At 42.9% G+C, this 144,179-nt stretch overlaps 1 long non-coding RNA gene across 1 annotated transcript; it reads right to left on the reverse strand.

The window, feature by feature from the left end:
• Positions 1-25,113: 25,113 nt before the first annotated feature.
• Positions 25,114-72,553, reverse strand: LOC140074583 (uncharacterized). Its single transcript, XR_011849212.1, has 3 exons — positions 72,474-72,553; positions 38,463-38,530; positions 25,114-25,533 (listed from the first exon to the last, which is right to left on the reverse strand). It is a non-coding gene; the product is annotated as an uncharacterized lncRNA (long non-coding RNA).
• Between the last annotated feature and the right edge of the window lie 71,626 nt (positions 72,554-144,179).

Below are 144,179 nucleotides of genomic sequence, written 5' to 3' on the forward strand. Positions count from 1 at the left end.
GCTTCCTCGGTCCCTTTGAAGTCATCAAGCACATTAACCCTGTGGCTTACAAACTCCGCCTCCCTCCATCAAGCGGATAATGAACTCCTTCCATGTCTACCTACTGAAGACTGTCGTTTTGAAACATTTCTCTTGGCAATCTCCTCCTTCTAAGGCTGACTCCCCAGATGTCTATGAGGTTAAGGGGTTGCTGGACATGAAGACCATGAGAGTTAAACATTTCTTCCTTGTAGACTGGAAGGGGTTCGGGTCCGAGGAGAGATTCTGGAAGCCAAAGGAGAATATTCTGGACCGTAACCTCCTCCAGAGGTTTCTTGGGACCAAGAAGAGGGGGAGGCCGAAGGGGGGTATTGTCACGGGTGCCCCCATGATCCATGTCACAAATCGCGGGCACACTCGTGCCCCTCTAAGTGGTGCTGTCCCGACCCCCACTCCAAACTCACCTCTCCTGCTCCCGTCCAGCCTGGCCCGCATTACCGCTCCCTAGGGCACTTGTAGATTTAAAGGGCCAGCGCACCACTGATTGACGCTGGCACTTCCGAGTGTTAGGATTGGTACACAAAAGACAGGGGATAGTGTGCCCTGAGCTTGCCCCAACCTCTGTCCCTTCCTATAGCCCCCCCACGCTAAACCGTGGGGCGACTACTTGAAGACTCGAAATATTCTGGGTAAGTGCGGGAAGGGGAACACAAACAGACTGACAAACATAAAACAAAAAAGAATCGTAAACAAGCCGGAGTCACAACTAGAGGGTACGTCAAAAGCAGAATCAGTAAGCAAGAGTCAAAGTCCAAAACTAGCCGAGTTAGCAACAATATAGATACAGATACAGAGCAATACAAACTAGCAGCAACCAGGTGGAGAAAGGGATTTTCAAACACTGGCACTGGTGACTAGTGAAGCTGCAATTTATGCAGCCAGAACTCCACCTCCAGAACCTGATAGGTGCTGGACAGCATCTGGGAATTAACCCCTCATGGTGCAGAAACAACCAAGCACCAAGCAGAGGTTCAAAGTCCCAGCCACTCCTAGACAGCGCGAGATCTTAGCAGCCGCTGCCCAGGACGAGAGGTGGAGTTTGCGCGGATACGCGCCGGGGTTCGGAGAACGCTGCTGGTACCACCAGAAGAACCAGAAGTCCCAGCAATCTCCCTAGCGAACCTGACAGTACCCCCCCCCTGACGGGGGGCCTTCGGACCCCTAGATCTTAAAGATGGCTTCTGAGGGTAGGTCTGATGAAATAACCTGAGTAACCGTGGAGCATGAACATCTCTAGCCGGAACCCAAGACCTATCCTCAGGACCAAAACCTTTCCAATGGACCAGGTACTGCAGGGAGTTACCTACCCATCTGGAATTCACCACCTTTTCCACCTCAAATTCCAGATTCCCCTCCACAATAGATGGAGAAGGAGGGTCAGAAAGAGGCAAAACAGGCTCAACATAGCGCTTCAGAAGACTCTTATGGAAGGTGTTATGGACCCGCCACCCTGCTGGAAGTGTAATCTTGAAGGAAACCGGGTTAACAATATGAGTAACAACAAACGGACCCACAAACCTGGGCGCAAACTTCAAAGAGGGGACCTTCAATTTAAGGTTTTTTGTTGATAACCACACTTTATCCCCCACCACAAACGTATCAGATTTAGTGCGCCTTCTTTCAGTTTGTTGGACCATAGAATTTTGTGCCCTCTGAATATTCTCCCGAACTTGTGACCAGAGCGAGCGCAACTTGGATGTAATGGCTTCCGCTCGAGGAATATTAGAGACAGGCACAGATGAAAAAGAGAAACGTGGATGAAAACCATAATTGCAGAAAAACGGAGATACCTGTGTGGACGAACTACAGTGGTTATTAATAGCAAATTCTGCCAACGGAAGGAATTTCACCCACTGGTCCTGACTGTCCGAGACAAAGAGTCGCAGATATTGAATCATCTCCTGATTCATTCTCTCGGACTGACCATTAGACTCAGGATGAAACGCTGAGGAGAACGACAGATTAACTTCCAGTCTAGAACAAAATGCTCGCCAAAATTTGGAAACAAATTGTACGCCCCTATCAGACACAATATCATCTGGTATACCATGGAGGCGTACAATGTTCTGTATAAACAAATCAGCCAATTCTTCAGCTGAAGGTAACTTTTTTAATGGAACAAAGTGTCCCATCTTGGAGAAACGGTCCACTACCACCCAAATCACTGTATAGCCTTGAGATGCTGGCAGATCAGTGACAAAATCCATTGACACTTTAGACCATGGCCTGGTGGGAACTGGAAGCGGAAGAAGAGGCCCCTCAGGACGTCTCCTGGGAGTCTTTCCTCGCGCACAGACCTGACAGGCTTGGACAAATGCGTGCACATCATTAGTCATGTGAGGCCACCAGTAACTTCTCTTTAAGAGATCCAAGGTACTCCGCATTCCCGGATGACCTGCCAATACTGAGCAATGCGTCTCCTCCAACACTCTCAAACGACAAGAAAGAGGAACAAATAATTTGCCTTCCGGAAGGTCTTTGGGTGCAGATTTTTGTCCTGCTAAAATTTGAGAGGAGAGGTGGGAGGAGACAGCTGCCAACACAACACCTGGAGACAAAATATTACTGTCCGTAGTCGCTGGAAGCTCAGGAGTCCCGAAGCTACGGGACAAGGCATCAGCCTTCACATTTTTTGACCCAGGTCGGTAGGTGACCACGAAATTAAAGCGAGAGAAAAACAAGGCCCACCTAGCCTGACGTGAGTTCAAACGCTTAGCAGTATCCAAATATACTAAGTTCTTATGATCTGTGAGCACAGTTATCGGATGAAGAGCTCCTTCCAAAAAGTGTCGCCAGACTTCAAATGCCCACTTAATGGCAAGGAGCTCTCGATTACCAATATCATAATTCCTCTCACAAGAGGAAAACTTTCTAGAGAAATATGCACAGGGCCTAAGTCTGGTGAGAGTGGAGGACCCCTGAGACAACACTGCACCTACTCCTACCTCGGAGGCATCAACCACCACAACAAACGGTAGAGAGAGGTCAGGTTGAACCAAAACTGGGGCTGACGAGAATGCCGCTTTTAAAGTTTCAAACGCTGAGCAAGCGGCAGGGGACCAGTTGTTTGGATCAGCACCCTTACGGGTTAGATCCGTGAGGGGTTTGGCGATCACAGAAAAGTTCTTTATAAAGTTCCGATAATAGTTAGCGAAACCTAAAAATCGTTGTAGGGCCTTAAGATTGGTAGGCCGAACCCAGTCCGTGAGCGCCTGAACCTTACTCGGATCCATCTGTACATCAGAGGGAGTCACAACATAACCTAAGAAGGAAACCTTCTGGACGCAAAAAACACACTTTTCCAGCTTAGCGAAGAGGTGGTTTTTGCGCAACCTGGTAAGTACTTGGCGGAGATGTTGCTGGTGAGAAACCATATCAGGAGAAAAAATCAAAATATCGTCTAGATACACCACCATAAACACACCGATGTAATCATGAAAAATGGAGTTCATAAAGCCTTGAAAAACCGCTGGGGCATTACTCAAACCAAAGGGCATAACCAGGTATTCAAAGTGCCCCAAAGGTGTATTAAATGCGGTTTTCCACTCATCCCCTTCTCGGACCCGAATCAGGTTATAAGCCCCTCTGAGATCTAATTTAGAGAAAACTTGGGCCCCAGAAACCTGATTTAAGAGATCCGGGATCAAGGGGAGGGGACCTGAGTTTTTTACCGTTATCTTATTTAATTCTCGATAGTCAATACACGGCCGTAAACCACCATCTTTTTTCTCAACAAAAAAGAACCCGGCCCCAGTGGGCGACTCAGAGGGACGAATATGTCCGATTGCCAAACTCTCATCAATATAACTCTTCAGTGCCTCCCGTTCTGGTACCGACAAGTTATATATACGACCCTTTGGCAATCTAGCATCAGGAAGAAGGTCAATTTTACAATCAAACTCCCTGTGAGGAGGAAGGACTTGGGACAAGGGTTTTGAAAACACATCTGAGTAGTCCGAGAGAAAACCTGGAAGACCCTGATCTTCCGTCACTACTGTACATAGTGAAACTCTGGTCAGGTGCTCCTTACAGAGAGGACCCCAATGAACCAGCTCCAGAGTTTCCCAATTAATTACCGGATTATGGATCCGGAGCCAGGGTAGACCAAGAATGACATTTTCAGACAGGTTTTCCATAACTAGAAAAGAACACCATTCTTCATGCATAGCTCCTACCATAAGCTTTATCTGCGGGGTTCGGAATTTGATCAACCCTGCCTGTAGAGGGGTCAAATCCGCACCCGACATCTGGATAGGAGTGGACAATGGAATCAATGACATGCAAAACTGAGAGACAAAATTATAATCGATTAAATTAGTCGCAGCACCTGAATCCAAAAAGGCGCGACCAGTGCAGGAAACAGACTGAAACTTAACCGTACAAGGTAAATACATTCTAGACACAATAGGGAGTACCTGAGCTCCTAAGCAGTCCCCCCGACTACTGCTTAGGAGCGGAAGTTTTCCTGCTGCTGCCTCTTGGAACAGGTGTTGATCTGATGATCAGGACTTCCACAGTAGAAACATAGATGGCGTCTTATTCGATGTTGCTTCCGCTGTGCAGGAGAGATGCTATCCAGCTCCATGGATTCCAATTCTGGACTACCTGGAGACGGACTGGCCGCTGGCTGACAGTCCGAGGACACCCGAGGTGATCGCCTGGATCTTAGGCGACGATCAACTCGGATGACCAGAGTCATAGCATCATCTAATGTCTGAGGCTCGGCATAAGCTAAGACTAAGTCCTGTACTCTGTCTGACAGTCCGGACATAAATTGGTCTTTTAGGGCGCAGTCATTCCATTGAGAGTCAGTCACATACTGTCTGAACTGGGCACAATAATCTTCTGCTGTCCGTTTTCCCTGACACAGAGATCTAAGGTGGGAAACTGCAAGTGCTCGCCGGTCAGGTTCGTCATAAATCTGGCCTAAAGCAGAAAAAAAAGCGTCAAGAGATGAACGGGATGGAGAGTCAGGTGGGAGAGAAAAAGCCCAATTTTGCGGATCCCCACGCAACAGGGAAATTACCACGCCCACCCTTTGAATCTCTGTGCCCGATGAACGAGGGCGTAAAGAAAAGTAAAGTTTACAGCCCTCCCGAAATGAAAAAAAATTTCTTACGGTCACCAAAAAACACGTCAGGGAGAGGAACCTTAGGTTCAGGCGTGGGTGGCAGTGGATCCTGCCGTGGAACCTGCATAGATTCCTGAATTTGGAGACGGGAAGCTAGATCCTGAACAAGCTGAGTTAGGGTCTGGACCTGAGCGACCACAGCTGACAAAGGCTCCATGGAAGGAGAGAATGTAGCAGGTCGGATACAGGATGCAGACCTATGTGTGGCCAGTGTTTCTGTTAGGATTGGTACACAAAAGACAGGGGATAGTGTGCCCTGAGCTTGCCCCAACCTCTGTCCCTTCCTATAGCCCCCCCACGCTAAACCGTGGGGCGACTACTTGAAGACTCGAAATATTCTGGGTAAGTGCGGGAAGGGGAACACAAACAGACTGACAAACATAAAACAAAAAAGAATCGTAAACAAGCCGGAGTCACAACTAGAGGGTACGTCAAAAGCAGAATCAGTAAGCAAGAGTCAAAGTCCAAAACTAGCCGAGTTAGCAACAATATAGATACAGATACAGAGCAATACAAACTAGCAGCAACCAGGTGGAGAAAGGGATTTTCAAACACTGGCACTGGTGACTAGTGAAGCTGCAATTTATGCAGCCAGAACTCCACCTCCAGAACCTGATAGGTGCTGGACAGCATCTGGGAATTAACCCCTCATGGTGCAGAAACAACCAAGCACCAAGCAGAGGTTCAAAGTCCCAGCCACTCCTAGACAGCGCGAGATCTTAGCAGCCGCTGCCCAGGACGAGAGGTGGAGTTTGCGCGGATACGCGCCGGGGTTCGGAGAACGCTGCTGGTACCACCAGAAGAACCAGAAGTCCCAGCAATCTCCCTAGCGAACCTGACACCGAGTTTCCTTAAAGGCCAGCTGTTCCCAGGATTCTCTGCCAGATCTATAAACTATGGTGAGAAGAGAAAGCTTCCTTTGCCCTGTGTTTGTTCCTATCCCATTTCTTGTTCCCGTTTCTTCTGATCTCCTGTTGCTGATCTCAGACGTTTACATTGCATCTCTACCGCCTGCCCTGACTACGTGCCTTATCCTACTATGAGATTGCCCGCTGTATCTGTACCTCGAAATTGACCGTGGACTAGCTGCACCTGTGGAATGACCTGGTGGCACACTGCTACAGAAAGTTCATCCCGCTTTGCGGCAGGCTCTGGTGCAGACCAGGTCCCACTTAGATTAGAGTCCCAGGTGTCGGCTAGTACCATCTCCCGCAGTGGTCCAGAGGGTCCACTGACCCTGAACCCTAACACTGCCTCAAAGGTTTAATACTGTGTACTGTATTTATCTTTGTAGCCCCAATGTTTGTTCAACTTGTGAGGCTTTTATAGTTTGAAATTGTCCCATTCTTGCACCTAATAAGTCCCAAAACAGAGCATGCTAGACCCAGACTTACTTTTGGGGGCTACTATTTGGGACTAAAAAGTCGCACATCACAAAAAGTTGCAAAAGTGAGACTAAACAGGCAGCTCATCACATGTATCACAAAGGAGAAAATCTTAAGATACTTTGCAATGATTAAGTATCATGGAAAATTATTTTTCTTTAACCCCTTAAGGCCTTTTTTCTTTGTGAGCTTCATGAGGGCTTCTTTTCTGTGTAACAGATTGTACTTCCTAGTAAGGAGATTTAATATTCCATGCCATGTATCTGGAAAGTTGGAAAATAATACCAGATGCAATTATATTGATAAAAAAAAACATATTTACTGTATTTTCTTATGGCCTCTGTTTTTATGACTTTCAATGTTCAATCCAAATGTCCCTTTGTTCTTTGGATCATTATGATCAAAGGGATTCCAAATTTATATAGGTTTTATTATGTTTTATGAAATGTTTAAAAACCAACTATTTGTACAAAAAAAGTCTCTGTTTCACCATATTTTCTGCTGCAGGGTTCACCGTCGATAGTAAGAGCCTATTATTTGCCGATGAGATGCATTTTTCAGATACATTTTGGGGCATCTGTAACTATTTGATGAGATTTTATTAACCCTTTTTTTTTGGAGTAAATGAAAATGATCAATCCCTGTTACCACTTACTTTTTGGCTGTTCTCCATATCATAAAAATAATATGTTATTTTTATTCTATGGGTCAGCAAAATTATGGCAATACCTACTTTATATTGCTCCCCCCCCCCAATTTCACTGAATAAAACTAGAAGATCTTGTTTATTTTATCATCAATATCTTTTCAGAGACATAAGTGTTTATTTTTCAGTTGACAAATCTGGTGAAGGGCTTATTTTCTGTGAGAGGAGTTGTTTATTTTAGCTGTTTCATTGTGGGGCACATAACATTTTTTGGTTACTTTTTAGAGCATTTTTTAAGGGTGTTGATAAAAAAAAAACATTTTCAGAGAGTTTTCAGAATACTGTGCGGGTCCAATAGTGATTTCCCCACAAATATGTGGGGGAAAGGTGGTTGTGTATTTGTGTTTTTTATACTTCACTGCTGGTTCAAACCCAAGAAGCTGCACTGCAATACTAATGCAGTGCAGACACATATGCATAAAGTTTACAGTGAAAGCAGGAGTGATCAAGCAGCCCCAAGACACTTGGCATATTTCGGCGCTTCCATGACGAGGATCGAATCAACCTGAGGGGAAGCACATTAGGTGCAGCGTAATGGTACGTCTGTTTGTGGAAAATATAGCTTAACTATACCCCAAAATGTTGTCATAAAACATTACTTCTAATTCTTCTGAAAAAAAAACCCATGTTATTATGTTTAGCAGTAAGGAAAAACACAAAATGTGTCTTCTCCTGGTCCTAATTAGCCTCATATTAGATTATCTTGTTTTTCAGGGATGTGGATCACTTTTAGCTTGTTACTGTGCATGGCTTATAAAATACAGTACATGAAGCTGCTAATATCTGCGCAACACAAGATGATCAAGATTTTTATTTTATCTTCTTTTTCCCACCTGTATTTGGACTTGATTAGCTTTAACTACCGTACAAAATATGTAATAGAAAAATACTGATTATATGTCAATGAAAATGAACTCATTAGCTCACATAGTGCCTAGTGCTATATAACAAAACAAGTATAGCACAATGACCTTTAACCATCAGGGGTTTTGGATTTATTTAGGACCTTCAGCCACAGAGAGATAAGCCAACGAATACTGCCAGCTGAAAAGAAAATCTAGAAATATTGTCCTTGAATCTTGTAAATCCTCAGCAAAATGTGATCTCCAGATTGCTGTTTGCTCTTCAGATTAACTGAAACCAGAATAATCTTATACTCAAGAAAAGGCTAAAAGTGCTTATCTAGCTGCCAAGTGTACAGCAAAGTCAACACTAGGCTTTGTCTTTAGAATTTAGAGGTAAAGCAGGTGAATGGACAGACATTCTGGTTAACAGCCCGAGACTTAACAACAGCATGTTTTGCCTTCTGAAGTCAACGTAAGCTTATGTCAACCACAGTTCAGCAGCTAATATGAAATAATGTGCACCAGCTTGAGTTTTAAATACTCTGCCCGATCGGTTTAGCCAACTAGGCATATTCCTGCAACATAAAATAGGTTGCAAAAAGAGTGAACTCTAATAGAGGGATACAGTATCTAGATAACCTGAACTTGTAAGAAATGAGGATTACCATACATACCTCAAGTATAAGCTGCTTTTTTTCAGCACATTTTTTGCGCTGAAAAATCCCTACTTGGCTTGTACTCAAGAGTCTATATAAAAAATAACTTAGTACTTACCTTCCGCCGCTCCCCACAGATCCTCTTTTGTTCGCACCTACCAGGTTCTTCTCCTGGCATCTTCTGAGCAGTGCGGGCGCAGGCATGTATATGCTATGTGCCCATATACTTACTATGACACTGAGGTGTCGCTGCTACGTGACATCATCGTCGCGCAGCAGTCACCCCGCAGCACCATAGTAAGTATGTGGGAATTGCGCATAGACGTGCCTGTGCCCGGGCTGCTTGGAAAGACAACAGAAGCCACGTACAGAAGAAGCCGGGCAGAGCAAGGAAAAGAGGACGCGTAGGGAGCGCCAGAGGGTAAGTACTAGATTTTTAAGGGGCTTGTTCTGGGCATAATTTTCCTGGGGCGAGGGCTGTGCTGGGTGCTATTTTATTTGGGGGACTATGTTGAGCATTATTTTCCTTGGAGAGCTGTGCTGGGCATTATTTTATTTGGGGGGGTTGTGTTTTTTACTATGCTGAACATATTATTGCTGAGGCGGGAAGTGCTTGACCACTTATTACTGATGGGGCTGTGCTGCTGGAAATCTTATTACTGAGGGGGTTGTGGTGGGCATTTTATTAAATTGTAGTGTCTGCGTTTTTAACCCTAGGCTTATACTCGAGTCAATAATTTTAACCAGTTTTTTTGTGAAGAAAGTTATGCTCGGGTCGGCTTATACTTGATAGGTTCACGGCTCAATCAATATTACTTTTAATGTTATGGCTTACTGGTAAATGGTAGTGCAGACTAGAGTATTTACCTGCATAACGAGGACCAGTTGACAACTTATCCATATGTTTAATTGTTGGAGCCTGTATGCTGCTCTTAGATTTGCAACAATCCACTACAGTCTATTCAGTATATTCTTTTTATAACAGCAGAAAGGTGAAGTAATTTTAAGTAGGTATAGTCTTCAGTTGTATGCAAGTTTAGCATTAGACCACTGGATAAAAGAACACTTGTGCACTTCTTCTTTCTTGATAAAATAAAAAGACTGAGTAAATGAGGAATAATATGCACATATAAAGCAAAGAAAATACAATTATAGCAAAAGGTATACTGAGAACAGGGGGTCAAGGCGATAACAAATTGGTCATTATATGCTAAGGGATGCAAAAGCAGGCCTAAAAGAAAAAGAAAATTGTGTGGAATTGAGGCAGTGTCTGTTAAGCTACAGTGTAGATGTAAGTATAAAATGCTCCACAAGTCTTGTAATTGAGAATATCCATCAAGAGTCTGACAGCTATTGTAGCATTTCCAGGAGCGATAAAACCTGAATTTATTTCACTTCGGCAAAAGGGACCGGTATCACCTTCTGGCTGCTTTAATGAAATGCCATAAAACTTCAGGGAGAGAAAATGTGCTGTAAAGTAATAAAAAGGTATTCCTAGGTAGATTGTTTGTGGAAACGTTATACTACAGAGATGCTCCGGTGGGGTAGAAACTTAGAAGCATGGCCTACTAAATGCTGAAATAAGGACATCAACAAGGAGAGGGAGGGTAGAAATACAGTGAAACAGGATTTTAATTAGCTTTATTATATCATATAATCACAACTCAGCACATATTTAAAGACTGGGGGTTGAGATCTTATGTACTGAGTGTTGAGTGTTGAGCTTATGCTGTAGGCTTCAAATGTGAATACAGGAGAATACACTTTGGTCACAATGGTATAAAGAAAGAAGAACAAAATAAAATAATTGAAAAATTATATTAGACACCAACAAAAAATGTTCCTGTTACAATGGGGGTAATTCATTAAAGGGTATTCCCAAGTAGACAAGTTTCTTATATGTACTCAGGATAGCAACATAACACATTCTCTAATTCACTGTTATTCACAAAAATACATAATTTCACAGATATAATTCCAACCTGTCTATATCAGTCCTGGCAAACACAATTTCATTTGCCCCTTGACACAACCCTGTAACTTCTGACTTGGGGTTGGTGGCCTCCATCTTGGATTCCTGTGTGACTAAGTGCCGCTGAGATTTCTGTCTCACTCTGCTCCGTACCTGTAACCCCGCCCCCTGCAGCCCAGGAAAGAGCTCACAGACACTCACTGATTTACTTCCTGCCAACACCACATTGTGAAGAAAGAGAAGCTCCAAACTACAAACTCCAGGCAAATAAGTAATACGGGGGAAGGGGGTGGCAGGCATATATCTGTGAGAACACAGTTGTAGCAGAGCTGACAGTGTAAAAATCTGTCAGCCTCTGTCTGTCATGCCTCAGTGTAATAGGCATCTCCAGCATCTCAGATCTGTCTCATCTCTCTTTCTATGTGTCATTGTGTCAGAAGTCAGATGAAAGTGTGTATACACCTGTACCCTGATAATGTAACAACATTGTCACCCCACAGAACTACATAGATCATTTGCCTGCTTAGAGAGTTGGACTTGCTGCAGTGGGGTACCACCTGGTTGTTCCACAGGCCCTGACTGTGGTGAACATGCAGGTATTGTCATGTTCATCCAGCCACCTATTCCCCCCCCCCCCCCAGCCTCAGCTTAATTGGCCTAATTTAACTAGATTGTTTGCAAACACAGCATGTGACTGTGCTTCAAAGACTTTTGCAGTCAGATCGACTCCATGCATCCCCCCCCTCAAGTTCACACACAAGTTCACCGGCCTATTCCTAGTGAAGGTAAGTGCAAGCTCCGCAACACATTTTTTTTTAAAAATGCGGCCGATGTGCCAAAATCCGATCCCGTGCGCCAAAATCCTGGGGAAATTCAGGGAAAATTGGCGCAAATCGGAAATATTCGGGTAACACGCCGGGAAAAAGCGAATCTGGCCCTTAGTAAATGACCCCCTATGTCTGTGTCTGAGCACGTCCTGGGGCGGTGCAGAGATAATGCAGTGTGAAACAGGAGCATCTATTCATGAGAAGATTCTGTCTTGACCAACCCTAAAGTCAAAAGATTAATGGTCGGATCCCAGGGCAACTGGAATTGTGTACACCAGGACTGATAGACACAGTTTGGAATTATTTCTGGGAAATGCTGTAGTTTTGTTAACAATAGTGAATTAGAGAATGTGTTATTTTGTAATCCTGAGTATATTTAACAATCTTATAACTAGAGATGAGCGAACACACTCGTCCGAGCTTGATGCTCATTCGAGCATTAGTGTACTCGAAACTGCTCGTTGCAAATATTTCGCAAGCTCGAGAAAATGGCATCTCCCGCCGTTTTCATTTTTGGCGGCCAGAAACAGAGCCAATCACAAGCCAGGAGACTCTGCACTCCATCCAGCATGACGTGGTACACTTACACGTCGATAGCAGTGTTTGGCTGGCCTGATCAGGTGACCCTGGAATAGACTAGCCCCTGCCTGCGCTGCTCGCATCATTCTCTGTCTGGATGCCGTTAGACAGAGAGCTGCTGCTGGTCAGTGTAAGCGTAAGGGTGTTATATTAGCTTGCTGTTAGGCAGGAGTGAGTCTTCAAGAACCCAACAGCCCTTGTTAGGGCTAGAATATATATTTTTTTCTTTGCTTGTGGCTGGGCTTGCTGGAACTAGTAGTGCAGCTAGTACCATATTGTGACGAATTTGCAGGGAGACTTGCGAACATTCTATTTAGCTGTTAGTGACACACATATCCATCTCAAACACCTAGGTGGGACAATTTAATAGGGGTTTGATTGAATTAGGCACAGTCTGCCTTTTTTTTTTTTTTTTTTTAAACTGAAAGTTATCACAGGCACAGCACAAAATCCTGTTGTGTGCTTTAAGTGTAGGTTAGAAACTAGCCATAGCAATCATCATCATCTTCTGTGGTTGCTGTGTGATTTCTTCTGATCGTTTTGTTAAAAAAAAAACACAAAAAAACAACCCCCCCCAAAAAAATTTACAGTTTACACTTTAATTTTGAAAATGTTGAACCCGAGGGCTAGAGGTAGGGGTAGAGGACGAGGGCGTGGGTGTCCAACTACTGCAGGGGTCAGAGGCATCGGATGACCAACTGTGGCCACACCAGGATCAGCAGGGGTTACCAGCTTAACCACCACCAGTATGCGCAGGCATATGAATGCTAAACACCCCACTCAATGGAACCAAGGCCATTCACCTCCGGCCGGGCACACCACTGTTCCCCTGTGTCATTTGCTGCCTCTGCAAGACAGCCCCCTGCCCAGGACCCTGGCCCAAACACCTCCCGTGCGAAAACCACACCTTCGCCTCCACGATCCTCCACAGCATCCACCAATGTCTCCATGCGCAGCGTTCAGCTGTCTATACCCCAGACACTGGAACGCAACAGGAAATACAGTGCAACCCACCCACACGCCCAAGCCCTCAACGTCCACATCTCCAAATTACTCAGCCTGGAGATGCTGCCCTATAGGCTGGTAGAGACCGAGGCCTTTGGCAACCTCATGGCGGCAGCCGCCCCTCGGTATTCGGTCCCCAGCCACCACTACTTTTGCCGTCCCAGCCCTGCACCAGCACGTGTCAGACAACACCATCTGTGCCCTGACCAATGCCGTTTCTGACAAGGTCCACCTGACCACAGACACGTGGACGAGTGCTGCCGGGCAGGGCCACTATATATCGCTGACGGCACATTGGGTTAACTTGGGGGAGGCTGGGACCGAGTCTTACCCTGGGGCTGGTCATATACTGCCGACGCCGAGGATTGCGGGGCCTACCTCGGTCCAGGTCTCTCAGGCCAACTATGCCTCCTCCTCCGAATTACCATCCGTGGGCAAGGCGCCATCAGTCAGTAGCTCTAGGCACAGCAGTGCCGTCGCTAAGCGTGAGCAGGCGGTGCTCAAACTGCTGAGCCTAGGCGATAAAAGGCACACCGCCCAAGAGCTATTACAGGGCATCATGGCGCAGACTGATCTGTGGCTGGCACCGCTGAACCTGAAGCCAGGCATGGTTGTGTGTGACAACGGCTGTAACCTGGTGGCGGCTCTGCAACTCGGCAGACTTACACATGTACCATGCCTGGCCCATGTGTTAAATCTCATAGTTCAGCGGTTCCTCAAGACATACCCCAATCTGTCTGATTTGCTCACGAAGGTGCGCCGCATCTGTGCGCATTTCAGGAAGTCCAGCACAGATGCTGCCACTCTCAGGGCAGCCCAGCACCGCCTCCAACTGCCCACTCACATACTGTTGTGCGACATGCCCACGAGGTGGAATTCAACATTAACCATGTTATCCAGAGTTTACCAGCAGCGCAGAGCGATTGTAGACTGCCAGATGTCAACTTCCACCAGAACTGGTAGTCAGGTCAGTCAGCTTCCTCAAGTCTACAATGAGGAGTGGAAGTTGATGTCTGATATCTGTCAAGTGCTGAGTAACTTTGAGGAGTCAACACAGATGGTCAGTGGCGATGTCGCCATCATCAGCCTCACCATCCCGCTGCTTGGCCTGTTGAAAAACTCTCTGGTCAGCATGAAGTCGGAATCTTTGCTCTCGTCACAAGAGACGGGGGAAGAAGATTCCCTTGTTGATAGCCAAAGCACCCTCAGGTCTGTTTCTCAGCGCATATCGGAGGAGGTGGAGGAGAATGGTGGCGAGACAGAAGAGGGGAGCATTGCTCAGTCCTTTACTGTTCAGCGTGTCTGGGCAGAAGAAGAGGAGTTGGAGGAGGAGTTGAGGGGCCAATGAGGGGAGTGAGTTGCGATTCCGGCGCATATGGCAGTTTTCATGCTAGGTTGCCCTCGCGTTCAAAGAATTTATTCCAGCACCGATTACTGGGTATTCACTCTCCTGGACCCACGGTACAAGCAAAATCTTTTCACTCTCATCCCTGGAGAGGAAAGGAGTGTGAGAATGCATGAATACCAGGCCCTGGTGCACAAGCTGAAACAGTATTTCCCTTCTGACAGAGCTAGCGGCAGAGGGCGTACTTCTGCGGGACAAGTAGCGAGGGAAAGTAGGCGAGCAGGCAGCTTGTCCAGCACTGGCAGGGGTACGCTTTACAAGGCCTTTGCCAGTTTTATGTCACCCCAGCAAGACACTGTCACCTGTCCCCAGTCTCAGCAGAGTAGGGCTGATCTTTACAGAAAGATGGTGAGGGAGTACGTAGCTGACCATACCATCGTCCTAAATGATCACACAGCTCCCTACAACTACTGGGTTTCAAAGCTGGACATGTGGCACGAACTGGCGCTGTACGCCTTTGAGGTTCTTGCCTGCCCTACCGCTAGTGTGTTGTCTGAGCGGGTTTTCAGTGCAGCTGGTGGCATCATCACCGATAAGCGTACACCCCTGTCGACTGACAGCGCTGACAGGCTGACGCTTAGCAAGATGAATAAAGCCTGGATTTCTCAGGATTTCCATTCTCCACCAGGTGAAAGAAGCTCAACCTGAATAACCGCCATAACCAAGCCAATTACTTATAAGAACAGTACTACACTTGATCTTATACAAAAGGCTCTTAGAAGTGCTGTTTGTAGCCCCCGCCTGCTTTGAAAATTATAATTTTTTCAAAGTAAACGCTTCTGGCCCCCAGGCCCATTTTGGGTGGGGAGGAGCCGAGAGACAGGGGCTTGGACAGGCGAAAGCTCGCCTGGCAGCAGACCGCCAGCTCCATCTTAAGATTAAGCAGCCTCAGATGTATCCATGCATACTGTCCCTGCTGTTTCCTGTCCATTTCGCCTCCATGATCCTCCACAGCGTCCACCAATGTCTCCATGTGCAACTTTCAACTGTCTATACCCCAGACGCTGGAGCCCGAGAGGAAATACAGCACATCATCCCCTTATCAAACAAGCTGTGTCAGGCAGAATTTTCAGGTGTTTCACTAGATACATAATGGAACTCGGCCCATCTGTCGCCGCCATGCTGGAGACCTGAAGTTTCAATCATAGCAGCGCAATATGGATGCCCCATACTGTCTCTCTTAATCATGGAAGTTGTCTCCATGGCTGCCTCCACATGTCGTCCCCTTATCAAACGAGCTGTGTCATGCTCATTTTTCGGGTGTTTCACCAGATACATTATGGAACTTGTTCACTATGTCGTCACCATGCTGTGTTATCGACTAAATATACCGTCCACCTTTTGTTCACATAGGAAATCATTTCAGCGCTTCTTGCTCACCTCCTTTGGTTCCTCCCTGCCACCTTAACCAGGCAAAATACTGATACATACAGTGCAACACGTTATCCTCGCCAAAAGGAATTTTTTTTAAATTGGTTTGAAGCCTGAGTCCATTTGAGGTATGTCGCCATGCCACTCTCTAGCCTGCCGCTGCTGCCGCTGCCTCTGCATGCTGTCTTCTATAGTGTCAGGGTCAATTATTGGATGTTTTAGATGCTATCTAGCCTCATTCGCTTACTCTGTGATCGCCATGCTGTTGTCTATAATGTTGGCATAATGGTGCGATTAAGCAGCCTCAGAGGCATCCATGCATGCTGCCCCTGCTGTTTCCTGTCCATTTCCGTGGTGTGTCCATCATTTTCTGAGGTTTCCAGGTGTTTTGCCAAGCTTCCCTGTGCAGACCCTTGGTCCCCTTGAAAAATGCTAGAGTCTCCCATTGACTTCAATGGGGTTCGTTATTCGAGACGAGCACTCGAGCATCTGGAATAGTTCGTCTCGAATAACGAGCACCCAAGCATTTTAGTGCTCACTCATCTCTACTTATAACCAAAAGATGAATTGCTAGGAAAACCACAACACAAATGGAGTCCCTACATATTTTCAAAAAGGTCTCCCTATATATTTATATTGCATTTTAATGAACTTTCCTTTCCCCATCAACTTTTTCATGATTTTATTGTGCATGAACTCAAAAAAAAATATGAATTGTTATTTATTAGTATGTTTGACATGTCGTAACAATCAAGGTTTTTCATTCAGAACTCCACTATTGAAAGCAACAGTGGCTAACTCCAAATTTCCCTGTTAAGTACCAGAAAATGGTCCAGGCAGAGTGTGTAACATACGTGGATAATGTAGATAAATTCTATCATTTTTCATATATAATTTTATTTATCCAAACTCAACATCCCTCTTAAAGGTTTTTTTATATAAAGTTATGAATATTTTATGATCAGTTCTGTACTTTGAAGTAACTGTTACATCCCATGCACTAATATACCGTATTTTTGGACTATAAGAAAAAATCTTGCTAAAAAGTGCCTGCGTCTTATAGACAGAAGGTCTGGACATGGTAAGAAGAGGGGAAGAGGGGAAGAGGGGAGGAGGGGAAGAGGGGAGGAGGGGAAGAGGGGAAGGGGGTAAGAGGGGAAGGCAGGAAGAGGGGAAGGCAGGAAGAGGGGAAAGCAGGAAGAGGGGAAGAGGGGGGTTCTGTGTGTACAGCTGAGCTGTGTGTGTAACTGTATGGATGAAGCAGGGCTGTGTGTGTAACTGTATGGATGAAGCGGAGCTGTGTGTAAGTGTATGGCTGAAGCAGAGCTGTGTGTAACTGTATGGATGATGCAGGGCTGTGTGTGTAACTGTTTGGATGATGCAGAGCTGTGTGTGTAACTGTATGGATGAAGCAGATCTATGTGTGCTGTGCTTTAGTGCAACCAACAGGGATATTTTAATTGTAATAAAATATATTTTTCCTTTTTTGGAAGCCTTAATTTGGGATGTGTCCAATAGTAAGAAGCGTCTTATAGTCTGAAAAATATGTTAATTATCTATTTATGGATCCTTTATGTATGGTTTGTGTTCCTTTTATACATTTCAGTGTTTATTCACTTATGTATACCTCTTTTATTTGAGATTAATTTTATTTCTGTTATGTAGATTATATTTATTACTCATTTCTTATTTTTCTCTGTTTCACTTTTTTATGAACAGTCATTTAAACATGACTGATAAAGTGGTATACTCTCCATCCTCTTTTTTTTCAGTACTTTGTAATTAAAGGGGTCGACCGACTGTTTTAGCAGCCGGGCTGTGAAGCGCCGGTACAGGAACAAGCGGGAGCTGAGCTTCCATACCCCTGTAAACAAACAGGGGCACGGCTCCGACAGACTGTGGCGCAGGACATTGGGAGCAGTGGAGGAGGTGAATACAGGTTTATTTTTTTAAGAAACCCTCCCCAGCCTGGTTGCTAATTTTTTAAGCTGATGAATAGCATGGTCCACCCTTCAAATGTTCAGTCCACAATAAAAATATTTTTAATACTATCTTGTGTATCTACTGCCTGATGCAGTAGTTTAAATTCTGCCCCAACACAGCTGTCGATCCTTGATCCCGTTATATTTAGCCAACTAAATTTACAGATCAAAAACATTCTTAAAAAAACACTTTTATTGTGAAGCGCCTCACTATAAGAAGGTAGGCCCACCGACACCCTGTGATTACCCATGTGGATGCTGTCTCACACACTAGTCAGAGAGACAGTCCCACCCATACCCTCTATCAAATTTTAAACCTCTTTGATATTATAATTAAAATGTGGTCCCACATACAGATTCCACACCAAGTTAAAGGGGTTGTCCGGGAATAAAAAAATGTTATGTATGTATTGCTGAGTGGGCTATATACTAATATATCTTTTACATTCAACTACTCCGGCACTCCCGTTCACCTGGGGCACTTCCTATCACTGCTGTATATAAAGCTCAGTGGTGACGTCACCATCACAGCAATGCACGCCTGCTAGCAGGCATCAGGTGACCCATTTTATTATACACAGCTGCCCTGATATGATTAAAAACCTGCATACATATACACATCCCCCCGGGTATTTTATATACATTTCTCCCATATACTCTCCCAACTACAGCCCATCTAGTTACTTTACATAATGAATGTGGCCAGTACTAAAACAAATCTAAACTAAAAATCATTCCATGCTGAAATACATATGGATATATGTAAAATGCAGCTGTATACCTGCATATGTCTGCCACTGCTGTTATCCAAAATAAAGTGTTCTTTTTTCTATGCAGTTATATATAAAAAAAGGAATATTGTCAATTGTGAAATATGTACTAAAAATATATATATATCTCAACAACAATTATGTATATATGTATATATATATATATATATATATATATATATATACACAGCATTTCAACCCAACAGCTTTACAATATAAGTTGCCTTACAATTGAGCTGCAATAACACGTTTTTGCTATAAACTTTTTACAGAGAATGAACATTTCATCAGATGGATAGTACTATATACTTTTATGTTATGTGGCATCTTTCATGCAGAGTATCAGAAAACACATTTTACTTGAAGTAAAGCACAAAGCCAAACAGAAATATTAGGGCACCTGACCATAAATATCTGGAGCATTCAAGCAGCTCTCTGCGAGGACTGAATATTCTTACCTGAGAAAGTTTTCTGCAATCGGCTTTGTTTGTGGACGCGGCTAGCTTTGTGAGGTTTTTGTCTCTTTTTTTACCCTGACTAGATTTAAGTGCATACGATACAGTTGGAAAATTCTCCATATGGATCTTAACCTGTTCACGACCCGTGGCGTAATAGCACGTCACGGGTCGGCCGCGGGTGCATGGAGAGGGCTCATGCGCTGAGCCCTCTCCGTAGCCGGTAAGTCTTTGCTGCATATTGCAGCAAAGGCTTACCGGTAACACCTGCGATCGGTGCCAGCACCGATCATGGGTGTTTTCCCGCTGATCGCTGCCGGCGGCTTCAAAAGGTTGGGCGCCGCCATCTTTTCGAGGATCGCCGCTCCCCGTGACGTTATCGGGGAGCGGCGATCCGTCGCGATGGTGGCCTCAGGTCTCACGAAGACCCGAGGCTACTTCGGGTTAACCCATGCATTACAATGTGCTATCAGCACATTGTAATGTATGAGTAGTAAAATACACATATACTGCCATACTGTAGTATGGCAGTTTATGATAGGATCGTACAGACAACCTAGGGTTAAAGTACCCTAGAGAGTTTGAAAAATAGTAAAAATAAAAATAAAAAAAAAGTTAAAAAAGAAAATTATAATAAAAAACCCTAAAAACTCAAATCACCCCCCTTTACCTAGAACTGATATAAATAAACAGTAAAAATCATAAGCACATTAGGTATCGCCGCGTCCGAAAATGCCCGATCTATCAAAATATGATAACGGTTTTTCACTGCGTTTAACCCCGTAACGGAAAATCGCGCCCAAAGTCGAAAATGGCACTTTTTTGTCATTTAAAAAAAAAAAATTCGATTAAAAGTGATTACAAGGTCGAACAGTCCTAAAATTGATAACATTGTAAACGTCATCAAAATCTGCAAAAAACGACACCACCCACAGCTCCATACACCAAAGAATAAAAAAGTTATTAGCGCCAGAAGATGGCAAAATCCCCCCCAAAATTTTTGTACAGGAGGATTTAATTTTTTAAAATGTATGAAAACATTATAAAACCTATGTAAATTTGGTATCCCCGTAATCGCACTGACCCAAAGAATAAAGTGGACATGTCATTTGGGGCGCACAGTGAAATCCATAAGATCCAAGCCCACAAGAAAACGGCACAAATGCGTTTTTTTACCAATTTCACAGCATTTGGAATTTTTTTCCCGCTTCCCAGTACACGGCATGGAATAATAAATGCCATCTCTATGAAGTGTAATGTGTTATGCATAAAACAAGTTGTCACACAGCTCTGTACATGGAAAAATAAAAAAGTTATGGATTTTTGATCAAGGGGAGTGAAAAAAAAAACTGTAAAAACCTAAAAAAGGGCAAGGTCCTGAAAGGTAAACTGCAAAATAAAGTGTTGATTTCTTTTTTTACTACAAATAGAGCCTCATGCTATCCCAATAAAAGGTAAATACCCGTGGGGTTATATCTTCTGGAGGAACAGGGTTTTTATTTAATTTTGACAATGTTCTTTAGGTGAAAGATTAGATTAGTGCAGATATCTGGTGCTTGAGTGACAGCTCCCTATTTCCCAGGTTAGGGTGTTTAACACCTAGCAAGGTCGACCAATGATCACTGACCATGCAGAGTCCTGTCTCATGGACAGACCACAGTGCCAGAGATGGGATTCCTTGTATCATATTGATATATGATGTAAGGGCTTCTTAGTTCCCTACTAAAGAGCAGCGCCAACAGTGTGATCATTAAAATATCAGACAGCAAGTGGGATTCCTAAACATTTCCAGCTGACCGGCTTCTTGAATCTGTTGCATTGAACCCATGAGCATCACCTCTAATTCACATTATATATAGTAAAGAGTGGACCTAGGCTGAAAAGTTTCCGTCTGTACCGTGCTGCTGTTCGAGATCCGAGTCTGTGTTGCTTGATTGGGTGCTGAAGTACTCAGAGCATGCCTGGCATAAATCATTCCTAGATTGTAAAACTGCTCTTGTCAGTGAATAGTATCCAGTAATACCTAGATTGTAAAGTTGCTCCTGTCAATGAATAGGGTCCAGTAATAGATGGCCCAGAAGCCCTGGAATAATGGCAAATGGCTGGTGATCCGCTGGCATTTTTGATTACTTTCCCCTTTATGTGTGAAGGGAAGTGAGGCTGGCAGCTTAGCGGGCTGGCAAGGGGCATTATTTCCCTGTGGGCTGCGCAGAAGGGCCTGTGACATTATCATACACCCGTGCATGAGCAATAACCCCTTAAGTCTTGGAACTGATATCAGACAAAGGCACTAGATTAATGTAGGGAATGGATGCATGTAAACTGCAAACAGTATTGGGGATGGAACTGACCCCTGTGCTAGCACATATTTTGCAGGAACTGGTGAGGAGAATAATGAGCCAATGACAGTTACATCCAAATATGCAAAAATATTAAAGCTAAAAATAAAATATTTAGTGTTATAATATGAACACATCTCCTGGATTGTTTTGATTGGCAATGCTATCAACAGTTTCCTTCAGATGCTATTACATGAAATCTTGCCTCATCCCATCTTACTTTCACAGCTGAGTTCTTTCACACCAGTGTCAAGGCGAGTCATTTTTCATACAGTAGATAACAGGCTCACACTTTGCATGCTATCCACTGCCAGGCATCATATCCTGAGAGGTGAACAGACCTAATGCAGAGTGACAGTTGTATAGATGAGAGCGTGTTCTTCATGATCAGTGGCGTGGAGTCTTAACATGTTGGCCTCGGGTTCTGCAACTGTGGCGAGTGTGCGGCACGGTACTCCACTAGGTTACTGCTTAACGGAGGGTTTATTGTGCATCACTTGAGATAAATAAGCTGCACTATCTTATGTGCTGAATCAGTATTCTGACCGAATAGTAAAATGCAGCCACAACTGTTCATTCCTAGTTATTCATTCATTAGCTTCCAGATCATTTGAAAGTTTTAGAAATATTATTGAAACTAGAAAACAAATGCAAATATAAAATGACCCTTGAAGTCTATTTCAGAGTAGCATGTGTAATTAATCTATATTACTATGAATTAAAGTAACTGGAATTATTGTTAATATGTGGCATTACTTATCAAGTACTGATCTCAAAGAGCTGTATTCAAAATGTTAGAGGCTGTCCTGTGACGATTTATGTCGATTTATCTATCACATAGCAACGGCATTGCAGAGTTTGATCAGAGATCCATCAGACTGACATTTTCCATCAGATTCCAATCATCATCCAATCAGTTTGCATTTAGAGCTTGTTCACTATTTTAGTTTTTCACACGTCTTTTTGATCAGCTTTTATGGGGTTTTTCACACGTGCGTAATGCCCAGGAAAAAAGACTGATGTCTATGTTTTCTATAGCAATGGATAAGTGGAAAGCCCATTGCACTTGCATATATCTCAGACTGCAATGCATTTGTGACCCCATAGATCTGTATTGGAAGTTTTTTTTACGCAAGTGACTTGCAAAAGTAGAGCAAGCTGTGAGTTTCACTCATGTAAATGTCTGACAAATCCCACAGAATACAATGGTTCAGTGTTCAATTAGAAACACGCATGCATGAAAAACAGTCATGTGAAAGGGGCTTTACTTATGCATTAAAGGAAATGTGATTTAACCCCTTAACTACTTGGCCCTTTTTTGTGTTTTTCTTTCCATTTGCCACTCCCCACTCAAAAATCCATAACCTTTTTATTTTCCCACGTGTAGAGCTGTGTATGGGCTTGTTTTCTGTGTAACAAATTGTACTTCACAGTGTGTAGTATTCCATACCATGTACTGGAAAGTGGAAAAAAAATCCAAATGTTGTGAAATTGGTGAAAAACGCATTCTCACCATTTTCTTGTGGGATTGGTTCTTACAACTTTCACTGAACACCCCAAATGGCATGTCTATTTTATTCTTTGGATTGATAGGATCATGGGTATACCATATTTATGTACATTTTATTGTGTTTTAAAACATTAAAAAAAATAATAATAAAAAAATTTAAAACATTTTTTTTACCATTTTTCAGATCCTGTAGGGTACTTTAACCCTAAGTTGTCTGATTGATCCTACAACATACTGCCAGAACACAGTATGGAAGTCATTCTGGATTATGCACATCATCTGTTACAATGTGCAGTACTGTGCAATGTGTAGTACTGATGTTGGGTGGTACCGGTGGGTATTTGCTAAGCCTGTGAGCCCTTTCCATACTCCAAACTCTGGTCCCAAGGTGGTGAGGGGTTAAACAAACCCCAGTCTGGTGGACCATGTGAAATACCAAAAGAAGAAGCAAAAGAGGAAAAGAAACACAAGGCTATAAAATGAGTAATGGAAAAGTGATAAACTTTATTACATATCAAAAGACATTAAAACTATATAAAAAATAAAATATAAATGCGTCACAGGACGAGATACATAATGCATGTACATAATAGGTCCTGATAAAGTAAAGTATCAAAAGAGTAGTACAGATAATAAGTAATATAAAGTCACAAAAGCACATATAATATAGCAAGAGGTATAGACACTAGTATATGTATACATGCTTACAAAAAGCAATAAGGTGAGGAGTGTACCATAGCTACCAACAGATGTACGTCCAACATGACAAGAGACATAACATGATCAGTGATAGATAAGTAAAAAAGTGGCCATGTGGATCAGTGACTGCTGTGAGGATTTCTTGAACAGGAAGTGATAAGTGATATGAAGACAAAGGGATACATTTACTAAGACCCTTGCATCAGATTTATGTTGGACTTTGCACATTCTTATAGGTGCAAACTGCTTGCACAGGTATTTAAGAAGTGTCTTAATTGCAACCCTTTTGTGGCGCAGCTGCACTAAGCATCATGCAACACAAATTATGGGCGTTTTGGTGTGGTCAGTCGGACAGTGTGTCAGACTTAATATGCAGAGTCCGACAGAAGTGAGTTGCAGTGCACTCTGTTGGAGCTGTACATGTGAATGTATTGTGAATGTGCCCCAACATTCTTGCATAAAGAGCAACAATTTTTTTTTTGTAAAATTATTAACTTAGCATCTTGGTTAGATACTGATTTTTGAACAAACTATTTAGATGCAGTTGAAGTTCAGACTTTCAGTTTTTATTTAGTGAGTTGAACTAAATTATTGTATAAAAATGTAAGGAGTTAAACCATTTTTAGAGACATTCTCTATTTCAGGGGCTCAAAAGTAACCAATTGGACAAATTAAACAATTGTAAATAAAATGTTTATTTCTAATACTTGGTTGAGAACCCTTTGTTGGAAATGACTGCCTGAATTCTAGAATGCTCTACCAGGCCTTTATTGCAGAAGTTTTCAGTCGCTGTTTGTGGCTTTTCCGTCTAAAGTTTTGTTTTTAACGCATTGGGGCACATTTACTAAGGGCTTTGCGCCTTTTTTCTATCAGACTTTGCATGTTCTTTCTAGTGGAAACTGCTTGCACATGTATTTAAGAAGTGTTTGCACCACAAATGTGTCACATGTTTTGTGGTGCAGCTGCACTAGCCACCATGCCACACAAATTAGGGGGCGTTCCGGTGCTCAGTTTAACATGCAAAGTCTGTCGCACTCCATATGTTAAAGGTGCACCACAAAAAGTTGGTGAACTCATGGTGCAGGGAAGCAACAGATTCATGATTTCTGGCGCTGAGTTGAGATCAAGGGAATGACTTGGCCTGTCAAAATCTTTACTTCAATAAACTCCAGGGTTGTTTGACTTTATGTTTTGGGTCATTGTCTATCTGTGTTATGAAATTCTGACTAATCAGTTTGGCTGCATTGGATTTCAGCACTCGAAGGCCAGATCTATCATTAATAATCTGGAGCACCCTCCACATGCTAAGCATGCTTAAACTGAATGAAAACAGAATTTTTTTTTTGCTGCACTCAGTTTAATGGGCCTACGCCACAATTATGCCCAAATTTATGAATTGGCACCAGAACGCTCCTTTAGGTGCAGACTTTTGTGTTGCAGCGGACACGGTTCAGCCACAACACAAAACTCGTGTAAACACTTCATAAATACATGTGCAAGCAGTTTGCACATGTATCTGTATGCAGACTGTGCCTGAAAAATGTCTTTACCAGTTTTATACATGTACCCCGGTATGTCGCTGAATACCTCAGAATTCATCCAGCTGCTTCTGTCCTGTGTCACATCAATACACTGTAGTGACCCAGCCACGCATGCCCAAGCCAGCCCAAGACATAACAAAGCTACATAAATGTAGTATCTCCTTTATTTGGATAGTGAAAACTGTAAAACGTCTATAAGAAAATGGTGCTATTGCATATTATTTGTCAAATTTCACAGCTTCCTAGTACATTACACGGATTATTAAATGCTGCCACTTTGTACTGCAGATAATCAGGCATCACATGGCTCTGTGAACTGAAAAGAACAGAAAAAAATGAAAATGGTAAGCACCATTTTATCTTCAATGTTTAGGGCACATTTATAGCTACATAACCCTTTCCCGCTCTACACTGTACATTTACGGCTCTGTCCCAATGCTGTACACGGGATGTCAGTGAGCTCTATACATGGGTATTAACCTGTTAAATGCTGCAGTCAGCATGACCACAGCATTTAAATTACCCAACGGGATTTTCCCATGATCGCCACCCCCTGCAGTGGTCTCAGGGGTTGATGATCATTGCTATGGCCACCCAAGTGGTGTCTGTTGAGGACCCCTGGGCTGTCCATAGTCACAGCCTGCAAGATCCTTTTATACTGACAGGATCTTACAGGCATTGTCAGCCTATTGTTTGGATCAACACTATGGACAAATGAAAAGCTGACGAAATAAAAGTCACAAAGATCACTTATGCTTCCTGGACCATCAATTTTATTACTCATTGTCAGCCTATGCATCTATATATGCTGACACTGTAAATACCCTGCAATATATCAGTATTGCAGGATATTATAATAAACAAGCAATTGCATGATGCTTGTTCATGTCAGTTGTAGGACTGGTTATAAAGGAAAAAAAGTAAATAAAAATGTTTTTTTTAAATAAAAAGCCAGCAAATTAATAAAAATGCCACAAAGTAACTTTTTTGCAAGTCACCACACAAGCCTCACATATTTGGCATTAATAGACTGTCTGTAACCCCCTGTACAATAAAACTAAATAATGAATAAACTTGCACAATGAACACTTTAGAACAAATTACAACTAATTATAACTTTCTTTTCTAGGTGATCCCAGCTTAGAGAACTACACCACTGGGATCAACGTCATCAGAAGCGTAAGTAAGTATTTGTAGTTTAATACAGCTAGTGGTAGATTTCCTTTAATGTTTATGCTATAATACATATTAATGCAGATGCTATTGCATAGAATGAATATTCTATTTTTGCTTGTGATAAATGCTTATTTAAATGTTTCGTTTGAAGTTCATGCAATATTAAAGTTCTTTTTACTAAAAGGAATAAATGCTAATGTTCTGTTAATGTGCAGTATGAATTTGGATAATATTGCTTAGTATCAATGCTTTTATTTTTGCAGTACTAATGCCCATTTAAATTTTTATTTTATTGTACACTCTGGCACTGTGCGTATTTCATAGTATATTTTTGAAAATGGACATTTTATTATGAAGTATTGTGCGATTTATCCTTATTTACCTGTCCCTATTATTATCTTGTTAAGCATACATTATATACACCGTTATATTTATTGTACTATATTAATTCCGTTTCTATTAGAGGTATTACCGTATTTTTCTGTAAGAAGAAATCTTGCTAAAAAGTAGCAGCGTCTTATAGTCCAGCACTGCCAGACCCTCCTGAATGCAGTCCTGGAGATTGGGTGAAGCGCCAGCAAAGCATTCCACCTGATCTTTAAGCGAGTAAAGCCTCTGCACTGCTCTCTCTGTCCGGATATGAGAAATACAACAAAACCTGGAGTGGTGTCAGAAGCATGTGACTAAACATATACTTCCTGCATCACTACAAGGTACAGAAACCCTTTCATGCTGTCAGCGATGGGGCCAGAGAAGAAGTTGCAGCTTGGACTGCGCATTAAGGATAGGTATGTGTGTGAGAGATTGAATGGATGTAGCAGGACTGAGTGTGTTCATGATAGTGAATAGATGTATCAGACCTGAATGACTGAAAGTAGCAGAGATGTTAGTGAGTGCATAGATGTAGCAGAGCCGTTTGTGCTATGCTTGTGAGTGATCAATAAGGAATTTTTTATCGGTGTAAAATATATTTTCCATTTTTTGGATTACTAAACCCGGGGTGTATTTATTAAGTGCATCTTATTCTGCTGTGTGAAATTCACACTCTTTTTGTTTTTAACGTGTGTGGAAATGTTTTATCAACATTTTATTAACATATGGGGGCAAATTTATCAAGCTGTCTGAAAGTCAGAATATTCATAGCTCAGCTTTCATTTTACCAGTGCTCATGAATATTTTAAAGGGGAGCTGTGATTGGTTGCCATGGACGATTAGGAATTTTCTGACTTTCAGACAGCTTGATAAATCTCCCCCATAAAGTTTTAATGTTTATACTAAATAGAGTATATGTAGCAATAGTGTTAATTACATTATTGTGAATTTACGTTATTGCTGTATAACAATGTAGTATAATATAATGGTAAGTTAAATCTGACCCATCTTAGTGGTTGTTAACACCTTGTAGCAGTATTTATGCTTCCTCACAAAGGCACAATTAAAGTACGGAGTAAGTAAAACAAGCAAAGGGTTAACTATGTCCCCATATACTCTTGAGTTTCCTAGAGTGCTGACCTCATTGTGAGTAAGCTATTGTCTCACAAAATGCTTATGAGGCAAGCTTACATATTCTCACGCCCACACATAAACCAGCCATGACATCATAGTCTTCATGAATGGCCTGGAGAAAGGTACATTCACTATACCATCCTTTTCCAAGAAGTAGTCACAAAGCCTAATCCCTACACTGAATATCAAAACCTCTGATACGGAAACACTCAGCATGACCCAGACAGATTTTATGGTTCAGTTCCATTCAACACAGCAAACTGCATTAATGATGAGATTTGTTCATTCTTAAGCTAAATCGAGTGGCACTTAGGATTTGGAATAATAAACACACAATGGACTAAAAAGACTATAAAATTTATAGAAAATAAAAACCAACCAAACTTGCAGTTTTTCTGGTATAATATGTACGATTAAGTGTGCACAAAATGTAGGATTTTTTTCCCTAGACTAATAGAAGTACAATTACTAATGTGGGCACTTGTGTGTGGGGGGCTCTATTCTTAAGGGGTACTTTCTATGGGCACATTATTTCTTTTTGAGGGCACTATGTTAAAGGATTTTTCCCAAGTATTAAAGTTATCGCCTTTCCACAGCATAGAAAACAGCAAAGTGATTGGTGATAGTTTGACTGATAGGGCATCCTTCAATCATCAATGGAACCCACAACTCTCCAGAGAAGGAGGATCCCGTTCTCAATAATGGGTATGATCATCCTGCTTCTCCATCCTATTCTATGGGACTGACAGAGATAGTCGGATCGTCACCTCTGGAGACAGGTCCCCTTTAACAAAAATGATTACCAAAACTACAAATCTATATGTAAAAAATGAAGTACTCCACAGTAATTAATACTTGCTACAATTACCAATAGCAACTTTTGAAACTCATTACTGCAGTGAACACTAATAAGTGTACTAGTGTTGAATTAACCATATCCAATAGTAAAGGGGTAAGTAATTTTTTATAGATTTTTAAGTAATAAATTAATTTAAGGACAACATGTCATTTAAGACCATGTTCATACCTCATTTTTGGACACATTCTGTGTGTATTCCAGGCATGTTACTGACCTATTAAACAGAACGTGTCCATAGATGGATTCTGTCAGATGCTAAACATTTATAGGCTATAATAGTCTACAGTAGACAGATGGCATCCATCCCAGCCCCCACTAAACATAGATTTTGGTAGTTACATTAGTAATGAATAGTGATAGGATATGGCAGCGTGCCACATAAACTGACTTATTACTATTAGAGCATTGATATCTTTAGTATATGGAGTCTATGACAAGGTTTACAACCTAGTATCATATTATCATTGTAAATTATGTTGAATAGAGCTGAGTGTCAATGAAGTCTAAGTTATACCCTACCGTGTTGATCTATAAGATGGCAAAAACCCCATAAGGCTTATGCCAGATAACATGTTATGGAAAAAATCCCTTCCAGACTATAATATATCAGCATGGCCCAACTTTCCATTCTAGCCTTGAGAATGTGCACTGTGCTCAATGGGGCTGAGGGGCCGATTTATATGAGGGGCCGATTTATATGAGGAGACCTGTACATACAAATAAGAAGGGAAACAGTGATAGATGTGCGCTTGATTTGATTGTTTTTGTAGGATTGTCAGTCTACCATCTGCTCTGTACATATCCCCTCAAATCTGTAATTGTCCATGCCAGGGATGCTTCCAAAGGCTTCATGTGCAGGACCATGTGCTTCACCTGGGCCGAAGTGCACTGCCGGGTGGAGAATGGAGGGGGTGTTCCTCATCCCTACCCTCTCCATAGGAAGCCAGGAGGATGGGCTGCAGAGTAAGGACATGCTCAACATTTTGTGGAACAGCTTCTAGGCTTGGTTACGGTGAGATACTTTGAGCTCACCGCAACATGATCGGGTAAAGTGGACCTCTTTCAGGGCTGTGATCTGGCCACGGTGGGAAGCCTTACACCATGAAACCTGTTCCGATCACCGTTTCTCATCTATAGCACAATTTATGTGTAAATCTGGTATATGTATTTTATAGGCTGCCTATAGTCGTGTCTCAGTTTGTCGGTTTACATTCACTTGTGGAGTAACCCAGGAGCAAGGATAAGTATTCCATTTACAAAGATCAGATGTCCAATGCAGCAACACACGATCTACAATTGGAAAAGTTGAGCTTAGGCCACATGACCTGTAACAGTTAACTGGTAAATAAAATGGGAGAGTGTATCACAATGCCATACAACACTGTATTCAAAATTTTAAATACAATTCCCAGAATGCCCCTTTAATCCAATCATCATGAAGCTGCAATAGCAGGTTTTTTTTTTATGTTTCCTATTTTAATTAACACAGGGCAGAGTCATTATAAATGACTACATAAAATCATTATGTCCAGACATGTCTTAGAAAGGATGATCTTACAAAGATAAAGATGATATTTGTTACAATTACATTCAACTATGTTTCTGTCTCTTTTTTTCTTTATTTCCTCAAAGCAAAAAAATGAAATACGCTTCCAAGCAGAAAATCACAGATCTGCTTCCCCACAATACACATTGCCTTCTCAGCTGGTATTTTCCCACTCTGAAAAGCTTTTATTCTCTGCTTTCTGATGTGTATTTTTCCTCATGAAAGCTTGAAATTTCTTTAAACAGATTGGAGCAGTATAGACGGCAACACTGCAAACTGAATGCATGAGCTTAAGAAATTTCTGATTTACTCTCTCTATGTATAATGGGAACAGTCAACATGGAGGAATTGTATAATAAGAGCAACTTTCTGTGTAACTCAGCCATTATGTCAGGCTCTGATGAAAGTCCTGGATTTGCGTTGTGCTCTTTACAGAAAGAGGATGCCCTGTAGTTTAGATCCACAAGCCTTGTAAAATTAAATAACAGCACTATGCACTAGCCAATCTGATGCTGAGCTTCATACCATACAGTGTATTCCCACTGGTCTATTATAAGCTTTCCGATAATGGAAGCTTTGAGGAGCAATCTGCTTTACTGAATAATAAAGAATACTTTCCCTTGATGTCATCCTTTAACAATTTCCCAATTTGATATATTTTATGTACACAGACACATTTTATAAATTGGCCAGTAAGAAGAGTGGGAGAGCGGAGGGGCTTCTATCTTTTATTTCCTTCTTATTTTAAAATGCTATTGTCTAAGCTATTTTATTGTTCACACAAAGGGGTTAATATTCTTTTATGATCAGAAGTATGTGCACCTTTTTCTCTGAACACATAAGGAGCTTTAGAAAGTATTACCAAAATCGCTTCTAATGTTTATATTTTTCATTATACAAATAAGAAAATTCTTAATTATACAGGGATTAAAAAATCCAATTTGTTACTTTTATGATTCCAATAGATAATTGAAAATGATATGAACTGTGCCTTGTGTTTCTTGTTTTTTTAATTTATATTGCAGGTAAATTACGATAAAATAAATGATATTCAAATACTTCCATTTGGACGGAAACATAGAGAGTTGCTTTTTACCTGAAATATAGTTATGGTTTAACGCATGTCAGATAAGTGTAAAAATGTGGCATTTTACATTGTATCATTTCGTTATGTTCATTGCCAATACATTACAACAAACTGTTTGGAATATCGCTGAACTGATAATATGTATAACTTTCTTTGCATTTCTTGACCCAACAAGACACAATAGGGGTTAATGTGTTGCCGGGCAGAGTTAGGCTGATCACGCCACATTACATTGTAATTGAATGAAGAATAACTGCCCAGCTTTCCAATGAAGTAAGAGCTCTGATAAGGCTAAAGTAGAGTGGGGATCCCTAGGAAGCTCAAGCACAAAGAATGAAGATGTATGGGGTCATTTATCAAGATGTAAGTAAATACATTAACACATTCATTGCCTTAAAGGTCAACATTTTCCTTAATTTTCTACCTACACATGTTTACTGTTGAAATTGTGAATGATATGAAAAATACAAATAGTCACATATATTTATATGTATATAAATATATTATATAATAGAAAAAAAGAAAGTGTCAGCACTGTAAGATTCTGATGTAAAATAAAACATACTAGTTTATTCCAACATGTGGGTGGGGAGGGATATGAAGGGGGGGGGTCCAGTTTGCCAGTGTGGGGCAATCCTGCTACTTGCCTGTGCACTCACTACAGCCTTCGGACCAGGTGTAGAACTGCCCCAAAGCGCTGCTTCTCGCATCAATTTATCAGGAGGCTTTGGCCTGGCGGCAGGGATTACATTGCACACTGGCGCACATAGCCATCAAATTCAACAAAATACATAGTTATTCAGCTACACAAATAATAAGAATGAAAAAGGAAATCTACCATCAAAATAAAGTATATTATAGCAGGGATACTTGGTAGAATGGTAGAATGGGTAGAATGGGTAGATTAGAATACAAAGACAGGTTCTCAAACTTGGCCTTTTTGCAGTTAAGAAAAAAATGGTAACAGGGTCATTTGATTATAGTGTACAATGTATGGACAGTACAGAGATCTTTTTTTATTTTGGTAATAATGACAAGGGAACATCCATTTCTCCTAGAAAAAACACAATTTGACTACAGTCACAGATAAGGATTCTTTACTGTTAAAGCAGTAAGGCCAGGTGTAAACCTGAACTCCCGGCTGCTGGCTGTAAAACAATAGTAATGTATCAGGTTATTTTGATTGTATGTGAGTTCTTCATGCAGTGTCACATACCTATGGTGAAAATATGTGTGAAGAAACACTATTTTTGAGTGGCAGGCCCTGGTTTGTAACAGATAACTGTGCCCATGATGTCCCCCACGCCATCTTGCTGCAGCTTGTGCTGCCTGAGGCAAGAGCCTCAACTCCTCTCATGGCTGCTGCACCCCTGAGTAATGCTATAAGCTCTCTGCCACTGGCTATTTTGATGGTTGAGAAACTGGACAATATACAAGGATGTTGAATATCTTTCTGGAGAGGACAACTTTCGCATGTCATAAGAGCTATATTTTTTGGTTGGGGTGTTGATCCAGGGATTTATTTTACCTGCCATATTTGCAGTTGGATTTTTTTTTTCTGCTATAGGTCTTTTGGAATGCATTTTCTAACTGGATTGTTTTCCAACTACAGCAGATACTATTAAAAACCCACTGGGGCATATTTATCAATTGTCTGAAAGTCAGAATATTTCTAGTTGCCCATTTGCACAAGGAGAGACTGTCATTTTATCTGCTCCCCCACTCTACTTCCTCCATGCTTTTGGGGCTCCCGTGGTTGCAGCAACACGCTCAATTGGCAGACTGGGAAAATCCTTCACTGGGGACTGAAGTGTGCCATTCCCGCTGTCTCATGGCTCTTCACCCAGTGTCTAATGTCTTCCGTGGACTCTCCCAAGCACCTGGCAGGCCTTTCCGCTACTTATAAGGATTTTGTATATGTCTTCTCTGAGAAGCAAGCAGAGATTCTGCCACTCCACCTCCCCTATGACTGTCCCATAGACCTGCTGCCAGGTAAATCTCCTCCACGAGGTCGGGTATACCCATTATCTGTGCCTGAGACCGCGGCTATGGAGCTTACATGAAGGAAAATTTGCAGAAGGGATTCATCTGCAAGTTGTCTTTTCCTGTTGGTGCTGGATTCTTCTTTGTGACCGAGAAGGATGGTATCCTCCGTCCGTACATTGACTACCGCGGCCTCAATGAAGTCACAGTGAAAATCCGCTACCCTTTGCCTCTCATCACTCAACTTTTTGATCACCTACGGAGTGCCAAGGTTTTTACCAAGCTGGATCTGCGAGGGGAATATAACTTCATCTGCAGCCATGAAGTTGATAAGTCAAAGACGGCTTTCAATATTTGGGATGGGCATTTTGAGTATTTGGTAATGCCCTATGGACTCTGCAATGCCCCATCAGTGTTCCAAGAATTTGTCAACGATATCTTCAGAGACTTGCTCTACATTTGGTGGTCTGGCGTTTTCTCCTGACATACAGTCTCATCTGTTCCACGTCCGGCAAGTTCTCAGGCGCCTAAGGGCCAATCACTTATTTGCCAAGCTCGAGAAATGCCAGTTTCATTAGAGTAGTCTTCCATTCCTGGGATACATCATTTCTGAAAAAGGACTACAAATGGATCCTGACAAGTTTCAGCCATGCTTCAGTGGCCTCACCCAGTGGGACTACGTGCCATACAGAGATTTCTGGGCTTCGCCAATTATTACCGGCAATTTATTCCACATTTCTTCTCTCTTGTATCTCCCATTGTGGAGCTGACTAAGATGAACTCTAATCCGAGATTCTGGCCTCCAGCAGCTCAAGAAGCCTTCACCAAACTGAAGTCTGCGTTTGCCTCTGCACCAGTTCTCACACAACCTGATACAGAAACCTCATTCCAGTTGGTGGTTGACACCTCATCCGTTGGTGCTAGGGCCGTCCTTACCCAGAAAGGGCCCAAAGGTCGAACCCTCACCTGCGGCTTCTTCTCAGAGACCTTCTCAGCTGCTGAGAGGAATTATTTCATTGGTGATAGGGAACTTCTGGCCATAAAGCTTTTCTAAGATGTCGCACTTTGTTCCTCTGCCTGGTCTGCCATTGGCTCAATGCCTTGCAAGCCTGTTTTTCCTGCACAACTACATGGACTTCCCCTGCACATTGTCTCGGACCATGGGGTCCAGTTTGTTTCCCATTTCTGGCGGTCTCTGTCCGGTCAACTACAGGTTAACCTGGACTTCTCATCTGCGTACCATCCACAGTCCAATGGTCAAGTTGAGAGGGTTAATCAGACCTTGGGATGCCATCTCCATTATTTTGTCTCCACCTGATAGAACGACTGGTCCACCCTGCTGCCACGGGCAGAGTTTTCTTACAACCCTCTGAACTCTGAGACTGCCATCTCCACTCCATTTTTTGTTGTCTTTGGCTGACATTCATGCCTACTTCTTCCTCTGTCTGAGCCTTCTGATTTTCCTGCCGTGGAGGATTTGGTTCAGGATATCAAGTCCATCTGGTAGCAAACATGGCAGTCACTACTTCGGGCCTCTGGCCCAGGCCGACAAGAGACGCAGGTCCACTCCAGTCTTCTCTCCATGAGATAAGATGTGGCTGTCTTCAAGATACGTCTGGCTGAAGTTTCTCAGCTACAAGCTTGGTCCTCTCTGGGTCCATTTGAAGTGCTGAAGCACCTGTGGCCTATAAGCTCCGCCTTCCTCCCACCATGCGGATCCCAATTTCCTTCCACGTCTCCCTTCTTAAGCCAGTCATCCTGTACTACTTCTCTCGGTAAGTACCACCTCCAGCTCCTGAGGCGCATTCCACAGATGTCTATGAGGTGAAAGATGTCCTGGGCATGAAGTCTGACAGAGGGAAGCGGTTGATTCTTCTTGACTGGAATGGGTTCGGGCTGGAGGTCTGGGGATCCCGAGGACAACATCCTGGATTGTGCTCTTCTGCAAGGGTTCCTCCAGTCTAAAAAGAGGAGGAGACCGAAGGGGGGGGGGTACTGTCATGGGTGCACCTGCAACCCATATCCCGGGTTGCAGGCGCACCTGTGTACCTTTGTGTGCCCCGGCCTCTCACCTCTCCCGCCTCCAGCAGCGATCCCTGCGATGTCTGCATTGCGGCAGGCACGCTCCCGTGTCCCAGAGCACGCGCGTGCCAGCTCTTTAAAATTTAAAGGGCTAGCGAACCGCTAATTGGCGCTGGCCAGCTGCTTGCCATTATAAATTCCAGCCCCTTCCTATGTCCCCTGCCGGATCTTTGTGCTTTCACACCTGAGAGAAAGCTGTATTTCAAGCCCTCTGTGATAATCCTGATTTTGATTACATGAAGTCATTTCAGCAAAAAGTTGCTAAATATTTGCGTAAAAGCTAAACTCCCTTACTGGCAAAAGAAAAAGATTAGAGGGGGTTTTTAAAAAATTTGAGACTTTTTTGCAACTTCTTAAAAAAAGTTGTGTAAAAAACAGACTCACGTGCCAGATTTATCACCCTCTAAGATAAATTTACAAAAAAACATCCCTATGCCCCCAAAAAAAGACAGGTGTAAATTTCAAAACTTAAGATAAATGACCCAGGTGGTTCCATTGTAATGGATTAGACATTTCTCTTGTTAATTTTTAGCACCTTCATATAGACACCCATGCTTCCAGTACACAAAACTTCTTTATTGGAGAAGAATGGAAGGATGCATCAGTTAGTTTGACACAACAAGCATTTCTCCACTTTCCCCACTTCTAATACTTGTCTATACACAAACTATTTTGTTATCCAAATGCCCAACTCATAATTTCTCCTTCCAACTTATGACTGCATTGTCTAGAATAACAATCTTGGAAGACTATGATGGAAGATGAGGCATTCTGAAAAGTGAGCTAAAATCTGGAGTATATGATTACCCTAAGCCATTGTGATCTACATGAGACCTATTATGATCTACAATATATTTTGAGAAAATTGTTTGAAAACGGCAAAAGTTAATGGCTGAAAGCTATTTATCTAATTTGATTATCTGCTGGTTTCCTTCCCTGGACACATCAGTGCAAGTTCAGGTTGAGAAAGCATACAATTAAGCATATGTAATTAAATACTTCTGCTTTACTGAATGGCCCATTAAATCACTCCCATTGTGAGTATTCCCCAAGGTCACTTCCCCCATAAACACCAATACCAAGAATAATTTTATTCCTAACCTAAATGAAAACGACCAAGCAATATGTATGTAGACAAAAAGGATAAAATACAAAAATCAAGAGCAACTTATGGTCAAGGCAATTTGTAACTATCCTGTGATGGTACATAAAAAAGTCAAAGACGGCTGATAAAGTAGCTTTTTGACAGCATTCCTGTGCGTAGCTAACGTTCTAGTCAATAAAACATGCTTTCTTTTCACTCCCAATGATTCATCACTAATTAGCATGTGTTGCATGAGGAGTTCTGCGCCCTGAATGGATGCCACAATGCAAAGGGAAAACAATGTTAAAGTGCTTTTGACATCACAAAAGGAATTGCTACAGCTTTCCTTAACACATGAGAGCCCATTAGCAAATTAGATTTAGGACTATGCACAGAGCATGTTAACATATCTTGTCTGTCTGTATAGTAGCAGATATAAAGGAGTGCTCATTAAGAATAGAAAACACCAACTTAGGTCACTTTAAATAGTAAACATACATTAAAATAAAATGTTTAAGTACATACAAAACATAGTCATAATTGCAGTATTGATAAGTTATGGTTATATGGTTTTCCATACCATACTGAGTACATATAGAAGTATCTTATAATGGTGGAGTTCTAGTCTGGGCTTTAACTGCAGGCCCAGGGTTTAGTCCCCAATGATGTCCATGGCAGACTTGACAGCTGTCCTGTTTATTTTAATAAAGCATGGTACAGCATGATATACATGCATGATACAGCTGTGAGGTCTTATTTAGACAAGTGTGTGCCTTTTCTAATCCAATCAGTTTAATTACAGCTGGACTCCAATGAAGGAGTAGAACTATCTCAAGAAGGATGAGAATGTTAGTTAAGTATGAGTGTCACAGCAAAGGGTCTGAATACTTGTGGCGATGTGATATTTCAGTTTCTCTGGTTTTATAAAATCAGAAAAAATATCAAAATTTATTTTTTTTGTTTCTGTGAAGATGGGGTGCAGAGTGTACACTAATGAGTGACCTTACCAATTGGCTGCAATGAAACAAAGAGAGAAATATGTAAAGGGGTCTGAATACTTTCCATACACACTCTATTAAAAGCATCCATAAACCATCATCCTAAAATCTTATAAAAGCCAAAACCTATTCCTTCTTACTCCCCCTCCACCCAAAACATGGAGACATGACTCTCCTGAGTGAGAATAAACCGCTGAGAAATATGAGAATGAGAAGTATGAGTATTATTTTGCCTGGGACGAGTCAAGTTTAGAGGCTTGAGGGTTCAGAGGGGGAAAGTCACTTCAGACACTTATCTAAATATCTATAGTTCTATACCACCTATAAACATATTTTTTTCATGCTAACTCCACTTTTTAAATTCACTTCAGTGCGGTTCTTATAATAAAATAATATTAGAATCCAATATTGAATAAAAATGAGACTTCCCAACTGTCCTTCATAAGGAGGAACAAGGAACTCTCTCACTGCCCTTATACTGTCACCATGTGTCAAATTTTAATTTATTTACAAACATCAATATTGAATTTGGGCTAAAAAAGATCCATGTTTGTCTAGCACTTGCTTTGTGTTCAACCAGTCATCAGGACATGTTGTTGGTGAAAAGAACAAAATCATGTCTCTTTTAATCCAAACAAATTGCTAGCTGTATAGACGAGTACTCAAAAGAAGTCTTTTGTATACCGATGTATAAAATCATAACATCCATCAAAGTCAAGTTTTGCCTGGAAATAGATTCTCTGAGAGCATTGCACACTGTGTAACCTGTAATAGAGAATACCGAGTGCTGAATACCCACTTCTGCTATTTATTGTTGGTGTGCAGCTGCCTTTCAAAACAGGAGACTCAACCTGTTCCTGCTTAATTGGAGAATCTTTAATGGAAATCTACAATTTGATTTGATGCATTATGAAGCAAACATACCTTGAGAATGCTATAGCTACAGTGATGCAGGATCATATCTTGTTTAATCCCTGTGCTGAGTCGTTTTGCTGAAAAAACAATTTAAGGGAAAATTTACAAATGTGCCAAAAAGTTTGCAAATATAAGAGAAAACAAAATCCTAAGATAAATGACCCCCCATGTGTTTAAATTGCATTTTAAAACATTGCAAACACAACCAGAAAATGCAACTTAAAATACATGTGCATTTTTACCATCATTAATCCCGCTGCAGCCCTTTTTCTTTTTTGTGTTTTCATTTTTCACTCCCCACCCTCAGAAATCTAACTTTTTTTATTTTTCCATGTACAGACCTGTATGAAGGGTTTTTTTCTGCCTAACAAATCTCTCTTCAACATGGAGGTATTTAATATTCTATGCCAATGGGAAAAAAATTTAGAATACAGTGAAATTGGTGAAAAAAACGCATTTGGACCATTTTCTTGTGGGCTTCATTGTAGGCCCAAAATGACATGTCTACTTAATTTTTTGGGTCAGTACGATTATGGTGATGCCAAATTTGTATAGGTTTTATAATGTTTTCATGCTATTACAAAAATTAAAACCTCCTGTACAAAAAAAATAAAAAATTACCATCTTCTGGCACTAATAACTTTTTTATACTTCGGTGTATAGAGCTGTGAGTGGTGTGAATCTTTGCAAATTTTGATGATGTTTTCAATTCTACCATGTTAAGGACTGTACAACATTTTCATCAGTTTTTATAGAGTTTGTAATATTTTTTAAAAAGGCAAAAAAGTGCCATTTTCACTCTGGGCGCTATTTTCCGTTACGTTGTTAAATGCAGTAAAAATATATATTTTGATAGATCGGGCATTTTCAGATGTGGCGATACCTAATGTGTTTATGATTTTAACTTTTTATTTACCATATATTTATTTCAGTTCTAGGGAAAGGGGAGTAATTTTAATTTTTAGGTTTTTTATTGTATATATTTTTTTAGACTTTTTTTATTTTTAATATTTTTTCAGACTACCTAGGGTACTTTAACCCTAGGTTGTCTAATCGATCCTATCATATACTGCTATACTACAGTATAAGGGGATTTTCCACCTCATTCATTACAATGTGCTGATCGCACATTGTAATGAATGGGTTAAAACAAGACAGCCTCATGTCTTTGGAAGACCCGAGACTGTCATGGCAACGGATGGCCACTCCCTGAGGACGTCACGGGGATTGGCAATCCTCGGCAAGATGGTGCCGCCATTTAATTTTAGCACCGACTGCAGGTGTTACTGGTAAGCCTTTGCTGAAATATGCTGCAAAGACTTACCGGCAATGGAGAGGGCTCAGCCCGTGATACATTGTGCATTTGCAGTGCATTTCAAAACTCAATTAAAGCGCATTATGTTAATGCACCCAAAGACTTTACAAGTAATATTTCCATGTAGCATTAGGTGGGCCCCCAGAATCAATTTCACTGGTGGGCCCTAGACCCTCCAGTCCGACTCAGTCTTTTTATAGCACCATCAAATTCTGCAGCACTTTATAAGCTTTACTGCCTGGCAATTACATATTGCAAAAGTTACCGAAACAACAGCCAAAATGAGAATAGTAAAGTGGTCTTTGGTCACCATCTACAGAACCACTCCTTAATTGGAGATGTCTTGATCATTTCTTCTTTTTGTGAAATTGATTCACAATCAGTGTTGATTCATAACTAGACTGATTTGGAGTTACATTGTGTTAAGCTTTCCCTTCATATTTTGACATTTTTTTCTCAGAAATATGTAATTTCAAAACATATTTATCCTCAGAGATGCAATAAGAAGAAATAATAGAATACAACTAATAATTAAGGTTTATCTTACAGTTTCACTATTAAAGTATACCTACAGATGTGTGTTTGCTCCCACTCTAAAACTAGAAGCTACAGAGGGAGAACTGCAGGACTTGTAACCAAGGCAACTGAACTATGCTGGAAGCTTAATAGGCTTATAAATTATATAATTAATAACTAAAGGTGAACTTTAACAATCTTTTAATCAATATAATCAGTGGCGCTGACTTGCTGCATTTTGGTTTTATAAAATTACAAACCTTGAGCCTCCTATTTTCATCATCGTTTCATATTATGAAATGGCAATTAATTTTCATACAATCTGTTATGATATGTGCAGTCAAATATGTCCAGAGGATGTCCAGGTCAATCTATGGGGAAAACTTTAGAACTGCACATGCAATCAATTCACTCTATAGAAAGCGAAGTATTGAGAAGGCATCTAGCATACACATTGGTATTTGTGCAGGGAGCCCTACACAAAAATTTCCTGGCACTATTGTAATTAACGATTGCAAACAGACGCTTCGTTTTCAAACAAATTTAACATTTCACTGCCTTTAGGGTTATTTGTGTGGGTAATTTCTTTTTTATGCTCCTTTTAGATTTTAGCTGTAATTTACTGAGGCTGAAACAATTGTGATTCTGGCAGGGAAGATTAGGAAGAATACAGAACATTTATTGCCAGCCTTTAAATGGTGCGGTTTTATTTCCGTATGCTTGCAGATCTTTATTGGACTTGTTTTGTCAGTGCAGTTAAAGCTCATGTGTTTTTGTCTTATATGTAAGTGGTAAATAATTCATATCTGCCATCTGCTGCTAATAATCCTTCCCATTCTTCCTTATTCCTCCACGTGTCTTCTATTCCATCCTTTGCCTTTCTTTCTTCATCTCAAGGAGAAAGAAAAGGTAATTTCATTTAGAAGAAAAAGAATAAACGGTCAAATCTCCACTAGTCATTTCCCCATTTGATAAATATCCTGCATGAATATATCATAATTGCTATACATTTGCCAATCTACTTCTCAGCCTGTGAACAATGGATGAAGAAAGTACCCCATATTTTTTAAATGTACTGACCTTGGGTTGCTGTTGTTTTTTTTTTATTTCTGTGTCAAACTAAAACACAAGTTAAAGAGGAAGTACAATCATGAATGACTTTACACACATCCAAATGGCTATTTTTCAGATTTTTTTCAGGTCTCAGATTTTTGGCCAATTGTGAATTTGAATATTTTTCTGCAGCTTTTCCATATTTACACCACAACTCATGGTGCACAGGTTTTGGATGGATTTGCTTTATTTATCTAATGAATCAAGCTGTTTAGACTAAAGTTAGTTGTATAGGCCATCTGCGACTTTTGAAAACGTTGGTGAAAGTGGCAAACTTGGCAAGAAGAAGCAGGAGAACCAAGTTTGAAACTTTTTTATATCCTACACACTAGGCATCAATGTTAGCCTAATGTGCACACACCCAATTTAACAAAATGAAAATCCAACTAAGACAAATTAGACTAAGATAAAAGACAAACAAGAAACTAGACTAACAGGAAAACAGAAGAGAAGAAAAAAGGAGAATAGATAGCCTAGTGGCAATGGTTCATCATATTATGTGTGGTCCAGTTCTTTTTTTCTCTTCCCATGTTGGTTTAGTCCATTCTATCCCTTCATTTATTTTATTTTAAGCCTGGTACCAGCACTCAGCCCCATTCTACCCAGGTGCTTTTATATTGGCAGGAGACCACATATAGTGGCCTCCTTCTTCCTCTCAGCTAGTGTCTGAGACCATATGGAACAGTGAGTATTCAAGACCTGCTACACATGGTGAGCATTTAAGTCCTGTTCACATTGCATGACATCTGCTGCTTCTGTGGTGTGGTACTAGTGGGGACCCAGGGCCCAGAGCCATTGGGGCTATGTCTGCCAGTATGGGTGCTGGAGGCAACTGGGTCTTAGACACTGCTGGTGCTATGCTGCAGCGTCAATAGATGCCATGTGATGCAGCACACAATAGCGTAGGGACCCACTACAACGAGGTCACTGTGAAGTAGTTAGTGGGCTTATACAATTTGATCAAAATATAACGAAGTACCTTGCGGCTATAGTTGTGTGATGTGTGGTCCAGTTCTTTTTTTCTCTCCCTATGTTAGTATAGATAAATCTTTCCCCTTGTTCCCCATCATCATCTGAAAATAAAATGGTCGCCAATGGATGTTATCCATGTGTTTTTTTTTGTTTGAAGACCCATTGACCTCCATTGAAGTGAGTGTGGCTGTGTTCTTTAGTCCTGAAGGGGTTAAACTCTGAAACAAAAATAAACAAACAAACATTCCCTAATGCCCAATCTATCAAAATCCTGCCATTCACCCAGTAATAAAAAAAAATGTCTAAATTGCCACTTTGCTACAAACAAAAATTGTTCGAAAGGTAGTAAAGGCCTAAACATGTTAGCAATAAAATTGTCCAGCAAAAAAAGTTAATCTTAAACAACTCCATAGACAAAAGTATGTAAAAGAAAGTTGTGTCGGAATATGTTGATAAACATTTACATTTTAAAATGTATTAAAACATAAAACCCATATAAGTGTGTAGTGATAACTGTAGTGATTTCTGCTTCAAATCCCAGGGTGTCAGTTCAATGGATGCAAGAAATGTGAAGGTGATATCAAAGAAGGGTTCCTATGTTACATGCACTATACAGCCACACCCACAGCTGACACCCACGATTGGGAACATCTTAAAAGCCGCCATCAAATGTGATATCAACACTTAAGTAATAGTAGTGCATGAGTACTGTCATCTTGAATCTGGCCAGCACCCAAGTTCACTGCATTTGAAATTTTTTGCAAGTACACGGCATGGAAAATTAAATACTGTCACTAGGAAGTATGCAGGAAACAAACTTTTAGAAAGCTCCATAAATGGAAAAATAAAAAAGTTATGGATTTTTAACAAGAGGAGCAAAAATAGGAAACTTAAAATCAAAAAAGGACAATAGTATGTGAAGAACAATATGTGTGAAGAACACATTGCAGATGTATGGAAACATATACTATTGTGAAGAACATCGTTCGGCACACGTGTCTTCGGATAAGTTAGCAGATGTACGGAACATCTGCAATGTGTTCTTCACTGTGTTCTTTCAATGTGTTCTTTCAGTGAAAACATCTGCAAACATCTGCAATGTGTTCTTCTTTAGTTTTCTTTCAATGTGTTCTTTCAGTGAAAAATGCTCGAGTCTCCCATTGACTTCAATGGGGTTTGTTATTCGATACGAGCACTCGAGCATCGGGAAAGGTTCGTCTCGAGTAACGAGCACTCGAGCATTTTAGTGCTTGCTCATCTCTAGTTTAGACTATCTGGTCACACTTTGCACCTCCAATTAGTTGGCTTATTTTATACAAGAGAACTGGGACAAAAGCATTATTTTTGGTCACACCTATATTGCTGAACTAGTCATAGGAGTGCCTAAAAAATGTCTAAAACCCAGACAGTTTATCCATACAAATTACGACAGAATACTGTCACTCTCCAATGTGTCAATTACAGTACACAGTGAAAGCTGTAAAAATAGAGCCCACAAGTAAATGACAAAATTTCATTAATTTCACCACATTTAGATTTTGAAAAGATGGAAGCAAAAAACTGCAATGCAAAAAGTAAAAATGGTGGCAAGGGGTTAATTTGGACACGCTAAGCTGCAGAACCAGACAAACATTTATAACAGTATTTGTCATTGCACCTGTACTAACAGTAAGGGCTAACTCTTCATTTTGAAGCCTCTGTAGGGGATGGACTGTCCATGTGAAATCCAGAAATTCAACCCTTTTATTGCGCTTCTATGAAACCAACCTTCTATAAATGTGGTGCAAGTTACTCCAGAGAGATTGATGAATCTCCTCCATAATCTTTTGACTTCTATCTTTGGATTACCATTTGAATTTAATGTACAATGTAGTACATACAAATTTACTTTTATCTGCAAATGGAATTATTTAGTAAAGCATCGCTCAAAATTACATGTGAATTGACTATTTCCCTGGGCTGTATAAATTCATGGGCAGGTTAGGAAAATGGGGGACTTTTTCAAATGTATCTGAATAAAATTAGGTGGTGTTGTGTCAGCAGTTCATTTTGAATATAATTACCATAATTTAAGAAGGCACAAAAATAGAAATAAAACTAGAATTGAGTTTATAACAATGTATTGAACAATAGACATTCTACTTTATTGGTTCTTTTGGTATTACTATTTGTCCATAAAAATTATTTGCTTTCTGTGATTTTTGTCGAAGCTGTCCGTGGTGTAGAAACATTAAGCTTGGCAACAATGCCAATGAATGCCTGCAATTGTCAGTGGGTATACTTTGTTTGCGTGCCAAAACAGGACACCTATAAACATTGTGAACATCAGTCACGTGGGCAGTAGGGCATGTGTTCTGCAGGAGATTGAAGCTAATGATGCAGAACAGGTTAAACTTTGCTTTTACAAAAAGAGGTGTGCTGGATACACTCGTTGGACACATTAAGCCTTAATGGACTCTAAGAAAATTGTAAGTTTTCAGTTATAGAGATTTGCCGTGTCACCTTATTGCTATAACTTATGGCATTTGTACACAATAAGCAAATATTTGATTAATGTTGCCACAGTTGGGAAAAAATTTAACTTGTAAGGCATGTTTTTAAGGATACAAATGCAGGTTATGCGCAAGCATCACAAAGTTGGAGGATTCCCTAGTATGTTGCGGACATGGGTGCACGAGTCTCTCTTCCACTAGGTGAAGTTTTCTGCTAATATACACCATGTTCCAAAATTTTAATTTTAGTGTCAGTGTTAAGATTTTTAGTTTTTCAATGAAACTCATGGATGGTATTGTGTCTCATGGCTCTTTGGATCACTGCAGTCAATCTCAGATACCTGTGTTAATTAGTTTGCCAGGTGAGCCCAATTAAAGGAAAACTACTTAAGAAGGATGTTTCACAGTATCAACCCCTTAAGGAAGCAGGGTTTTTTCACTCATTTCTCACAGTCCTTCAAAAGTCCATAACTTTTTCATTTTTCTGTGTACAGAGCTGTGTGAGGGCTTATTTTGTGCATAACACCAGCACACCTCCAGCTCTCCTATGCATGGAACCGGCACAGCACCCACCTTGTTTGAGAAGGTACTGGCAACAAGTAATAATTTGATGGTCCAGTCAAATTCCAAATGCTGTCAATCTTTATACCAATAAAAGCTTTACTTCCACAGTGCAATTCCTCTTTCCACCAACGCGTTTCAAACAGTTCTTGGTTATGGTCTCTCAAAGGCGTGACCATTTGAAACGGGTTGGTGGAAAGAGGAATTGCACTGTGGATGTAAAGATTTTATTGGAATAAAGATTGACAGCATTTGGAATTTGACTGGACCATCGAATTATTACATGTACTGGGAAGCAGGAAAAAATTTCCAAATGTGGAAAAATTTTAAAGACGTTCTTGTGGGCTCAGTTTTTACGACTTTCACTCTGCGCTCCAAATAACACCTTTACTTTATTCTTCAGTTCAGTACAATCACGGTGATACCAAATTTATACAGTTTTTAGTGAGTTTGAAAACATTTTCAAAAATAAAACGAATGTGTATGGAAAAGGAAAAAAGTGCCCTTTTATGTTCTGCAAGCACTGACCGCGGGTGATAGCGATGGGTCTTTGCTGCAATATGCAGCAAAGCCCATCTCTGTATGAAGAGGGCTCAGTCAGTGAGCCGTTCATGGCTCTGCAGCGGATATTTCCGTCGCAGAGCATGAAAGGGTTAAGCAGGCCATAGGTTTCAAGTAACATGGGAAAGAAAAAGGATTTTTGTTGAAAAGCGCCTTGGACAACGTATAAAAACTTTAAGTATTTCAGGAAAAATGTAAGCATGATCAACGTACTGTGAAGAGATTTCTACCTGATTCAAAGCACAGATGGGTTTGTCCAGATAAGGGTAGAATGAGGAAGGTTTCTGCCAGGCAAGTTCATCGGATTAAGAGAACAGATGCTAAAATGCCATTACAAACCAGCAAACATTTGAAGCTGCTGGTGCCCGCCTTTAACCGGTTCGCGACCGGGTCGGTTCAGGTCGCGCTGCATAGTGAGGGCTCACAGGCTGAGCCCTCTCCATAGCCGGTAAGTCTTTGCTGCATATTGCAGCAAAGGCTTACCGGTAACACCCGCGATTGGTGCTAGCACCGGCACGGGCGCCGCCATCTTACCTGGGATCGCCGCTCCCCGTGACGACATCGGGGAGCGACGATCCGTCTCCATGGTAGCCTCGGGTCTTCTGAAGACCCGAGGCTATTTTGTTTTAACCCCTTCATTACAATGTGCTGATAGCACATTGTAATGAATGAGGAGGAAAATCCCCATATACTGCCATACTGTAGTATGGCAGTATATGATAGGATTGATCAGACAACCTAGGGTTAAAGTACCCTAGGGAGTCTGAAAAAAAAAAAAAAATTATAATAAAAAAACCTAAAATTACAAATCACCCCCTTTCCCTAGAACTGACATAAATATAAATAAACAGTAAAAATCATAAACACATTAAGTATCGACACGTCCGAAAATGCCCGATCTATCAAAATATGATAACAGTTTTTCAATGCGTTTAACCCCGTAATGGAAAATAGCACCCAAAGTCGAAAGTGGCACTTTTTTGCCATTTTGAAAAATATAAAAAAATCTATAAAAAGTGATCAAAAGGTCGGACAGTCCTAAAAATGATATCATTGAAAATATTATCAAATTTCGCAAAAAATGACACCACCCACAGCTCCATACACTAAAGTATAAAAAAGTTATTAGCGCCAGAAGTTGGCAAAATAAAAAAAAAAAAATTTTTGTACAAGAGGTTTTAATTTTTGTAAATGTATGAAAACATTATAAAACCTATACAAATTTGGTATCCCCTTAATCGACCGACCAAAAGAATAAAGTAGACATGTCATTTGGGGCGCTCAGTGAAAGACGTAACATCCAAGCCCACAAGAGAATGGCGCAAAGTTTTTTCACCATTTTCACTGCATTAGGATTTTTTTCCCCGCTTCCGAATACATGGCATGGAATATTTAATACCATAACAATGAAGTGCAATTTGTTACGCAGAAAACAAGCTGTCACACAGCTCTTTACGTGTAAAAATAAAAAAGTTAGAGATTTTTGAAGGTGGGGAGTGAAAAATGGACATATAAAAACAGGAAAGGGCCCAGTCCTTAACCGGTTAAAGACTTGCTGTGGTGCATAAACATACTATTTGGCCACCCCGAACAAGTGCTCACCGCAGTGGACTTAGATATACATGAAGACTAATTTTCAAACAGTCTTGTTTACTGAAGAGTGTTGTGCAACCCTGGATGGTCCAGATGTATGGAGTAGTGGATGGCCACAATGTCCTAGCAAGAGGGTGGTTGAGTCATGTTTTTGGCTGGAATCATGGGGAGAGAGCTGAAAGGCCCCTTTAGGGTTCCTGAAGGTGTAAAAATGATGTCTGCACAGTATATAGAGTTTCTGAGTGACTAGTTTCTTCCATGGTACAAAAACAAGAATTGTGTCTTCTGGAGCAAAATCATCTACACCTCACCTCATGCTGCAAAAATACCTCTGTGTCATTGGCTGCTATGAGCATAAAAGGAGAGAATCTGATTGCGTGGCTACCGTCTTCCATGACCTAAATCCTATAGAGAACTTTTGGAGTATGATCAAGCAAAAGATCTATGAGGGTGGGAGGCTTATCAAAACAATAGCTGTGGGATGTAAGAATTGTTAAGGTGATATCAAAGAAGGGTTCCTATTTTACATGTAACTTGGCCTGTTAGGATGCTTTGGATTGAAATAGATCTTAATTTCCGTGAATGTGACCTCCTAATGCTACAAATTCAACAAATTACCATCGTCAGTTCTTTACAACCTATAAAATGTTTTGAAACTCTGCTGTACAAAATAATTTGGAACTGTGCATTTTGAGTTTTTTTTTATTTTTAAGAATATACTGTTATCAATGAGAGGTTTGTTCAATAAAATTAGATTTATCCTGTAATGGGTGAGGACTTTTATTATACTGACTGTCATTTGCATCGACTATTTAGGAAAATCAGAGGTAAATGTGATTTGCATAATAATTTGGAACATAGTATATGGTTTGGAGCCAGATATTAAATGCTGTTGAAGTTGCAATGGATTATATTAAGTTTTCTTTCTATCCATCTTTCGGAAATTAATAAAGGAAAAAGAAATAATTGAAAAAATTGTCTCACGTCTTGTGATTGCAGTCATGGCGTTGTTTATGGCAATATAGTATGACGCTTGGACCTCCAGGAGGTTAGAAGGTTAATATAAAAATACTTTCTTATTGGAACATTTAAAACAAAAAACCTCAGTCCTAGCTAACTCCAAACACAAGAGAATCCAATTCATCATAAACTAATGTTAAAATTATAAATCAAAACTTCCCAACAATGACAGTGATAAGGATGGATGAGCCAGCTTGGATTTTCATATGATTTGATTTAATCTTTAATCAAATTTATCTATTTCTTGGGTGCTGCAGCATCCTATATAATTTACACAAAATGAATATAGAAATAAGATGTAACCATTCTTTGAAGTATAATTTGAAATACAAGCTTTTGTATGAAATGACAAAGAAATAACAGCCTTATTAAATGATGTTTGGAAAGCAGCTGTTTTCACTTCAAATTTACGTCTGCAGATAGGGAAATGTCATTCATCCTGGACTCCAGTGTCAGTGGCTTCAGCGGTGCTTTCTTTAGTTAGCAATGAATTTGTCAAAATAACACAACAAGATGGATTGCTGGTGTGATTGACAGTTGATAAGTATAATTCTACACCAAAGTCGGAGAGGGTATCCATGTCAACAAAGGAGAGAAACAGCATTCTATTGTGGTGACCTATATATTAAACAAGTCTGATAAAGAATTTACTTTCATGTGAAGGAGTTTGATTTTATATTGAAAAAATGGTGTGATGTTATTTATCATCATGATGCTTTTTACACTGTATGCAAAGTAATTCATTATATTTCTTCTCATTTTCGGAGCAGAGAGAGGACAGGTGTGTGTGTGTCTCCATCCATAGTCAGCTCCTCAGTGAAGACGGAATGTGCCTAGCAACAGCTGAGGAGTCACCAACAACAGGGGGAAGGCTGCAGAATACAAGAGGAATGAACAAGATTCTGGTAACTAATCCAATTGCAAAAAGGCTTAAATTACCTGCCCTACAACATATAAAAAGGTTTTTGAAATGACTGTTACACTTTAAAGGACACCTGTCATCAGGTCTGTGTCACTATTTCTGTCACTACTATCTGTTAGAGCAGCTCACAAGGATTCCATCCCAGTCTTTATCTAGGTAATTCATACATTAATCATAGTAAAATCATCTTTTCTTTATTATCTAAATGAGGCTGGTCACATGGTCAGAGGCAGTGATGTCACCCTCTACTCCCTCACCTCTCCCCTCCCCCTGCTCATGTCTGTGTGTAATGTATAGTAAAGCATTGCTAGTGTGCTGCATCTGCTGAAATACTGCATCCTCCTAATACACAGAGACACAGACATCAGCTACACAAGTACCTGACATGTTCTGCTATAGCATGGCTGCTTGGAGCTGTTGTATCTTTCACATACACACACAGCACATGCACACACAGGCTGCAGGAGGCGTGGCCACCAGCAAGCACATGGAGTAGCCATTACATGGAACAGCTGTCAGTCAGGCACTGGGGGTGTGGCTGTACCTCCCACTCATGAATAAGCTGGACAGCTTGAATATGCTAATGACTCATTGGACATTTCACAGGTCATTTGCATACAGCTTTAGGACCTCATTGCTTGTAGAGGGACAATGAAGGGATAGAGGCAATGCTTTCTAATGGCAGTTTATGAAAATATATTTAGTTTATGGGGGTTATTTTGCATGACGGGTTCTCTTTAATGTTCTTCAGTGACCAAGCCTTAGGGTATTGAAAATGAGAATTATTCTCACCCTTAATTTGGTTTTCATTAGTCCACCATGGCGGCCCCAACTGGAGGATGACCCTTGACCTCTGTAGGGACAGAGTGGGCCCTGACAGTCCCTGGAATGTCCATATTCTTGGTATCATATGCTTTCTTGATGATAGTTTGAATCCATCAGGCAATGGAGGCTTAAGAAGCCTTTTTGCCTCTGTTCTTTCCCATGAACTGTAAAAGGCTGTTGTCATCTTTCCTCCAAGGTTTGGTGACATTTATGTATTGAAGTAGATATCTTCTTACATCCATAGTATGCCATGTCAATTCCCTTGTGTTTTATGGATTCTGAGAAAAGGAAGGCAAAACAATTACCTGATTACGATGGAAACTTGAAGACACTTTAGGTGTAAATGCTTTATCTAATGTTAGCAGAACTACACTCACCGGCCACTTTATTAGGTATACCATGCTAGTAACGGGTTGGACCCCCTTTTGCCTTCAGAACTGCCTCAATTCTTCGTGGCATAGATTCAACAAGGTGCTGGAAGCATTCCTCAGAGATTTTGGTCCATATTGACATGATGGCATCACACAGTTGCCGCAGATTTGTCGGCTGCACATCCATGATGTGAATCTCCCGTTCCACCATATCCCAAAGATGCTGTATTGGATTGAGATCTGGTGACTGTGGAGGCCATTTGAGTACAGTGAACTCATTGTCATGTTCAAGAAACTAGTCTGAGATGATTCCAGCTTTATGACATGGCGCATTATCCTGCTGAAAGTAGCCATCAGATGTTGGGTACATTGTGGTCATAAAGGGATGGACATGGTCAACAACAATACTCAGGTAGGCTGTGGCGTTGCAACGATGCTCAATTGGTACCAAGGGGCCCAAAGAGTGCCAAGAAAATATTCCCCACACCATGACACCACCACCACCAGCCTGAAGCGTTGATACAAGGCAGGATGGATCCATGCTTTCATGTTGTTGACGCCAAATTTTGACCCTACCATCCGAATGTTGCAGCAGAAATCGAGACTCATCAGACCAGGCAACGTTTTTCCAATCTTCTACTGTCCAATTTCAATGAGCTTGTGCAAATTGTAGCCTCAGTTTCCTGTTCTTAGCTGAAAGGAGTGGCACCCGGTGTGGTCTTCTGCTGCTGTAGCCCATCTGCCTCAAAGTTCGACGTACTGTGCATTCAGAGATACTCTTCTGCCTACCTTGGTTGTAACGGGTGGCTATTTGAGTCACTGTTGCCTTTCTATCAGCTCGAACCAGTCTGCCCATTCTCCTCTGACCTCTGGCATCGACAAGGCATTTCCGCCCACAGAACTGCCGCTCACTGGATGTTTTTTCTTTTTCGGACCATTCTCTGTAAACCCTAGAGATGGTTGTGTGTGAAAATCCCAGTAGATCAGCAGTTTCTGAGATATTCAGACCAGCCCTTCTGGCACCAACAACCATGCCACGTTCAAAGGAACTCAAATTACCTTTCTTCCCCATACTGATGCTCGGTTTGAAGTGCAGGAGATTGTCTTGACCATGTCTACATGCCTAAATGCAGTCATTTAGTTGCCGCCATGTGATTGGCTGATTAGAAATTAAGTGTTAACGAGCAGTTGGACAGGTGTACCTAATAAAGTGGCCGGTGAGTGTATGTCGTCATACACTTTGAGATAGGGCTCTTTAATGAGAGAGCTTGAATTTCTCAAAGATGTCTAGCTGAAGTAATAGCTATTCCTCCGACTTTGGCGTCATTGTTTTCTGTAGGCCTGAACTGAATTACTTGAGCTAAAGAGGAACCCTCTTACTATTCCACCTTTGGGATAACTCCATGTCCCTTGTTTACCTTTCCCCCCATAAGATTGTCTTTTATGTTTAAGGTCCCGAAAGGGCTGTTTCCTTTGGCTGGTCTTGGATTCTGGGAAGCTTTTTCGCCTGCTTTCTCCAAAATGGTGTTGGTTCCCTCAAAGGGAATACCACACAATTTGGAGTTTGATCTAAAATCTCCACTCCACTGATGCAACCAGAGCGATCTTCTTACTGAATTGGATAAGGCTCCTTACTTAGCACTGATCTTGACCCCTTCTACTGAAGCGTCTGCAATAAAGGTTGTGGCCGCTTTTAATGTGGAGAAGGTACTCTTTAAGACATCTCTAGGGGTTCCATCTCTGATGTGGTTCTCTAGTTCGGCTACCCAGTGGAAGAAGGTACGTGCTACAGAAGTTGTGGCAATGTTGGACTTCAAGTTAAGCATAGCACATTCCCAGGTCTTTTTAAATAAACTATCCGCTTTTCTATCTAGCGGACCTTTCAGCTGAATAGCATCCTCAAATGGTAGATCTGTTTTTTTAGACATCTTCGTGACCTGAATATCTACTTTGGGAGTAGAATTCCACAACTTGGTTTCGGCTTCATCAAAGGAGAGTTGATTCCTGAACTCTTTGGATATGGAGATCCTGCTCTCCGGGTCCCTCCATTCTTCCAATATTAGTTCTTTAAGTGTGTTATTTAGCGGGTATACCTGCCTTTTCTTCACTTTAAGAAGACTAAAGAGTTCATCCTGTATGGACTGTGTCTCTTCTATGTCTTCTATCTTTAGGGTATCCCGTACAGCCTTCAAGAGTGGATCAAGATCCTCAGATGCTAGCAGGTATCTGGACTCCATTTTGTTTGTGGAAACAGAAGGAGATGGGTCTATATCTAAGGATTCTCTCCCTCCAGTCCTCTCTGAGTCCGAACATGACTCTGACAGTGATTCTATTATCCTCTGTTTCTTCTGAGGAGGTTCCTGAGGAATTAACGCTGCTATAGATGATGTAACCGAAGTCTGTACTTCTTCCCCAATGAAATAGTGCATTTCATCCACAAAGGAGCTCCTTTCCCCACAGAGCAGGCTGTCTATACACTTTTGGCATACAGGCTTCTTATAACCACTTGGTAGCCGGTCAAGACACATATTGCATTTTTTAGACACAGCCTTCTTTTTCTCTATAGTAGCCTGCTCTTCGGATCTCCCTTTTTTGTTCTCTTTCTCCTACCAAGGAGACGGAGAGCATAATCAATTTTTTGAACATAGTGTGCACTTAATTAGGTGTGGCATATGTGGGTGCCCCACCACCCTATCCCCCCTCCTACTCACAGGATTTAGGGATATGAGGTCCAGGGCTGAGGATTCCATGTCGAAAGATTCCATGTTCCCAATGGTAGGACTGTAAGAATCAGCAGCCTAAAACATCAATAGTAACATATAATGGCCTTAGATCGGTACATATTATAAATCAGCGGCAGGATGTTACCTGGTATAAGTGAGCCAGGTGAAGATCTACTAGGTCTATATATAAGGGAAACATATACACATATATGTAGCAGCAAATATATGAGAATCCACAAAACCATTAGCATGCAACCGACCTGTGTGCCAGAATTCCTAATACCAAGATCTTGGAAGCAGGCAGGTCAGAACTTCGGTTCGCACTTGTGTGACTTCACATCCACCATTCCAGTGGAAGCCATCACCAGGGTTTGGCCAGAAGCCAGTCTCGCTACTGCACTCACCGGCAAGCACACTCCAGGTGTTGTTGGCTTCCCAGAGCCGTGGCCAGAGTCGGAGAAGATTCAGTTCTTTGTGGACAGAGGAAAGGACCACAACCCCATCGAGGCCAGAACTGATTGGGGTAAGGGACGAATCCCCACACCACTGTGATCCCCCTTCACTGTCCCCACTGACGGTAAGCGAGGAGAGAATTTTTGTCTCTGCTCCCTGCCCTGTGTAGGGACAGGCAGCCACTGGGGTGTGGATGCAGGGGTGGGGCATTTAACCGCTCTGCTTCCTGTCCCTAGAGAGGTCAAGGGTCATCCTCCAGTTGGGATCGTCATGGGGATGTCATGGAAAAAGAACTGTAACATAAGTTACATAATAGAACTAGGAATGCCAGGCAGATGATGTTTATAATTTGTAATAGCATGTTTCTTGAATTAATGAAAGCTATTGAAATAAATGAGTGAAGGAACGGGATTTTTTATTGCATAGGGATGGATTGGTCAAAACTTATTCTGATGGCACAACCCCAACACTGAAGCACCAGCAACACCAATGGTTAAGTGTTCATCACTTATTAACAGTGGTACACAAACTATTTTAGACACTAGAAAGCCTTCCATTATACAGTAATATCTGACCAAATTGCTTCAGCCAACCTTAGCTGTAGCCTCAAATGGCCTTAAAGCAGTGGGGCGAAAATACAAGGAATTGCGCTTTGTGCTTTGTCAAACTTAATTAGAAATGCAGAATGAAGGCACTAGCAGACTTTCTTAGAAGTGACTGGTGTTATACTAATAACATTAGTTATTTTGCAAAACAAGTAATGGCTACTGTGAATTCTATAACATGAGCCCATAATCTATTATCCAAAACATAACAGATGTTCGTTAACTAAGAAAGATGTGGAAATCATTTCCCAAACACCAATCACAAACATGCAAACACATAGCATAGACAATGAACTCCTGGCAGAACTTTCCTCAGAATTTCTGTTATAGCTCAATTAAAAAAAACAATGTTCCACATTTTCTTTAAGGACATCTACCTCCAGGATCAAGGATTGTAAACCTAGCACACTTACATGCTGGTGTGCGCCCCCTTTGGCAGGATCCACTCTTCTTTGATGCAGATGAACGTGACAGGCTCCAGGCTTAATTAACACCTATGGAACTCAGAGCCCCCCAGGTCCATTTGCATAATTTAGAAAGCCTTAAAAAACTTAAGGAACTAAAAAAACATAAGGAACTTAAAGAAGAGCAGATCCTGTCAGAGTGGGCACACACCAGCATGTAAATGTGCTTGGTTTACAATCCTACCTCCGGGCAGGACCCGGCTGTAACACACTTAGCATGCACAGTGTATTACATAACCAGTGATCAGAGCATCACTTGTTCAAGCCAAGAATTAATTAGTCCCCTAAACACAAAAGCAAAGAAAGCCCACATATTTGGTATCACTGCATCTGTAAAAATATGTACAATACCTCAGAAACATCATTGGACCTGCTTGGTGACTGCCGTAAAAAAAAAAAAAAACAAGACAAAATTGCCAAAAATGAAAATTTTTCATAAAATTCTTTCACAAAAATGTTCTAAAACATGATCAAAAAAAGTTATGTGCGCCAAATGGTACCACTGCAAAGGACAACTCAACATGAAAAAAATAAGCCCTAAACCATCTCTGTCAACCAAAAGATATTAAAGTTATATCTCCAAAAAGATGGCAATAGGAAAATAAATGAGATTTTCTCATATTAAAAAAAACTATAAAAATGAGGAATCACTGTAATCGTAGTGATCTATAGAACAAAGATAATTTGTTATTTTTATGGTAAGGTGTACGTACGGCCCCCAAAAAAATATAAGAAGAAAGGAAACCAAAATTTATGATTTCTTTTCCTACATACATTTAAAATTTAATAATATGTCATCAATCAGCTAATGACCAACTAAAATGAAGTTTTTGTAAAGTGCATCTAATGTTTTGGCGTACTCAGGAGAAATTGGGTCAAACTTTGTGGAGCGTTTTGGTATTTTATCCACTGAGAATGTGTACATCTTTTGAAAAGCACATTCATTTAGCATAAAAATATTACATAAGTGAGAGGATGCATAAAAAACCATGGAGACATAAAGCAGACATTCAGTTAGTTATCACATTTTTCTGCTGTTATGACTATGTATGGAAAAAGTAAAAAATTTTGCATTTCAAAACTCGAGAATTTTTCCAAATTTTCTCCAAATATCATTTTTATTTCATAAATAAACGCAACACATAATACCAACATTTTTCAACTAACATGAAGTACAAAGTGTCACGAGAAAGCAATTTCAAAATCACTTGGATATGTTAAAGCGTTCCGAAGTTATAACCACTTATAGTGACACAGGGCAGATTTGAAATAATGGGTCATGTTAGGAAGGTGAAAATTGGCTTCGGCGTTAAGGGGTTAAATATATAGGGAGCTTATAATGGAGATGTATAAAGTACTCACTGTTACCATAGATTAAGTATATAAGAATATAGGGAACTGATATTGGAGATGAATAAAGTACTCATTGTTAATATATATTAAATATACATTATAGGGATCTGGTACTGCTGATGTATTAAACACTCACTGTTACCATAGATTGTAAAATAGATCTCATTTATTGAAAATGTAAAAAAAAAACCTATATGTCATCTCATCTGAATAACAAAAGGATGTGAAATACTCTTAAAACAAAGCGTTATTTGCATTAAGGAGCGGTTTAAACCATTTTTCTTGTCACATTTCTTGTCGCATGTTAACTTTTCACCCCCTTCCCCCAGTATTAACTTGAATAATGCATATATGTATCAGTTTTGGCTCAAGCATACTGAAATGTCTATAGCGTGTGCGTCATTTGCAGAAGTCTCTGGCGTCTGATGAGTCCCAAAGGCGTCTGCTACTTTTGAGCATATCTAAAATATTGTTTCCAAAACTCAGATTTTGCACTTGTACCTGGGATTATGAGTGTACTCCTCTGTAAGGATAACCTGGGCTTTGTGGGAGTGATTATATTCCATAAACACTAATCGTTTTTCGATTACCTGTATATGTATACTGATAAAGCCTTGCGAAATTGTCATTGGGAGAAATACATTTTTTTTTTGTGAGACTTTGAAATATAAAGTTATCATTTCACAGAGCTGTAGAGAAAAAACACTGAAGAGTGCAAATGTTAGCAGTGAATTGAGAAATCGTGACTCATAATTCACTTTGTGCTGAAACAATGTTGTTTTTATGATATAACTGTGTGTGCTCCTAATGAAAGAAGGTGAGTTACTATCATTTATATGGAGCATCTGCGCACAGGCATCATAAAAGGGAACAGGTCAAAGGTCAGAGAGTGTCTCCAGGGTATTGCCCCTGTAGAGATCAGTCTAATTGGCTTGTATTGATCTACAAATTGAGGCCTTGTTTGAGTAATGTTTGCTTGTAAGCTCTGCTAGGACCTCTTCTCTGGGTCAAGGCTGGTTTAGGGTTGTGTCAGATCCTTTTAAGGCAACTTGTGAGGGAGGACAGCTTGTTAATATCCTCTGTGGACAATGAGCTGAACTTATGAAACTATGCGTACAGTTAGACCTAATGGTAACTTGATAGCCTGCTAATGCACAGGGAACATACGTTATTGGATTGACATGGAGCAGATTTTTTAGATTTATTACTACCACAGCTAACACTTGAGGCCCAGTGCATTATCCCTTTTCACATTTACACTACATTGACTTACTTTACACTATTACTTTTGCTAAAAATTTGCAAAATTGTAACAATGTTCTGTATATATGTCATCACCTGTAGATAAGGTCATTAAAGTGTGTAAAAAAAAAAAGTAGGAACAAAGTTAAAATAAACAAAAGTTATTTATTTATGGACATTATGGATAGATTTTCAGATCTGTAATCAAATAAAGGTGTTTTAAAACCTATTATAATGGGAAATTGACCAAAAGTCCCATTATCTAATTAATAGTAGAAACTTATACACTCTGTGTGAAATGATATTCCACATTAAGCATTTCAAGATGGGGCATAACTACAGGGGTAGCAGACATAGCCGCTGCAATGGGGCCAACAGTTAGCAGATTATTCAAAATTAAACTAGCAAAAGTTCGCCCCACCCCACTATGCCCCCTTCACACACACATGGCATGGTGGTGGCATTGTCGATGTTATAATTGAAAATTCTTGCATTGCAGAAGAATTTGCAATTATTTTACAACTTCTATGCGAGAAAACTGGCGTAGAAACAGCAATAAAACGTCACAGACCAGAATATTGCGTTTTGGGTCCGCTCATGACTGTTTACTTACACTTTAAAGGAAAGATGAATAGAATTGGCTTTATAAATGCCAAGGTGTCCTTAAGGGGTTTAGATTGTAGAAATGTAACAAAGAAATAAGCACTTTAAAGAGGTTGCAGCCAAGGGAACTTGGTTTCAGAGAATACAGTAAAACAAAGCTGCCCCAGCCAGGGTCATACTGGTTACATTCTTTTATGTCTTAACAGAGATAAAGACTTGAAAAATGTAGATATATCTCCATATACCATTATGTTGCGGTGTCTGAGTGGGTAGCATTTCTGCCTTGCAGCGCTGGGGTCAAGTCCCACCCAGGTTAACATCTGCAACGAGTTTGTATGTTCTCTATGTGTTTGCATGGGTTTCCTCCCACACTCCAAAAACATAGAAGAAAAATTTGTATGGGAACAGTGTGTGGCTCACGGAACTCCACGTGACCAGCGTGTCCAATGAGCAAGAGATTCCCGAAGGAAAAAAGACAATCCAGCGCATACGATAAAAAGATGCCTCCAAATTTTATTGCAAACTCCAAGTAAGGCAATACATGAAGAAACGCACTACAGCACTGCATCCAGGTGGTGGGCTACAGGCATAAGCCTACGCGTTTCGAGCGCTTCACACGCTTTTAGTCATGGCAGCCATGAGCGTTTTGCTAAAAAAAAAAGTGCCTGTGTCTTATAGACCTTAGGCCAAGAGGATCCAGCACTGCCAGACCCTCCTGATCGCTGTAATGGAGATCGGTTGAGGCAGACATAGCACTGCACCCGATCTCCCAGAGAGGAGAACTTCTACACTGCTCTCTCCTGATGTCCCGACATGCCTACTTATTGTCTACAGGACCTGTGGTGATGCCAAAATCATGTCACTGATCACATGCTTCCTGCATCACCACAGATCCTGATACTGCCGTGAATAAGGACATGCTAAGCTGGGACAGGATAAGAAGATGAGGAGGGGAGGGGGATTCTGTGTGTGTGTGTTCATGTGTAGAGTAGTTCCCAGTGTGTTCCTTATGTATTTATAGCAGAGCTGTGTGTGTGTTTATGTGTATAGCAGTGTCCAGTCAGTGTGTGTGTGTATGTATGTAGCAGTGATGAATATGTTCCTATTTCTGTTTGTGTGTGTATGTAAATGTATGGATGTAGCAGATCTGTGCATGTTGTGCTTTTTAGCGGCCAACAGGGATATTTTAATTGAGGTCAAATATACTTTTCCTTTTTTGGAAGACTAAATCTGGGGTGCATCTTATAGACCCAAAAATACGGTAATCATTTCTGGTGTATATTTATGCATGTGGGATAATCATTGCTGGTATATTTACTGTATTGTATAGGCAGGGCTGGCACTTGGCAGGGACTAGGTAGGCATTTGCCCAGGATGCCCTGCTTAGTAAAGTAAAGATGTTCAGCCTTGAAAAGGACATGCAGACCCTGCAGCTAAAAAGCACATCAGACAAGTATAAGTTTGACTATACCTATGCCTCTGCTTCAGCCAGGGACAGCACACTGCACTCATATTGTGTACTTCCTGGATCACCACCTGACTTGGCTAGCCAATAGGAGCAGAGAAGGGAGGAGGGGCATAAGTGCGGGCCCTGGAGGGAAGGTTAGAGTCTGCACAGAGAATCCTCATAGACCAGACTGTATCATGTACAGGAAGACATAAAAGATAAACATAGCCTGAAACACATGGAAGGCCATTACTATAGGGGCCAGACTATCTATACCCAACACATATGCGTCTACTTACATGCAGGAGCCTCTTCTAGCTTCTGGTCTCCGGACATCCATAAGCAAAGAAAGCAGTTAATCTCCAGGGGGATGAGCATAGCTGACCTCTCATCTTCCCCCTCATTTTTGAATTTCTCCTAGATCTACCTATCTTTTTGTCTGTCTATTCTATTCAATCTATCTCTCTAGATAAATAGTTGGATAAATAGTTGGGTCCACATGGAATAGATATGTATGTGATAGCAGTGTGTAGATAAATACCTGGTGGCAAGGTTTCAATAGGTTTATAGCTGATTGAAGGCATACATTTAAAACCATTATTTTGCAGGACAGTCTCATCATAAATTAAATGCATGTTCTGGCATCATAGAGGCAAGTCAAGACCTCCATGCAAAAGAGTAATCACTAGAGACGAGCGAGCACTAAAATGCTTGGGTACTCGTTATTCGAGATGAACTTTTCCCGATGCTCGAGTGCTCGTCTCGAATAACGAGCCCCATTGAAGTCAATGGGAGACTCGAGCATTTTTCAAGGGGACCAAGGCTCTGCACAGGGAAGCTTGGCCAAACACCTGGGAACCTCAGAAAAGGATGGAAACACCACGGAAATGGACAGGAAACAGCAGGGGCAGCATGCATGGATGCCTCTGAGGCTGCTTAATCGCACCATTATGCCAAAATTATGGGCAACAGCATGGCCATGACAGAGTGACAGAATGAAGCTAGATAGCATCTAAAACATCCAATAATTGACCCTGACACTATAGGGGACGGCATGCAGAGGCAGCGGCAGCAGGCTAGAGAGTGGCATGGCGACATACCCTAAATGGACTCAGGCTTCAAACCAATGGGTGGCAGAGAGGAACCAAAGGAGGTGAGCAAGAAGCGCTCAAATAATATCGGTACATGATAAAAGTTTGCCAGTATATTTTGTGGATTACACAGCAGGGTGGCGACAAAGTTAACATGGAAGCCATGAAAACAACCCAAAATTCTGCCTTAAGGGCTTGGGCGTGCGGGTGGGTTGCACTATATTTTCTTTTCCGCTCCAGCGTCTGGGGTATGGAGAGCTGAACGCTGGTGGATGCTGTGGAGGATCGTGGAGGCGACGATGGGGTTTTTGTGCCAGGGTCCTGGGCAGGGGGCTGACTATCAGCTGACACAGGGGAAGGAGCAGTGGTGTGCACGGCCGGAGGTGAACGGGCTTGGTGCCACTGATTCGGGTGTTTAGCATTCATATGCCTGCGCATACTGGTGGTAGTTAAGCTAGTAGTGGTGGAACCCCTGCTGATCCTGGTTTGGCAAAGGTTGCACACCACAGTCCGTCGGTCATCCGGTGTTTCCTTAAAGAACCTCCAGACTTCTGAAAATCTAGCCCTCGCCGCGGGAGCCCTCGCCACGGGAGCTTCACTACGTGACACATTTGGCGCTGATGCACCTGCTCTGGCCCTGCCTCTCCGTCTGGCCCCACCACTGCCTCTTCCAACCTGTTCTGCAATAGGACTCTCCTCCGTCTCAGAAGCACTGTGTTCACCCGGCCTCTCAACCCAGTTTGGGTCTGTCATCTCATCATCCTCCGATCCCTCAGTCTGCTCCCCCCTCGGACTTCCTGCCCTGACAACAACTTCACCACTGTCTGACAACCGTGTCTCCTCTTCGTCGGACACCTCTTTACACACTTCTTCCACTACGTCAAGAAGGTCATCATCACCCACAGACTGCGACTGGTGGAAAACCTGGGCATCGGAAAATTGCTCAGCAGCAACCGGACAAGTGGTTTGTGACTGTGGGAAGGGTCCAGAAAACAGTTCCTCAGAGTATGCCGGTTCAAATGCCAAATTTTCCTGGGAGGGGGCAGACTGGGGGGGAGGAGGCTGAGGTGCAGGAGCTGGAGGAGTGCCGATTTCGGTGACATGGGTGGACTGCGTGGAAGACTGACTGGTGGACAAATTGCTCGAAGCATTGTCGGCAATCCACGACATCACCTGTTCGCACTGTTCTGGCCTCAACAGTGCTCTACCACGAGTCCCAGTAACTTGAGACATGATGAACCTAGGGAGTGTAGCTCTGCGGCGTTCCCCTGCTCCCTCATCAGCAGGTGGTGTCTCACCCCACCCAGGACCACGGCCTCTGACCCCTGCACTAGATGGACGCCCACGTCCCCGCCCTCGTCCTCGTCCTCTACCCCTAGCCCTCGGGTTAAACATTTTGAAAATGAAAGTTATATAACTTTAATTTTTTTTTTAACTTTTTTTTGTGTTTTTTAGTTTTTAAAACCAAACAATGCTATCCTATTGCTATGGCTATTTTCTAGCCAAGTATGAAAGCACACTGCTATGCCAGATGAGATGACGCTGAGTTATGAAAAAATAAACGTAAAATAAAAAGAAACTGCCAGACTGTGCCTAATTGAAATCCAACCCCTAATAAATTATCCCACTTCGGTCTTTGCGATGGATATGTGCGTCACTAAGCGCTAAACACAGCGGTCGCAAGTCTCACTCCAAATTCCTCACAATTGGCTAGTATATGCACTGCAGCAAGGACAGCCACCAGCAGATCAACCAGAAATAAAATATATATAACGCTATTGTAGGCGTAAGTAAGCCGTTTGGATTCTCCTTTGGCTATTTTCTAGCCAAGTATGAAAGCACACTGATGAGATGACGCTGAGTTATGAAAAAATAAACGTAAAATAAAAAGAAACTGGCAGACTGTGCCTAATTGAAATCAAACCCCTAATAAATGTTCCCACTTTGGTGTTTGAGGTGGATATGTGTGTCACTAAGAGCTAAACACAACGGTAGCAAGTCCCCCTGCAAATTCCTCACAATATGGTACTAGCTGCACTACTAGTGCCAGCAAGCCCAGCCACAAGCAAACAAAAAAAAAAAAAGTATAACGTTATTGTAGCCCTAAGAAGGGCTGTTGGGTTCTTGTTGAATCACTCCTGCCTAACACTATTCTAATAGAACACCCTAACGCTTTCCCTGACCAGCAGCAGCTCTCTCCCTAGCGGCATCCAGACACAGAATGATCCGAGCAGCGCGGGCAGCGGCTAGTCTATCCCAGGGTCACCTGATCTGGCCAGCCAACCACTGCTATCGACGTGTAAGGGTACCACGTCATGCTGGGTGGAGTGCAGAGTCTCCTGGCTTGTGATTGGCTCTGTTTCTGGCCGCCAAAAAGCAAAACGGCGGGAGCTGCCATTTTCTCGAGCGGGCGAAGTATTCGTCCGAGCAACAAGCAGTTTCGAGTACGCTAATGCTCGAACGAGCATCAAGCTCGGACGAGTATGTTCGCTCATCTCTAGTAATCACTAAGATCTTTCAGAATTTCTGAAGCTTTTTAGACTCTTAAAGGCAACCTGTTACCTTTGTTACACCCAAAAGGCCCAAATGGGTACATGTTTACCACTTTTCAATTGTTAAAAAAGCAGTTTTTATATCTTTATATCCATGCATTCTGATAAAAACACTTTTATTCATGCCCAGACATAAAGCCCTAATTAGAACATTGTAGTTGCCCATGGCAACCATTCAGATCTCAGCTTTATTTTCCCACAGTAGTTTATTAAATGAAAGCTGCACTCCGATTGGTTGCCACAGGCAACTAGAACAGTTTTTCTCCCGGATATCCTGGAGACAAGGTACTCCGCCTCCTTGTGATCGTTAGGACAGTTAACCCTACTGCTTAGTGCTGACATCACTATCTAGCCCCCTGTCCAGCTACCTCCTTCATATTAGCTCCCGCCCTGCACTAACGTGATGTATGCGCGGTGAGGCCATGAGGCCATGAAGCTGTCCAGGGACGCACTGGGCCAGCGTGAGTGCAAGATCGTGCACTAGGGGGTAGGGTTAACTGTCCAAATGACCATGAGGAGGTGGTATAGCTTCAATACATATTTTTGCTCCCCTGCTTCCTTGACTTGCACCATTTTTTTAGTGGATGTTTATTTTTTCTTGCTGAACCATGTGCACCATATTTATTATATGTAGGAACTACAATTTAGCTTTTTTTCCGACACTCACACCGTGTTTTTTGTCACTCAATTTGGATAAAGCTTTTGAATCCCAACACTTTTTCTGCACTTCTAGTTTCTCACATTTTTGCCCCAGTTCTATTATTTTACTTCTTGAATGTGGAGAGTCATTTATACATGTTCTGCCATTACATTATAAAGGCCTTGTGATACAATCGAAAATCACAACCTAATAAACCACATAATTTGTACTTTAAAAAAACAGACCTTGCAACACAAATAATAAATTCCCCCCAATGTGCTCCATGGTTACTGCCACTGTAAATCCACATCACATAAGTGTATTCATCACTGTATTATAAATACAATAAAAAGATCTATTTACTGACCTAAAATAATTTCACACATGTAGGCAAAAGAAAGCAACTTTTAATTAGCGACTTTGTTTTCCTCAGGGAGAAACAAAATGATTATTAATCAGTATTTAGAGAGGAGCTGGTTTTATCTCCACATAGAGATTTCTTAATCCTTCAAGCAAAATGTCATTAGCTTGAAACTGAACGTAGCTCTGTTTGTTCAGTGGGATAGACTTGTTCCAGGATGTCTGTGCTCTACTGCCCGTGCATTGTTACTGGCCTCACCACACTCCCCATACACACAGTTCTTTATACAGAAGCTTACTCCCCAGGACTGTCCTCTGGGAAAATGAATCATATCCCGCTCACTATTGCATCATTCATTTATGCAGACTAAGGGGTTACACCATCCCCAGTAATTTTACAATCTTTATAATATACAGTAATGCAATCTATTTAGGAATGATTTCATGATAATCACCCATCTTTCCAATAAATCATTGACAATAAATAGCAATTAAGTCAAATGCATTTTATAAAAACAGTGAAGTCACCAATACTGGATTCCTGTTCAATAATGATAAATGCTATGATGCTTTATATACAATATGAATTTTCCAAAAGGATTGTTACAATAAAAAAATTGTTGCAGCTACAAAAATTGTGTCCGTGCCACAACACAGATACCATTGGACATAGTATCATAATGTATAAGATTTGAAAAAGACACAGGTCCGTCAAGTTTAACCTATAAGAATTAAACAAATGTTTTTCCCCATAACCTGTGATATTTTTTCTTTCAAGAAAGGCATCCAAGCCTCTCTTCAATGTGTACAAAGTATCCGCCATAGCAACCTCCTGCAGCAGAGAGTTTCCCAGTCTCTCTGTTGTAGGTGTAGAGGATGCCCCCTTGGCCATAGGCCTAGGAATAAAAAGATCTGTGTATAGATCTCTATACTTTCCATTCAGATATTTGGACATTATAGAGTCTCCCCTCAGCTGTCTTTTTTCTAAGCTGAATCAAGCTACCGACTGCCACAGCACCAGCAGCAGTAGACAATGGCTCCTGTATATGTTTGGAAAGCGCAGGGTGAAAATTCTGTCTCAAAACTTGGTCCAACATGTTCCCTGAGTCACAGGCAACAACTGCACAAAATTTGGAGATTATAAATGTAACGGTGCAGATTCCTTTAGCGGACATACATACATACATACACACACTTACACTCAGCTTTATATATTAGATATAGATCCCAAATGGTTCTTCTCTGGAGTAATCAGTGTAGGATGGGATGACTACTCCCCAGGAGTGAACCAAGCCTTTCTGCCTTAGAAAGACGCCCCCCCCCAAATATATGTAATATATCAGGGAGTGTCAGGACCAGATCCATCATATTGGTTTGGTGTGACAAAGCAATGCAAAATACATACAGCGTGTATGTATCAGGAACATCAAATGAGCTGTAAATATTAAACTGCTTTACCCAAAATAAAACAGTGCATTTTAGGCAACTTCTGGAGTCACCATCTGAGTTAATACCTCGCAATACCACAATATATTATAGCTATAATTTTGTTCATGAATAATGTGCTTATGAGCTTCTAAAACCTTTAGAAGGTATTCCTTCTTCCCCCATGTGCTGCAACTGAGCTCTTAATGTAAGATTGGAACTCCACCAGTAGTGCCTGCACCAAAGTGCCTGTGTTCTCCCTCATTTTAGTCTCACTCTCTGGTATTGGAATGAAAGACACTACGCTATCCTTTTAGCACTAGGCCGCCAAATATTCGGCACTGTTGAGTATCCAGACAACTCAGGCACTTAAGCATATAGTGGCACATGTGGGTTAGGCTGCCAAAACTGTTTCATGGATGGACAGTGCAGAAGTAGTCCATTGGTCAAGGAACCCACCCTGTGAGCCTTGTGTGGAGTGGCCTGGCATCTATTCCTACCCTTCATCCTTTCATCTCACCAATTAAATCTTCCATGATAACCGGAAGAGCATTTTAAAGCTGGTGAAAAACATGTATGATAGAGCTGATGACGGAGTCATTAGCGTTGACCATATTGGTGGCATATTGGCAGCAGTGCAGTACTGAACAAATGTCCCTCATGGAGGCCCAGCCATTGGTGAAGAAGTGCTGCTGGTCAATACTTTCACCCACCCGGGCATTCTAGAACAGGAACTCCACAATTGCTTGTTACTGCTGACTCACTATTTCACCTAGTTGGTATATCACATATGAGACGCTGGGTGGGCAGGCCAGAGTTTCTCTGCAGTGCAGTTAGGCAAGCAGCAGGGTGTGAATGCCAAAAATGTGAACACATGGCATGCACTTCAAACAGCAACTCTGGCAGGTTTGTATGGTTGGCCAGGAACCATTGCACTGCCAAGTTTAGCACATGCTTAATACATGGGACATGTGTCAATTTGGTGTGGCCCAAGGCTGCTAAAATGTTCTGGGTGTTGTTGCACACCAGCTTGTCAGGCTTGAGGTTCAGTGACAACAACCACTCATCTTTCTGCTACTGGATCACAGTCAACAGCTCCTGGTGGTGTGTGGGCTTCCACCAACACAGTTGTACCACAGCCTGCTGTTGTTTCCCCATGGCTTTGCTGAAAGTGGTGATTTGGGTGCTTCACTAACTCGATGAGGAAGCAGAAAAGAAGAAAGCAGAGTAGGAGGAAGAGGCAACTGGAGGCAAGGAGCGTTGTCAGGCAATCCTGGGTGGGGGCAGAATGTGAGACAGAGAATCTCTGCCTCAGGAGAGGGCCCTACCTCATTAACATAGTGCTCCAATGTAATGTTTCTGCCTGTGCTTACTGGTTCATGTGTCAGTCGTGTTTTGTACATCAGTGCACATTTGATTTTGTCCACAACCTGTTGGTTCACAGCGGAACTGCATGCCGGGAAAAGTAGTGGCGGCTTGGAACTTCATACTGTGGGAAAGTCACCAAAATCGGATCTTTAACCCCTTACCATTCAGCGACTTAACTCTCAGTGTCTGATACATCGGACGCGAACTCTACTCGCATTTCGGACGTCACCCTGTGGCGAGACAGGGTGACACTGCTGTTCGAGTTGTCGGCATCGCTAGCCGACACCTCACCAATGACATCACAGGACCGATATGATTGGTCCTGTGATGTTGATCGCCGCCATTGGCCAAACGATTCAGATTGGCCAATGCCAACAATCTATGATGCTGGGTGGCTGATATTACTAGCCTAACACTCTTTAACATCGCCATTTTAGTGTTGGAGTTGTGCTAGTTATCTGTCCCTTTACTGTACCCCAAAACACTCTATAAGCCCCCCTCCCCCATTGTAAGTTTTCCCTAACCCCCACAACCACACTTTTCAACGCGATCGGTTTGGAGTTGGCGGAGTACCGTGTAGGAGTAGTGTGTAGCAGTAGTGTGGAGGAGCAGGCGTGGCGTGGAGGAGCAGGCGTGGCGTGGTGTAGTGGAGCGGAGTAGGTGTCCTGGAGTGGAGTAGGTATAGTGCAGCGGAGTAGGTGTAGTGGAACGGAGTAGGTGGGCAGAGAAGGTGTAGTGTAGCGGAGTAGGTGGGCAGAGAAGGTGTAGTGTAGCGGAGTAGGTATAGTGGAGTGAAGTAGGTGGGCAGAGAAGGTGTAGTGGAGCAGAGAAGATGTAGTGGAGCGGAGTAGGTGCAGTGGAGCGGAGTAGGTGCAGTGCAGCAGAGTAGGTGCAGTGCAGCAGAGTAGGTGTAGTGCAGCGGAGTAGGTGTAGTGGAGTGGTGTAGTGTAGTGTAGTAGAATTCTGTGGAGGAGTAGTTTTATTTCTGTGTAAGTTCTATACTATCCCCCCAGCATGTCACAAAAATCATACACTGACTTGGAGGTGTATAATTATATGGCCTCTGATACGGAGTCAGCTAGTGGAGACGAGTGTCTGTTTTATTTGTCTACCCCCTCCTCACGAAGCGACTCTAAGGAACCCCCAAGAAGGTGCTTACATAGTAGTGCTGAAGTGCCTGTGACTTCTGCAGGGGTGCCTGCAACTTCTGCAGGGGTGCCCAGGACTTCTGACCCCAGATGGGTGACCCCCACTAGATATGCCCCTCAGACCAGTCCTGGGATTGCATGGCAGGGCTCAAGACAGTGGACTATTTTAGTTTTTATTTAGTGAGGACCTAATTGGTCTGATGGTGTCCCAGACCAAGCTCTACACTGCACAATATATTGCACCTCTACCTGGATAATTTTTATACTAGTACTACCCTGTTCAAGTGCATTGCTTCCAGACAAACTGCGGCATGCGTCACTGTTAGGAAAAATCAGAGAGGTCTCTCTAAGTCGCTGCTAGGGGAAAAGCTCAGAAGGCACGAGACCCGAGCACTATGCAGCGACTCAGAATTGTGTGTTAGGTACAAGGACAAGAGGGACGTCCTTGTACTAACAACGATACATGGGCACATGACCATGAGGTACCAGTGCAGAAGCCCCCAAGCCGGACTGTATTTTGAAATATAATTGGTACAAGGGAGGGGTGGATTTGTCGGACCAGGTACCTAAGCCATATAACGCCATGCAGAAGTCGAGGGTGTGGTACAAGAAGCTGGCCGTGCACATCATGCAAATGGCACTGTATAATGCTTATGTGCTTCATCAATGTGCATGCCAGAGGGGAACTTTCCTGGAATTTTGAGAGGTGTTAGTCAAGCAGTTGATTTTTAGAGACCAGGAAGGAGGGAGTGCTAGTACGTCTGGAAGCGAGGCCACACAGATTGTACCAGGGCAGAGCTTTCCAGGAGAAGTTTCCCAAACTGCCAGCAAGGGAAAGACACAGAAGAGCTGCAGGGTGTGTTCCAAAAGGGGCATAAAAACACAAACGATATACCAGTGTGACACGTGCCCCGAGAAACAAGTACCCTGAGGCACACAGCTTATACATCATGCCGCATCTTCCCTGCTGAGCTCTGCCCAACCTGCAGATTATTGCCACATATGGGGTATTGCTGTACCTGGGAGAACCCGCATTGTGATCTTTGTGGTATTTGTCTCCCATGGCAGGATCTGGGCACAAGATGACATAATGGATATTTTGTACTATGCACTATGCATTATGCATCATCCTTGGGGTCCACCTGTGGGGTTAAAATGCTCACTACAGCCCTAGATTTATTCATGGAGTGTATAGTTTTCAAATAGGATCAGTTCTCATGGGTTTCTACTGTTCTGAACCCTAAGGGCATCTACAAATGTTTAATGATGCCAAAAAAAAAAAAATTAAATGTTTGTGCTCCAAATACCATTCTCTTTCGAGCCTTGCCGTGTCTCCATCTTGTAACCTATTGCCACACATGGGGTATTGCCATACTCGGGGGTTTCTATTGCACTGGTACCTCAGGGGCACCCCAACATCTGTCTGTTGAAAAGGGTGCTCCACAAGCTAAATTTCGCTTGTCCCTTCTCAGCTCTGCTGTGTGCCCAGCCTGTCATGTGTGGCACATGTGTGGTATTGCTGTACTCAGGACAACACGCAGAATGATTTTTGGGGTGTTTGTCTAAAATGGCATGGGTTGGGCACAATATATTAGGCACTGACATTTTTTAGATAAAAACACATTTTTTACTCTTCACCATTTACTTTGCATTAGATTTTGGCCAGCATGTTGGGGGTTAAAATGTCCACCACAACCCCAGATAAATTCTTTGAGGGGTCTAGTTTCCAAAATGGTTACATCTTTGGGGGTTTTCTATTGTACTGTTACTTCAGGGGCTCTTCAATTGCACTGTGGCACCACAAAACATTTGCAGCCAAATTGGCCTTCCTAAAATGCAATAGTACGAACTCTATTCTGGACATTGCTGTGTGACAAAGCAGCAAAAATTCTGGAATGCATTTTTATCTCAAATTCCTTCTGAAAAGTTATTACCACAGAAAGAGACGGTCAAATTTCAAAAAAAGGACCGAGCCTTCATCCTTAAGGAGTTAAAGCTGGCTAAGGAAATGAGTATGGTGCTTGCAAGACAAACTATAACAGATTACAGCCTGATAATTGGAGTGTGTGCCTGTGCTTGGTTCATTAGAATGGCTAACAGCAACAGTTTTGCCACCACAACTTTATGTTGTTTACCTTATTGTTTGTAAGTTTGTGTTGCCTTCCAACTTCCTTTGCGGCTCATATAGATCTCTGGTTAAAGCTAAGAGTTTCCTGGATGCGATGAGTTACCATCTTGGGTGCTGCAGGGTGTTAAGCACTCAAAAAATATCTACTTTGCTGTAAGTGTAGGTGAAACCCGGGCAGCGGCTCTGACCCTACTGCAGATATAAAGATCCTGCTGAGGTGACATCAACTGGATATGCACAACTGATTTCCAACTAGTTTAAAAGGCTCACTGCCTTCCTTCCCCAGTGCGCATTCACATGATACGTTGCGTCACATTTTTTGATGTGTTTTTGACCCATTCCAAAGGCTTCAGCCTTGATCACATGTTGAAGTAACATTGTGTTTTAGCAAATGCAATGGAAACGCAATGTTACGTCAACATGTGATCAATGTTGAAGCCTTTGGAATGCATAAAAAATGCATCAAAAACTTGTGTGAATGCCCCCTCAGGGATAGTTGTGCCCTCAGAGTAGACTCAGATCTTTATATAAGTTCTGCACAGCTGCCGGTGTGTTATCAACTCAGCACTAATTACCCTCCACAACGGGTTGTCTGTGTGAATGTGATGCAATGTGTGTGTTTTTTTTATTCAACTTTATTTATAAAATACACTAAAATTCAGCAAATGTACAAAATAAAATTAAGTATTGGGTGTAAGATGTGCTATAATAATAAAAGTAGCTTCAAGATTACTATTCTATAGGTTACATAAATGCAAATGATTTAATTTCATGGTTTAAACCTTTAGGTGCTAGTGTATCTAGTTGGAATATCCAACGTCTCTCCACACGGGATCTTTTTAATAAAGTCTCCACCTCTCCAGTCACGCTCTACCTACAATTCCAAATACCCTTGATCCCTGGAATTTTCCATCATGTCTATTTTTACAGTGATGAGACAGTGGATGGCCCTCAAATTTTTTACTTCTATTTTTCATAAGTTCCTTTATTCTGGTTGATAAAGTGTGTATCATGCGACTTACGTAAATTTGTTGGCATGGGCATATGATGCAATGCACAACACCCTTAGTTTGACAAGTGATAAGTGGTTTCATTTTATATTCATATTTCTGTTGGAATTTTAACATTGGTAGTCCTACACATTTTGCAGTTTTTGCTGAAAAATTTTTGACATGTCTTGAGTCTTGCCTTTTGTTTACTGTGAATGGTGGAAGCAATAAGATTTCCTACATTTTTAGCCTTTCGAAATGTAAATTTTGATTTTGTGGGGAGCATTGTTCCTATCACTTTGGGAAGCTGGTTGATTATATACCCCAATGACGACGAATAATGCACGTTAAGATATCCCTGTCTTCATTATATTGAGTACAATCAATTTGTCTATATTAATAGTTGTGATAAATACATTTGTATTACTGTTTGTATTGTTATTTTCTAGAAGTTCATGTCTAAGAATATCCTCTATTTCCTTTTTAATTTTTCTAATGGCTCTGAGTGATATTCCTATATGTCGGCTTACTTTTCATATTCTGTCATGTCTGTGCAGTTTCTGCGACAGAAACTGACTTTTGGGGATGCCATGACAACTGAATTTCAGTATTAGGCTATTGCTGTCAGCAGGCTTACTTAACCATTTGGTATTAATTTGCAAATCTTGAATGTAAATTGTAAGGTCGAAAAAATTAACAGATGTTTGGCTGTATGCAGATATGAATTCAGGACAGAAATAATTTTTATCTCATTGAGAAATTGTTTTAGTGATTCTTCACCTACAGCCCAGATGAAGACCACGTTGTCTATAAATCTTCGTCAGAAGACCAGACTTGCGCAAAGAGAATCCCCCATAAAAACATGCTGGTCCTCCCATTTACCAACAAACTATCAAGCAATAAGGTAAACAACATCTATTTGTTAAAAGTTCTTGGAAATCTTGGAACTCTATCTCTGCTACAGAGGCAGGGATAGGTGGTAGGTAGATGGGCCATGGAATCCCCGCTAGGAGAGTCATTGTGCAACATATTGACTTGTGGCTGAAACAGCTTTGATATGTCTAAGGGTGGTGAGCTAGATGCATTTCCAAATGTGGATGAGTGTGCTGAAGATAACTCCACAAAATTTGATGCATTGTCTGCCATGTAATTGACCAACTGCACCTACTTGCACCAGAGGAATTTGGAGCAGGCAGAGACGGAACCTGTCCTCTCCCTGTGGCACCACCTCCATCACCAGCAGTACCATGGCCAAATCCCTGTCCCTTAATTGCTGCTTTATTGATTTTAAGGAGAGCACTTTTATTATCCAATCTGAGCTAATCTGATTCACAGATAAGAGCTCTTTAACCCCTTAAGGACCAAGTCATTTTTTGTTTTTTTGCGTTTCCATTTTTCACTTCCCGTCTTTAAAAATGTATAACTTTTATATTTTCATGGAGCGTGGAGTTGACCCAAAGGGAGATACGGAGGGAGTCTGGCGCTCAAACATAAAAACATCCAGAAAGCCAGGGGTAATTCTGACTGTACATGCACATACTCATTATAGATCTATATGCTCTCATTCAATGCAGCCATTTTAACACCCTATGGGGCACATTTACTTACCCGGTCCCTCGGAGTTCCCAAAAGTGCATTTTCCATCCAGAAAACACTGTGCCGTGATTCACTAAGATCGTGCGCCCGATTTCCTGCATCTTTCGCTTCCCCGCTGAGGTGCGCTGGAGTTCACCATCTTCCTCTTGATGCATGTAAGTGCATGGCTTGCAACACAATTTTGAAGTTAAATTCCGTGGTATGTCTGAATCCATCGGACTGTCCGACGGCCCGCCCCCCGATTTCTGTCGCATGAAAAAATCCGATCGTGTGTGCCAAAAACCCCTTTTAAATCCCTGTCCCAGCGGTGGAAAATGGAAATTGTCCGGATGTCCACCGAAAGTGCAGTCCGCAGGGGCCCTTAGTAAATGAGCCCCTATGAGTCTTTTCTGTAGATATTTTTGGTGCTCAACTCCCAAGAAAGAATTAGTTGTGTATGTCACAGATATCTGGATGCTGGTATTTTACCGAACTTTGGCCCAAGGCAGAATTTGCATATGCAGGGGTGGTCTATCATAATACCATGGCACCTATGGCTTACATAATCAGAGTGAAATTGTTCGGATCCTGAGCACTCCAGTTGGGGTATGCCACAGCACATTGCTCTCCTCCTCTCTGAGAAGCTGCCTGGTCCTGGAGTCACATACATACATCATACAACCATAGATGAGGGATCCGGGTTCGGTGCAGGGTTGCTAAACCCATGAAATTTGGTACAGACTTGAACATTGTAGTTCAGATCTGGTCATCACTAATGCACAACTGCTCTGTTCAAATGGGGCACTAACAGATACTCGGGCACCCTCTTTACATGATAATTGGGGGTCTCAATGGTTAGTTATCCTGTATCCTTTGGGTACTTAAATTTTAAAGAAAATTATTTTATATTTCCTATTACAGACAAAAAGAGACAATTGTTTAGAGGAGTTTGAATCCTAGAATTTAAATGAAATAAGATCATGCTAATTCAGCTTTTTTTTTTTTTTTTGTAAAATGCAGCTTTTTGTGATAGAAATGTGAATAGAGGTGTGATAGGTTATTAGGTCTTTGACAGATAAATTGATTGGCTGTGAATCTATATCATGACCACAGAGATGCAGGAACATTTGGCATCATGGAGAGATTTCTAGGTAAGAGAAAGCCTTTAAATTGAATCCTGGAGATAACAGGCAGACAGTGCAATAACTGGCGGAGGTGCTGCATTAGTAAAATGATTTGTAAGGATAATCAATCTAGAAACAGTATTTATTGAAGTGTTGACAGTTTGGTTAATGGAGGGCCACACAGTAGATGGCTACAATAGCCAAAAAGGAAAATGATGAATGTATGTGGTAGGGTTTTGTAGATTTTATCATAAAATTTAAATGAGACATTGGGAAAGAGATATATAAATTGTGAAAAATGTGGCATTTAATTGTGAAAAAAATCACATTGTCACTAAATTGCTTATTAGCAAATATGATAATTTGGAGTCATGGACAAATGGAAGAACAATTTGATGGCATAATTTTAGAAAGGTTACTGCAAAATAAAGGAAGAATTATTACAATTCATTTTAATTGAATTTATCTTCATTTGTACCATTTGGTAACTTATTTTGCAGCTTCAGTCAAAATACAGACGTCCCTGTCTTAACCCCTTAACCCCTTAAGGACGGATTGTTTTTCGGCTAATTTCTCGCTCTCCAACTTCAAAAATCCATAACTTTTTCATTTTTATGTGTACAGACCTGTGTGAGGGCTTATTTTGTGCGTAACAAATTTTACTTTCCTGTAATGTTATTTATTTTAACATGCCGTGTACCGCGAAGCTGAAAAAAAATTACAAATGTGGAAAAATTGAAAAAAAACCGCACGTGCGTCACGTTTTTGTGGGCTCAGTTTTTACGACTTTCACTCTTCGCTCCAAATAACATGCCTACTTTATTCTTTGGTTCGGTGCGATCGCGGTGATACCAAATTTATATAGGTTTTATTGTGTTTTAATACATTTTCAAAAATTAAACGAATGTGTACAAAGAAGAAAAAAAAATTTTTGCCATCTTCTGACGCTAATAACTTTTTCATACTTTGGCGCACGGAGATGTGTGAGGGGTCATTTTTTGCGAAATGAGGCGACGTTTTCATTGCTACCATTTTGAGGTCTGTGCGACATTTTGATAATTTTTTATTTCATTTTTTATGTTATGTAAAAAGGTGTAAAAGTCGCATTTCGGACATTTGGGCGCCATTTCCCGCCTCGGAGGTCACCGCCGGCCGTAACCGTTTTTATATTTTGATATATCGGGCATTTTGGGACGCGGCGATACCTAATATGTCTGTGATTTTTACTGTTTGTTATGTTTTATATCCGTTCTAGGGAAAGGGGGGTGATTTGAACTTTTAATATTTTATTAATTTTTTTTATTTTTTAAAAAATTTTTTTTCACTATCTTTTAGACCATCTCGGGTACATTAACCCTAGATGGTCAGATCGTTCCTACCATATACTGCAATACTTCTGTATTGCAATATATGGCATTTTTGCAGGTCATACATTACAATGAGCCACTGGCTCATTGTAACGAACCTGCATAAACCATGTAGCCTCGTGTCAAAAGAAGACCCGAGGCTACCATGGTAACCGATCGCCGCCCCCCAATGACGTTCCGGGGCGTGGCGATCGAAAAAAAGATGGCGGCTCCCACGCACCGCCGTCTTTTAAACGCCGCCGGCGACTTTGCCGGCGGCGTTTAGAGGGTTAATAGCCGCGATCGGTGCTAGCACCGACCGCGGTTATTAGCGGTGGGGGTTTTGTGCAAAATGCAAAAACCCCCACCTCTGTATGAAGAGGACTCAGCCCGTGAGCCCTCTTCATACATCCCTTATACCTCTGCGCCGTAGAGCTACGGCGCAGAGCGTTAAGGGGTTAGGGACGCAGCCATTTTGTAGCTGAAGACTCAGCCCGATTTTTTTGGATTCTGACTTGCGTTGCTTTCTATGGTTATAACTTTTAAACACTGCTACTTATCAAAGTGAATCTGAGATTGTATTTTTTTGCCACATGTTGTACTTCATTTAAGTGGTAAATTTTGGCTGATAAGTTTTGCGTTTATTTACAAAAAAAAAAGAAAAAATGATGAATTGTTTGAAAATTTTGCCATTTTCGAAATCATTGCGTTTTCAGGCAGATAGATTTACCACCTAAATAACACCTAAAAAATATTTTGACATCACGCGGCTTACAAATCGAACTGAAAATTCGGATTTTCAGAATTGACTATTTTGGGGATAAATACAGTTTTGAAATAAATTTTACATATTTGGCATCAAAACCCTCCTATATAATCAACCCATTTTCAAATCTGCACCCCTCAAACTATCAGAAAAAGCTTTTAGGAAGATTGTTAACCCCTTGAGATCTTCATAGTAATTGAATCAAAATGGAGGTGACATTTAGAATGGTCAAATTCTGCCAGTTTTATGTTCATTTAGCCCTAAAATTTACACATTTCCCACCATAAAACCCACCATAAAATTTGTTCTCCAATTCCTCCCGAGTACAGAGACCACCAACATGTGGTTGTTTCTTGTTTTATGGGCGCACAGCGAAGCGCAGAAGAGAAGGAGCGCCCTGCAGCTGCCAGGATTTTAGTGCCCTCATTGGCCCTTTTTATAGGCTATAAAATTTTAGCTTTTGCGTTATTGGAGTCATGTGAAGGCATTTTTTTTGCGGGATGTGATGCTTTTTCTAGTGTTACCATTTTGGGGTTGGTATCCCCTATTGTTGAAAATTTAGGAACTTTTTTTTGAGGGCAGGAGTAGAAAAGCATCAATTCTGTACTGGAATTTTTACTTTTTTTTTTTTTGGTGTTCACAGTATAGCCTAATAATCATGTTATCTTTATTTTACGGGTCAATACAATTACGGAGATACCAGACATGAATATTTTTTCTTAATTTTTACTAAATTTGTCAAATAAGACCCTAATGTGGGAAAAATCGATCATTTTTGCATTGCCGTCTTCCAAGTGGCATAACATTGTTACTTTTTTGGCTACGGAGCTGTTTGATGGCTTGCGTTTTGCGGAACATGTTGTACTTTGCACCAGTATCACTCTGGAGTACAAATGTTTTTTGATCACTTTTTATAGCATTTTTTGTGCGATTGAATAGGTAAAAATCATAATTTTTGGAGGGTTTATAACAGTTTTTTTTAACGATGTTTATCATGCAGGTTCAATAATTATTTACTGTTATTTTACGGGTTGTTATGGACGCGCTGATGCTATATATGTGAGGTTTGTGTTATGATTTAGACTTTTTTTGGGTTATACGTCTCTTTATATTTTATGGGGCTTTTTGGCATTTTTGTTGATTTCTTTCTTTATTTTTTATTGAATAACTTTTTTTTTTTTTTTACTTTTTCACTTTTTCCACCATGGGACACGAGCAAGCAATGATCTGATTGCTTATTCATGATAATATTCTGCAATACTGATGTATTGCAGGGTATTAGCACATGCACAGGCTGACACTCTGCATGTAAGATGACGTCAGAGATGCCATCTTACAGGCAGTTCTTACAGGCAACACTGGGGTCCAGATTAGACCCCAGTGATGCCACAGCAACAATCGGGGCCCCCCAAAAACGGTTCGGGGGGGCCAATCGTAGTGGAAAGACCCCCACCATGGATGCAGCCCCCCATGGATTACTTATATACAGCACCCCTCACCCCCCATGGATCATATGCAGACACCCACTCCCTAATGGATTACTTTATAAGGAACCCCTGTCCCCCCATGGATTAATTATATGCAGCTTACCTCACCTCCCGTGGATTAACTATATGGAGCCTGAGCCCCCCTCGCCCTCCATGGATTAACTATTTGTAGCCTGGGTCCCCTCAGCCCCATGGATTAACTATATGTTGCCTGCGTCCCCCTCAACTCCCATGTATTAATTATATGAAGCCTGTACTACCCTCACTCCCAATAGATCAACTATATTAGCCTGGGCCCCCCTATCCACCCATGGATTAATTATATGAAGCCCAGGCCTTCCCCAACCCCATGGACTAAATGGGGGTCATTTACTAACGGCCCGATTCGCGTTTTCCCGACGTGTTACCCGAATATTTCCGATTTGCGCCGCTTGTACATGAATTGCCCCAGGTTTTTGGCGCACGCGATCGGATTGTGGCGCATCGGGGCCGGCATGCGCGCGACAGAAATCGGGGGGGCGTGGCCGAACGAAAACCCGACGTATTCGGAAAAACCGCCGCAATTAAAAACCGAAATGTGTCGCTTGGGAAGCGCTCACCTTCACCTGCTATGGGATGGTGCATTCCGGGGCGTTAAGATTATTTTCGGCGCAGCAGCGCCACCTGGTGGACGGCGGAGGAACTACCTTCTTAAATCCCAGCCGGACCCGAATCCTGTGCAGAGAAGGCGCCGCTGGATCGCGAATGGGCCGGGTAAGTAAATCTGCCCCAATGTGTCCAATAAAAAAGAAAAAAAAAAGTGATACTCACCTCAATCCTCAGGTCCAGCCAGGGCTCCCATTCTCCTGTCATATGGTCTTCTGCCGGCAGCCGCGCTGTGGAAGGAATAACGCCGGCATCTTGCAGCACACAGAGCACTGCTTTACGGCAACAGTACCCAGGCACCGCATTTCATGGGTTAACATAATATTTCAGCTTCAGGATTCATATTTGAACAGCCGCCGTGCTGTCTAATTCTGAACCCCCCCCTCTCACATCTGAGCTCTCAGACTCTTGATTTATTAATGATTATGATTTTAAGGGCTCGGATGGAAATGTCAGCTTTCATGGCCTGATTTTTGAGAGGATGGTTCAGCTGAGCTTTAATGTTCTTCCAATTTGGAAGAAAAATGATTGTTGTTTTCCTGTTTAATTTACAGATTTAACAGAAAGAATAGAAAACAGAAGGAATGTGTACTGAAATCTAGAATCTAGTAATTCTGAACTTTAGACTTTATTTATGGTTAAGGCTAATACAGGCAGTCCCCGGGTTACATACAAGATAGGGTCCGGAGGTTTGTTCTTAAGTTGAATTTGTATGTAAGTCGAAACTGTATATTTCATAATTGTAGATCCAGACAAAAAAAAATTTGGCCCCAGTGACAATGGGAATTTAGACATTTTTTGCTGTAATGGGACCAAGGATTGTCAATAAAGATTCATTACAGACACCTTACAGCTGATTATTGCAGTCTGGGATTATAGTAAAGCATCCAGAAAGCTTCACCAGAGGTCAGAGGGTCTGTCTGTAACTATGGGTTGTCTGTAAGTCGGGTGTCCTTAAGTAGGGGACCGCCTGTAGTTTAAAATTTCAGTAAAAATTGTTTTAAATCTGAATTATTGCAAACAATGGATCTGTCCTATTCATAATCGAGACAGTTCAACCTGCTAGGATGCATAGATTTCAGTTTCTCCAAGAGAGTTTCTATTTTCAGATGTATATACTGTAGGCCATATCCACACACATTTGGTCAGTATTTTGCCACAATCATAGAGGCCCAAACCAGTGGTGAATGAAAAAGTATACATCTACCTGCTTCAGCCTGGCATCAGATTTCCATGGATCCTCATAAACCACACTCTATGAGTGAACCATGAAAAACAGTGATTTACTTCTTAATGGACCACTTGCATGGTCCATTAAAATAATGTCTATGAGTACTTGTCCATTGAAATGTATTGTATTTAGTGCAACAGACAATTTTCCCTTCGGTTGTGTGCATCTGCCCTAAGGCAAGATACTATAAAATATCCACTGAGACATTTTGAAATGAGTTTCACTACTGCAATCACCACTGGGCCACAGGTTTTCAACTTTTTCAGTTCATAGTATCATAGCTTGAAAAAAAAAGACAAATGTCCATCAAGTTCTACCAAGAAAGGGAAGGGATTGGATGAGGAATGGATTAAGGGTAAACAATTCTATACAACTTAACTGTCAATGTTATTTAGATGTAAAAAGGTGTCTAGGCCCTTCTTGAAGCTCTCTGCTTCCCCTGCTGTGACAAGTGCCCAAGGCAGGCTATTCCACAGATTCACAGTTGTCATAGTAAAAAAGCCCTGTCACCTCTTGTGATTAAACCTTGTTTTCTCCAGATGGAGACAGTGCCCCCTTGTCTATTGATTTGATTTAATTTGGAACAACTTTCCACCATATTTTTTGTATGGATCCTTCATATATTTATCTAAATTAATCATGTTCCCTCATAGTTGTCTGTTTTCTAGACTAAATAAATCTAGTTGTTTTAATCTTTCTTCATAACTAAGACCCTCCATACCCCCTTATCATTTTTGTGGCTATACGTTGAGCCCTCTCCAGCTCCAGGGCATCCTTTTTATGGACCGGTGCCCAGAACTGGGCAGTATATTCCAAGTGAGGCCGAACCAATGCCGTGTACAGTGGTAATATTACATCCCTATCCAGAGATTCCATACCACTTCTGATACATAACAAGATCCTACTGGCTTTAGAGGCACCTGACTGACATTGCATGCTGTTATTTAATTTATGATCTACTAGTACGCCCAGGTCCTAAGAGACTCTCCAGGATTTACTCCCCCAAGGACATATGTTGCCTGTGGATTATTAGTCCCCAGGTGCATAACCTTACATTTATCCACATTGAACCTCATTTGCCAAGTGAATGACCAAACACTCAGTTTGAACATCCTCCATAAACTGTATTTCACTACACAGCTTGGTGTCATCTACAAAAATAGACACCAATATATACCTCTATATCAATAATAAATAAATTAAATAGTAGTGGGCCAAGCACAGAACCCTGGGGTACACCACTCATAACTGGTGACCATTCTGAGTAGGAATCATTGACCACAACTCTCTGGATGTGATCATTCATCCAGTTTTCATTCCAATTGCAAATGATTCCTGCCAAACCAATAGACCTCATTTTACCCATCAGGAGTCGAAGTGGGACAGTGTCAAATGCCTTTGCAAAATCCATGAACACAATATTCACAGCAGTTCCTCTGTCCAGGGATCTGCTCACCTCTTCATAAAAGCAGATCAGGTTAGTCTGACAACTTCTATCCTTAGTAAACCCTGCTGACTGTCACTTTTACTATTTGATGTCACATACTCATATATTTTTAAGAGCCTTTTTTAAATATTGGCATAACATTTGCCTTGTGCCAGTCACTTGGCCCTGTACCAGACATTATGGAATCCATGAAGATTTTAGTCAGCGGTACAGCAATAACAGAACCTAGTTCTTTAAGAACTCTGGGGTGTAACCCATTTGGTACAGGAGCCTTGTACACATTGATTTTATTGAGCTTATATTGGATCATGTCTACATTCAGCCAGGCACCTTAAGGCATTTCAAGGCACTTTTGGCTGCTGTTTTTTTATGCAGTATGTGAAACGGATGGTTGTCATTTACAGGTGCAGCAAAGTGGGTTGGATTTAAAAAAAAAACAACCCAATCCACTGGTGCCACAAATAATACTCTAGTGCAAAGTAATTTCTCTTGGAATTTTAAATCTGCAAAATGTCAATTTTTGCTGCAGATGTGACTACGGGAAGCATGTGCATGTGAGGAGGGGGGCAGAGACCAAACAAATCAAAATTGTTCATCTGCTGTAGTTTATGCAGTAGATGCTTCCACAGTGGATGTCCACCATGCAAACTCAACATGTCTCAGGGCTGCATCAGATGAGCATGCTGTTATGTGTCCATAACATGGATCTGTAATACACACATATACAGTATTTAAGTCAGTATACTTAGTATTTCACCTATATATGAATATAAATACAGATGTAACACTGATAGAATATTAACCCATCTTTATTTGAATTCCTTGACTGCTTTCAATCCCCAAAACATAATAAATTAGTTTATGCTGGCTTTTGTACTATTTTTTATGACTAGGTGAATAGACTGGCTCGGGTCTTTCCATTAAAGTTAAAAATGTTAGAACAACGCATACAGGTCAGACAAATTACACTCTTGATACTTTGGCAGCATTCTTCTGATGGAACCTGAATTTCCGAAGCAAGGAATTAGATTTTTCTCACAACTTTTGTTATTATTAGAGATGAGCGAACATGCTCGTCCGAGCTTGATGCTCGTTCGAGCATTAGCGTACTCGAAACTGCTCGTTGCTCGGACGAATACTTCGCCCGCTCGAGAAAATGGCAGCTCCCGCCGTTTTGCTTTTTGGCGGCCAGAAACAGAGCCAATCACAAGCCAGGAGACTCTGCACTCCACCCAGCATGACGTGGTACCCTTACACGTCGATAGCAGTGGTTGGCTGGCCAGATCAGGTGACCCTGGGATAGACTAGCCGCTGCCCGCGCTGCTCGGATCATTCTGTGTCTGGATGCCGCTAGGGAGAGAGCTGCTGCTGGTCAGGGAAAGCGTTAGGGTGTTCTATTAGCTTACTGTTAGGCAGGAGTGATTCTCCAAGAACCCAACAGCCCTTCTTAGGGCTACAATAACTTTCTACTTTTTTTTTTTTTTATTTGCATCTAGTACCATTTTGTGAGGAATTAGCAGGGGGACTTGCTACCGTTGTGTTTAGCTCTTAGTGGCACACATATCCACCTCAAACACCAAAGTGGGAAAATTTAGTAGGGGTTGGATTTCAATTAGGCACAGTCTGCCATTTTTCCTTTTTTATTTTACGTTTATTTTGTTTAATAACTCAGTGTCATCTCATCTGGCATAGTAGTGTGCTTTCATACTTGGCTAGAAAATAGCCATAGGAGAATCCAAACGGCTTACGCCTACAGTAGCGTTATATATTTGATTTCTGGTTGATCTGCTGGTGGCTGTACTTGCTGCAGTGCATCTACTAGCCAATTGTGAGCAATTTGTAGTGAGACTTGCGACCGCTGTGTTTTGCGCTTAGTGACGCACATATCCATTGCAAAGACCGAAGTGGGAAAATTTAGTAGGGGTTGGATTTCAATTAGGCACAGTCTGCCATTTGTCCTTTTTTATTTTACGTTTATTTTGTTTAATAACTCAGCGTCATCTCATCTGGCATAGTAGTGTGCTTTCATACTTGGCTAGAAAATAGCCATAGGAGAATCCAAACGGCTTACGCCTACAGTAGCGTTATATATTTGATTTCTGGTTGATCTGCTGGTGGCTGTACTTGCTGCAGTGCATCTACTAGCCAATTGTCAGCAATTTGTAGTGAGACTTGCGACCGCTGTGTTTTGCGCTTAGTGACGCACATATCCATTGCAAAGACCGAAGTGGGAAAATTTAGTAGGGGTTGGATTTCAATTAGGCACAGTCTGCCATTTGTCCTTTTTTATTTTACGTTTATTTTGTTTAATAACTCGGTGTCATCTCATCTGGCATAGTAGTGTGCTTTCATACTTGGCTAGAAAATAGCCATAGCAATAGGATAGCATTGTTTGGTTTTAAAAACTCAAAAACACAAAAAAAAAAAAAAAACACAAAAAAAAGTAAAAAAAAAATTAAAGCTATAACTCTCATTTTAAAAATGTTTAACCCGAGGGCTAGGGGTAGAGGACGAGGGCGGGGACGTGGGCGTCCAACTACTGCAGGGGTCAGAGGCCGTGGTCCTGGCCGGGGTGAGACACCATCTGCTTATGAGGGAGCAGGGGAACGCCGCAGAGCTACACTCCCTAGGTTCATGTCTGAAGTTACTGGGACTCGTGGTAGAGCACTGTTGAGGCCAGAACAGTGCGAACAGGTGATGTCGTGGATTGCTGACAATGCTTCGAGTAATTTGTCCACCAGTCAGTCTTCCACGCAGTCCACCCATGTCACCGAAATCGCCACTCCTCCAGCTCCTGCACCTCAGCCTCCTCCCCCCCAGTCTGCCCCCTCCCAGGAAAATTTGGCATTTGAACCGGCATACTCTGAGGAACTGTTTTCTGGACCCTTCCCACAGTCACAAACCACTTGTCCGGTTGCTGCTGAGCAATTTTCCGATGCCCAGGTTTTCCACCAGTCACAGTCTGTGGGTGATGATGACCTTCTTGACGTAGTGGAAGTGTGTAAAGAGGTGTCCGACGATGAGGAGACACGGTTGTCAGACAGTGGGGAAGTTGTTGTCAGGGCAGGAAGTCCGAGGGGGGAGCAGACTGAGGGATCGGAGGATGATGAGGTGACAGACCCAAGCTGGGTTGAGAGGCCGGGTGAACACAGTGCTTCTGAGACGGAGGAGAGTCCTCGACCAGAACAGGTTGGAAGAGGCAGTGGTGGGGCCAGACGGAGAGGCAGGGCCAGAGCTGGTGCATCAGCGCCAAATGTGTCAACTAGTGAAGCTCCCGTGGCGAGGGCTCTTGCGGCGAGGGCTAGATCTTCAGAAGTCTGGAGGTTCTTTAAGGAAACACCGGATGACCGACGGGCTGTGGTGTGCAACATTTGCCAAACCAGGCTCAGCAGGGGTTCCACCACTACTAGCTTAACTACCACCAGTATGCGCAGGCATATGAATGCTAAACACCCCACTCAGTGGCAACAAGCCCGTTCACCTCCGGCCGTGCACACCACTGCTCCTTCCCCTGTGTCAGCTGATAGTCAGCCCCCTGCCCAGGACCCTGCCACAAAAACCCCATCGTCGCCTCCACGATCCTCCACAGCATCCACCAGCGTTCAGCTCTCCATACCCCAGACGCTGGAGCGGAAACGCAAATATAGTGCAACCCACCCGCACGCCCAAGCCCTTAATGTGCACATCTCCAGATTGCTTAGCCTGGAGATGCTGCCCTATAGGCTAGTAGAGACCGAGGCCTTTCGCAACCTCATGGCGGCGGCCGCCCCTCGGTATTCGGTCCCCAGCCGCCACTACTTTTCCCGATGTGCCGTCCCAGCCCTGCACCAGCACGTGTCAGACAACATCACCCGTGCCCTGACCAACGCCGTTTCTGACAAGGTCCACCTGACCACGGACACGTGGACGAGTGCTGCCGGGCAGGGCCACTATATATCGCTGACGGCACATTGGGTTAACTTGGTGGAGGCTGGGACCGAGTCTGACCCTGGGGCTGGTCATATACTGCCGACGCCGAGGATTGCGGGGCCTACCTCGGTCCAGGTGTTTCAGGCCTACTATGCCTCCTCCTCCTCCCACCCCTCCTCCACCTCCTCCTCCGAACTACCATCCGTGGGCACGGCGCCATCAGTCGGTAGCTCTAGGCACAGCAGCAGTGCCGTTGCTAAGCGACAGCAGGCGGTGCTCAAACTGCTGAGCCTAGGCGATAAAAGGCACACCGCCCAAGAGCTATTACAGGGCATCACGGCGCAGACTGATCTGTGGCTGGCACCGCTGAACCTGAAGCCAGGCATGGTTGTGTGTGACAACGACCGTAACCTGGTGGCGGCTCTGCAACTCGGCAGACTGACACATGTGCCATGCCTGGCCCATGTGTTAAATCTGATAGTTCAGCGTTTCCTCAAGACATACCCCAATCTGTCAGATTTGCTCACGAAGGTGCGTCCAGCACAGATGCTGCCACTCTCAGGGCAGCGCAGCGCCGCCTCCAACTGCCCGCTCACCGACTGTTGTGCGACGTGCCCACGAGGTGGAATTCAACACTGACCATGTTATCCAGAGTTTACCAGCAGCGCCGAGCCATTGTAGACTGCCAGATGTCAACTTCCACCAGAACTGGTAGTCAGGTCAGTCAGCTTCCTCAAGTCTACAATGAGGAGTGGACGTGGATGTCTGATATCTGTCAGGTGCTGAGTAACTTTGAGGAGTCAACACAGATGGTCAGTGGCGATGCCGCCATCATCAGCCTCACCATCCCGCTGCTTGGCCTGTTGAAAAACTCTCTGATCAGCATGAAGTCGGAAGCTTTGCGCTCGTCACAAGAGACGGGGGAAGAAGATTCCCTTGTTGATAGCCAAAGCACCCTTAGGTCTGTTTCTCAGCGCATATCGGAGGAGGTGGAGGTGGAGGAGGATGAGGAGGAAGAGGAGGAGAATGTTGGCGAGACACAAGAGGGGACCATTGTTGAGTCCTTTAATGTTCAGCGTGTATGGGCAGAAGAAGAGGAGTTGGAGGAGTTGGAGGAGGAGGAAATGGACAGTCAGGCCAGTGAGGGGAGTGAATTCTTACGCGTTGGTACTCTGGCGCATATGGCAGATTTCATGCTAGGCTGCCTATCCCGTGACCCTCGCGTTCAAAGAATTTATTCCAGCACCGATTACTGGGTGTTCACTCTCCTGGACCCACGGTACAAGCAAAATCTTTCCACTCTCATCCCTGCAGAGGAAAGGAGTGTGAGAATGCATGAATACCAGCAGGCCCTGGTGCACAAGCTGAAACAGTATTTCCCTTCTGACAGCGCTAGCGGCAGAGTGCGTAGTTCTGCGGGACAAGTAGCGAGGGAGAGTAGGCGAGCAGGCAGCTTGTCCAGCACTGGCAAGGGTACGCTTTACAAGGCTTTTGCCAGCTTTATGTCACCCCAGCAAGACACTGTCACCTGTCCCCAGTCTCGGCAGAGTAGGGCTGATCTTTACAGAAAGATGGTGAGGGAGTACGTAGCTGACCATACCATCGTCCTAAATGATCACACAGCTCCCTACAACTACTGGGTTTCAAAGCTGGACATGTGGCACGAACTGGCGCTGTACGCCTTGGAGGTTCTTGCCTGCCCTGCCGCTAGCGTCTTGTCCGAGCGGGTTTTCAGTGCAGCTGGTGGCATCATCACCGATAAGCGTACACGCCTGTCGACTGACAGCGCTGACAGGCTGACGCTTATTAAGATGAATAAAGCCTGGATTTCTCATAATTTCCAATCTCCACCAGGTAAAGGAAGCTCAACCTGAATAATTGATCCACTCCTCCTCCTCCTCATTTTCCTCCTTCTCCTCCTCTTTGTACAGTAAAGCAGAGGAAACTGGCTATTTTTTGACAGGGCCCACTGGCTCTTGCTATAGTACTTTATGCATTTAATTTTTCTGGAGGGCCACCGACCCGGTCCTCTGTTTTAAACAATTTTTGGGAGTGCCACATACAGGCACTCAATCTATTCAATTTTTCTGGAGGGCCACCGACCCGTTCCTCTGTTTTAAACAATTTTTGGGAGTGCCACATACAGGCACTCAATCTATTCTATTTTTCTGGAGGGCCACCTACCTGCTCCTCTGGTTTGAAAACTTTTTGGGACTGCCACATACAGGCACTCAATCGATTCCATTTTTCTGGAGGGCCACCTACCTGCTCCTCTGGTTTGAAAACTTTTTGGGACTGCCACATACAGGCACTCAATCTATTCTATTTTTCTGGAGGGCCACCTACCTGCTCCTCTGGTTTGAAAACTTTTTGGGAGTGCCACATACAGGCACTCAATCTATTCTATTTTTCTGGAGGGCCACCTACCTGCTCCTCTGGTTTGAAAACTTTTTGGGACTGCCACATACAGGCACTCAATCGATTCCATTTTTCTGGAGGGCCACCTACCTGCTCCTCTGGTTTGAAAACTTTTTGGGACTGCCACATACAGGCACTCAATCTATTCAATTTTTCTGGAGGGCCACCTACCTGCTCCTCTGGTTTGAAAACTTTTTGGGACTGCCACATACAGGCACTCAATCTATTCTATTTTTCTGGAGGGCCACCTACCTGCTCCTCTGGTTTGAAAAATTTTTGGGACTGCCACATACAGGCACTATCCAAATTAAATTGTCTCCATAGCAGCCTCCACACGTTGTCTCCATTGCTACCTCCAAAAGTCGTCCATATAGCTGCCTCCATACATCGTCCCTTTATCAAACGAGGTGTGTCAGGCAGAAATTTGGGTTGTTTTCATGGATTCCACATCAAAGTTGTTAACTTTGTCGCCACCCAGCTGTGTTATCCACAAAATATACTAATAAACTTTTATCATTTACCAATATTATTTCAGCGCTTCTTGCGCATCTGTTTACATTCCCCTCACCCGCCATATCCTAAACTTATAAGAACGCTACTACACTTGATCTTATACAAAAGGTTCTTAGAAGTGCTGTTTGGGGAGTAGCCTAGAGACAGGGGCTTGGATTGGCGAAAGCTCGCCTGGCAGCGGAGCGCCAACTCCATGCCAAGATCCAACTAACATAGTTTTAACTGCAGCACCTTTAATCTACTACTAGTTCACTGCCTCCATACATGGTCCCCTTATCAAACGAGCTGTGTCAGGCAGAATTTTGGGTTGTTTTCATGGCTTCCATGTTAACTTTGTCGCCACCCTGCTGTGTAATCCACAAAATATACTGGCAAACTTTTATCATGTACCGATATTATTTGAGCGCTTCTTGCTCACCTCCTTTGGTTCCTCTCTGCCACCCATTGGTTTGAAGCCTGAGTCCATTTAGGGTATGTCGCCATGCCACTCTCTAGCCTGCTGCCGCTGCCTCTGCATGCCGTCCCCTATAGTGTCAGGGTCAATTATTGGATGTTTTAGATGCTATCTAGCTTCATTCTGTCACTCTGTCATGGCCATGCTGTTGCCCATAATTTTGGCATAATGGTGCGATTAAGCAGCCTCAGAGGCATCCATGCATGCTGCCCCTGCTGTTTCCTGTCCATTTCCGTGGTGTTTCCATCCTTTTCTGAGGTTCCCAGGTGTTTGGCCAAGCTTCCCTGTGCAGAGCCTTGGTCCCCTTGAAAAATGCTCGAGTCTCCCATTGACTTCAATGGGGTTCGTTATTCGAGACAAGCACTCGAGCATCGGGAAAAGTTTGTCTCGAATAACGAGTACCCGAGCATTTTAGTGCTCGCTCATCTCTAGTTATTATGTTATTGGAGCTATTATGAAAAAAATATTTTTTTCCTTTCGTTTATTAAATTATTTTATTTATAATTTCCACATAACATACAAAAATACAATAAAGATTACCACAAAGCATGTACCTTGCAGTATTCATCTACAGAATTTCTATTAAAATATTTTCATCAGTGGTGTAGCTTGAAGCTGATGGGCTCCAGTGCAAAGTCTGTGTCAGGCATCCTGACTTTAATCTATTGACCACAGTACTAGTCTTTTCGTATGGGAAAGTGACACTTTATGGGCCCTCTAAGCCTCTTGGGCCCTGTAGTGACCACACCCTCCCAACCCCCTGAAGTTATGCCCCTGATTTTCATATAATGTTCAAAAAACTATTTCAAATACACTTTTTCATTTAAATGTCATATTTTTGTACAGTACAATATCAGATCAGTCAATTTTCACCATCCTGTCCTAAGTCTTTAGCTATATTTATAAATTATATCCAGCTGAGAGACAAAAATGCATAACCACTCTTACCCTTCTACGCAAAAAAAAAGATAACAAATGTCAGAACTTGCAAATTGTTCTGATGGGATCTGGTTTCAGGTTTCTTGCTGGAAAACCCCACCCAGAGCTGCCTGTGATTGACAGCTCCATTTCTGATACTTGCAAAGCCGGGTGTGTCTTTGAACTCGTCTTTTATGCAGCTACGGTTTCAGTGATGGACGGCTGAGCCAGTCAGTGCGGAGGTAGTGTCCATTACTGCTTTATATTCTGCCAGCCCTTCATTGGCTTGTGGTTATTCAGTCTAATCTGTGCATCTAGTGATCTTGGCATTGGGTTTCTTGCTATTCTGTGTATTGACTTCTGCTTTGCCTACTGACAATTCTATTTGCTATACAATTCTGTACTTTTGTCGCCATCTTGGTTTTGACCCAGTTTTTTTTTACTCCGCCTGTCTCTGTATCTGTTGTTTGTCCCTCGGTATCGTTTATCTCCTAGTGTTACCCCACCCCTCTCTCAGTCTTGTGTCGGTTTCTGTGCATCAGTGTGAACACTGACCTATTTCTGTATTCCAGTTACCTGTCCGCTCCACCATCCAGCAGCTTCCAGACTAAGTAAGTCTTCCCTATCATCTTGTAGGGTCAATGAGGGACTGCCAGTTAGGTTCCTGATAGTGGGTTCGCCCTTGCCAGGGTGATTTATCTGCTTTAGGCAAGGCCTTAGCCCGCAGGGACATTGCAGGGTGAGTTTGCCACCACTTAACTAGTCTGACAGCTAGCATCAAGCCTGGTTGTGGTTGCACAGTTGCTAGACAGGTGCTGACAACAAAATACTGTATTTTTTGGACTATAAGACGCTTCTTACTATAGGACACACCCCAAATTTAAGCTTACAAAAAAAAGAAAAATATATTTTACACAAATTAAAATATCCCTGTTGGTCGCTCTGCATCATCCATACAGTTACACACACAGCTCTGCATCATTCATACAGTTACACACACAGCTCTGCATCATTCATACAGTTACACACACAGAACCTCGAAGAAAGAAACGGAGCTCCGCACCAGTGCCAGGGTAAAAATTGTTTCTTGTCCGTCCGGACTTTATTTTGTAAATATATTTAAAATATACATGGCATGTCCACTAGACCATATGGAGGAATATAACCTACGTGTTTCAAGTGCCTGTGGCACTCTTAGGCATGGTTACACACACAGCTCTGCATCATTCATACAGTTACACACACAGCCCTGCATCATCCATACAGTTACACAAACAGCTCAGCTTCTCCCCTTCCCCTATTTCCCTTTTCCCCTTCTTCTTACCCTGTCCCGGCGCAGCATGTCCCCATTCTCGGCAGTATGTGGTTATGTAAAAAACATGTGATCAATTACATGATACTGACATCACCGCAGGTCCAGTAGGACACCTGGGAGAGGAGAGAGCAGTGATCACCCGATCTCCATTACAGTGGTCAGGAGGGTCTGGCAGTGCTGGATCCTCTTGACCTTCGGTCTATAAGACGCAGGCACTTTTTAGGAAGATTTTTCTTGCTAAAAAATGCATCTTATAGTCCGAAAAATACGGTACTTGCCAATTCTTCATGCATTTCACTCGTTAAAAGTAGTTAATGCTTTTTAATTTCTTTCAGATTCATATGTCATATGCTATCCTCATGAAACATGAACTAGCAGCTTAGTAAGAAGTAGGAATAACTACATTTAAAAAATAATCTGACAGCTCAATTCACATCTCCATTACTCCTTGTATAAAGCTTGTCCTCTCCAGTTTCTGATATAAATATCATCCCTGCAGTCTCCTGTCCTCTTGTGAGCTGTGACTTATGAGGAGAGGTTCTGAGTCAGCAAGCCGTGCATCTAAATATAAACATCATTTTTGTCTCATTTCCGCTGGATAGTAAAAGAGCAGAGCACTCTACTGTAAACTAGAGACCACTAACCTCTATGTTATTACTTGTACACAAAGCAGACACCAAATAAGATTTTATAATAGAGATGAAACTAGAAATATGTGAGCACTAGTAAAATATGAATGAAAAATTCTCAGACTGGATAATGGACTTACATTGCGCTTTGTGAACCACAAAGATTTTTATTCTTGTAAACCATACCCAGAGGTATAATTGACACTTCTTATAACAACAGCCAAAGTGTTTCCATTAAAGGGGTTGTGCCACCATAGCACATGGCTATAATTCAGCTCAATGTGTTGTAAAAAGTAATTTCAGCTTTTACATTTATTAAAATATATGCAGTCTGAGATAACTTCCTCTGTAATGGTTGCTGGTAGCTGTGTCCATCCTGTGTTACTGCTGCTCTGGCCGAGTCTGTCCACAACTTCAGCTTCTGCTCTGCACTACAGATTGCTCCTCTACACACTGAAAGATCAGCTGACACACTGCAGCCAATAGGAAGTGAGAAAGGAGGAGGTGCAGAGTGCTTAGCCACCCAAAAATTTTTTCCCAGTCACCGTGAACATGGCCCCTGTGCCCAGCAAATACCCCATATCTAACCCCAACCCATATAATGTGTCATTTCCTGCAGCCTCTAAAATTGCCCCCTTTTCTGTAGCCCCCTTTTATAGTGCCCCCCTTTAAAGTGTTCTCTTTTATGTAACCCTCTTTCATTACTGTAGTTCACTTTATAGTGATCCTTTTTGTAGCCTCCTCCTAACAGTGCTCCTTTTTCTGTAGCCCCCTATTTATACCACAAATACTCAAGTATAATTTGACCCCAGTATAAGCCAAGGGACCTAATTTTACCACAAAATAAACTGGAAAACTTATTGAATTGAGTATAAGCAAAGGGTGGTAAATGCAGCCTCCCCTCATTAATAAAATGTCCAAATAAGGGCCCCTTCAAAAGTGCACAGCCCTCAATAGTAATGTCCTCTGTCCAGACCCCATACTAATGTCCTCATTGCAACCCCAACAGTAATGCCTCCTGCAAAGAAGCACCCTAAAAATTAAAAAACTGTGTACTCACCTCCGATGCTCTTCTTCCAACGGCTCCCGGTAGATGGCCAGAGTCACCTCAGCCGCATCATAGTGTGTGTGCACTGGCAGCGTGCATAGATGTGCTGTGTCTCCAGCGTTTCCAGAGGCTCCTGTGTCTCCTGGTGTCTCCAGCATTCCTACGCTCCAGTATGTCTCCAGCTTTCCATACGCTTCCAAGTCACCAGCATTCCTCCGTTCCTGTCTGCATGTGTCGTGTGCCACCTCCTACTGTCACCCTAGGCTCGGACTGTGGCCTGTATTTCCTTCTGCTCCCTGTTACCTTGGCTGCTACTGCGGGCCTAGTCACACCCGTGGAACCACCTGGTGGCACCCTGCTGCAGCAAGACCATCCCATTTTGTGGTGGGCTCTGGTGAAGACGAGGTGCCACTTAGACTCTAGTACCGGATGTCAGCAAGTACCATCTCCATCTCTCGCGGTGGTCCAGAGGATCCACAGACTCTTCCCAAAGAGACTCTGACAGCTCGTCCCTACGAACAGTGACAACCTATATATCTAACTCCTGTTTTACTACCTATTTATTATTCCATTGTTTATCTCTTGTGAGGAAAATATTGGAAGGGTTAGTAAAAGAAAAAATACTGGAGTATGTGACATTAAATAGTATAATAAGTGACAGCCAGCATCGGTTTACTACTGATCTGCTTCTATGAAGTGGTGAGCTGATGTGGATATTGTGTTCTTGAACTTTGCATTTGACACTGTCCCTCATAGACCCCTGATGGGTAAAATACGGTCTATTGGTTTGGAAGGAAACATTTGCAATTGGATTGAAAACTGAAGGATCGTATCCAGCGAGTTGTGGTCAATGATTCCTACTCGGAGTGGTGTACCCCAGGGTTCTGTGCTTGGTCCACTACTATTTAATATTTATATTAATGATATAGAGGTAGGAATTAATAGCACTGTGTCTATTTTTGCAGATGACACCAAGCTGTGTAGTGTAATACAGCCTATGGATGATGTTCATAGGCTGCAGGGTGACTTGGACAAACTGAATGTTTGGTCATTCACTTGGCAAATGAGGTTCAATGTGGATAAATGTAAGGTTATGCGCCTGGGTGCTGATAATCCGAAGGCAAAATATTTCCTTGGGTGAGTAAATCTCGGAGAGTCCCTTGTTAAGAAGGACCAGGGGGTACTAGTGGATCATAAATTGAATAACAGCATGCAATGTGAATCAGCTGCCTCTAAAGCCAGTAGGATCATGTATCAAAAGTAGTATGGACTCTCGGGTAATATTAACACTGTTCAAGGCATGGGTTCGGCCTCACTTGGAATATGCTGTCCAGTTCTGGGCAACAGTCCATAAAAAGGATGCCCTAGAGCTGGAGAGGGTTCACCGTAGAGACACAAAAATGATAAGGGGTATGGAGGATCTCAGTTATGAGGAAAGATTAAAACATCTTGATTTATTTAGTCTGGAAAAGAGACAACTATGAGGGGACATGATTATTTAATATAAATATATGAATTGTCCATACAAAAAATATGGTGGTAAGTTGTTTCAGATTAAATCTAATCAAAAGACGAGAGGGCAGAGGTGACAGGGCTTTTTTTACTATGAGAATTGTGAATCTGTGGAATAGCCTGGTCACAGCAGGAACAGCAGAGAGCTTCAAGAAGGGTCTAGATGCCTTTTTACACCTAAATAACATTGATGGTTATGTAATGTAGAATTGTTTACCCTAAATCTCTTCCTTGGTTGAACTTGATGGGCGCGTGTCTTTTTTCAACCGTATTAAACTATGATACTATGATCTTCTGTTATATATCAACTCTTCCCTATCTATCTTTTATTTGTCTCCTATCTACCGTATATACTCAAGTATAAGCCGAACCAAGTAAAAGTCAAGACCCCTAATGCATTGTTCACAGCCCCCCCAGTATATAGCCTGCTAGCCCCCTTCAATATATAGCCTGCCTACCCCCTCGAGTATATAGCCTGCCAGCCCCTGCCTGTAGGAAAAAAAAAAACTCTCCTTCTGATGCTCCCCGGCAGGTCCTGTTCCATACATTGCGGCTCCAACGGCTCTGTGTCCCGGTCCATCGGAGGCATCATGACGTCAGCCGCTCGCTGACATCATACTGTGTGCCGATGTCGGTGCACACATTAGAACATCAGCATGAGGCTGATGTCACAAAGACTGCGACAGACCAGGACATGGAACCGATGCCGGGGCTGCGATGTATGGAAGAGGACCTGCCAGGAAATTCCACACCAGACAGGACCTGGCACAGAATTGATCATGAGTACACTTGGATCAATCCATCGCCAGTAGAGATGGGCGAATCGATTCTAATGATTCTAACTTCGGTTAGAATTTCAGGAAAAATTCGATTTGTCACGTAGCCGAAGTTTATGCTGATTTGCGGGAACGAAGTTGTTATTTTCCCCCTCATGTTTCTGCTAAATGGGCGCGAGAACAACGTGTTACATGGGGCAGAGAACTCTGGGAAGGAGAAAGGATCACCCTCAATGACATCTGCAGACCTGTAAGCCAATCAGTGACCGGCAGGCTTATGTGAAGTCAGACACAGCCCTATAAAACACAGCTATTTTCTGTCTCAGCACTTCACACTTCATGTTGTAGCGTCCAGCTGCTGCTATTGTACTGTGCGATTCTTGCTGCAATCCCTCGATGTTCTCTAAGGGGGTTCTATATACCTCAAATAGCAGTTCTATTTAGTGACAAAATCGAATAGGAAGAAATCTGTTTGACTTTCATGCATCTGCAGTAGCGATTGGTGGACCAATCCCTGGTTGTTATTTAAGGGGGTTCTATATACCTCAAATAGCAGTTCTATTTAGTGATGAAATCGAATAGCAAGAAATCTGTTTGACATTCATGCATCTGCAGTAGTGAGCTGTCAGTTTTTGGTTATCTGTATAACGCACATTGCAATACCTTATTAAGGCTCTAGTTTACAGCCATATTTACGCGTGAAATCCACATAGTTTATACAGTGATTTTCGCTGAAATTACACTGTCAGTTGTGGGGTATCTGTATAACGCACATTGCAATACCTTTTGGGGCTCTAGTTTACAGCCAGATTTACGTGTCAAATCCACGTAGTTTATACAGTGAAATGAGTCGGGGTTCTAACTACCTGCCTCAGCTACTATTCTGATGCTGCCGCCCGCCTGATGCCACACATCTGCTGCTAGTTGCACCATCTGCCTCCTACCATCTTTACTAGGGACTGGAATTGTCCGCCACCTCCACACTATATCAAGGTGCCACTCTACAGGCTCCTGCTGCTTCTGATGCCACCTTCCCACTATATCATTGTGCCACTCTGCAGGCTCCTGCTGCTTCTGATGCCACCTTCACACTATATCATTGTGCCACTCTGCAGGCTCCTGCTGCTTCTGATGCCACCCTCACACTATATCATTGTGCCACTCTGCAGGCTCCTGCTGCTGCTGCTTCTGATGCCACCTTCACACTATATCATTGTGCCACTCTGCAGGCTCCTGCTGCTTCTGATGCCACCTTCACACTATATCATTGTGCCACTCTGTGGGCTCCTGCTGCTGCTTCTGATGCCACCTTCACACTATATCATTGTGCTACTCCTGCTGCTGCTGCTGTTGCTACTGATGCTACCTTCACACTATATCATTGTTCCACTCTGCGGGCTCCTGCTGCTTCTGATGCCACCTTCACACTATATCATTGTGCCACTCTGTGGCTTTCCCTGTTGCTGCCACCATGTTGCTGACACCTGTGGACTCCTGCTGCTGCTTCTTCTGTCACCACCTCCACACTCTTATCATTGTGCCACTTTGTGGATTCCTGTTGCTGCTGCTGCTGATGCCACCTCCACACTATATAATTGTGCCACTCTGTGGCTTTCCCTGTTTCTGCCACCATGTTGCTGCCACCTGTGGGATCCTGCTGCTGATGCCACCTCCACACTAAATCATTGTGCCACTTTGTGGCCTACCATGTTTCCGCCACCTCCATAATTTGTCATTGTGCCACTCTGCAGCCTACTCATGCTGCTGCCAACTGACTGCTGTCTCCCTGGATCACCCTGTGATTTCCATATTGCTGTTTTCACTCTCCATCACTCTATGACGTTGCCAATATGTTTGGTTTTCCCCTTCATTTCATCTGTCAGAAGGATGAAAAGCTTCAGGATTGATAGCCAAAAGCAGGAGTGGATACAGAACACAGAGGACATGCAAGTATCCCATTTGCTGCTCATCTCTATTCTGGATCAACTCCTGTTTGTTTTTGGCTTTAGCAATACTGATGGATTATTGACCGATTGAAAGAGGACACTGACGCGTGAAAAGAAGGGCAAAATGATCAGTGACGTCAATGCAAAATTACTGCCGACATCCTCTGCACTCTTTTGGGGGCTTTCCACATGTATCCGCGTTTAACAGAACAGGTTCTGTCGTAATCTATGGAATCATCTGATGTCAGTGTAAAAAGAGTGCACTCTTTGATGTTATAGTGGGATCTTGGCCCTCAGCTCGGTCCTTTCGAGCTGGCACAGACATTACCTTGTCAGGCTGCGTTCCCGCTTCGCTTTTTTGGGGAAGTTGGCCTTTGTAAGTGCACAAGGAAGTGAAGAGTGAAGCGATTCTAAGAGCCGCGGCTGTCATACTAAAACACAGAATTGTATGAAGACCAAACCACGCTCCCTATGCATATTTAAGCATGGCACAACGTTCTACAACACCCTACAGGCTCTCTGCAGCCAGGAAATGCTTGTTTTCTTACGTGATTCATTTTGATTTTTTCGAAAAATTTGGCGAATCGGGACGAAACAAATTTTAACAAATTCGCCAATCTCTAGTTGCCAGTGTATAAATTCCCCAATGATTTTTGTTTTAGCCACATTTTAGAATTAGCGGTCACAGCTCAGCTCTGGATCTGGACACGAGGACCGACAACCATTATCAGGAGCCAGAATATAGTAGTCATTGCACAATATAGTTGTCAAGGTTCGAGGTTGTGGATCCTCTGGACCACTGCGGACGATGACACAAGCCACAACCTGGGACCGGAGTCTAAGTGATACCCGGTTTTCACCAGAGCCCGCCGCAAAGCAGGTTGGTCTTGCTGCGGCGGGGTACCACCAGGTCGTTCCACAGGCGTGACTTGTCCGCAATGGCAGCCAAGGTCAGGGTACAGAAACGGCAGGCAAACTCATGCTCGGGGACAAGCAGGAGGTCAGGACGGGCAGCACAGGATCGGAGTCAGAGACATAGCAATAGGTCAAGGCAGGCGGCAAAGGAGCGAAGTCAAAAGCAGAACCAGGGTCACAACGGAAAATCACATAAAGAGCACACGGCATAAACAAAGCTTTCTCCAAGGCACAGGGCACAAGGATCCGGCAGGGATCACAGGAAGAGGCAGGAATAAATAGTTTACCTGAAATGGCCAGCGCCAATTAGCGGCCGGGGAGCCGGGGACGCGCGCACACGGCCGAGGACGGAGGAGCAGCGGCAGCCGGAACCGAAGAGGCCAGGACTGGAGCCGGGACTAGTAAGTTGCGCTTGCGGCGCGCAGGCGGGGAGCGAAAAACACGGGTGACCCCGCGATCCGCGATATGGATCGCGGGACCACCCGTGACAATAGTATATATACGTCCAGTCAGTTCTCAGTATAGTGTGTGTGCTAATATGCCCGATGCAGCCCCCCTAGTAATAATAAGCCTGATGCAGCCTTGAAATGTCCTGCAGCCCCATCGGTGGATAAAAACTTTACATACTCACCTTCTGCATGGATGGATCTCTGCCCACCCTTTCACCAGTGAAGAGGTGAAGGAAGAGGAGACACACGAAGATTCGAAAGGTGAGTACGTAAGTTTATTTTTTTGCGTTCTGAGATTTTTTTCGTGCTGAAAAACTTTGTCTTACACATGAGAGTATATGGTATATCATCCATCAATCCTCAGTATAGTGTGTAATATAGATTGTGTTTGCCAATTACTATAAAGCTCTGCGTGTCATATCTATTTCTTACAGGGCACTAACAGTTAATATAGGAGCCGATTCCTCAAGTGCACCAATAAGCACATTTAAAAATAATGTTTTTAATATATCTTTTAACATAAGCATCTGGAAATGAGGGACAGAGATTACTGCTGCCGTTTCTTCCTTATGATTATATTATGACATCTTAACATAGTTTATGCTGTTAATTAGAAGCCGTGCTTCTGTACATTTGGAAGATGGGAGCATTTTTTCCCATTCAGTTTACAGTGTTCATCTCCTCCCTGTCTCTCTAGGGAGTTTAATATGGCCGCCTTTCTAATTTTTCCAACATGCTTTTATGTAATTGTAGAGGCCTGATAAATGTAATGTATGAGCTGAGATATGATTAGTCATTATCATATGTTCTGTTTATTAGAAGGAATAGGCAGCACACAGGCCTAGGGAGTGAAGAAGCTGTATTAAGATCATTCCTGCCGTTTCACCATTGTGAGCAGTGGATCAATACTGAAAAGATTACAGGATGCAGCTTAATGCAATGGAGACCTCAACTTGCTAATGTATTCATGCAGATCAGCTCATAACTGAAGCTCTTTATCTCAGGAAAGGAACTGCTGAGAGATGGTCAGGCTCAGAGGACCAATGAGGATCAGCAGCAATGTGACACGATGCTTACGTCACGGTGATAAATAGTACAGCATAGGATCGTACCATTAACAGGAAATTACAGGACAATGATACAGTGCCAATAAACATTATATTACCAAACAGAAACTTCACAAGCAGAATGTTGGAATATCTATATATATGTATATTTTATGCATTATACCATCCACACCATACTTTCCATGACCTTTTCTTTGTATTAATGAAAGTGACGCTGACTTAAAGCTACATAACAAATTCAGATTCTTGTGTAGTCAACACAAATATGCAACACAGAACTGGCACAGACACTTTATAAATAGCCGGTATCCCCCTGTCCCCCATTATATAGCCTGGAGCCCCTGCCCCCCATTATATAGCCTGCAGCCCCTGTCCCCATTATATAGCCTGCAGCCCATGTCCCCAGTATATAGCCTGCAGCCCCTGCTCCCAGTATGTAGCCTGCAGCCCCTACCCCCCCCAGAATACAACCTGCAGCCCATGTCCCCCCAATATATAGCCTGCAGCCCATGTCCCCCCAGTATATAGCCTGCAACCCATGCCCTCTCAGTATATAGCATGTAGCCCCTGCCCTCTCCCCCTCTGTATAGCCTATAAGAAAAAAAACAAATGTGTACTCACCTTCCGATGCCCCCTGGCAGGTCCTCTTCTTTTCAGTAATGCACCACAACGTCATCCGCTCGCTATGACATCATAGTGTGTCCCGATGCCGGTGCACACATTACAATGTCAGCAAGCAGCTGACGTTATGATTCATATGACAGACCGCACGCCGACACAGAGCCGATGTTGGACATTGCTGAAAAGAAGAGTACACATTTTGTTTTTTTTCTTATAAGCTATATACAGGGGGGGGGGGGCAGGGGCTACAGGCTATATACTGTGTTTTTAGGTTGTCCTCAAAGCTCCATGGTGCTGAAGATATAACCATTTGAAGTGGGCACTGTCATGATTTATGTACACGTGCTATCTGCATGGGGTGTGTGCATTTAAGCTGTAAATAGCAGTCATGAAGAAGTTAAGGAAGCTAAAGATAAAAGTTCTCTCACTTGCAAATGTGATATCCTTTTCATACGGTAAATTTTATGTATACATTCTTATATTACCTTGTAACCAAGGTTAGAAACTCCCACTCATTTAACTGACTCATTACTACATTACAAACTCTCATGAATTTTAATTGTAAATCTGGATGTATCTATGGTTAGTTATATACTTTATCCTACACTATTGATATCTATGCATACACTGAAACCTTAAGCATAATGAAAAGTATAATATATATATAGTGGAAATTGCTAGCCCAGGATGGATCCAAGGTAAATGGTTTGTGTAGCACAGGATACTTTTTCAGTTGAAAACTTTTTGCTTGTATTATTAAAATAAAGACTTCTTAAATACATTGTCAATTAAAAATATATGATTAAAGTGTAAGATACATTTCAAGTCCAAAATTGACTCTTTGAAAGTTGCCATCTAAGGAAGACTGTTCTGTTAAAGTGCATCTTGCATTTTAATCATATATTTTAATTGACACTGTATTTAACAGTCTTCATTTTAATAAAAAAAAAACAAAAGTTTTTAGGCAAAAAAGTGTCCTGTATTTCACAAATGCGGGATCCATATACCTGGGATCCATTCTGGGCTAGCAACTATAGACGGATCAGTCCAAAGATTTGAGCTTAGAGGAACCCTACACGCTGGCAGTGGACCTTCGTAAGACAAATGTGTTCAATGTTTTGGAAGGGTCTACACATGATAGAGCTTTCTTTCTCCTTCTCCTTTATATCAACGATTATATATTGTGGAAGGGACTCAACTAATAACACCAAATGAGCATTGACCCACTTGTCACAAATTCTAGTAAGGTGGGATCAAAAAAAAAAAAAATTAGACCAATTTCCTGGAAACCTGCTTCTAGAAAAACATGCATTTAAAAATGTGCAGTTTTTGATGAAGAACCTGTGTTTTGCATTTAATCAATGATATTGAGAAACATAGATCAAAAATCCATAACGAAGCTCATTTTGCACAACATATTTTAGCATTGCAAAGTGCAACAGTGCATTTTAAGAACTCATTCATATGATAGCGGTTCTGCCTTTATTAACTGCTGTTATTTATTTGATGTTTTATCTCCTCAGACTGAATCATAATATTTGACAAGCACGTCTCACGGTATAACACCTATTTATCTGCCACACCTATCTGTGCCGTGTATGTGGTTTTGTGTCTTTTTGATGGATAATAATCATCTACTTTCTTACATGGCAATGATTGTTAATATTTGTGTTTTGTAGTATGTAAGTCATTCTCTAGTTTGTACCTCAGGTAATGTATTGGGGCTACGTTAAATAAATTATTCTTAATACATGATTGTTAGGGTATTTATTTCCATATAACACTGCAAGCATTACTGGAGCTCAACGTCTTAAAATAGATGTAATGCTCACAAAAGAAAATGTACATTGTCAAGGAACATCCAGTCTGGTCTTCAACACATTGGCTCAGGGGTTAGCAGCAGTGGCTTTACAAGGCCCCAGTGGGCTCTTGCTGCCACTCCCATCCATTTGATCTTCAATGTACAATATAAACATGAGATTAATTAGAGAACACACATTTCCTAAATGCCAAGGTCATAGTCCTATTTTAATATATCATAAAATTAGTAAAATAGCAGTATTTTAAGTTTATTTCATAAATTGTATATATTCTTAAGCACAGAAAAAAATGGTAAAGGAGATAATTGTCTGGCAGCCCCCTCTCTTTCTTGAAATGTCCAGCAGCCTCTCCTCACTAATGAAATGTACAACAGCAACCTGCATTCAACAATAAAATGTCCAGCAGCCACCCATTAGTAACGAGATATCCAGCAGCAACCTTCCTTCAGTGATGAAATGTCCAGCATCCTCCCTTCAGCAATGAAATCCACAGCAGCATTCCCTCAGTAATTCCACATCCAGAAAAATACCCTCAGTAATTAATTGTCCAGCAGCAGCAGCCTCCACTATTTAATCAAATACCCCCACAGGGCCACTTGTTCTATTAAAAAACAAACAAACACAGTACTTACTTCTTACTTCTCGCAAACTGCTCTTCTCTCTTGGCTTGCGGCACCAGCGCAGGCAGACACGTGTCCATACACTCTGCGCACATTCAATCATGCCATCACCTGATTACACCATACAAATTGCATGGAACTGTGGTTTGTCATATAGCTCACTGCAGGCCCCCTCCGCCCGTGGGCCTGGTTGAACCCCTGTGACTGAATTCGTTATGCCCCTTAGTAGCAGTATTACATTGCAGCCGCTAGGTTTGTTTCTAAACAAAGAACATGTGCTCAGACTGTGGACAGTATCCTTGTGGTTGTGTGGGTTTCCTTCACATTCATATTCAAAATCATATTGAAATTCTGTTTATGAGCCCTACGAAGTACAGTGAGTAATATGCTACAGAATGTGTTGGAGCTATATAAGCAAAGAAGAGAAAATAGTCACCATTAACTTTGCAGATTGGCCTTTCCTAAATAATAAGCAGTATTACAGAGTGATATCAAAAGCATTACAATTCAAGTTTCCTCATTAACATCTTCAAAAGTGCTCTTGTGTCCCCTAAATTGCCATTACATGATTAGTGGGTATAGCTGTAGTTGGTGCAGAGGAGGCAGAGACTCTGAAATTAACATGACATATGCTTGTCCATCACATGTTCTCAATGCTATTGGTATTATAAGTTAAGACATCAGTTTCTTGACTACTGATGTAGTCCCTGGTAAGGGAATGTAAGAGTTAAACAGCCATGATACTTTTAATTTCATTAGAAAATGATTTTAGTAAGACTAAACCATACAGGCTGGTAGCTGCAGAAAGCATATCAATATTGCCAGGCTGATGCACAGACGTCCATACTAAATCTCTCCATTAATTCTGCTGTCTCACTCTACAATTGATCCGTTAGCCGGAGGGTCAATGCTGACTCAAAGCTGAATCTAGCTCTTTACTGAGCAGCCTCTTGAGATATCGGCTCTGACATCTAACACCAGTTCTTTTGATTCCTCTCTTTTTTACATTTATAATCTTTGTCTGCAGTCATTTTCCTCTCTCTTCCATGCTGTTTCTGTGAATGCCGGAGTTCAAAAGCTGCGTGTAAATGGTTATTTTCAGATGCAAGATAATGTGATTTTTTCCCCCTGTTATTTTATTATTCTGCTATCACATGAACTGTATATCCTGATGAATCAGATGGTTACGGGAAGCTTGCCCTCATTCTCTGCATTTTAAGATTTCTAAGACATCGGAGGATGTGAATCACAAATTAAACTATTTGATTTGCTGCTCATGCTGGGTTTTACATTGGTTCTGGGAATCACTCATTTCTTTTTCATAAGACCATATCATTTAACAGACTGAAAACCTTGCATCCCACTAAGTCTGCTTTTCTTTGCTTCTCTCTGTTATATGCTGTATGTGCCCTATATTTGTGTTTATTTCTGTGCTCCCACAACTGTCTTATATTTTGCTGTACTCAAATAGCCAGGAACTCATCCCGGGAAGGTGTGCTTATTCAAATTACAATTATGATCTATTATCATTTATTATATGGTATACTATCTAATCTATGGTATACTATTTAACTAATCTTCCAGGAAATAGGCAGCACTCCAAAGATCAGGTGAAATAAAGGGGGTGTCTTTATTCCATGTTTCGGTGACACAGGACCTTTTTCAAGCATAGTGTTAACAATCAACAATCTGATAACAATAAGCCAAACCTCCCTTTTATTGTTCCAGGGTTGGGGTGTGAAATATATTCAGAAAATACAAATATTGAATAATCATCTACATTATATTATGTGATTTGGGTTAGGCTACATTCCCACTGCCATGAGCCCGCCGCACCGTAGCACGGCGGGAACACGGCAGCACGGGGAGAGGAGGAGGAGGTGAGTGCAGCTCACCCCCGCCCCTCTCCATAGCGATGTGTGGCCGCGGCGCCGTAATACGGGAAAAGATAGGACATGTTCTATCTTTTCCCGGGCTACAGAGCGGTACGGTGCCGCACGTGTGCTGCACCGTACCGCTCCTGTAGGGCGCCGCGAGCCCATAGAAGTGTATGGGGGACGTATATCGGCCGCATATACGTCGGCCGTATATACGTCCCCCATACTGTAGTGTGAATGTAGCCTTAAAGACGACTCCTCCATCTCTACAACTCATTCAGAAAATAAAGAACAAAAAATGTACCTTAAGTGGATCACCTGTATATAGCATACATGGCCTATAGACGTTCAGCTCAAAGCCGCATGTATTCCCTCTTACTCTATTGATTTGGTGCCAGGGTTAAAGTTGAACTTCCGGTGGTTACTCCAGTCAGCTGACCAGATCAGTCAACGCATGCATTCAGAGCTTAAGACGTTATTTGGCGCCATGTGGAAAAATGCCCTCCAGTGACAATGACATTTGTCAGCTGTTTAGAACAGTCGGCGCATGCCTGCTAGACTCAAAACATTGTCGGGCACCATTTAAGTGGTGAAAATGCCTACAAATGCACAGGTAACCTTGCATTAAACTTAGTAACATACTGTAAAGTACAAACCCTCAAAAATCAATGTCAGGTGCATATTAGTGAGAACCAATAGCACCAGTCCCACCTGGGGTACTGGGATACCACCCAGCCACTGTTGTATGTTGGGAAGGGGCAATAACCCCTCAAACGGGTCATTAAGGTACCTATTATGCTAAGAGAAAGTGCATGATAGCATATATATCACATATTCGCTATTACAATCAAGTTGATCATGGGACCTGGGTGATCAAATCGCCGGATAGTGTTTTTGTCAGTCAGTTTAGTGTAGAGCTCCGTGGTTAGCCCATGTATGCCACACTCCACCAAAACATCCAAAAATTGTATGCACTTTGTAAAGTGAACCATTGTAAATTTAATGTCTGTGCCTATTGTATTTAGGAATTTCTAGAACACAGTCAGTTCCTCATGGCCCCTTGCCCACAGGAGGAAGACGTCATCTATGTATTGCCACCACCTCAAAAATTGTTGAAAGTGGTGGGACACATAGACAAAGTCCTCCTGGTTATAAGGTTGGTTATAACGATATTTGCATATGTGGGGGCCATATTTTCCCCAATGGCCACACCCTTCGGTTGACTGAAAGAATCATTACCAAACAGAAAATAATTTGAGCATGTCCATCATAAATCAAATTTCCTGTTCTCTGTAAATGGACTGTCTAAGTTTCTTTTCTAAAGAAACAAATATAATATTAGAAACATCTGAAATGTGTTCCCATGGCTTACATAAGAAATCAGAAGTTGTACGTATATATGATTCTCCTATTAAGAATTTCCCTAAAGCCTGATCTAAAAAATATATCCATCCCCTCCCAGATACAATTGGTCTCTCTGGCAGATGTTCCAAGCTCTTATGTATCTTTTGGAGTGTATATAGCACTGGAGTGCTGGGGTTGGTTGCTGTCAAAAATTTGTGCATATTTTCACTAAATGTACCCATGGCAATTGCCGCATCCAGTATGTGTTTTACACGTTTCTCCAATTCAAATCTAGGGTCAGTTGATACACATTTGTACACAGTTACATCATCCAGTTGGCTTTTAACTTCTGCCACATAGACAGATGTGTCCATGACGACGACCATCCCGCCTTTATCGGTGGGGTTGATGGTAATGTCGCCGTCACAGGCAAGTCCGTCTAGCACGGATATTTCTTCTCTAGTTAAATTAGCATGTTTCACAGAATAATGCCCTTTTTGTTGTAAAGCATCAATGTCCCTTTTAACCACCTCCATAAATGTCGAGATGGCAGGGCACTCAATATTGTGCATGAAACTGCTCTTATTGGACAACTTAAATTGTTAAGGATCCAAGGAATTTCACATAGTGGAAACAGATGAATTGTTGTGGAACCAGTATTTCAATTTTATATTATGATGTAATCTACATAGATCAATATCTCACTGAAACCAGTCAGTTTGTGTCCCTGGGCTATAAGATAAGCCCTTCTGTAAAACAGAAAGTTCACAAGCAGATAATTTTTTTAGAAGAGATATTTACCACTGCTATTTCTTCCTGTTGGCTATGGATCTCTACAGCTCTTGATAGATTTGCTTCTTTCTCCATCGGAAATGATGTTGTCCTCCCCTCCTGGTTCTTCTTGGTCTGGACCTGTCCGCAAAAAGAGTTGTTTGAGGTTGGTATCACTTCTGATGTCTGTTGTGTATCCTTTTGTATGTGCTCCCTGCCAACCATAATTCCTCCCACTTCTGTTATCCCCGTCATTACAAGACCATTTAATTCTCTTATTTTGTTCCTGTTCCAATTTGAATTGGGATATTTTTTCTTTTGTAATGTCCATATAAGTTTTAAATATATCTGATGGAATGGTATCGTGAGGCACTACCAGGAGAGTTGAAGGCAGCCTGGTTCATGTATAGTTAGGTGTTGTTATTGTATTAGGCAGTGCCCAGCCGGGCAGGGTTTATTTTGTACTTCGTTATGTGCCTAAGCCAAGGCTGAATTTTTGTTTTGACAAGAAAGTGTGAATAAACACATGTTTTTGGACTTTAACTCTGCGTGTGTCCCTGCTTCCTGCACTGCTACAAGGCATCTATCAGAGAAATTCCCCACAGTATCTACCGTATGTCTGTCAATCTTTCTGTCTGTCTGTCTATCAATTTATTTGTCTGTCTATCTATCTATCATATAACCTCACATATTTCACATCTTACCTCACACATAAGCTGTCTTATTGCCATAGTAAACCAAGCTCAGGACTCATATTAGTGACCTGAGCTGTGATTGGTCAAATGTTAAGGTGCAGATTCCTTTAGCGGACATACATACACTCAGATATTTCTAATCATTCCTGTGTATAAATGTAACATATTTGGACCATAAATCTGACCAATTTTTTATCTCAGTGAAACTTTAAACAAAAAAACTATAAATGTAAAAATAATCCTGTGTTTTGGTAACCTCATTATCAAAAAAATTTAAAAGTAATCAAAGAGTCGCACATACCGCAGAATGAATGAGATTAATATCAAAATTATACAAATAACTTTTTCATACTTTGGTGTACAGAGCTGTGAGAGGTGTCTTTTTTTTTTTTTTTGCAGGATTAGCTGGCGTTTTATTTTATTTTTTTTACCATTTTGGGACTGTGAATATTTCCCCTTTGAACTTTACGATGACAGGTGCTGTCTGGAAAGTTGTTTACAATTTAGAATCTTGCTGCCATAAAATATTATGGGGATCCAATATAATTCTATGGGAAACGCTTGGTCACTGTTTTTGTACTGAAATGTGAACACTCCACCACCAAAAATCTTAGAAATTCTATATTTTCTTTCTAGATTCATACATGATCCCCACACTTTTTTGCTTCAAGGGGTTTGCCATCTTACAATTAATCAATTTTCTTAAAACTACCTTATTTATGAGATCCTACTATGCTATTGTGGCAGTCAATGGGATGATTTTTACTCATGGGGTCCCCTGCATATCCATGTGACATCATACACTGGTGGATCAGCTGACCTAGTCTGCCCATATGCGTGTTTGCCCACTTACTGTACATGTACATATATAATGGTCAAGCATATCGTCAATGCATGGACAAAGTGCTGCCATTCAGGCTGAATGATATCTTTATAGCTGAAACATGGTAGGGGTAGGCTGAACCACAGTACTTTTCTATTCCTCATGCCATTGTCTACTGGTTTTATTGCATGTAACCTATTACCTATCCTGCAACCATATTATTAGAATATCATAGTAAAGCTGGAAGTAATCAACATCTACAAACGCCAGATAAAAGAAGGGGAAATGAACCTCCTTTGGAATAACCTATCCTTTGTCCCCAATGTGAGATTCAAAGCCTTTCAGTGTACAAAAGACATCAACTAGTTCAACAGAAAGGTAAAATGAGAAAATATTTTATTAAAGGTACATACACACACGGTATGCCCGCCGTGTGAGCATACCGCCCGTTTGCTGGAGAGGAGGAGGTGACCCCCTCCTCCCTCCATAGAAAACAGCAGCACACGGCCGCACACTCACCGAAAGATAGAGCATGCTCTATCTTTTTGTGGTGTTTGGTCCGGATCGGTGCCACACGTGTGGGACCGTAGCCCCGCCGTGCCGCTATTGCCGTCTATGGGGACGTACATGCAGCTGCAAATTTGCGGCCACATGTACGTCCCCGCAGACGGCCATGTGAATGAGCCCTAAGAAAGTCAGCAATGTTCAGGCTTAGAAACAACTGATAGAGAAGATGACCTTAGAATCACCTGCAGCAGAATCCAATAGATTCTGAGACAGTGCTAGGGCACAGCCAATAGAGAAGTACAAAGAAATTAATATTTTACTGTCATCTGTCGTGGAGGTCATCTAATACAAATGAATACACAAACTCACAGATATCCTTGGAAAAATGAGACTAAAGAATGATCCCTCCACTCTCATAAAACCATCTGACATGGGGGAGAAGGCATAGTCCTAATGGATAAGTATAGATAAAAACAAATGTGCCTAGCAATCCTGAGTGCTATAATAAATGAGTAACCCTACAAGATAGAAAGTAAGGGATATACTATCACAAGGCTAAAGGAGTATTCCAGGAATAAGCATAATTCAAATGGGTCATTGAAATATAAGCTAATATGCACTGAGTTGTTATTAAAATTTTGCTCCTCACAGCAAAAAAATGCTGTGGACATAGACTGTAATGAAGAATTAAAATGTTACTGGCCCTTTAATATCGGTCCATTGATTTTCTCCCAGCAGAGCAAACACAGGATAGAATGTTTCTGGTGGTCACATTTCCACATCACATGTCCTGCACCTTTCTAGGCAGGTCATGTGATCATCACTATGTTTGGCTGTAGTCGGTTGGTTGCAGTACATTTAGTATGGCCAGTGTTGTGTGAGACCTATCTCAGTGAGGAAATGTAAACACATCATTACTAGTTGAAGATGGTGAGCATCTTTGAGATGGGCAACATAGACTTTGAACTCCCTCCAAAGGTTTTGTATGGGTTTAAGATATGGAGACTGGGACACTCCAAGAACTTGAAATGCTTTTAATGATGCCACTCCTTCATTACTCTGGCAGTGTGCTTGGGATCATTGTCACAGTTAAAGATCCAGCCATCTTTAATGTCCTTGCTGAAGGAGGTTGGCACTCAAAATCTCATGATACATGCCCCCATTCATTATTTCATGTACACTAATCAATCATTCTGGTCCCATTGCAGAGAAACATCCCCGAAGCATCATGTTGCCATGCAACGCTCACCCGATGTGGCACCCCCAGCAAAGACTTTCACTCCAGCAGCTCGGACCTTCACGTGACCAGCATATCCACTAGAAGAAAATCCAGCAAGAATACGCCTACGCGTTTCGAGCGCGTTACACGCTCTTACTCATGGCCATTAATAAGAGCGTGTAATGCGCTCGAAACACGTAGAAACACTGTTTCTTTTGGAGTCAATAAAAACTGTTCAAGATTTTTCACCATTTGCGCTGGATCGTATTCTTGATGGTGTTTTTTGTATGCAACTCAGCATTCACTCTCCTCCAAACAAAACAAATTGTGCTTCTACCAAACAGTTCTATTATGGTTTTATCTGACCATATAACTTCCAATACTCTTCTGGACCATTCAAAAGCTCTGTAAGAAATTTCTGATGGACCCGGATATGTACTGGCTTAAGCAGAGGGATATGCCTGGCACTGCAGGAGCTGAGTCCCTGGTGGCGTAGTGTGTTACTGATGGTAGCCATTGTTAATTTGGTCCTGGCTTTCTACAGGGTATTCACTAGGTCCCGCCATGTGGGTCTGGGATTTTTGCTCACCGCTCTTGTGATCATTTTGACCCCAAGGGATGAGATCTTGCGAGGAGCTCCTTAACGAGGGAAATTATCAGTGGTCTTGTATGTCTTCCCTTTTTTAATTATTCTTCACACAGTTGATTTATTTACACCAAGCGGCCTGCATATTTCAGATTTTGTTTCTGGTGTCCTTTCACAGCTCATTGGTCTTCACCATAGTGGAGTTTGGAGTGTGAATGTTTTAAGGTTGTGGACAGGTGTCATTCATACTGATAAAAAGTTCAAACGGGAGCCATAACTACAGGTAATGATTGGAGGACAGAGGAGTCACTTAAAGAAGTTACAGCTCTGTGATAGACATAAATATTGCTTATTTGTAGGTGACCAAATTCTTATTTTTCACCATAATTTGCAAATAAGTTCTTTAAAATTCAGACAGATGTGATTCTCTGGATTTGTTTTCACATTTTGTCTCTCATAATTGAGATCTACCTATGATGTCAATTACAGGCCTCTCTGATCATTTTAACAGGGAGAACCTGAACAATTGATGGCTGACTAAATACTTTTTTCCTTTTGTAAGCCGATCAAATGACATACGCCATTAGAGACTTTATACTGTACATTGAAGTGCAGTGGGCATGGAGTATATGCATATATGTACTTGAAATTGCAACTTTTTAACATTTTGCAACACATAAAAATTTTTATAAAAAGTGATCAAAAAGTTGTAAAGTCTCCAAAATTATGAAAACATCATTGCATCCTGAGAAAAATGACACCTTACACAGCTCCGTTCACTGAAGTATGAAAAAGTTATTGGTTATTGTCCATTCTTCCTTCTCATCTAGTTTTGTTCTGCCTCACATATTTTCACTTCTGACCGATCCACACAAGTGGGGAGACTAATTAGAAGTGTCTACGAACAGAACTGTTCTAGTTCTCCATGGTAACCAATCAGAGCTCACCTTTCATTTTTCCACAGCTGTTTACAAAATTACATTGGTTTCCATGGTCAACTAGAACAGTTTTACCTCAGACACTTCTGATAAATCTCCCCTCTGTTCCAGTCCTGTCCTGCCTCACACACCATTACTTATCTCCTCCATGAACTGACCCCTCAGCACAGATTGAGATTTCTCTGCTACTTGATCATGATAGGTCCTGCCCTTCCATGACATAAAACCCACTGCAGGCAACCAACTGTAGTCAAACACCGTGATGATCACATGATCTGCCCAGGAAAGTGCAGGACATGTGATTTGGACATGTAACCAGCAGCCATCTTCAGCCCTGTGCCTCCTACACTAAGGCAAAGTCACAGCACTAATTAGAGGGCTATTAGTATTTTAATTCTTCTTGTATGTCCACAACATTTTTCTGCTTAGAGGAGCAAAATTTTAAATAAAATCGATAACATATTAGCTTATATTTTATTGACCCATTTGAATATTAATTATACTTATTGCTTGAAAACCCCTTCTAGTTAAATTGGTATGTAATCCGTCATATTTAGTAAGTGTAACTCCAAATTATTTTTTGGGACCTGTGAGCGTTAGATTGATATGGGAACAAGGATTAACCTCATTGCAGACAGCCTGTAACAAGGGGTTGTTGGGTATTCTTAAGTTGGGGATTGCCTGTACTTGTTAACTGGCCTACCCAAGAGTCTGCACAATTAAAACCTGATAGCTATTCATTACCCATAGGGTGCACAAACACAGAAGCTGTGCCCCTATATAACACATATATAAGGGGCAGTTGTATTTGCTTTTTAAAACAATAGCAACTAAAGATGCCCATAAAGAAGTACAAGTGTGGGATGGAAATGAAAGCATGCTGCACTAGGCAGGGGTGTAAAGGCACCCTTATTTTTCTTACTTTGCACATTGTGATATCCTGGCACATTGGGGCACATTGGGCTTTGCACCAGTTTTCTGTTGGTCTTTGCATGTTCTTTCTAGTGGAAACTGCTTGCACTGGTATTTAAGAAGTGTCTTCACCACAAATCTGTTGCACACGACCATTTTGTGGCCCTTCACTAGGCACCAAGCGACACAAATTAGGGGGTGTTGCGGCGCTCAGTCTGACCATGCGCCATATTTGTTTTGTTTTCAAACTCTTTTTTATTAAACTTTTTTTTTTTCAAATAATACAAACAGTACATTACAGGACATATGCTTTTGTACATAAAAGGTATCAATTTTTTCAGATCGCTCTTTATACATATTTATGGTGTCCGTCCGAAGCTTATATGAATGCCCGGTATATGGGCTTGTCCCGTGAAATACAAAAAAATTAAAAAGGGGGTGAAACATAGAACCTGGGAAGAGGGGGGGAGGAGAGATATCTAGGTAAGAGAGGGGAGGGTGAGGTTGGGGGGGGGATCTTATTGAGTATAAGCTGAAGGGGGGGGGGGATGATTATTCTGCAATTGTATTTTGCTTCACACTTTGGGGGACCTTCCGGGCCTTCCATTGTTTCCACACCTGTATAAAGCGCTTCCTTGTTCCTAATTCCCAATGAGACAATTCCTCCATCCTACATATCTCGTTTACCTTGTTCACCCACATTTCCCTTGTAGGGGGGGATTCGGAGAGCCATAGTATTGGTATCAGTAATTTTGCTGCTGAAATGAGCATAGTGGGTAAATCGTTCTTTTTTGGTGTAAAGGTTGTATTAGGGCGCCAAAGCAAGATAGTTGCTGGATCCCTGATGATATCTGTGTCGCAAATCACGTTTATTTCGTCTATGACCTCCTTCCAGTAGGTGGTTATTTTAGGACATGTCCACCAGATGTGGTAAATATCTCCTCTATCTCCCTTACATCTCCAACAAGTATTTGGAATTTTACTGTCTATCAGGTGAAGTATGTGTGGTGTTCTATACCATCTCGTGAATATCTTTAAAGAATTTTCCTGTATTTTAATACATCTAGAAAAACCATGGGCATTTTCTAAGATACTTTTTTCCTCTCCCGGTAGCAGTACAATTCCTAGGTCTTCTTGCCACTTTGTTAAGGAGCAGGGGGGCGTCTCCACTATCTGTTCTAGGAGATTATTCCCCACCTTTGCACCTAGCCCTTTGCTAGAAAATGGTTCTGACAGCAATTTCGTTAACCACGTTTCTTTAGGGATCTGTGTCATTTTTGCTGATATGCGTGTGCATAACGTGTTTATTCTATGTGTTTGCAGGAAATCCAGCGGAGGGCTTCTATCTTTTGCTAATTTTATAAGGGTCATCCTGTCTGGGGCCACTAGTTTTAGTTCCTTGACAGTGTAATCCTCTAGTACCTTCCGTAGTGGAAAATCTAATGGGAGATTGGGATCTATTGTTTGTGGCAACAGGCAGGCGGGTAGCTCGTCTAATATCTGAGGGAGGATGTTGTGTTTCTTTTGAATGTTCTGCCATACCGTAATAGTGGCCGCAAGAAGGCAACTTTTGCTACGAATTGTTCGCTTATGAGGAATACCCCATAGTTGTAGGAGTTCGGAATGTGTAAGCAGATTTTGTTCTAGTGCAGCACACAGTGAGGGTGCAGGTTTCTTGACTAGCGTTATCCAACGTTGTATGTGAGCTGTCCAGTACAGATTAGTTAGATCTGGCAGTCCCAAACCTCCTTTTTTTTTGGTTTGTATCTGTTGTGTATAATGGAGTCTAGATTTTTTAAAGGCCCATACAAATGAGGAGAACAGTCTCCGCGCTCGTAAAAGGTATGATCTGGGAAGTATAATGGGGATTGTATGGAGAAAATATGTAAATTTAGGAATAATGTATGTCTTGAGCAGATTTGTTCTACCTATCCAAGACACAAATGGTATGGATAGCTGCCTTAGCTGTGTTTCAACAGAATTGAGTTGCGGGATATAGTTAAGCCTGAGGAGGTCTAGTGGGTCTCTTGGTAATTGTATGCCTAAATATTTGAGCGAGTGTTGTGGCCATTGAAACTTTGAGTTGGCTTTTAATTTGGAAGCTAACTGCGGGGTTAATGTGATATTGAGGATCTCCGATTTTTCAAAATTTACTTTGAAATTAGACAGTTTGCCGAAGTCTATAAAAAGTTGTGTAATTATAGGAATGGATGTTTTTGGGTTTGTGGTTAAAACTAATAGATCGTCTGCGAATGCTGCAGTGGTATGAATGAAGTCTTTTATTTTTAAGCCCTGAATATTTGGATTTTGGCGAATTGCCTGTAGGAGGGTCTCCATGAATAGTATATATAAGTATGGGGATAGGGGGCAGCCTTGCCGCGTCCCGTTGGCAATTGAAAATGGAGGTGAGAGGATACCGTTTACTCTTACTCTAGCGCTCGGTGTTGAATATAGGGAGAAAATAGCTGTTATGAAGTTTGCTGGAAAACCAAATTTTTCAAGGGTGCTATTCATGAATAGCCAGCTCACCCTATCAAATGCCTTCTCGGCATCCGTACCTAGCAGGACTAAAGGGGTTTTGGTGAGTCTAGCATACTCAATGAGTCTAAGAACTCTGCAGGTGTTGTCTTTTCCTTGCCTACCCTTTACAAATCCCGATTGCTCAGGTGAAATAAGTCTCGGCATTAAGTCACAAATCCTGTTTGCCAATGCCTTTGCCCACCACTTCACGTCCGTATTTAGGAGAGATATAGGACGATAACTCCCACATTGGGAAGGGTCCTTCCCTTCTTTATGTATGATAGTTATATTTGCTGACAATGCTTGCGGGTGCAATGATCCACCAGCTAGGAGGTTATTACAGACAGCAGTGAAATGTGGGACAAGGCAGTTCTCAAATTTCTTATAGTATGCTACTGGGAGACCGTCTGGGCCTGGGCACTTTCCTGATGGGATGGAATGTAGAACCTTTTTAATTTCTTCTTCCGTGAAGGGCGTGAGTAGGGATGTTCTTTCTGCGTCTGTGATCTTTTGCAAATTGAGGGTGTCCAGGAAAGTGTTAATGTTGCTTTTCGTCTGAGTTTGGTGTGGTTTGATGTTATAAAGTTCAGAATAAAAGGATGTGAATGCCTTAGCTATTTTATGTGTATCTGAAGTTAAGTTGCCATCGGGGGTTTTTATAGAGTGTATAAAATTTTTCTCTTTTTGCTTTTTAAGTAATAGGGACATTAATTTATTACCTCTGTCTCCATGTATGTATTGCTTAAACCTACAAAGTTGTATGAGTTTGGCTGATCGAACATTAAGCAGGTTTTTTACCTTATTTCTAAGCTCTGTCAGCTCCTCCATAACTAATTGTGCTTTACTTTGTTTGTGTTTGCTCTCTAACTTAGCGATGCGTGATAGCATAGAGTTTAGAAGTCGTGTACGCCTTTTTTTAACATATGTCCCTAGCGATATAAATTCTCCTCTGATTGCCATTTTGTGTGCATCCCAGGTGACAGGGAAAGCTTGGTCTTCTGAAGTATTAGTGGAGAAGAACTTTTTAATTTTTTCTAGAATACCTGAACAGTGTTCCTCTTCTTCAATCAATGTTGTGTTTAATGACCAATTTTGAAGGTTATGGAAACTGGGGCATGGTCTAACATGTTACCAATTTCTGTTTCTTTCAACAAAGTGATATGTGCTTGAGACATTAGCACGTAGTCTAGCCTGTGATAGCTTTGATGAGGTTGTGAGAAAAAGGTGTAGTCCTTAGTGGTGGGATGCATGAGTCTCCATGTGTCTATGAGGCTGCTCTCTTCCAATGCCTTTCTCAAGACTGCTAAATCTCTATACGAGTGATGTCTAGAGCTAGTCGTGTCTAGTATGGGATCAAATGCCAGATTAAAATCTCCCCCCAACACAACCATTCCCTCACAAAAATCTGTAAAAAGTTTTAAGGAATCAACGAGCCATCCAACTTGACCAGTATTCGGGGCGTAGATATTTCCTATGGTTATTAGTTGGCCATTTATTGTTCCCTTCAAGAATAGGTATCGACCATCTGCGTCGCTCAGCTCCGCTATTAATTTAAAGGGTAGATGTTTGCTTAATATAGTTGATACACCTCTTGCTGCAGCTGTATATGTGCTATGAAACCACTGAGAATAATCCCTATTGGGTAGGGAGGGTAATTTTCCTACCTTGAAGTGTGTCTCTTGCAACAGGATGACGTCTGCTTTTCCTTTTTTCATTTGCCTCAATATCTGGTGTCTCTTACATGGCTCGTTCATACCTTTTGCATTTAAAGATATAATCTTAATGTCTCCCATTTATATCATACTTAGTGTGTAGCTTAGCTACTCGATTACTTTTTTGCCTCATCTGGATCATCCCTCGGAGGTGGTGAAGGGTCAGAAAAGAGGGGGAGGGCAGAGGGGGAAAGGCAAGATCAAGGGGGAAAATACATACATTTAACAAATAAAAGTACCAACTAATGCTGGTAAAAACAAGTGCAACATTTTCTTGATGCCTCTGCTGTAGCCAAGTCTGCACTGCGTCAAATACGTGGACGCCGCCCCGTTTAGTGACGGGGGCTACTAGCAGCCAAATAGGCATCAACAACTTTACTAGGGGAGGTGTCGTAGCTAAACAATAGTCTTGTGACACTATCACCCGAATTTTTAAATCTTCTAATAAAGCAATATTCATTTTAACTCAGTTATATCATATCCAAGTCTGTCTTACCTGAAGTGCCAATGAATGCATCCCGGTGTGTGTGGGGATCAGAAAGACAGACTTAGGACTCTGACCAGAGGTCATGTTCTTTCAGCCATTACCAATACGTTTTAAATAGAGATGAGCGAACACTAAAATGCTCGGGTACTCGTTATTCGAGACGAACTTTTCCCGATGCTCGAGTGCTCGTCTCGAATAACGAACCCCATTGAAGTCAATGGGAGACTCGAGCATTTTTCAAGGGGACCAAGGCTCTGCACAGGGAAGCTTGGCCAAACACCTGGGAACCTCAGAAAAGGATGGAAACACCACGGAAATGGACAGGAAACAGCAGGGGCAGCATGCATGGATGCCTCTGAGGCTGCATAATCGCACCATTATGCCAAAATTATGGGCAACAGCATGGCCATGACAGAGTGACAGAATGAAGCTAGATAGCATCTAAAACATCCAATAATTGACCCTGACACTATAGGGGACGGCATGCAGAGGCAGCGGCAGCAGGCTAGAGAGTGTCATGGCGACATACCCTAAATGGACTCAGGCTTCAAACCAATGGGTGGCAGAGAGGAACCAAAGGAGGTGAGCAAGAAGCGCTCAAATAATATCGGTACATGATAAAAGTTTGCCAGTATATTTTGTGGATTACACAGCAGGGTGGCGACAAAGTTAACATGGAAGCCATGAAAACAACCCAAAATTCTGCCTGACACAGCTCGTTTGATAAGGGGACCATGTATGGAGGCAGTGAACTAGTAGTAGATTAAAGGTGCTGCAGTTAAAACTATGTTAGTTGGATCTTGGCATGGAGCTGGCGCTCCGCTGCCAGGCGAGCTTTCGCCAATCCAAGCCCCTGTCTATAGGCTACTCCCCAAACAGCACTTCTAAGAACCTTTTGTATAAGATCAAGTGTAGTAGCGTTCTTATAAGTTTAGGATATGGCGGGTGAGGGGAATGTAAACAGATGCGCAAGAAGCGCTGAAATAATATCCCTAAATGGTAAAAGTTTGCAAGTATATTTTGGGGATTACACAGCAGGGTGGCGACAAAGTTAACAACTTTGATGTGGAATGCCCTGTAATAGCTCTTGGGCGGTGTGCCTTTTATCGCCTAGGCTCAGCAGTTTCAGCACCCCCTGCTGTCGCTTAGCGACGGCACTGCTGCTGTGCCTAGAGCTACCGACTGATGGCGCCATGCCCACGAATGGTAATTCGGAGGAGGAGGAGGTGGAGGAGGGGTGGGAGGAGGTATAGTAGGCCTTTGAGACCTGGACCGAGGTAGGCCCCGCAATTCTCTGCGTCGGCAGTATATGACCAGCCCCAGGGTCAGACTCGGTCCCAGCCTGCACCAAGTTAAGTGTAGTAGCGTTCTTATAAGTTTGGGATATGGCGGGTGAGGGGAATGTAAACAGATGCGCAAGAAGCGCATGATGCGCATGGAGCTGGCGTTCCGCTGCCAGGCGAGCTTTCGCCAATCCAAGCCCCTGTCTCTAGGCTACTCCCCAAACAGCACTTCTAAGAACCTTTTGTATAAGATCAAGTGTAGTAGCGTTCTTATAAGTTTAGGATATGCCGGGTGAGGGGAATGTAAACAGATGCGCAAGAAGCGCTGAAATAATATCCCTAAATGGTAAAAGTTTGCCAGTATATTTTGTGGATAACACAGCAGGGTGGCGACAAAGTTAACAACTTTGATGTGGAATCCATGAAAACAACCCAAATTTCTGCCTGACACACCTCGTTTGATAAAGGGACGATGTATGGAGGCAGCTATATGGACGACTTTTGGAGGTAGCAATGGAGACAACGTGTGGAGGCTGCTATGGAGACAATTTAATTTGGATAGTGCCTGTATGTGGCAGTCCCAAACATTTTTCAAACCAGAGGAGCAGGTAGGTGGCCCTCCAGTAAAATGGGATAGATTGAGTGCCTGTATGTGGCAGTCCCAAAAATGTTTCAAACCAGAGGAGCAGGTAGGTGGCCCTCCAGTAAAATGGAATAGATTGAGTGCCTGTATGTGGCAGTCCCAAAAATTGTTCAAACCAGAGGAGCAGGTAGGTGGCCCTGCAGTAAAATGGAATAGATTGAGTGCCTGTATGTGGCAGTCCCAAAAATTGTTCAAACCAGAGGAGCAGGTAGGTGGCCCTGCAGTAAAATGGAATAGATTGAGTGCCTGTATGTGGCAGTCCCAAAAATGTTTCAAACCAGAGGAGCAGGTAGGTGGCCCTCCAGTAAAATGGAATAGATTGAGTGCCTGTATGTGGCAGTCCCAAAAATTGTTCAAACCAGAGGAGCAGGTAGGTGGCCCTGCAGTAAAATGGAATAGATTGAGTGCCTGTATGTGGCAGTCCCAAAAATTTTTTAAAACAGAGGACCGGGTAGGTGGCCCTCCAGAAAAATGGAATAGATTGAGTGCCTGTATGTGGCACTCACAAAAATTGTTTCAAACAGAGGACCGGGTAGGTGGCCCTCCAGAAAAATTAAATGCATGAAGTACTATAGCAAGAGCCAGTGGGCCCTGTCAAAAAATAGCCATTTTCCTCTGCTTTACTGTACAAAGAGGAGGAGAAGGAGGAAAATGAGGAGGAGGAGGAGGAGTGGATCAATTATTCAGGTTGAGCTTCCTTCACCTGGTGGAGATTGGAAATTCTGAGAAATCCAGCCTTTATTCATTTTAATAAGCGTCAGCCTGTCAGCGCTGTCAGTCGACAGGCGTGTACGCTTATCGGTGATGATGCCACCAGCTGCACTGAAAACCCGCTCGGACAAGACGCTAGCGGCAGGGCAGGCAAGAACCTCCAAGGCGTACAGCGCCAGTTCGTGCCACATGTCCAGCTTTGAAACCCAGTAGTTGTAGGGAGCTGTGTGATCATTTAGGACGATGGTATGGTCAGCTACGTACTCCCTCACCATCTTTCTGTAAAGATCAGCCCTACTCTGCCGAGACTGGGGACAGGTGACAGTGTCTTGCTGGGGTGACATAAAGCTGGCAAAAGCCTTGTAAAGCGTACCCTTGCCAGTGCTGGACAAGCTGCCTGCTCGCCTACTCTCCCTCGCTACTTGTCCCGCAGAACTACGCACTCTGCCGCTAGCGCTGTCAGAAGGGAAATACTGTTTCAGCTTGTGCACCAGGGCCTGCTGGTATTCATGCATTCTCACACTCCTTTCCTCTCCAGGGATGAGAGTGGGAAGATTTTGCTTGTACCGTGGGTCCAGGAGAGTGAACACCCAGTAATCGGTGCTGGAATAAATTCTTTGAACGCGAGGGTCACGGGATAGGCAGCCTAGCATGAAATCTGCCATATGCGCCAGAGTACCAACGCGTAAGAATTCACTCCCCTCACTGGCCTGACTGTCCATTTCCTCCTCCTCCAACTCCTCCAACTCCTCTTCTTCTGCCCATACACGCTGAACAGTGAAGGACTCAACAATGGTCCCCTCTTGTGTCTCGCCAACATTCTCCTCCTCTTCCTCCTCATCCTCCTCCACCTCCACCTCCTCCGATATGCGCTGAGAAACAGACCTCAGGGTGCTTTGGCTATCAACAAGGGAATATTCTTCCCCCGTCTCTTGTGACGAGCGCAAAGCTTCCGACTTCATGCTGACCAGAGAGTTTTTCAACAGGCCAAGCAGCGGGATGGTGAGGCTGATGATGGCGGCATCGCCACTGACCATCTGTGTTGACTCCTCAAAGTTACTCAGCACCTGACAGATATCAGACATCCACGTCCACTCCTCATTGTAGACTTGAGGAAGCTGACTGACCTGACTACCAGTTCTGGTGGAAGTTGACATCTGGCAGTCTACAATCGCTCTGCGCTGCTGGTAAACTCTGGATAACATGGTCAGTGTTGAATTCCACCTCGTGGGCACGTCGCACAACAGTCGGTGAGCGGGCAGTTGGAGGCGGCGCTGCGCTGCCCTGAGAGTGGCAGCATCTGGGCTGGACTTCCTGAAATGCGCACAGATGCGGCGCACCTTCGTGAGCAAATCAGACAGATTGGGGTATGTCTTGAGGAAACGCTGCACTATCAGATTTAACACATGGGCCAGGCATGGCACATGTGTCAGTCTGCCGAGTTGCAGAGCCGCCACCAGGTTACGGCCGTTGTCACACACAACCATTCCCGGCTTGAGGTTCAGCGGTGCCAGCCACAGATCAGTCTGCGCCGTGATGCCCTGTAATAGCTCTTGGGCGGTGTGCCTTTTGTCGCCTAGGCTCAGCAGTTTGAGCACCGCCTGCTGTCGCTTAGCGACGGCACTGCTGCTGTGCCTAGAGCTACCGACTGATGGCGCCGTGCCCACGGATGGTAGTTCGGAGGAGGAGGTGGAGGAGGGGTGGGAGGAGCAGGAGGCATAGTAGGCCTGAAACACCTGGACCGAGGTAGGCCCCGCAATCCTCGGCGTCGGCAGTATATGAGCAGCCCCAGGGTCAGCTAAGCAATCTGGAGATGTGCACATTAAGGGCTTGGGCGTGCGGGTGGGTTGCACTATATTTGCGTTTCCGCTCCAGCGTCTGGGGTATGGAGAGCTGAACGCTGGTGGATGCTGTGGAGGATCGTGGAGGCGACGATGGGGTTTTTGTGCCAGGGTCCTGGGCAGGGGGCTGACTAGCAGCTGACACAGGGGAAGGAGCAGTGGTGTGCACGGCCGGAGGTGAACGGGCTTGTTGCCACTGAGTGGGGTGCTTAGCATTCATATGCCTGCGCATACTGGTGGTAGTTAAGCTAGTAGTGGTGGAACCCCTGCTGAGCCTGGTTTGGCAAATGTTGCACACCACAGTCCGTCGGTCATCCGGTGTTTCCTTAAAGAACCTCCACACTTCTGAAGATCTAGCCCTCGCCGCAAGAGCCCTCACCACGGGAGCTTCACTAGTTGACAGTGGCGCTGATGCAACAGCTCTGGCCCTGCCTCTCCGTCTGGCCCCACCACTGCCTCTTCCAACCTGTTCAGGTCGAGGACTCTCCTCCGTCTCAGAAGCACTGTGTTCACCCGGCCTCTCAACCCAGCTTGGGTCTGTCACCTCATCATCCTCCGATCCCTCAGTCTGCTCCCCCCTCGGACTTCCTGCCCTGACAACAACTTCCCCACTGTCTGACAACCGTGTCTCCTCATCGTCGGACACCTCTTTACACACTTCCACTACGTCAAGAAGGTCATCATCACCCACAGACTGTGACTGGTGGAAAACCTGGGCATCGGAAAATTGCTCAGCAGCAACCGGACAAGTGGTTTGTGACTGTGGGAAGGGTCCAGAAAACAGTTCCTCAGAGTATGCCGGTTCAAATGCCAAATTTTCCTGGGAGGGGGCAGACTGGGGGGGAGGAGGCTGAGGTGCAGGAGCTGGAGGAGTGGCGATTTCGGTGACATGGGTGGACTGCGTGGAAGACTGACTGGTGGTGGACAAATTGCTCGAAGCATTGTCAGCAATCCACGACATCACCTGTTCGCACTGTTCTGGCCTCAACAGTGCTCTACCACGAGTCCCAGTAACTTCAGACATGAACCTAGGGAGTGTAGCTCTGCGGCGTTCCCCTGCTCCCTCATCAGCAGGTGGTGTCTCACCCCGCCCAGGACCACGGCCTCTGACCCCTGCAGTAGTTGGACGCCCACGTCCCCGCCCTCGTCCTCTACCCCTAGCCCTCGGGTTAAACATTTTTAAAATGAGAGTTATAACTTTTTTTTTTTTTTTACTTCTTTTTGTTTTTTTTGGTGTTTTTTTGTGTTTTTTTTTTTTTTTTGTGTTTTTTGTTTTTTTTTGAGTTTTTAAAACCAAACAATCCTATCCTATTGCTATGGCTATTTTCTAGCCAAGTATCAAAGGAAGCACACTACTATGCCAGATGAGATGACACTGAGTTATTGCCTAATAGAAATCCAACCCCTACTGAATTTTGCCACTTCGGCCTTTGCTATGGATATGTGCGCCACTAAGCGCAGAACACAGCGGTCGCAAGTCTCACTACAAATTGCTCAGAATTGGCAAGTACATGCACTGCAGAAACTACAGCCACCAGCAGATCAACCAGAAATCAAATATATAGAACGCTACTGTAGGCTTCAAGAAGCTGTTTGTATTCTCCTATGGCTATTTTCTAGCCAAGTATCAAAGGAAGCACACTACTATGCCAGATGAGATGACACTGAGTTATTGCCTAATAGAAATCCAACCCCTACAGAATTTTGCCACTTCGGCCTTTGCTATGGATATGTGCGCCACTAAGCGCAGAACACAGCGGTCGCAAGTCTCACTACAAATTGCTCAGAATTGGCAAGTACATGCACTGCAGAAACTACAGCCACCAGCAGATCAACCAGAAATCAAATATATAGAACGCTACTGTAGGCTTCAAGAAGCTGTTTGTATTCTCCTATGGCTATTTTCTAGCCAAGTATCAAAGGAAGCACACTACTATGCCAGATGAGATGACACTGAGTTATTGCCTAATAGTAATCCAACCCCTACTGAATTTTGCCACTTCGGCCTTTGCTATGGATATGTGCGCCACTAAGCGCAGAACACAGCGGTCGCAAGTCTCACTACAAATTGCTCAGAATTGGCAAGTACATGCACTGCAGAAACTACAGCCACCAGCAGATCAACCAGAAATCAAATATATAGAACGCTACTGTAGGCTTCAAGAAGCTGTTTGTATTCTCCTATGGCTATTTTCTAGCCAAGTATCAAAGGAAGCACACTACTATGCCAGATGAGATGACACTGAGTTATTGCCTAATAGAAATCCAACCCCTACTGAATTTTGCCACTTCGGCCTTTGCTATGGATATGTGCGCCACTAAGCGCAGAACACAGCGGTCGCAAGTCTCACTACAAATTGCTCAGAATTGGCAAGTACATGCACTGCAGAAACTACAGCCACCAGCAGATCAACCAGAAATCAAATATATAGAACGCTACTGTAGGCTTCAAGAAGCTGTTTGTATTCTCCTATGGCTATTTTCTAGCCAAGTATCAAAGGAAGCACACTACTATGCCAGATGAGATGACACTGAGTTATTGCCTAATAGAAATCCAACCCCTACTGAATTTTGCCACTTCGGCCTTTGCTATGGATATGTGCGCCACTAAGCGCAGAACACAGCGGTCGCAAGTCTCACTACAAATTGCTCAGAATTGGCAAGTACATGCACTGCAGAAACTACAGCCACCAGCAGATCAACCAGAAATCAAATATATAGAACGCTACTGTAGGCTTCAAGAAGCTGTTTGTATTCTCCTATGGCTATTTTCTAGCCAAGTATCAAAGGAAGCACACTACTATGCCAGATGAGATGACACTGAGTTATTGCCTAATAGAAATCCAACCCCTACTGAATTTTGCCACTTCGGCCTTTGCTATGGATATGTGCGCCACTAAGCGCAGAACACAGCGGTCGCAAGTCTCACTACAAATTGCTCAGAATTGGCAAGTACATGCACTGCAGAAACTACAGCCACCAGCAGATCAACCAGAAATCAAATATATAGAACGCTACTGTAGGCTTCAAGAAGCTGTTTGTATTCTCCTATGGCTATTTTCTAGCCAAGTATCAAAGGAAGCACACTACTATGCCAGATGAGATGACACTGAGTTATTGCCTAATAGAAATCCAACCCCTACTGAATTTTGCCACTTCGGCCTTTGCTATGGATATGTGCGCCACTAAGCGCAGAACACAGCGGTCGCAAGTCTCACTACAAATTGCTCAGAATTGGCAAGTACATGCACTGCAGAAACTACAGCCACCAGCAGATCAACCAGAAATCAAATATATAGAACGCTACTGTAGGCTTCAAGAAGCTGTTTGTATTCTCCTATGGCTATTTTCTAGCCAAGTATCAAAGGAAGCACACTACTATGCCAGATGAGATGACACTGAGTTACTGCCTAATAGAAAGCCAACCCCTACTGAATTTTGCCACTTCGGCCTTTGCTATGGATATGTGCGCCACTAAGCGCAGAACACAGCGGTCGCAAGTCTCACTACAAATTGCTCAGAATTGGCAAGTACATGCACTGCAGAAACTACAGCCACCAGCAGATCAACCAGAAATCAAATATATAGAACGCTACTGTAGGCTTCAAGAAGCTGTTTGTATTCTCCTATGGCTATTTTCTTGCCAAGTATCAAAGGAAGCACACTACTATGCCAGATGAGATGACACTGAGTTATTGCCTAATAGAAATCCAACCCCTACTGAATTTTGCCACTTCGGCCTTTGCTATGGATATGTGCGCCACTAAGCGCAGAACACAGCGGTCGCAAGTCTCACTACAAATTGCTCAGAATTGGCAAGTACATGCACTGCAGAAACTACAGCCACCAGCAGATCAACCAGAAATCAAATATATAGAACGCTACTGTAGGCTTCAAGAAGCTGTTTGTATTCTCCTATGGCTATTTTCTAGCCAAGTATCAAAGGAAGCACACTACTATGCCAGATGAGATGACACTGAGTTATTGCCTAATAGAAATCCAACCCCTACTGAATTTTCCCACTTCGGTCTTTGCTATGGATATGTGTGCCACTAAGAGCTAAACACAACGGTAGCAAGTCCCCCTGCTAATTCCTCACAAAATGGTAAAAGATGCAAATTAAAATAAAAAAAGTAGAACGTTATTGTAGCCCTAAGAAGGGCTGTTGGATTCTTTGAGAATCACTCCTGCCTAACAGTAAGCTAATAGAACACCCTAACGCTTTCCCTGACCAGCAGCAGCTCTCTCCCTAGCGGCATCCAGACACAGAATGATCCGAGCAGCGCGGCCAGCGGCTAGTCTATCCCAGGGTCACCTGATCTGGCCAGCCAACCACTGCTATCGACGTGTAAGGGTACCACGTCATGCTGGGTGGAGTGCAGAGTCTCCTGGCTTGTGATTGGCTCTGTTTCTGGCCGCCAAAAAGCAAAACGGCGGGAGCTGCCATTTTCTCGAGCGGGCGAAGTATTCGTCCGAGTAACGAGCAGTTTCGAGTACCCTAATGCTCGACCGAGCATCAAGCTCGGACGAGCATGTTCGCTCATCTCTAGTTTTAAACTAGCTTTTCTTAAACAGAAACATTTATCTATAAACATAGTAGGTGTAATTTTTCCTTGCATCTAGCAAGGTACTGCATATATTACCAAACACCGACAGTTTCTTGTGAGTAGGAGTCTATTTCTTCTTGTTTCTCCTTGGGCTCCTCGCAGTGTGCCAAGTTACAGCGTCTGGCAAAACAGGTAAGTCCTCATCTTCTCCTATTGGCATCCATGACGGGATATCGCGGGGTGGCAGTTCTAGGGCACTCCATGCTGCTTTTAAATCCTCCGATGACCTAATAACAATGTGTTTGCCGTTTAGGTTAATCGCCAGACCGAAAGGAAATAGCCAGCGAAAAGGGATTTTCTTCTCTCTTAGATCATCCAGAAGCGGTTTCAGCATACGTCTTTTTGCGAGCGTGGACGGTGCTATATCTTGAAACACTGATATTTCATGTGCTTGGTATTGGAGTTCTTTGCGTTCTCTAGCCCCTTTCAAGATGTCCGCCGCGTCTGTGTACTTCAGTAGGCCACATATGACGTCTCTGGGTGGTTCAGACGCCCGAGGTTTGGGCCTCAATGCCCTGTGGATTCTCTCAATATGTATGAGACCTGCTCTGTCTTGCCCGAGTAGGTTTGCAAATATGTCACTTGCTGCCTTAGATAGGCCTTCATGGGGTATGTCTTCTGGCAGACCTCTGAGCCGCACATTTCTGCGTCTGCTGCGGTTTTCTTGGTCTTCTACCCACAGCAGGGCTGTATTTAATTGCGCTTTCTGTTTGGCCATTGAGTCTCGTACCGCCTCTCCAAATTGTATTAGTGAGGACTGGGCCCCTTCCAGCTCTTCCACTCTGGCCCCTATTTGCTTTATGTCAGCTTTTATATCAGCCAGGTCTTTGGCTATGGGGTTTAGGGCTTGGTATAGGGCTTTTTTAATAAAAAAAAATTTTTTTAATAAAGTCTCTGGAGACCGGGTCTGCGGAGGTCTCCCTGTATGTTTCAGAGCACTCACCGCTGCTGTCCTGCTCTGAGTCCTCTCCTTCCTCTTGCTCGGGCAGCGCGGGCGCCATCTTGGATAGTTTGCCCGGTGGCGTTTTCATCTTTTTCTTCAGGAATTTATCTAATTCCTGCTGCTGTTTCCCCATTTTGTTAGGTGCTTTCGGGTCCGTTGCATTGGGGTTCCCGTATTTGACCATCTGGACCGTGTATTCTAGCAGGTCAAGCTAGCTTCGGGTGATAAGTGCCGGGAGCTCCGGAATCAAGCGGCCATCTAGCAGCGTGGCATATTTAACATGCAAAGTCTGTCACACACCCTATGTTAAAGGTGCACCACAAAAAGGTTGGTGAATTTGGCGCACCGAGCATTATACACAGGCAGAACACCTTTAGTGCAGTTTCCGACATTCTTAGTAAATGTGCCTTTGTCAAGTTAAAGATCATTTCAGCTTGGGATCTGTTTAGGTAGTTCAAATTACATTGTCCAGTTTTGTTAATTAATGAATTAAAAAACATTTTGAAGGAGAATAAAAAGATAATATTCGTGTCATGCAGTTTGGAAGTAATTTACAAATATGTAAATTAATCTAGAATCTTAAACTTTACAGGATCTCAAAACACGACAATTTCTTACTCTTACGGGTTGCCTATGCACAACTCCAATATTTATATTAGCCATGCTAAAATGAATCACTTTCTGACACATAATTCCATGGCCTCCATATTTCACAATGTCTTATATGAAATATGACCATATAGTGGTAATTAAACCCCAGGCAGCCAACTAGGAAAGACAAACAAATCACAGAGCACATGGTAAGGGCAATATACACCTGTCCCTTGCTGTGCAGTCTTTATGATTGTAACAGACCTAAAGTACATGTCAGAGTTTCAGACCGGTCACTTATTATCAGGTTCGCTAGGGAGAATGCTGGGACTTCTGGTTCTTAGGGTGGTGCCAGCAGCGTTCTCAGACCCCCAGCGCGTATCCGCGCAAACTCCACCTCTCGTTCCGGGCAGGGCTGCTAAGATCTTGTGCTGTCTAGGAGTTGTGTTCGGAACTGCTGGGACTTGTGGTACCTCTGCATGCTTCCTGGTTGTTCTGCACCATGAGGGGTTAATTCCCAGAAGCTGTCCAGCTCCTATCAGGTTCTGGAGGTGGAGTTCTGGCTGCATAAATTGCAGCTTCACTAGTCCCCTGTGCCAGTGTTTGAAATCCCTTCATCACTCGCTCGCTGCATTAGGTTGTCTTGCTCTGTATCTGTATCGGAATTGTTGTGACCTCGACTAGTTTTTGACATTGACCTTTTGCTTTCTGACTTTGTTCTTGACGTACCCTCTCGTTGTGACCCCGGCTAGTTTACCATTCTTTTGTGTTTTATGTTTGTCAGTCTGTTTGTTTTTCCCTTCCCACACTTATCCAGTGTATTTCGAGTCTTCAAGTAGTCGCCCCACAGTTTAGCGTGGGGGGGGGAGGGCTATAGGAAGGGACAGAGGTTGGGGCAAGCTCAGGGCACACTATTCCCTGTCTTCTGTGTTACCCAACCCGAACACTTATGCTGAAAACTTTAACAATGTGAATACCTGCAACCCCCATGTTCACAGTTTTTCTTTTCTTTTTTTTGTTATTTAAAACCCTTATAGTTGCTTCTCTGTGATCAGTTGTTGTTACTATTCACTGTATTACACATGTAATTCAGCAAATCAGTACTCTGCTTTGCAGATCTGCATATGAGTGGTTGTGAATATATCCTGTCTCATTTCACAAGAATTTTTGAAGGAGTCTGACTTTGACTTATTGTGAGTCACCTTCCAATAACTGACAATGGAGGCTTAGCTTGACATAGAGCCGATTTGCATACATTTTACAGGGGCGTATGCTGGGCCTTTAAGACTTCTCTAGACTGATGAAGCTTATCAAAGGTAACAAGTAGGAATGATCACTCCACATGTGGCCTCACTGCCTCCTCTCAGTGTAGGAGGACATCTTTTGCATCTCAAATTAATGTTTGTTATGTGTATATTGAATTTTGCTTATCAAAGTGTGTATTTTTATGCATTTGGATTCTGTAATCTGTCTGACATATTAAAAGACACTGTGAGATAGGTTGAAAATAAGCTTCTGCTTTCCAGTCAAGTATTTCAGAGATTGAAAAGCTCACTCTCCCAAAAAGGGGCAATATTAACCCAGCCAAGAGTTTACACTCTTGATTTCATAAAGAGTTCTCACTTTAGATTGCAATTTCCATCCTGGTAGGTTTCCTTTAAGTCCTAACGGCTCTACTTTTTCAACTTACACCAGAGATGCTCAGAAAAGCAGAAAATAATGTTTTATTCTCCACCTGGTAACTAGGCAGAGAACCCAGCGAGTCGAGTTGGGCGGGTCACCTCGGTTTGAGTCCATGGCCTTCCTCTCTGCACGTCAGCCATCACACGCATCCATCTTTCATTTCCTACTCCCCCTGGCCAAGTTCCCGCGTGTGCATGCATGCGCAGTGAGCCGTCGATGTTCACGGTGTTCACAGCCTTGTGACGTACGAAAGATAGAGGCATGTGCTGGCCGACATGCAGAGAGCCGGTGGACACGCCGAACTCGACTCGCTGGGTTCTCTGCCTAGTTATCAGGTAGAGAATAAAATTAATTTTCTGCTTTTCTGAGCATCGCTGGTGTATGTTGAAAAAGGGGAGCCCTTAGGATTTAAGGGCTCTATGGGAACCTCTCTCAGATTAATTTTTTTGAAACAGAGGTTACAGGTTCCCTTTAAAGTTGAACGCTGCAGATACTATTAAGTAATAATTATACCACACTATATTACCATATGAGTATATTACCATTTCTTGCATGTATGACAGGTTAATCACCTCTGTTCTAACTAAATGTTTTCTGAAAATACTGTAAACCAACTTGTTTTATACTTTTATTGATCTAATAAGAGGTAGATTTAGTAATATTGTTAAAACTCAATTGTGATGTAAATTTAGTGCAAGCTTCGTTAATAGAGATGAGCGAACACTAAAATGCTCGGGTACTCGTTATTCGAGACGAACTTTTCCCGATGCTCGAGTGCTCGTCTCGAATAACGAACCCCATTGAAGTCAATGGGAGACTCGAGCATTTTTCAAGGGGACCAAGGCTCTGCACAGGGAAGCTTGGCCAAACACCTGGGAACCTCAGAAAAGGATGGAAACACCACGGAAATGGACAGGAAACAGCAGGGGCAGCATGCATGGATGCCTCTGAGGCTGCTTAATCGCACCATTATGCCGAAATTATGGGCAACAGCATGGCCATGACAGAGTGACAGAATGAAGCTAGATAGCATGTAAAACATCCAATAATTGACCCTGACACTATAGGGGACGGCATGCAGAGGCAGAGGCAGCGGCAGCAGGCTAGAGAGTGGCATGGCGACATACCCTAATTGGACTCAGGCTTCAAACCAATGGGTGTCAGAGAGGAACCAAAGGAGGTGAGCAAGAAGCGCTCAAATAATATCGGTACATGATAAAAGTTTGCCAGTATATTTTGTGGATTACACAGCAGGGTGGCGACAAAGTTAACATGGAAGCCATGAAAACAACCCAAAATTCTGCCTGACACAGGTCGTTTGATAAGGGGACCATGTATGCTTACAGTTCATGCCAGTCGCTGCACTGGCTGCCAGTCTCCTTTCAAATACAGTTTAAAATAATAATAACCCTCATCCATAAAGCTCTGTATAATGCTGCACCCCCCTACCTCTCCTCTCTTATCTCAGTCTATCGCCCAACCCGTGCTCTTAGATCCGCCAGTGATCTTAGATTAACCTCTACCCTAGTGCGGACCTCCCACTCGCGTCTCCAAGACTTCTCTAGAGCTGCACCAATTCTATGGAATGCTCTGCCCTGGACTATCAGACTAATACCTAACCTCCAAAGTTTCAAACGTGCTCTTAAAACCCATTTCTTTAGGCAAGCCTATAACACTCATTAACTGCATGAAGTTTTAACTCTTCTACTAACCCGTCCTGTGTCGTCCTCCCATCTGTTATCCAGCAACCAACAGGCACCAGACTTCTCTGCAGTCCCATTCACCCTGGACCTGGTATATAAGATGACGGCTGAGTGGTTCAAGCGACAGCAATTCCATTTATTATATTTTGTTCTATTCCCTAAGAAGAATGGCTTGACCGTTAAATATTCTTTTACCTCGTGTTACCCCATCATCTTCATAAACCGTAAGCTCTGGCGAGCAGGGACCTCACTCCTGTTGTTCCATACAAATGTTGTGCTCTGTTACAATACATTTGTATTTGTTTCCTATGATTTGTAAAGCGCTACGGAATATGATGGCGCTATATAAATAAAGATTATTATTATTATTATTATGGAGGCAGTGAACTAGTAGTAGATTAAAGGTGCTGCAACTATGTTAGTTGGATCTTGGGATGGAGCTGGCGCTCTGCAGCCAGGCGAGCTTTTGCCAATCCAAGCCCCTGTCTCTAGGCTACTCCCCAAACAGCACTTCTAAGAACCTTTTGTATAAGATCAAGTGTAGTAGCGTTCTTATAAGTTTAGGATATGGCGGGTGAGGGGAATGTAAACAGATGCGCAAGAAGCGCTGAAATAATATCCCTAAATGGTAAAAGTTTGCAAGTATATTTTGTGGATTACACAGCAGGGTGGCGACAAAGTTAACAACTTTGATGTGGAATGCCCTGTAATAGCTTTTGGGCGGTGTGCCTTTTATCGCCTAGGCTCAGCAGTTTCAGCACCGCCTGCTGTCGCTTAGCGACGGCACTGCTGCTGTGCCTAGAGCTACCGACTGATGGCGCCATGCCCACGGATGGTAATTCGGAGGAGGAGGGGTGGGAGGAGGTATAGTAGGCCTTTGAGACCTGGACCGAGGTAGGCCCCGCAATTCTCTGCGTCGGCAGTATATGACCAGCCCCAGGGTCAGACTCGGTCCCAGCCTGCACCAAGTTAAGTGTAGTAGCGTTCTTATAAGTTTGGGATATGGCGGGTGAGGGGAATGTAAACAGATGCGCAAGAAGCGCATGATGCGCATGGAGCTGGCGCTCCGCTGCCAGGCGAGCTTTCGCCAATTCAAGCCCCTGTCTCTAGGCTACTCCCCAAACAGCACTTCTAAGAACCTTTTGTATAAGATCAAGTGTAGTAGCGTTCTTATAAGTTTAGGATATGGCGGGTGAGGGGAATGTAAACAGATGCGCAAGAAGCGCTGAAATAATATCCCTAAATGGTAAAAGTTTGCCAGTATATTTTGTGGATAACACAGCAGGGTGGCGACAAAGTTAACAACTTTGATGTGTAATCCATGAAAACAACCCAAATTTCTGCCTGACACACCTCGTTTGATAAAGGGACGATGTATGGAGGCAGCTATATGGACGACTTTTGGAGGTAGCAATGGAGACAACGTGTGGAGGCTGCTATGGAGACAATTTAATTTGGATAGTGCCTGTATGTGGCAGTCCCAAACATTTTTCAAACCAGAGGAGCAGGTAGGTGGCCCTCCAGTAAAATGGAATAGATTGAGTGCCTGTATGTGGCAGTCCCAAAAATGTTTCAAACCAGAGGAGCAGGTAGGTGGCCCTGCAGTAAAATGGAATAGATTGAGTGCCTGTATGTGGCAGTCCCAAAAATTTTTCAAACCAGAGGAGCAGGTAGGTGGCCCTCCAGTAAAATGGAATAGATTGAGTGCCTGTATGTGGCAGTCCCAAAAATGTTTCAAACCAGAGGAGCAGGTAGGTGGCCCTGCAGTAAAATGGAATAGATTGAGTGCCTGTATGTGGCACTCACAAAAATTGTTTCAAACAGAGGACCGGGTAGGTGGCCCTCCAGAAAAATTAAATGCATGAAGTACTATAGCAAGAGCCAGTGGGCCCTGTCAAAAAATAGCCATTTTCCTCTGCTTTACTGTACAAAGAGGAGGAGAAGGAGGAAAATGAGGAGGAGGAGGAGTGGATCAATTATTCAGGTTGAGCTTCCTTCACCTGGTGGAGATTGGAAATTCTGAGAAATCCAGCCTTTATTCATTTTAATAAGCGTCAGCCTGTCAGCGCTGTCAGTCGACAGGCGTGTACGCTTATCGGTGATGATGCCACCAGCTGCACTGAAAACCCGCTCGGACAAGACGCTAGCGGCAGGGCAGGCAAGAACCTCCAAGGCGTACAGCGCCAGTTCGTGCCACATGTCCAGCTTTGAAACCCAGTAGTTGTAGGGAGCTGTGTGATCATTTAGGACGATGGTATGGTCAGCTACGTACTCCCTCACCATCTTTCTGTAAAGATCAGCCCTACTCTGCCGAGACTGGGGACAGGTGACAGTGTCTTGCTGGGGTGACATAAAGCTGGCAAAAGCCTTGTAAAGCGTACCCTTGCCAGTGCTGGACAAGCTGCCTGCTCGCCTACTCTCCCTCGCTACTTGTCCCGCAGAACTACGCACTCTGCCGCTAGCGCTGTCAGAAGGGAAATACTGTTTCAGCTTGTGCACCAGGGCCTGCTGGTATTCATGCATTCTCACACTCCTTTCCTCTGCAGGGATGAGAGTGGAAAGATTTTGCTTGTACCGTGGGTCCAGGAGAGTGAACACCCAGTAATCGGTGCTGGAATAAATTCTTTGAACGCGAGGGTCACGGGATAGGCAGCCTAGCATGAAATCTGCCATATGCGCCAGAGTACCAACGTGTAAGAATTCACTCCCCTCACTGGCCTGACTGTCCATTTCCTCCTCCTCCAACTCCTCCAACTCCTCTTCTTCTGCCCATACACGCTGAACAGTAAAGGACTCAACAATGGTCCCCTCTTGTGTCTCACCAACATTCTCCTCCTCTTCCTCCTCATCCTCCTCCACCTCCACCTCCTCCGATATGCGCTGAGAAACAGACCTGAGGGTGCTTTGGCTATCAACAAGGGAATATTCTTCCCCTGTCTCTTGTGACGAGCGCAAAGCTTCCGACTTCATGCTGACCAGAGAGTTTTTCAACAGGCCAAGCAGCGGGATGGTGAGGCTGATGATGGCGGCATCGCCACTGACCATCTGTGTTGACTCCTCAAAGTTACTCAGCACCTGACAGATATCAGACATCCACGTCCACTCCTCATTGTAGACTTGAGGAAGCTGACTGACCTGACTACCAGTTCTGGTGGAAGTTGACATCTGGCAGTCTACAATCGCTCTGCGCTGCTGGTAAACTCTGGATAACATGGTCAGTGTTGAATTCCACCTCGTGGGCACGTCGCACAACAGTCGGTGAGCGGGCAGTTGGAGGCGGCGCTGCGCTGCCCTGAGAGTGGCAGCATCTGGGCTGGACTTCCTGAAATGCGCACAGATGCGGCGCACCTTCGTGAGCAAATCAGACAGATTGGGGTATGTCTTGAGGAAACGCTGAACTATCAGATTTAACACATGGGCCAGGCATGGCACATGTGTCAGTCTGCCGAGTTGCAGAGCCGCCACCAGGTTACGGCCGTTGTCACACACAACCATTCCCGGCTTGAGGTTCAGCGGTGCCAGCCACAGATCAGTCTGCGCCGTGATGCCCTGTAATAGCTCTTGGGCGGTGTGCCTTTTGTCGCCTAGGCTCAGCAGTTTGAGCACCGCCTGCTGTCGCTTAGCGACGGCACTGCTGCTGTGCCTAGAGCTACCGACTGATGGCGCCGTGCCCACGGATGGTAGTTCGGAGGAGGAGGTGGAGGAGGGGTGGGAGGAGGAGGAGGCATAGTAGGCCTGAAACACCTGGACCGAGGTAGGCCCCGCAATCCTCGGCGTCGGCAGTATATGAGCAGCCCCAGTGTCAGGCTCGGTCCCAGCCTCCACCAAGTTAACCCAATGTGCCGTCAGCGATATATAGTGGCCCTGCCCGGCAGCACTCGTCCACGTGTCCGTGGTCAGGTGGACCTTGTCAGAAACGGCGTTGGTCAGGGCACGGATGATGTTGTCTGACACGTGCTGGTGCAGGGCTGGGACGGCACATCGGGAAAAGTAGTGGCGGCTGGGGACCGAATACCGAGGGGCGGCCGCCGCCATGAGGTTGCGAAAGGCCTCGGTCTCTACTAGCCTATAGGGCAGCATCTCCAGGCTAAGCAATCTGGAGATGTGCACATTAAGGGCTTGGGCGTGCGGGTGGGTTGCACTATATTTGCGTTTCCGCTCCAGCGTCTGGGGTATGGAGAGCTGAACGCTGGTGGATGCTGTGGAGGATCGTGGAGGCGACGATGGGGTTTTTGTGGCAGGGTCCTGGGCAGGGGGCTGACTAGCAGCTGACACAGGGGAAGGAGCAGTGGTGTGCACGGCCGGAGGTGAACGGGCTTGTTGCCACTGAGTGGGGTGTTTAGCATTCATATGCCTGCGCATACTGGTGGTAGTTAAGCTAGTAGTGGTGGAACCCCTGCTGAGCCTGGTTTGGCAAATGTTGCACACCACAGTCCGTCGGTCATCCGGTGTTTCCTTAAAGAACCTCCAGACTTCTGAAGATCTAGCCCTCGCCGCAGGAGCCCTCGCCACGGGAGCTTCACTAGTTGACACATTTGGCGCTGATGCACCAGCTCTGGCCCTGCCTCTCCGTCTGGCCCCACCACTGCCTCTTCCAACCTGTTCTGGTCGAGGACTCTCCTCCGTCTCAGAAGCACTGTGTTCACCCGGCCTCTCAACCCAGCTTGGGTCTGTCACCTCATCATCCTCCGATCCCTCAGTCTGCTCCCCCCTCGGACTTCCTGCCCTGACAACAACTTCCCCACTGTCTGACAACCGTGTCTCCTCATCGTCGGACACCTCTTTACACACTTCCACTACGTCAAGAAGGTCATCATCACCCACAGACTGTGACTGTTGGAAAACCTGGGCATCGGAAAATTGCTCAGCAGCAACCGGACAAGTGGTTTGTGACTGTGGGAAGGGTCCAGAAAACAGTTCCTCAGAGTATGCCGGTTCAAATGCCAAATTTTCCTGGGAGGGGGCAGACTGGGGGGGAGGAGGCTGAGGTGCAGGAGCTGGAGGAGTGGCGATTTCGGTGACATGGGTGGACTGCGTGGAAGACTGACTGGTGGTGGACAAATTGCTCGAAGCATTGTCAGCAATCCACGACATCACCTGTTCGCACTGTTCTGGCCTCAACAGTGCTCTACCACGAGTCCCAGTAACTTCAGACATGAACCTAGGGAGTGTAGCTCTGCGGCGTTCCCCTGCTCCCTCATCAGCAGGTGGTGTCTCACCCCGCCCAGGACCACGGCCTCTGACCCCTGCAGTAGTTGGACGCCCACGTCCCCGCCCTCGTCCTCTACCCCTAGCCCTCGGGTTAAACATTTTTAAAATGAGAGTTATAACTTTATTTTTTTTTTTACTTTTTTTTGTTTTTTTTTGTGTGTTTTTTTTTTTTTTGTGTTTTTTGTTTTTTTTTGAGTTTTTAAAACCAAACAATGCTATCCTATTGCTATGGCTATTTTCTAGCCAAGTATCAAAGCACACTACTATGCCAGATGAGATGACACTGAGTTAGTGCCTAATTGAAATCCAACCCCTACTAAATTTTCCCACTTCGGTCTTTGCTATGGATATGTGCGTCACTAAGCGCAGAACACAGCGGTCGCAAGTCTCACTACAAATTGCTCAGAATTGGCTAGTACATGCACTGCAGAAAGTACAGCCACCAGCAGATCAACCAGAAATCAAATATATAGAACGCTACTGTATGCGTAAGTAAGCTCTTTGTATTCTCCTATGGCTATTTTCTAGCCAAGTATCAAAGCACACTACTGTCAGATGAGATGACACTGAGTTAGTGCCTAATTGAAATCCAACCCCTACTAAATTTTCCCACTTCGGTCTTTGCTATGGATATGTGCGTCACTAAGCGCAGAACACAGCGGTCGCAAGTCTCACTACAAATTGCTCAGAATTGGCTAGTACATGCACTGCAGAAAGTACAGCCACCAGCAGATCAACCAGAAATCAAATATATAGAACGCTACTGTATGCGTAAGTAAGCTCTTTGTATTCTCCTATGGCTATTTTCTAGCCAAGTATCAAAGCACACTACTGTCAGATGAGATGACACTGAGTTAGTGCCTAATTGAAATCCAACCCCTACTAAATTTTCCCACTTCGGTCTTTGCTATGGATATGTGCGTCACTAAGCGCAGAACACAGCGGTCGCAAGTCTCACTACAAATTGCTCAGAATTGGCTAGTACATGCACTGCAGAAAGTACAGCCACCAGCAGATCAACCAGAAATCAAATATATAGAACGCTACTGTATGCGTAAGTAAGCTCTTTGTATTCTCCTATGGCTATTTTCTAGCCAAGTATCAAAGCACACTACTGTCAGATGAGATGACACTGAGTTAGTGCCTAATTGAAATCCAACCCCTACTAAATTTTCCCACTTCGGTCTTTGCTATGGATATGTGCGTCACTAAGCGCAGAACACAGCGGTCGCAAGTCTCACTACAAATTGCTCAGAATTGGCTAGTACATGCACTGCAGAAAGTACAGCCACCAGCAGATCAACCAGAAATCAAATATATAGAACGCTACTGTATGCGTAAGTAAGCTCTTTGTATTCTCCTATGGCTATTTTCTAGCCAAGTATCAAAGCACACTACTGTCAGATGAGATGACACTGAGTTAGTGCCTAATTGAAATCCAACCCCTACTAAATTTTCCCACTTCGGTCTTTGCTATGGATATGTGCGTCACTAAGCGCAGAACACAGCGGTCGCAAGTCTCACTACAAATTGCTCAGAATTGGCTAGTACATGCACTGCAGAAAGTACAGCCACCAGCAGATCAACCAGAAATCAAATATATAGAACGCTACTGTATGCGTAAGTAAGCTCTTTGTATTCTCCTATGGCTATTTTCTAGCCAAGTATCAAAGCACACTACTGTCAGATGAGATGACACTGAGTTAGTGCCTAATTGAAATCCAACCCCTACTAAATTTTCCCACTTCGGTCTTTGCTATGGATATGTGCGTCACTAAGCGCAGAACACAGCGGTCGCAAGTCTCACTACAAATTGCTCAGAATTGGCTAGTACATGCACTGCAGAAAGTACAGCCACCAGCAGATCAACCAGAAATCAAATATATAGAACGCTACTGTATGCGTAAGTAAGCTCTTTGTATTCTCCTATGGCTATTTTCTAGCCAAGTATCAAAGCACACTACTGTCAGATGAGATGACACTGAGTTAGTGCCTAATTGAAATCCAACCCCTACTAAATTTTCCCACTTCGGTCTTTGCTATGGATATGTGCGTCACTAAGCGCAGAACACAGCGGTCGCAAGTCTCACTACAAATTGCTCAGAATTGGCTAGTACATGCACTGCAGAAAGTACAGCCACCAGCAGATCAACCAGAAATCAAATATATAGAACGCTACTGTATGCGTAAGTAAGCTCTTTGTATTCTCCTATGGCTATTTTCTAGCCAAGTATCAAAGCACACTACTGTCAGATGAGATGACACTGAGTTAGTGCCTAATTGAAATCCAACCCCTACTAAATTTTCCCACTTCGGTCTTTGCTATGGATATGTGCGTCACTAAGCGCAGAACACAGCGGTCGCAAGTCTCACTACAAATTGCTCAGAATTGGCTAGTACATGCACTGCAGAAAGTACAGCCACCAGCAGATCAACCAGAAATCAAATATATAGAACGCTACTGTATGCGTAAGTAAGCTCTTTGTATTCTCCTATGGCTATTTTCTAGCCAAGTATCAAAGCACACTACTGTCAGATGAGATGACACTGAGTTAGTGCCTAATTGAAATCCAACCCCTACTAAATTTTCCCACTTCGGTCTTTGCTATGGATATGTGCGTCACTAAGCGCAGAACACAGCGGTCGCAAGTCTCACTACAAATTGCTCAGAATTGGCTAGTACATGCACTGCAGAAAGTACAGCCACCAGCAGATCAACCAGAAATCAAATATATAGAACGCTACTGTATGCGTAAGTAAGCTCTTTGTATTCTCCTATGGCTATTTTCTAGCCAAGTATCAAAGCACACTACTGTCAGATGAGATGACACTGAGTTAGTGCCTAATTGAAATCCAACCCCTACTAAATTTTCCCACTTCGGTCTTTGCTATGGATATGTGCGTCACTAAGCGCAGAACACAGCGGTCGCAAGTCTCACTACAAATTGCTCAGAATTGGCTAGTACATGCACTGCAGAAAGTACAGCCACCAGCAGATCAACCAGAAATCAAATATATAGAACGCTACTGTATGCGTAAGTAAGCTCTTTGTATTCTCCTATGGCTATTTTCTAGCCAAGTATCAAAGCACACTACTGTCAGATGAGATGACACTGAGTTAGTGCCTAATTGAAATCCAACCCCTACTAAATTTTCCCACTTCGGTCTTTGCTATGGATATGTGTGCCACTAAGAGCTAAACACAACGGTAGCAAGTCCCCCTGCTAATTCCTCACAAAATGGTACTAGATGCAAATTAAAATAAAAAAAGTAGAACGTTATTGTAGCCCTAAGAAGGGCTGTTGGGTTCTTTGAGAATCACTCCTGCCTAACAGTAAGCTAATAGAACACCCTAACGCTTTCCCTGACCAGCAGCAGCTCTCTCCCTAGCGGCATCCAGACACAGAATGATCCGAGCAGCGCGGGCAGCGGCTAGTCTATCCCAGGGTCACCTGATCTGGCCAGCCAACCACTGCTATCGACGTGTAAGGGTACCACGTCATGCTGGGTGGAGTGCAGAGTCTCCTGGCTTGTGATTGGCTCTGTTTCTGGCCGCCAAAAAGCAAAACGGCGGGAGCTGCCATTTTCTCGAGCGGGCGAAGTATTCGTCCGAGCAACGAGCAGTTTCGAGTACCCTAATGCTCGACCGAGCATCAAGCTCGGACGAGCATGTTCGCTCATCTCTATTCGTTAACTATGGCGGTGTCGTTGGTCCAAGTTTTCTGTATCGCAAAAATAGCAGAATATCCCATATATAGTATAACATTTACTAGTTTTAGATATATCTAATGACCAGAATGGCAATGTGAGCTGTGCCCACAAATTCTCCTTCTACCTTAAACTAAATAAACTAAATATCAGATGAAGGTCAAATCACTCATAAAATTGTTCTGGCAATCACTTCTTCAGATGGAAAAAAAGTTTCATATCTTGAGCAAATAGTCTTTTAATAAAGTATCTATTCACAAAGCAAACATCATTTTAGAGACTGTATCGTAACACATTTCCAAAAGAAATTGTGTGACTTCATTGTAGACTTATTTATTGTGGTGTAAAAGATTTATTTTAGACAAATTACAGTTATTTATATTTGGATACCTTTCATGATGATACATTAAAAGAATGCGGTTACTTTTTACATCTCCTTGCTTTCATGATTTTTTGGGAAAAATGTTAAGACGACTTCACTTTTTCCAGCTCAGTAGGCCACATTGAAATGGCAGGTTTTTACAGCAGTTTTTCTCAAAAGGGTTTTATAGTTCAGTAAATGGAAATTATCTGTGACTTTATATAATGATGTATTTTAGCAATATGGCTGCAAAGTAAAACTGCATCAGAAGATGTTAAGCCAGGGAGTGCTACATGTTCCTCAGAGCAGGAGATAGCGGCGTCAAGAATCCTCTGACACACGGATGAAGAAGTTTTGCTACCTGGTATAGAGCCATCTGTTACTTGCAAACAACTATTTTTTGCTATACCTCCTGTGATTTGTGTAGTTTTATGCTTTTTTATTTGATTCTTTCATCAATCATAACTGTCATGATCAAAATAATCAATTATGTTTCTAGCAGATCATTCCTGCTATTTTATTTAACTAAGTACATGAAGATAATTATTTTTTTGAACCTGCACTTTTAACTGTAGTTTCTCTAAAAATCACACCTAGCACTATAGCTGTTTCAACACGCTGTTGGGTCCAGCAAAATGTTTATACAGTGGACAAAACCATTTTCCTAAACAAAAATTCTAATTTAAGGATACCATAGTGTTTTGCCAATATGTGCAGGATATGAGTAATATTACTGTGCTGTTCCCAAATATACAGAGAAATAGTAGTATAGCAGTAATATTACTGTGCAGAACCCATATATAAAAAGTAATAGTACTGTGCTGTTTTTATAAAAACAGAATATGTTTTCATCCTTTACTATGATGTGCTCATATATACAAGATATAGACCGTATATACTTGAGTATAAACCTTTCCGATGTCAGCAAATAACCCCATCCCCCAAGCTCCTCTTTTAGATCCTTGCATGTCACCAGCACCAGGTCTGTTCGTGATAGTGGCACACAGACAATGATGCAAGCGGCAAGTGGCTGATATCATAGTCTGAATGACGCCAGCGCAAACTGATCTGTCACTGTCGGTGGGACTGGATCAAATAGTGGACTGACTGGCTATATACAGTGGACTGCCAGGCTATATAAAAGGGGGGTGGCTGGCTATATACAGGGTCTGGCTGGCTTTTTACTGAGGGCAGGGGTCTGGCTGGCTATATACAGGGAACTGGCTGCATATAAACTGGGACAGCTGGATCTTTGCGCCTTGTGCCTTTGAGAAAACTTGTTCCTGATGGCCTATGTTTATGTTCTGAATTCCCATCGTGACTCCGGTTCCTTTCCTGAACACGTCTTGTTCTTTGTTGCCTGCCCTGACCTACCGCAATGTTCCCATCTCTGATCCTGTGCTTCCTGTCTCAACCTCCTGCCTGTCGCTGACCACGAGTTTGCCTTATGGTTCTGTATTCCCCTTGGCCAACACTGCGGAACGACCTGTTGGTACCATGCCGCATCAAGTCCAACTCACTTTGCGACGGGCTCTGGTGAAAACCAGGTATCACTTAGGCCCCTTCCACACTTGCGTTGCAGATCACGCCAGAGTTTGATCAGGGTGCGATCAGGGTTTGGTCAGTGAAAAACTGACATTTTGCATCAGAGTTCAATCAGTTTTCAGTCAGAGTTTGTTCAGTGTCTCAGGTTTTCAAGCGCATTTTCAATGCAATTTCAATGCGTTTTTCATGCGCAGATAATGCGCGTGAAAAGGACTCAGGACTGGGCTCTATCTTTTCTATGGCAGTTGATGCGTGAAAATCGCATTGCACTTGCATGTGTCTCAGAGTGCAATGCGTTTTTGATGCATCTCCATAGACTTGTATGGTGCATTTTTCACGCGAAAGTAGAGCATGCCGAGGATTAAATGCGCGTTAACAAACACGCATGTGAAAAACGCAAGTGTGGAAGGGGCCTTAGACTCCGGTGTTGGCTTACGTCATCGTCCGAGGTGGTCCAGTGGTCCTCTACCGCTGATGCCTGACAAAAGGTAATAATTAGAGATGAGCGAGCACTAAAATGCTCGAGTGCTCGTTATTCGAGACAAACTTTTCCAGATGCTCGAGTGCTCTTCTCGAATAACGAGCCCTATTGAAGTCAATGGGAGACTCGAGCATTTTTCAAAGGGACCATGGTTCTGAAATAAAATGTGTTATTTAATTGAAAAAGAATGTCTTCTAATAAGTTAGCAGATGTATTCAAACATCTGCAATCTATTCTTCACTGTATATTATCTCCCAACAAGATGTGAAGAACAGTGAAGAATAGAATAAAAACAGTGAACACAGGATCATTTAAGTGAAAAACACAGTGAAGAATAGATTGCAGATTTATCTGCTTACTTGTTGGGAGATACGCGCTGAACGGTGCGAACAAAATAGCATGTGAAGAACACTATATATGTGTGTGAGGAACCCATTGCAGATGTTTCCATACCTCACCCTCTATGTTCTTCCCCCCTCTCCTGGTGAACCCCTCTTATAGCTTGTCCTGTCATGTCTTATCTGCATATTTCTCTCTGAGCTTTCAGCAAGTGTCTGAGACCTCGGGGTCTTCTCCTGTGAGACCCCCATTCACACACAGTGGATTTACCTGATTGCAGGGTCTTCAGTCTCCCCGATGTCTCTGTCCTTGGTGCTGATCTCCTGGATGCGCTGTCCCGGGATCCGCTCCTCTTCTTCCACTGAAGTCTCCCCGATCTCTCTGCCCTTCCCTATGTCTCTGTCCTGTTCCCCGATCTCTCTGTGCTGCTCCCCGATGTCTCTGTCCTGCTCCCCGATGTCTCTGTCCTGCTCCCCGATGTATCTTTCGACAAGTAAGCAGATGTGCCGAACAAGCCGTTTCGAGTACTCTAATACTCGAACGAGCATACTCACTCATCTCTAGTAATAACTGTTGGCATAATTGTGGAAATGAAAGAAACATAAGTTAACTGTCGAACTTCCTTGACTGAGGCCCCATGCAAAATCTCACCTTGTGGGGTTAGGATGATTCAGAGAAAGGTCAAGAATCAGCCCACAAATGGAGGACCTGGTAAGTGACCTGAGACAAGCTGCGATCACAGTCTCAAAGATTACTGTCAGTAACAAATCTAGATTAAAAACCCTGCTGGGGACGGGTTGTCACCCTATCACCAGTAACAACATGAATGATCCTGAGGATGCATGGAAGAAGGTTGTATGGTCAGATTGGACAAAAATAGAACTGTGTTTTGAGGAAGAACCTTAAGAACACCATCCCAAGCATGTGGGTGCTTATCTGTAAAGGAGGAAGGATGACTGCACCATATTGAAGGGAGGATGGATGGATCCATTTATCTTGAAATATTGGCCAACAACCTCTTTCCCTCAGTAAGAGCATTGAAGATGGGTCAAGGTTGCTTCTTCTAGCATGACAATAACCCAAAACATACAAATAGGGCAATTAAGGGGTGGCTACATAAGAAGCATCTCTAGACCTGAATCCAATAGAAAACCTGTGAATTTTTTTTTAAATCAGATATTTCTTTATTGTTTTAACACTATACAAAAACAAACAGAGCTCTCAAAATCAGTGGGACGCACAAACACTGACATTGAAAGATATTTAAAGGACGTTACAATAGGAATAGATGATGAGCCCGTCTTCAAGATCTTACCCAACGCATCCAATGCCATAATAGCCAACATGGAGTAGGTCATCTTCATCTCCCTCAGCCATCTCTTGATTCCCAAAGTTATCATGCAGTTACTGAACTTCAATAGAGTAGTCCGGGAATAATGATATCTTAAAGCCCTTTTTGGTGAGGTCTAGGTGATAATGGGCAAGGCGCAATATAGTGTCTCTGTCGGTGCGCCCTCTCTACAGCTTATAGCTAAGCTTCAGCTCCAAATTTCTGTGAGAGCCATTCTTCCATAAAAGAAGTCACATTTTGTCCCTCCACCTTCGCAGGGAAGCCTATCAGGCAGACATTAATGCAACAGGCTCTATTTTCCAAATCATCTGTTTTAGCCCAGAGGGTCAGGATCTCCTGCTGAGTCCTTCTAGAGGCTTTTTTTTTACATTTTCCCATGTCATCTTCTAAATCAGAGGTATGCTGCTTTACTTCAGTGGTTCTTTCAGAAATCTTATGCCCCTGATGCCTGAGCATCATGAATAATTGGTGGAAGCTCCACAGGATGCTTCCTACACCATGCTGGGCTACGCCCCCCCCCCCATCCCCTAGAAAATAAAAAAAAATGATAGATATCCCTCCATCCCAAAAAAGGTTGTACATTCCCCAAAATTAAAACATAATAAATGTTGTATAAATTTGGTGTCTTGATGATCGTAGTAACCCAATGAAAAAAGGAATGTCTCGTTTCGTGTGTTTATTGAAAGCTGTAGAATCTGAGACCGTAAGAAAATGACTAAATGCATTTTACTGCATTTGGAATTCTTTTAAAGCTTACCAGTACATTGCATAGAATATTAAATGATGCTACTATGAGCTACACATTATTATGCAGAAACAAGCCCTCATACATCTCTGTAGACTGAAAAATAAAACAGTTTGGGCTTTTTGGAAGGGGGAGAGCAAAAATCAAAATGTAAAAACGGAAAAGGGCATCTGGAGCAATCTTATA

This window comes from Engystomops pustulosus, chromosome 8 (genome assembly GCF_040894005.1).
Source record: "Engystomops pustulosus chromosome 8, aEngPut4.maternal, whole genome shotgun sequence".
NCBI lineage: Eukaryota > Metazoa > Chordata > Amphibia > Anura > Leptodactylidae > Engystomops > Engystomops pustulosus.